We start from the raw sequence: 144,179 nt of genomic DNA on the forward strand, positions 1-144,179 counted from the left end.
AACGAAAAAAATCAGACAAAATATGACATAAATGAGACAAAATCTACATTTTAACCCGTAAACAAATAGCAGCATGATGGGTTTTTAAAAAGTGGGTTTATTTTTACCGTATTTACATTTTTAGTCCAAAACCTGTGTGGAATAAATGTGGATAGTGAAGAAAAACCTCCAGAAAACAGCTGAAGAATCCCAGTAAATGTGTTTAAGCAGTAGATTTAACAGCACTGGTGACGATTAACCGCTCATTACATCCGAGTAGAACATATTAATGTGTATGTTTTACCTCAGGCCTCAGATAAAATACACATGTGAGCCGTTTGTTAGTGTTACGTTGTGAAGGTGAACAAACGTGATGAGTTAAGAGCTGCAGTTTGGCTTCATACGCTTCTGATTTACACAGACCGGAGCAGATATTGCAGCAGTAAAACCTGCATTTTACGGCTTTTATGTGACTGATTGTTACTAAAGACCTTAAATAATAACGACCTGCTGTCCTGGATGTTTTTCAGTTTCTCTAATTCTAAACAGCAGCTCCAACACCGTCTCTCTACATTCTGCTCTTCTGTTAGAGCAGAAATATGAAGCTTTCTAAGAAGTTTGTTGCTCTCTATCTGCACACAAGCGTTTCATTTTTTGTCATGAAGTCCCACAGAGACGCGGTTAGAAATAACATGAAAATGATCTCTCTGATTCTTCCCTACAGACCAGTTAAGTTACCGAGTGCCAGCGTTCTAATGAGCAGCATTATTTTCATCCCACACACCTATTTCTGCTCAGATAACCAGGTTCTGACTTTACTTTTACTTCCTGAAATGAGGAAACTTTCTGTTCTGCCGCAGCTTGTACAGAGCTGCCGGACAAGTGCAGAAAAAATGTCTTGTTTGGTTTGTTTTTCTGCAAACTTCTGTTGATCAAATTGTCATTTTTTTGGTCTCCAACTCTGATCATTTGCTTATGTAGGCAAGACTGTCATGGAGAAGAACATCAGAACTCATTTACAGTAAAATAAGCTGTTTTATGGATTAAAATCTGGAAAACAGCCGCTGAAGTCTGTAAATCTGACGAGATAATTACAGTTTAAACAGCATAAGATACATACAAGTAAGATTCTTTTGTCTAAAGTGTTTTGATCTGCTCAGGATACTTTTATTTCTTTCTTTTGGATGCAGGTTCTGGATCAATATATGTATAATTACAGGAATAAGATACAAAATGACCACAGACGGACTGATAATGACCACAAAAAACCTAAAATACCCACAAAACAGTCTGAAAATAACCAAAAAAGAAACTAAATCAGCACAAAGACACATAAAACAACCACAAAAGACACAACATGACCACAAAAATGTACAAAATCATCTCAGAAAAACACAAAATGACTCCATGAGACAGATTATTATCATATAAAGGCATGAGACACACAAAAGTTACAGAATGATCAGAAACGGATTGAAAACGGCCACAAAAATGCACAAAAAGACCTAAAGTGTCCACAAAACAGTCTGAAAATGACCAAAAAAGAAACTAAATCAGCACAAAGACACATAAAACAACCACAAAAGACACAACATGACCACAAAAATGTACAAAATCATCTCAGAAAAACACAAAATGACTCCATGAGACAGATTATTATCATATGAAGACATGAGACACACAAAAGTTACAGAATGATCAGAAACAGATTGAAAACAGCCACAAAAATGCACAAAATCACCACGGAAAACACAAAATGATTCAATGGGATAGATAGTTATCATATAAAGGCAGAAAATGATGAGAGACACACAAAATAACGACAAAAAATGCAAAATGATCACAAAAACACCTAAAATGATCACAAACAGACAGAAAATGGCCACAAAAATGCACAAAAGACCTAAAGTGTCCACAAAATGACCAAAGCAAAAACAAAATGAGCACAAATACACACAAAACAACCACAAAATGCACAAAATGACCACGGAAAAACACAAAATCACTCATGGGACAGATAGTTATCATATAAAGGCACAAAATGATGAGAGGCACACAAAATAATGACAAAAAATGCAAAAATGACCACAAAAAGACCTTAACCCTTTACACTTCAGTGCGTCGCAGGTGTACTGCCGGCGGTACACCTACTAATTTGCATAGGAATTTCAAGAATGTCCGACGGCTGCAAACGCGATTATACAAACACTATACGCCGATGGAAAGCTTAGATTCTCATGAATCCGCCGGTATAAACCACTTTCAGATGCGATTACCACAGCGGGTGAGAAAAACACATTTGTCTGACAAAAGCGAATATTCATCCATCCGTTCTCTATACACGGCTTCAACGCACACAGCGTGACTCACATTTCCGGGTTCATTATTACACACAGAAAAAAAGATTCCACAAAAAACGGCCATAATCCAACCTTTTACATCCAGATGACACAAGCCAGTAAACTATTTTATCCAAAACATGTCCTGAAGTCGGTATAAAATCCCCGAATCGGTCGTTTTCAAGGAAATGTACCTTGCAATGTGCGTCCAATATTCCCTGTATTTTTCGTCATTTTTTAAATTTAAAAATAGAATATTAGCGATTTTTTGTACTGAAAACGGCTGGAATTGACTGAAGCTTAAAGGGTTAAATGATCACAAACAGACAGAAAGTGACCACAAAAATGTAAAAAATGACCATAAAAACACCTAAAATGATCACAAACAGACAGAAAATGGCCACAAAAATGCACAAAATGACCACAAAAAGACTTACAATGTCCACAAAACGGACTGAAAATGACCAAAAAAGAAACAAAATGAGCAGGTCATGTGATCTTCCTTGAGAGGTGTTTTTGTAACAGGGAACTTAGTTGAAAGTGATTTCTCGGACACAGATTTGCATGTAAAATTGGATATATTGCCAAAAAACAAATATCAGTGATGATTATCTCAACTCAATAAAAGAACACAATCCAGACTATTTCTGAATCAGCTCATTTTATTATTGTTTAGCTAATTAGAAGGCAATTGGGACGGTTATTTAGTTGATATTTTAGTGACATCCAGTCATTTTTATTAATAAGTGATTGTTTCCGTAATCAATAATGATGGACTTTGTAAAGACATGATCATAATGAACATAAAATAACTTGTGAAGAACTACGTGGTTGGAGGTTTTTCTGTTGAACTGCATCTGTAATGAACTCTAACTGCAGAAAAAGCAGACATTACTGAGTGTAATTCCAGCTCTATTAGGCTTTAGTCCTTGACCAGACCTTGGTTCTGCCCCTGGATTACTACGACCCGGATGACTGAGAATCCACGCCGACGCTGTAGCCGTGCTAATCCTCTCTGCTGCGTAACAACCGTCATCTCCCTTCAGGCTCTAATGAAGTCAGAATGCAGCAACAGACAGCAAGTTCTCAGCACACGGGTTTGTAACTAACACGGCTGCTAATGTGGCGGCGGCTCTGCTCTTATATCTGCGCCGTTCATCATAACTGACAGAAACTCAGCAGTTTATCAGACCGTCTGTATCCCGTTCAGCTCCTCAGATTGTTATCTTGACTGATCACCAGACCACCCGGCAGTTCTGCTGCTGCTGCAGCTGGGATGGAAACAAGTGCTTTAGAAAACTAAATGATAATAATAAAAAGGAGAAGTAAAAGCAGCAGAGCAACTGTGTGAAAATACATATTTACAAGTCCCATGAAAGGACTCCTTAAGACTTCTAGAGTGTTATAGTCATGGAAAGAGTGATTATTCCACTCTTGTTTTCTTTAATTTCTTCTTCGTTTTAATGCCTGGTTCCACTAAAGGTACATTTATTTGGACAAATATAATGATAACAACAACAATAGCTAAGAGTTTAATTTCAGAGCTGATATCTAAACATTTCCCATGGTTTTCTTGATAATAACCAAAATCACTTCAGGTCTTCCATCAGTAGCTGTGGCATCGTTCTGATAAAAACAGCTTTTAGGATTCAGTGTTTTCTTTTCTGTCTGTTTCTGTCCTATGATCCACACAGCAGTCAGTACTGATTCATAACCGTTGTTTCTGACGTCTCTTCATGCTCTCCACCTGCTTCTGATCACAGCAGCCCATTCCTGCTGCACTCATTCCAACTAATCTGCTTTGTTTTTGGTCTTCTGGTTCTCCATTTAGCGTCTGATGATTTTCCACAGGTTCTCAGTTGGATTTAGATCTGGTGATTGAGCAGACCAAGGCGTGGTTCCAACGTTCTGGTTCTCCATCCAGGCTTTAACTGACCTTGTCTTGTTGGGAAATCCAGTCTGATGGAAGAAGACAGTTTTCTAGAGAAGCCCCAACATGACCTGGTTCACTGGTTGATTTTTTTTTCTGAATGTGCTCAAAGAAAACAGAAGTTTTACTGATATACATGTAATCACTTTAGATATTTATAAGAATTTTGTGGAAGATTTTTTTATTAATTTTTTGAAAATATTTACAATTTTTAATATTTTTTCAATTTTTATTTCTTGCCAAATTTGGGGATTTAAAATATAAAGTTATGGGAAACTTTTAAGGATTTTTTTAGAATTTTCTTCCTGAACATTTTGCAGGTTTTTTTTTTTTATAAATTTGTTTTTTTTTTTTTTTTTACTGAATTTTTTTTTTTTTTTCAGATGAAGGAACAATATTTTTTGCTCCCCATAAATGAGGACAACAGGAGGGTTAATGCAGTAACAAACAAGCTGCAGTGGAGCTGATTTTAGCTACTTTACACCCTGTTGTTGCTTTAATCTTCGTGTTTTTAAACTGATCACATGTTTTGTATGTAAAATTTAGCACCAGTAGCTCCAGCAGTCAGATAAACGTAGTAAAAACACAACGTGGCCTCTGAAATGTGCTGCTAATAAACGCATAAAATGCAAATGCTCAGGTGAATAAATAACTTTCACCACCGGGTGCCAGAAGGAAATATGACTTCAGTAAACAACACCGGCCAAATGTTTGATGAGCAGTGATCCAGAATCATGATCAGCCCGTTCACTGTGACACAGTTTCCCAGAAATGTTTTATTTCTGCACAGAACTGAGAGCTGTGAAGTCAGGGGTAGTTAATGCAGCTAAGCAGGGAATAACACCTACTAAATACAAATATTCTACCAAAAAAAACATCTCAAAACCGATAAAAAACCAGCTCCTTCACAGTAAAGGCATGCAGAACACCACCGTACATCATACATGTAAATATATATACAGACACTGGAAAAAATGCCTCTCTCAAAACAAGAAAAAAAAATTATTTCAAAAAACTTTTACCTTGAAATAAGTAAAAAAAATAATCTGCCAATAGAACAAGTGAGAAATGGCTTGGAAAGATTTATTGAAATAAGATGTGATATTTAGAAAATTGAGATCTTAAAATTAGCTGGAAAAACTTATTTTAAGTTATATTTCACTAGAATTGTCAAGCTTAGGTGTCTTAACCCTCCTGCTGTCCTCATTTATGGGCACCAAAAAATATTGTTTTCTTGACTGAAAAAGATCCAAAAATTCAGCAAAAAATTCCTCAAATTTCTAAAAAAAAAAAAAAAAAAATGCTAACTGTTCAGAAAGAAAATTCCTTAAAAGTTTCACTGAAAAAATTTATTTTTAAAATTTGACACAAAATTTAAAAAAATAAAAAATCTAAAAATTGTAAAAAAAAAAAATAAATAAATAAAAAAATGAATAAAAATTGTAAAAAAAAATCCTATAGTGATTCCATATTTATTAGTAAAACTTCTAATTTTTTTAAAGAAAAAAATCAACCAAAAATCCAGCGAGATTCGCTGGATTTTTGGTTGATTTTTTCCTGAATGTTCTTAAGGAAATATTTATTTTTTTCCACCAAAAAATATTCAAACATTTCTCCCAAAATTTTGAAAATGTAGAAGTGTTCACTGAGAAAATACATATTTTTTCCCACATTTTAGACTTTAAAACGGGTCAATTTGACCCACAGGACGACACGAGGGTTAAAACAAGATAATTTCAAGATTCTTTGACTTAACAAGATATTTAAGATGCACTGTCTTAAAGAAAAAAGTCCCTGTATGTTGCTGAAATGTCTCTTGTTAAGTGAATTTATCTTAACTCAAGTGGGATGAGACATTCTGACCAAAAATAAGACAAACAGACTTGGTAAGATTTTGAGTTTTTGCAGTGTGAAGGAATCTGATCATTTATCTGCCTGCAGCTTCTGGTGACACTTTAAACTTTACGCGTCTCCACTTCCACCTTTATAATCCCACTTTGCTGACTTTATAGCCGTGACTTCATAATAAAAGCCGTCGCTGAGTTCTTCTCGCTGACTGGAGCAACTTTCAAGTCTCTGCATGTTGACTTCCAAAACACACTGAAATGAGCTGAAAGGTGGGGGAAATATGTTGGAATATCTCTGGAAATCAGCCAGCAGAGAGCAAAGCAGGAGTCGTTCACAGCGGATGGTGACAAAACACTCGGATTCAGAAGACATGTTTTAACTTCTCTGCTGCATCTCTGAGTAGAACTTATAAAATATGACTCACATTATCGCTGAATCTGGATTTAATCTTAATGAAAGCCGGTGCAAAGAGGAAACGCACGCAGAATGTATTGATTTGTGCAAAGAAAACGGCCTTTTCTGGTTTTCTAAGGTTGAATTTGAATATTTTCATCTGACAGAAAACTGAATATTTGGGGGTTTCAGACAAATCAAGACATGATAAATTGGTCTATAAAATGTCAAGCAACAAATCAATTAACAAAAAAATGATCTTTTATTGAATAATTATTGCAGCTCTACAGTTTCCTTCTAATCAGTGATCTGTCAATTATGAAGTAAATTCTCTGATTTCAGCTTCCTAAACTTTAATGTTTCCAGTTTTGTTTAGTTTTGTTGCCTTTCTGACAGAAAACTGAATCTTTGGGGGTTTATGGTCAAAACTGTTGTTATTTTTTTTCAGTTTAGTTTTTTCCTCTGTTTATTTTTTTCTCCATATTACATAAATAAACTGGAAAATCTCAACTTGGTCATCATGATAAATGTCACCAAACTACTTTTTTTGCTTTATTGTTCGCTTCCAAACTGTTTCTGGCTTCTGTTGTTTTATGAAACATTTTCACTAGAAACCGAATTTAAAATAAATCGGAAAATCTAATTCAGACAGTTTAAAACAGTAAACCACAGTCCTACTGAAGGTATTGTTTCCCCCAATTACGTACAACAACTATTAAACCTGTCACCAAACCATTTTCCCCCTCAAGTTATTGGAAGTTTTTGTTTTATTCTGGTCTCTCAAAGCAGGTTTCTGGCTCCGCACATTTTCATTAGAAAGCAAAATTTATAATAAACAATTTAAAACGGTAAACCACAGTCCAACTTCAGTCCGAGTTTGTTTGTTTCTGACTTTTTTTCCCATGTTATAGAAATAAAATGGAAAATCACAGATACTTAATTATTATAAATATCACCAAGCCTTTTTTTCCAGCGAAGTTATTGGAAATTTTTTGGTTTATTCTGAGCTCCCAAACTGTTTTCTAGCTTCCACTGTTTTATGAAACATTTTCACTCGAAACTAAACTTTAAATAAATAAGGAGATCTAATTCAGACAAACAGTTTAAAACAGTAAACTACAGTCCAAGTGATGCTCGTGTTTGTTTGTTTGTTTTCTTTTTCCCCGTGTTATAGATACGAACAGGAAAATCTCAGCTCCATCATAATAAAAGCCAGCAAACCATTTTTCCAGACAAGTTATTGGAAGTTTTTGTTTTATTCTGTTTTTTTTCTGGCTTCTATTGTTTTCTCACACGTTCACACTTGGAACTGAATTTTAAATAAATCAAAAAAATCTAATTTCCACTCACAGTAAACCCCAGTCCTACTGACGCCCTTCTCTCTCTCTGTGTGTGTTTTTTTCCCATCCCCAAATGAGAACTCTCAGAGAGCGTCACACGGGCACGGCGGGGTCAGTGACCGCGCACGCCGCCTGTTTATCTGTATGAGAGGTCCTCGGGAGCGCGCCCCCCCTGGCCGAGGAAGGTGAGCGAGTGTCTGGAGGGGAGGACTCGGGAGCGCGACCAGCCGAGGGATCGATCGGATTAAACTCGATTTGAGTGAAATTAACACAAAGGAGAGAAGAGCAACGCACACTAGTCGGCGAGGTCGCGGATGCGAGACACGCCGGAGACGTATTTCATGAAAAACAAAAAAACTTGAACTTTTTTCATCTGTTTATTTATATTTCAAACTGAAAAAGGACCACGGTGGATTTTTTTTTCAAGCAAGCGGAGATACTAACCCTACTAACGAGGAGTTGATTTGATAAAAGCCCGAAGTGACCGAGCTTGCTGGGTAAGCTAACAATACCCTCTTTTTCATTGAGTGCATTTTAATTTTTTTCGTGTATATTTCTGCCACGAGTGTGATGGTTTCACAGCAGCCACCGGCTCTGAATTAAAACCCGTTTATATTCTCTGTGAATAGTAAGTTTTCCATACTTTTTCAACGCAATCGGACTCTTTAATCCGCCGTGCGAGTTGTGGTTTCCAACCCGACGGACGTTTCCCTCAAAGCTAACTCACTGGAAAAGGTTATTTTAGGGGCTGCTGGCTCATTTGGCGTCTGTTTTATTTTCCAATTTCAGCAGAAAGTCATTGAAGGTCCATGTAGCTGCCATGCCGACATGCTAACAATAGCAAGTTTAGCTTTCCCACCCGCTGCATCGCTCACACACACAGCCGCACCACAGTCCCATTAGTTAGTTGAAAAGTGGAAAGAAAAATTCCCAGAGCGGCACGGAGAGCTCCTGAGCTCCCGAGCCCGATCCCATGGACAACTTGTTGTGGCTTTGTAACGGGGAATGTTGAGTTGATTCAGTTTTAAAGTGTGACTGTTAGCCCTGTTAGCTAATTGTGTTGAAGCTTCTAGGAGACACGAGGTGGCTCGAGCGTAGAGGTGAGTCACTAGCCGACTGAATGAGCGGAGCGCTGAGGGAGATTCCCAGCGGAGAATACTTGGCAGATATCGCCGAAAAACGCTGCGCACGAGTGGAATCGAGATGTTTCCACGCGAAAGCATCAATATCGTGTAGATTTCCACTGAATACGTGTGTCTTTATCAGCGTGGGGGGCAGCGAGAAGTGAGTGTAGTAGTCGCTAGTTTTATTGAACGGAAGGGACAGAGCAGTGGAGGAGAGGAGGGGGAAGCTGTGAGGCCAGGCGGTCATTCCATACAACCGTGTTTTTCGCCTTGTTTCCGCCACGTTTCGTGTCGCCAAAACTGTTTGAGATGTGAGATAAACGGCTGATGCAGTTGTACAGAGCTTTGGAGCCCGGAGGGAAGTGTTTTACGTGAATAAAAACCGAAATGAGCGACGCGTTCCCCGGTCCGGAACGACGTGCGAAATGCCGCTGATAGGCTAATTAGCCGTGCTAGCCGCTGGAGGTTGGCCCAGCGCTAGGACACAGAAGTTCAGTTAGCCTGCTAGCCAGCGCTCATCCTCATTGTGTGCGGACAGAGACCACTTATTAGCCCCCCCGAGCTAGCCACCAACCTGCTCAGGGCGGTTATCGCTCGGTGGGCAACTTTACGCAGCTTTCGCTTCACTTTTCCCCCCTTTCCCCTCTTGTGTGGAGGTAGAAAAAACACCAAACACGTTCTCTTTTTTTACGTGTTAAGCTTGTTTTGCGGTGTTGCGTTGTATCCGAAGTTTGGCAATGACCAACGGCTACACTTGTTACTCGGTGCGGACGGAGAGAAAACGCAGCCTCCCCCCTCCTTAAAGAAAAAGAAAACACCTGCCGGTTCCCCTCATATTTCTCTCTTAGCTAGACCAACACAGTCTTTACATTTACTTGAAACGTTTGTTGTAGTTTCCCTCCCTTTGCGTGTGTTTTCTTGCCCTCTTTCTCCATCGTGTGTTCTGTAATCGGTCAACTTGCATAATGGTCACCCTGCCGCTCTTGCTCTCTCTTCTCTCACGCAACTCAGCAACAACAAAACAGAAATAAAAGAAGAAACAAACGCACACACGCACTTCTTTTTCGTCCCTATTCACTCTGCGGGGTTTATTCTTTCTGACACAGTGAGCCTACATGTGCTGGTTCGTTATTTTCCTCCTGTTTGCCACAGAGCCAGGAGCCGCTACCCCCACCACCACCTTGTGTCTCTGAGCCAAGATGGCAGCTAGTCATGTTTAGCGGGCCACAGAGGGAGAGATAAGAGGCCCCGACCACACACACATGCACGGCGAGCACACAACAGATGTTCAGCACTATTTCGTCTCTCTCTCTCTCCCGTTTGTCTTTTCTTGTGGTTAAAGTTGAGGCACTCTTCCCCCTCCATGGCCACAAGGCTGCCTTGGTTTCTAATAGAGAGAAGCAGCTGCTTTTTTTTTTTTTTTTAATTTTGGACTAATGTGGAACTTTTAAAGGTGAATTTTCTCCACTTTGACCCACATGTGCTGGCGATTCAGATCATATTTGTGCATTTTAGGTGTTTATTTTTAATATTTTCATGCCGTTTTACATGCAGGTGGAGTTGCTAGTCTTAGATGTTGGTTAAAACTTAGTGTTTACCCTTTTGTTCTCTAGACCTAAAGATGTGGGGCTCGTCACGTTTCTCATCTTGGCGGTGTTCCCTTCTTTACCACAGCCAGGGAAATCCCTTCCACCTTTTCACAGAGGCTTATATATGCATATGAGGATACACCACATGCAATGAAATGACTCACATCCGACGCAACATTAAGATTGCCCGGTTAATTGAGATTGCACACAACGCTGCAATTAAATTTTCAGCGTAATATCCATGCACTGATTTTCATTCTCCACATGTGTAACCACATCTGTTGTGTTATTTCGCTGTTCCTAATGAGCTTGGGCTTCGTTCATTCAGCTCTTTTGGCTCTTGGAAAACGGAAACGGACACTTTGTTTGGAGCAGGTGCTCGTCAGTTTGTCGTGTTTTTGAATAATCTGCTCCCTGTGGCTCTGACCTATGAATCATTAGTGTGGTCGGCGTTGGTTATCCGAACATTTCGCTCTCGATGTGCCATCATCTATTGACCTTTTAGCCGGCTCTCGCTGTGTTCGTGCTGCTCAGAACAGGGGAGATAAGCTTTTAAAAGTTTAGGGAAATAGAGCAAGAAGAGGAGAAGCCAAAGGCAGTATAGTTTTGGTGCGAACGAGAGGACAGAAATCAGAAGTAACCCTACAGGCACACAGAGGACACTATAACTTGGGCCCGACAACACTGGCATTGTTGTTCTCTGCTGGTGAAAATGGCCATTGTTAGCATCGTGGTACTTCCCAGCTCACTTTACTCCTCCTGCACGTTATCAATCAATGTCTCTTGCTGGTTGCATTTCGTATTCAAATAGCCTGACTTTGCTTTTATGACCCAACAGAGTATTTGTTCTCAGTCCAGTCAGCTCTCTAGTTTTCGTGGCAGGTCGTTTGTTACTTGAGCAACTTATCGGGCTATTAGTTTTGGCAATTTCTCTCTTCCTCTCACGTTATCCCAGTTAGCCACCTCGGCCCGCTATCTGAAGAGCTAATCCTGACTCATCCGGACCCCGGCAGACTTACAGATGTGGTGAGGAACAGAATTAGCAGGAATGGCGTTGAAGCATCCAAGCCTCTCGTATTAAAAGCGGCTGGGCGTTTTTAAAGTGGGTTTATGTGAAGAGAAGCTGGGGGCCTGTGGCAGGGAGCTGAGATTTTGGCAGGAAGTTTATATCAAAAGCACATTTTCACTCGCAGCTACTGTCCTGCGTGATTTTTTTTTAACGTCTGATTTGATTCATTTGCACTCTCTTGGCACATTGAGGTGTTACACATTTAGATTTATTTTAGCACCGGCAGTTCCTTCTTGTGGTCCGAACTTTGCACTTTTCAGATGCTGTTAAACCCAGAGTGTGAAGTAAAGTCATACGGGGTTTACTCTGTAGTTCTCAGGAATATTTCTGTAAGGTTTACGATTAGGCACTGCGGGGTCGACAGTTACGATACCCCGGTTGCGGTGTTTACTCAGATAATGGCGCTCGCTGGAATAACAAGAACAAAACTAATACGTCAAACTTTAAAAGCAATTGTGTTCTTAGTCAGTGTTTCCACGGTATTTATAGGGAGCTGATTTACAGATAATCCTGCAACTGAGTTCATAACCGGGGAAATGTCCTGAAACCTGATGAAAAATTTCCGTTTTATGCCTCACTTCTAGAGTCCAGAGTGACTTAAATCTCTCTCGACGCTGCTCTTGAGTTTAACGGTAACCTGCGCTTGCAGCAAAAGCTTCACGAGCAGCGGCAAGAAGTCCTTTCGGGGGCTTTTTGTGAGTTTCTTTTCTCAGAAAAAAAAGACCACACTTTCCCTCAGACCCCGCTGCTTTCACCAACTGACCGGCTTGGAAGCTGTTCACAGCCTTCAAGCGAGGTCTGGAACAGGCAAGGGGGAGACATGGTGCTTCTTTGTAGCACAGAAACACTGCCATTTAACATGTTTGGAGTATTTCTATTGTGCATTACAGGTGGAACTGAAGCCCAGAGCCAGCTGAGTATATTGGAATCCATTTCTAGGAGCTGATAAATCTCTAGCACCAATTTTGAAATGATTAAACTTGCAAATGCATGATTTTTGTGCTGTAGAAAGTGCAGTGACCTGATGGTGTGCTTGATTCTTTTTGAGCAACAGCTGCTTGTTTTTGGGAAAGTCCAGAACATAGCTGCTGGAAACTGGTGTGCGGGCGATAAAGCTTTTTTGTTTTGCATACTTAGCAGGCATTGCGCCGTATTTACGAGGTCACTGCAGGTTCTGCCGTCTCGAGAGTAGTCGCAAAAACATTCCCTCACTTTTCTCTCAGCAGGCAGAAACTTGCATTGTGAAGATGGCCGACTGATTGCCAGGCTTAGGGGGCCGATATTGAGCCGATTGTCGGGTTTGTGGGTTAGATGGCAGCAGGTAGTTTGAAGGGTCGGTGTTGGGTGTCTGAGCCGGAGCGCTGGTGTTTGTTGGGGTGGCCATTTTGTCTCCTGTCATCATGTGTCGTGGACGGCAGCCCGGTTAGCTGAGGCCGTTGTTTGCCTCCATCTCTTTCATCTTTGCCATCTATCGCTCCACCTCCACCCACTCCACTCCCACTCTTGCCCTCCTCTTCATTCTCACCCTTTTCCCTCTCTCTCTCTCTCTGTCTTCGCCTGCCTCTCGTTTCCTCCCCCCTCCCTCCCCTCCAGCCCTCTCATTTCCAGCCAAAAGGTTAGCGGGGGTCTTTAGCACCGTGGTGACATTCAAAACTGAGTGTCATCACTGTCTCTCCTGCTCTCTCTCATCCCTCCCTCTCACCTGTTTCTCCCCCCGTCCTCCTCCCCCTGCTCGTGCCTCCCCCATCCCCCCATCCTCCTCCTGCAGCGAGGGCCTTCTGGACCAAGTGCTGTGCCTAGAAGAGAGCCTGGCATTAATACAGCTCTCAAGTATTTGTGTGTGGGCTGTGTGTGTTTTCTGCGGAGGAGACGGCCTGTCAAGTACATCTGACCCATATGCGTACGCGCCTTTTAATCTATCGTTGACCTCTGCTGGTGGAGATATCCTGTTTTCCCCTCTTCATCTCCCCTTCGGCTCCCCACTTACATTACCGCCGCTTGGAGGGGGGGTGGAAAGCTCAAAGCCAAGGACTTTCCACTGGAAATATGTGGGAGTTTTGTGTCATCAGCTGCTGATGAATCCCATCGCTGAAAAGCAGCGTCAGTGCCACGAAAATCTCCTCAGTTTTCCCCCGGCGGACGCTGTGGTCTAATGGCACTGTTGTGGCATCCTCTCTACCCCTGCCCGTTTTCTATCGCCGTTTCTCTCCTCAAGTGATTCATACGGCCGATGAAAGGTTAAGTGCTGCTTGCTTGTGGAATCAACATCCAGTTAGGAAGATGGAGATGGAAGGTCAGAGAGGGGAGAGATGGGTGAAAAGGAGTAATGCACATGCAAGAGAAGATGAATCCGCTTAGAAAGATCGAGTAAACATGCTTCCATCACGCCTCGTCCTACACTAAACCAGAGGAGTCAAACTCGTCGTAGTTCAGGTTCTACGTTCAGCCCAGTTTGGTCTCAAGTGGACCGGACCGGTACATCACAGCAGAATGACCTAGAAATAACAACAACGCCACACTTTCCTCTGTTTCAGTGCGAAAAAGGAATTATCTTTACAAAACGGCAACCTAAAATTTCTGAAGAAAAGCCTCAAAGATAAGCTCAGTTTCAGCAAAATTATGACTCAGTTTATCACATTAGAGCTACAAAGGAACACACATTTAGTCACAACTATCTGGAACCGAATGATACGGTGTTTATCTTTATGATCAAAATGACAAAAGTCAGACCAAAAATGACAAAACAAGATAAAATGCTACAAAAATCTGATGCGAAACAATAAATAAAGGGACGCTAAACGACAAAAAATGAGGCGAATGACTCGAGACGAAGCAAAAAAGAGACAAAAAGTTACAAAGGGGGCAAAAAAACAACAACAAAGAAATGGACGAACAACACAGGCGAGACAAAAAACACAAAATGACGGAACATTGAATGAAGCAAAACACAAGTAAAGCAAAAAGGAAACACAAATGACAAAAGTCAGACCAAAACAGCAAAAACTAGACAAAGTATTATAAAAATGAGACACAAAATAAGAAAATAACAATGAGCAATCTAGTATTTTACTTCATGAGGAAAACTTGTCGAGGTCTAGAAATTATTTTACATTTATAGTTTTAGAAATTTACCACCTGCAGTTAATGTCTTCTGTCATTTTTGCACTTTGAGGGCCGGATTGGACCCTCTGGATGGTCCAGTTTTGGCCCGCGCGCCTCATGTTTGACACCCCTGCGCTATACTCCCGGTAATTACGTACATCGTCAGCGAATATTGGCATTTTTTTAACGGTGTGTAAATAACTGAAAAGACCAGCAGCTGGATTTTAATCCTCCCGGCGACGTCTCCTCCGCTGTAGTTGATTTAAACCCGCTATGGAAGCACTTTTTGATCCTGTAGAGCTCACAGAGTCTGAAAAAGGGGGTGTGTGTTTCCCAGGGGAGAAGTTACCCCACAGCTTTATAGGAAGGAATCTGGAAGTTAATTGGTTGTTAGCAGGCAGGCGGGCGGGGCAGGGAGGGGAACCGGCCAATCTCTGGGGACGTGCTCCAGACCTGCCTGTCCCATTGGTCTAAAAGGGCATGTCAATAGTTGTGATTGATTAGGAAGGAGTGGGGGTAGCGTGGTCTGTAGTCGATGTGTGCGATCCTTCCTGTTTCCTCTCGCTTAAAGGGATACTTAAGTGTTTTCAGTTTTGTGGGAAATCCATCAAGCAGTTCTCTGGAAGCTCATGTCTTATTCATGTTTTCTCTAAAAATGAAAATCTAGACCGAGTATCAGGAAAGTACTGCCTCTGATGTTCTCGTTGCTCATAAAATGTTTCCAACGCTTTAATTTGGTGTCTTCTGCAAAGGGATGACAAATCTCTGAACAGCCCCAAAAACCACTGACGGTTTTGTTCTTCATTCTTCTTTTTTTTCGATTCCCATTTAGTGACAAATCCTGCAGGGTAGCGGGGTTTTCCCCCAAAGCCTGTAACAGTGGCAGCCCAACCACTGCGATAACTCATTTGCATCACAGAACAATTTCCCCCTCACCTGCAACCGTTTGATTTCTGATTTACATGTAGGTTTGCGCTCGCCGCACGGAGTTTCTGATCAGATTTCAACGCCGGCATTGAAATATTCACATGAAAAGAGAGAAGAAAGTGTTTTTTTTATTGCATTAATGTGGCACATTTCTTTGGTGGAGAAGTGGAAGGGATTCACAGCGGCGTGGGGAAGAAGTAGTTGTAATACAGTCATAATGCTTCACCCAGACAAACACGCCGGTGTCCGCTCTGGCTGTCGTCCTGCAGCGGTCGGTGCGTGTCACCTGACCTGGCATCGTGACCTACCTTCTATAACGCCACCGAGTGTGGGTCAGATGCTGCAGCTTTTCCTCAAGTGAGTCAAACGTGGCTTGAATGCATGAATTAAATTGGTGTATATGCTAAGTCCAGATCAGAAAAGTGCCCCAGTGTGCTGCAGAAGTGCCCGAGACTGAACCGGGGAGCTCGTCCGCTGAGTTTAGAACCGCAATGAAACGGCGATAAAACCCAGACAGTAAATACTCAGAGTCAAAGTGCAAAGCTGTGTAGATGTCTTAAAGATGCATCACTCTGGCTTCAAGACATTTGCTTTATAGGATGAAAAAAACCACTCTGCTGACCTTATTGGCTATGAGGGGCTATCGGTATTTAAACCACGATTTGCATAAGCCCTTTCCGACTGATTCTAAATGCATTTTTAAAAAAACCATATATGTATCTGATGACCTCTTAAAGCAGTTTGAAATAAACTCTCTCCTCTGGCCAACTTTTGTGGCCACTCAGAAGTGTTGTAGAGTCTCATGAGTTTGTTTGGGGTGGTTTATAGTGGCTTAGCTGGTGATTATTGGCATCAACTTAAATATATTCAGTTGCCCCAAGCTTTTTTTTTTGTCTTTAATGAATGAATTGTAACCTAAAGAAATAGATTAAGCATAATTTGCCACGATATAGAACCCAGTCCAGCTTCAAAACAACAAAATGAGTTGATCTTTCTCACTGCTTTTGATGATTTTTAGTGTAAAAAATTGGGGAATGCCAGTTTCTGAAGCTGTTTTTCTTCTCCCCGGCCATAGAAATAACAATTTTGCTTCGTTAAATGTAAGGCTGGCCCGAATAGTGGTTTCTGGCCTCCGAATATTCGTTCCGCCCTGTAACGTCCGACGGGGGGGGGGCCCGAATATTCGGATCTGTTCGTCTGGTCTCCTGAATATTCGGATGCCGCCGTAGCGAACGAATATTCGGATATTCGGGTCCAGCCCCAGTTAAAAGCTGCATGATGTGTCTTTACATGCTAGTTTTCTGTAGCTTCCTCTTAGTGGTGTCATCATTGCTCACATGCTTGCATCTGTGTCTCATTTTCCTCTCAATTTTGCATCTTGTTCTAGAATTGAGAGTTTTTGTCACATGCTCATACAGTGTGTTAAGACTGTGCAGTAAAAATATGGCATTGTGAAAATGAAAAATGCTTGGAATAAAACACAGAAAATTAGAAAAAATGTCCATACATGTGTTTAATTTATCTTTTTTACAAAACATCGTAAATAACCTAAAATTTCTTGAGAAATTTAAGTTCATTTTCAGCATTTTCAGTTTATCATTTACAAGTTATTACAGCTTAAAGATCACAGTTTGTCTATATAAAGGAACAAAACATTTAGTCACAGGTGTCTGGAACGAATGATGGAGTATTTTACTTTATGATCAAAACAACAAAGTCAGACAAAGATGGACAAAATATGACGAAATGACAAACAAAAGAGAAAAGAAAATTAGAAAGCGACAAAAAATGGATGAACGACAAAAACGAGACCAAAAAAATGACAAAAGTGAGAAACAAAATGACAAAAGGAGACAAGCAACACAAACGAGACACAAAAACGGTGAAAAAAACAAAACACTAAATGACAAAAAACACAAGTGAGACTAAAAGGAAACAAAACAAAAAAATACAAGAAACCAAAGGCCAAGAAATATTTGGCAAATGAGAAAAATCACAAAAATGAGACTCGAAAGAAGTTTGAGCAGTCTAGTATTTTACTTTATAATCAAAACATCATCGTGGTCGAGAAATTGTTTTAAATTATACTTTTGCAAATTTACAATCTGCAGTTAACGTCTTCTCTGTAATTTTTAGGACCGCTTTTGGCCCGCTGGCCTCATGTTTGACACCCCTGACATCAAGTATTACTGCCACTAAAACATGACCAATAATATGGTGAGAAATAAGAGGAGAGGTTATCCTGACACACGTATGAACCACTGCAGCATGTATGTACCACGGATAGCATGTGCTAACTAGCTAATTACACATTTAAGCACTTTGTCAACTTAATAGCCTATCGGGTAATTAGCTTTTTTCAGCTTCTTGTTGCACAGTCCAGTCGGACCACCTCTAATGTTTCAGTGTACTTGAGGCAGAAATTCCAAATTGGGATAAAACGGAAGGAACGAGTCTGAGATCATGGAGGTTCTCACAGGAGTGAATGCAGTTCCAGCTGATTTGAACGTTGGAAATAAGACGTCGTGCACACGCTTGCATCCCTCGAGTGATTCTCAGAGACCGGACAGAGCCAGAAACTACATCTCAGGTTCTTTAGCGAGCACATGCGCACACCGGCGCCGATGGGGCAGGTTCTCATCCACCCCCTGTGGCCTACTTCTCTCTCCGGTGTCTGCCTCTCGGCCTCCATGTCCTCAGGGATCAGACTGAGAGCCGGCCAGTGGTTTTTCCTACCACATGGTAAAGGCAGGGAACAGATTGGATAAACACAGCCCTTTCCTGCTGACCCCCCCCCCCCCGAAAAACACACACACACACACACACACACACACACACACACCATCCATTAACAAAGCAGCCGTGCGTAAAATAACCAGATTTTCTCGAGCTCCACTGCGTCTTTCTTTCTTTTCTTGCTCTCTTGATCCCTCCCTGCCGCCGCCACTCCTCTCTTGCTTCCTTCCTTCCGGGCCTCAAATCCCAGCCCCAAACACACGGCCCTGCATCCCCTCACTTGAGTGTAATTACACACACAGCTAGCCAGCTCCTGCACGCTGTCCTCCATTTGGGAACAAAGGTATAAATTATAGTGGCTTAGATCCTCGTGGTAATGGGTGGTGGGTGGGTGCACACGTGTCCTCCAGAGGAAGAGGGAGATCACTCGCTACTTTTCTTTCTTTTGTTTTTTTTTGTGTTCAGGTGTCTGGTTCAGGTTATGCGCTCTAAGCCGGTCGGTGTAGTTTGTTTCTTTGGCTCGGTTTTGTTTGTCTGTGCCTGTCTGTGTCTCAGAGGAAGCATGGTGTTGTTGACATGGCAGAGATTTCCTGTAGTAAAGCCTGGAGGCTACAGACAGTTTAGCTGCCAAACTGTCGACAGCACAGACAGGGCTGCATTGAGCCGCTGTTGGCTAATCTCCCTCCCTTCTTCCTTCCTTCGCTGCAGACTAACGCTACGCACACAGAACGATTTGGAGCTTTTTGGCGAAGCGAGACGTTCACAGCGGGACAAACACGACCTTAAAGCTGCATTTAAAGCAACTGATAAGAGCTCAGATCTTTGTGCAAACCGTTCAGACTGTAAATGTGACATAACGCTGGGTTTCAGAAATGTCTAGAGCAGGAAATCGGAGGGGTGTGCCGTGGAGGGCCGAGCGCCTGCAGGTTTTCATTCTTTTTAAGTTTACACTGAGCGACGTCACCGACTAACGCACCTTCGCTCATCTGAAACCGAAAGCTTGGAGCTGTGTGACCCTGGAGCTGTGCCGGTGTTTGTATCTGTGTCATGGGTAAAAGCTAATAAATGTCTCATTTCCACAGTTTCAAACACGCATCTAAACTTTAACGCATGCGTCTGTTAACCCTCCTGTTGTCTTCATTTACGGGCACCAAAAAATATTGTTTCCTTGTCTGAAAAAAAGTCCGAAAAATTCCCAAAATTTCTGAAAATTAGCAAAACCTTCAGGAAGAAAATTCCAATAATTCCTTAAAAGTTTCCCTTGAAAGTTTTATTTTGAAAAACCCCCCACAAATTTGGCAGGAAAATTCTTGTAAATATTTTCAGAAAAATGAGTAAAAATCTTCCAAAGAAATCCTGAAAATATCTAAAGTGATTCCACGTATATCAGTAAAACGTCTATTATTTTCTTTAAGGACATTCAGGGAAAAAAATCAACCAAAATCCAGCGAAATTCGCTGGATTTTGGTTGATTTTTTTCCTGAATGTTCTTTAAAAAATCCTCTTTTTTTTCCCACCGAAAAAATGTTCAAAAATGTGAAAATTTTCCCTGTGAAAATGTTTTTTTTTCCTCCACATTTTCAAACTTTAAAACGGCTCATATATATTCCATATATATCAGTAAAACGTCTATTATTTTCTTTAAGAACATTCAGGGAAAAAAATCAACCAAAATCCAGCGAAATTCGCTGGATTTTGGTTGATTTTTTTCCTGAATGTTCTTTAAAAAATCCTCTTTTTTTTCCCACCGAAAAAATGTTCAAAAATGTGAAAATTTTCCCTGTGAAAATGTTTTTTTTTCCTCCACATTTTCAAACTTTAAAACGGCTCATATATATTCCATATATATCAGTAAAACGTCTATTTTCTTTAAGAACATTCAGGGAAAAAAATCAACCAAAATCCAGCGAAATTCGCTGGATTTTGGTTGTTTTTTTTTCCTGAATGTTCTTTAAGAAAATCCTCTTTTTTTCCCACCAAAAAAATGTTCAAAAATGTGAAAATTTTCCCTGTGAAAATGTTTTTTTTTTCCTCCACATTTTCAAACTTTAAAACGGCTCAATTTGACCCGCAGGACGACTTGAGGGTTAAAACATGAACAGCTCTGTCTGCTGGGCATTGCTGAGTGTTTTTCTTTAGGGCTTCTGATAAATGAAGGCCTGTCTTCTAATACGCCACACTGAATAACTGTGCAGTGCTGCCGGCTGCCAGAGAAGCCATTCAGTTGCACTAACTTGGCAGTGATGATCTGCGGTTTCGGCTTGGCTGAACGGGTGGCCTCGATAATTGCGGTTTGACAGAGCTGCACAGTCGGTGCGAATTCCTGAGCCCGGCTGGCGATCGCCGCTTCGTTTATCGGCCCGGCTAAAACCGTCAGAGTGGCTCTCCGTTCGCTCACGGTTTCAGGTGAGGCTGGAACTTGCGGAGCTGATAATTATGTTGTCGGACCCTCCGGCGGTGACGGAGCTGAAGCCTTTTTTCGTCTTCCTTCTCGCTGCGTCTGAACTGGACTTTCACATCAAGGTGAAAGTCCTGATGCCGTATCTCGGGTTTTATTTTGGGACACGGCTTGATTGGAGTTGAAACAAGCAAGAAAAGCGAAGGAGCAGCCCTTTTTCCTCCCGTCCTGAAGCAGTGTGTGCAAACTAGCATCCAACATTTAATGTTTGACAATTTTATTTCTTGTTTTACCCACTGGTTGAATTAAACAAGACATTTGATGATGATATCTCACATTTTTGGGTATTTTGAAGGGAATTTTAGGCAGTTTTATCCATTAAAATAAGCATTAAATGAGCTTTAATGAATTAATTATGGTTATTTCAGATACACAGTTCAATACTTCCCTTTTTTTTCCATTGTATGTAATAGGGCTGGCCCGAATAGTGGTTTCTGGCCTCCGAATATTCGGGCCCTATTAAAGAGGAATATCCGAATATTCGTTCTGCCCCATAACGCCCGCGGAGGGGGGGTGGCGGCAGCAGCTTGTGGCGGAGACGGCCCGAATATTCGGATCCGTTCGTCTGGTCTCGGGTCCAAATTTTGCCTTCGTTTTGTCTTCAGTTAAAATTGAAGAATTCCTAAACAGCGGAGGTCTTCAGCATCTTGTCTTGTGTTTATGCAACGAAGTGAAGCGTGACGTCAGAGTCGGCAGCCACCCGGACATTTGGGTGGTAAGAAACACAAATGGAGGAGCCGAGATGAGCCGAACACGACAGGATAAGCCGAAGTGGGCCGAAGGGAAGAGACGAGCTCTGAATATTTTCATCTGTGGGGAGGAAGGGGTGATCACATAGACATGTGTTTATGTGATCACAGGATGGGATGAGCCGATGTGGGCGGAAGGAAGAGAGTAACGCCGCATATTCCTTCGACCGGGGGGGGGGGTTTGGGGGCGAATATTTGGATACCAAAATTAATATCCGGATACCGCTGTAGCGAATGGATAGTCGGATATTCGGGTCCAGCCCTAATATGTATTTAACTTTTGGAGAAAAAGCGTCCACAGCCATGAATTGTGGGTACCTTTTGCTGCAATTGGAGGATTATCATCTTTAAAGGAATACATGCAAGCAGTTTAAACAAGTTTTTCCACTTCTCAGCAACAGCTGGGATGACTAATGCGCATTTAGTTTGTCACTCGACAGACTTCTTGGAATCACGAGTGGAAAAGCCGGTGTGGGTGCACCACTAATGATGGAGAGGAGGAATGACTTTCTGACCTGGGTTCTGATGTTTTACACTCCTCTCTCCTGAGACTGACCCTCGTCCTTTAGAGGTTCCTCTCGCACAGTCTGCCGCTTCTGAAAACGCTGATAAGCATCAGTGTGGTCTTGTAAAGAAGCCACATAAGCCAACACAAGCTCTCGATTGTGTCGCCGGAGAGTTCAGCGACTTTATTAAGAGCCTGAAGCGCCCGCCGTGCCGCCGATAACAGACAGAATTATTATTTGGAACTGAAGACAGAAGAAGCAGACAGTTTAATAGCGATTCTGAGGCTCAGAGCTGCAATTAATGGCTGTAACTGATCAGTGGTGGGGGTTATTAGTGATTCATTAACCTGATTAAACGTCAGGAAAAATGTATGGAGTGGAGCCCATTATTAGAGACTGACCAGTGTTTATGTGCAGTGAAAATGAAAATCCTTGTTGAAATTTAGACAAACACAAGCTCCAAAAGTGTGTCGAAATCATTTTGTTTTGTGCATGTTTAATTAAGGGAGCTTTTCAGCAACTTTAGATGTTGATTGGCTGCACAAGAGCTTAAATAGTGCATTTTTAATCCATTCAGCAAGAAATTCTTACAAATCTACATGCCTAATATCGGCTCCGATAATTGGTTGACCGCTAGAAAAATGTAAATAAATGCCAGTTTATCTCCAGTTTGACATGTTTAAATAGTTTGCACGAGATCACGTGAACGCAAACGCCCCAGAACACGAGCCTGTAGGTTTTAGTGCAGTTTTAGCTTTAAAAACTGCTTTTAGAAATCTAAACCTGTTTTGCAGAGGAATAATAAAACTCCATGTACACAAAAGTGATGGTATTATGACGAGGTTGATTATCAAAGTCATTTTCGTTGTGTGGATGACAGCTACACAAATATGAAATAGTGATTCATTCAGCGCTCTTTAGTAGCAGCCAAAGCTGGCACTGTTTCCTCTATTTTTGTATAGTTATATATATAATCTGTGAAGTCATCTGATCAGTGACGGAACGTGCAGCATGATGCAATGGTTTCGTACCACGGCAGATGGTGACTGCGTTAAGCAGCATGTTTGAAAAAAGGAAAAAAAATCCAACTTGCGTAGGTGTAGATGCGCTGCTGCAGGTACCAGTTAGAAAATGAAATATGAGCCAGCATGAAGGGTTATCAGATGTCAACACACGACACAGCAGTTTTTGTGCAGCGGGGGAAAGTTGCGAAAGCAGAAATTGCTCGCTGCGCCGCTTCGAGCAACGCCTGGTATGTGAATGCACGTAATCGAGCCAGGTTTCATCTAAAACATCACTCAGAATGATAATGTAACTGAGGACGGAGATAAAAAGAAGTGTCAGGAATAATTTCTCATGGCCGTACTTCCGCTGCTCTCCCCACCGTATGTGCAGTCGCAGGGGGAGCTAAACGCCTCATCCTTTGATGAGATTTGGCGTTTAAAGCGGCACACTGACCGTTCACCTAATTCCCTCCACAGTGACAGCTGGGTGCCAAACCGCACACGTGTTTGCACGTATGCATCTCCGTGTGCGCTGCAAGCAAGAGATGAAAGGCAAAGTGCAGGCTGAAATTGCAAAGGAAGTGGTACAGAAAAGCTAAAAAAAAAAAAAAAAAAAAATAGCCGAAGAGAGCGGCGCCGTGCTCGTCTCTTCGATGGCTGCAGGAGGTTTCGCTCAGGAAAAGAGGGATGAGCAACAGCACTGGAGAGGTAAATGGACGAGTGGAAGGAGGTGAAGTGCAGGGGAAGCTCATCCAGCTCTGCCCGGCCTGCAGACCAGAGTTATCTTGTGGGAGGCTAACTTCTAAAGGCCAGACAAAAAAAAAAAAAAGGAGGATGAGTGGAGCCAAGAATCTCATGCCTTCCTACTTTTAACTGGAGCTGTGATCTGACCAAAGCCTCCAGGCAGCTGCACACACACACACAAAACACACTCACAGCACACACACACACAGTAGCCAGTAAGTGCTCATACGGCTGCATTTATTCTGCATTGTAGCAGTCACGGTCTAATGTGGCGTGCGTCTGACGGGGCTGACAGGAAATCGGTTGCCTTCGTAGTACCTCGCTGCAAAGGATGTGAAATTACACTCAATTACTCTCACCTGCCACACACACAAACACGTGCTAAAACTTTTTCCTTCCTGTTGTGATTGAAATAGAAGAAAACAGTGTTTCGTAGCTGCCGTTTGCGCCGTAATCCAGTGGTCGAATGCAGCTTTCCTAGCAGGTTTTAAGCAGCTGTTGTTAACGGGCTGCGACAGAATTTTAAATTGAAGTAGAACCGCCAAAGATTTGCTTCTTTGTATCATTCTAAAATCACTATATATATGCGATTGTGTCTGCTGATATGACAAAAACAGGAACTGACCGTTTGCTACCCTCTGTTTGTGATCTATTAACCCTCTTGTTGTCTTCATTTTACGGGCAACAAAAAACGTAGATATTTTATTAATAAAGTAGTAATGAAAAGTTTCCTTGTCTGAAAAATTTTCCAAAAATTCAGCAAAAAAAATTCCCCAAATTTATGAAAATCTGAAAAACCTTCAGGAAAAAAAATCCAACAGTTCCTTAAAAGTTTTATTTAAAAAAAAAATTTAAAAATCCCCTAAAGTCGGCAAGCAAATACTTGTAAATATTTTTCAAAAAATGAGGAAAAATCTTCCAAAGAAATCCTAAAAATATGTGAAGTGATGACATATATATCAGTAAATCTTCTAATATTTTCTTTAAGAACATTCAGAAAAAAAATCAACCAAAATCCAGCGAAATTCGCTGGATTTTGGTTGATTTTTTTTTTCTGAATGTTCTTTAATAAAAACATTTTTTTTACATTTCTTTTTTCCCCAAAAATGTTGAAAATGTGGAAACTTCCACTGTGAAAATTTGTTTTTTTCCCACATTTTCAAACTTTAAAACTGGCCGGTTTGACCCGCAGATTAAAAAAAAAAGATTATTATATCGCTAAATTGACTAATTTAGGCTCGATATTCTTATAAAAGCATGCTCTTTGACTCTGCTTATTGACTCCTGAACACTGTGGTTGAACCTATCGAGCTCCTCTCTGCATCACCCATCGTCGCCTTTGTTTGGCGTTCACAATGCGCCCAACTGGAGCTCGCACAGAGCTGATCAGGTGACCGACGGAAGAGCTTCGATAGGTGCATCTTGCTCCCTTTATGTAGAAGGAGAGGCTAAAAAAAGGAGCACATAAATTCTGCCCTTATCAAACCGTGTCAGATGAAAAGTGATGTCAAGATGGAGGTGAAGTGGAGACGACACAAACAATATCACATCTCAGATTCATGCCAAGGTCAACGTTTCCTCCATTCATCATGACGCCCGTATGATGCGAGGCCGATAACCCCTTTTTATTTGAACTGTCGGTTCACCGTGAATAGTTTCTCCTCGGAGCTGTGAGGCATTTAAACATGATCTGGGATTTAAAGCTTTTCTTTTCGTCGTCGTGAAGCTATTTTCTGTCTGTTACCGGTGCAGGTTGTGTGGTATTTTCACTTCTTCCTGTGCAGGAGAAGCCGTGTGTTGCGCAGCATTTCTAGAAGTCTGAGGGCACTTTATTTAGATGCAGAATTAGTTAGCGGTAGCATAAAGGGAGTATTCATTCAGCTGAACTGTCACCCTTCTAAATTGAATTTGCGTCTTGTGATTTGAAAGTCCAAACGTTGCGTTGCCTGGTGGTGTATTCATGCTCTAGATGTACAGACCAATTAGCGGCTTAATTGGTGATTAAGGTAATTATTCATTTAATTATCGCTGCCATGTCTGTTGCTCTGGTTCTGGAGTTAACCAGCTGCTTGACCTACATGCTATGTTAGCCGCTAGCGTGCTTAGCTAACCGTGTAGCAAAGATGACTGCTGGGCCTCAGTTCACTGTAACCCTCGTGTCGTCCTGCGGGTCAAATCGACCCGTTTTAAAGTTTGAAAATGTGGAAGAAAAAAATATATTTTCACAGTGAAACTTCTGATGTCCACATTTTCAACATTGTTGGGAAATCTTTGAACTTTTTTTTGTTGAAAAAAAGAAATGCTTAAAAACTTTCTGAAGAACATTCACCAAAAAAAACAACCAAAATCCAGCAAAATTTGCTGGTTTTGATTGTTTTTTATGTGACTGTTCTTAGAGAAAATATCAGAAGTTTTACTGATATGTATGTAATCACTTTAGATATTTTTTAGGATTTTTTTCTGGAAGATTTTTCCTCATTTTTTGAAAATATTTATAAGTATTTTCTTGCCAAATTTGGGGGATTTTTAATATTTTTTTTAAAATAAAACTTTTAAGGAACTGTTGGAATTTTCTTCCTGAAGGTTTTTCAGATTTTCATAAATTTGGGGGATTTATTTTGCTGAATTTTTGGATTTTTTTTCAGACAAAGAAACAATATTTTTTGGCGCCTGTAAATGAAGACAACTGGAGGGTTAAGAGTGCGTGTGCACGTCTTGGCTACGATGCGCCTGTTGTAGACCATAATATAGCAAAAACACCGTCTTTGTGTTGGCAGCTTGTTTGTGGTTCAGACAGACGTGGAGGAAAGGACTTGTTAATGCTATTTACACAACACGAGTGGATGCTCCTGTCAAGCTTCGAGCAAAAAGGCTCAAAGGCCTGAAGGAAGGATTTTACACTGTAGTCCCGTGTCTTGTTGATGTTGACTGTTGGCTTTCTGCTTGCTTTCAGTATTATCACCCAGAAAGTAGACATGAACAGTAGGTGTGGTTGTTGGACGGTAGAGGGACTTTTATGAGACGCTAATGCTAAAACGTATAACGAGAAGTGCTGGACTGGGTCAAGAACAGTAAGTGGGGAAACTACAAAGTCAGGATTCTGAAAATTCCTGCCTCGTATTAATGGAAGTGAGGCTGAACCATTTGGGGAGAATGTCGAATTCCAGTTTTTCTGACAGATATTGCAGTTTATATGTATGTTGAAGTCGATCTTTCGTTAAATATTTACTCTGTAAAAGATTGTAAAATCATTGAAACAGCAGTTTAAAGCAGAGGAGTCAAACTTATCTTAGTTCAGGTTCCACATTCAGCCCAGTTTGATCTCCAGTGACCAGCAAAATCGCAGCATAATAACCTATAAATAACCACAAAGCCACATTTAAGTACATTATGAAAGTATTCACATTTAAGGAATTATCGTTTTGCAAAACATCATGAAGAACCTGAAATTTGTGAAGAAAATTAAATCAAATTTCAACAATATTATGCCTCAGTTTATCATTTACACATTACAACTTCCAGATCAGAGTGTTAATAAAGATAAAAAACATTTAGTCACAGATATCTGGAACTGAACGGTGTAATATTTTACTTTAGAAAAGACAAAAAACAACTAGAACAAAATATTACAAAAACGAAACGCAGAATGACAAAAGTGAGAAACAGAATGACATGAAACAAAAGACAAAAAGTTACCAAGTGACAAAAAAATGGTCAAACAACACAAGTGAGACACAAAACAATGAATCAAGACAAACATAAAATGACAAATATGAGACAAAAAACACAAGCGAGACAAAAAGGAATCGCAAAAGTACAAAAAAAGAAACGATAAAAGTCAGACAAAAAGACAAAACACCAAAATAAAGACAAAATATTCCAAAAATGAGACACAAAATGACAAAAGAACATTGAATATTCTTAAAGAAAATTTTAGAAGTTTTACTGATATATATGTAACCACTTTATATATTTTTAAGATTTTGTTTGGAAGATTTTTACTCATTTTTTTGAAAATATTTACTAGAATTTTCTTGCCAAATTTGGGGGATTTTTTTTTTTAAAATAAAGCTTTTAATGGAAACTTAAGTAATTATTGGAATTTTTTCCTGAAAGTTTTGCAAATTTTCAGAAATTTGGGGAATTTGTTTTTGCTGATTTTTTTTTTCGTTTTTTTTCAGTGAAGGAAACGATATTTTTTTGGTGCCTGTAAACGAGGACAGCAGGAGGGTTGAAGCGTGTCCTGTGGGTCGCTGAGGTGTATTTTTTACAGCATTCAGAGTTTCTGGCGTTAGCAGATGGTGGAAGGAATGAGAGGCTGGTGGACCAATCAGCTCTAACAGTTTTATCCTGAAAAGAAAACATCTGTAACATCTGCCCTGTGACAGGAAGCAGCAGGTTTTATGTGAACTATGGTCCTAATTCTGACAAACACGAGCGGTAACGATGCTGCCAGGCATGAATGCAGAGTCATAGCTCGGTGATCGACACGTGAGCTGTCCAGGATGCACCCCACCTCCTGCCCAGTGCATGCTGGGAAAAAGCCTCACCCCCAGCTGTTAGATGCTCCTCCACAACTGGTTCCAACTTCAGTTCCTGCTGCTGTGACTCTTTAACCATAACAAGTGGATGGCTTAAGTAATTGTGGGGGCACAATTTGGTTTAATGGCACAAAACATTAAAAAGAGCAGCCTGGCATTGCTTGCACACTGTTCTGTGTGAGGGGAAATTATGAAGCATTTCATCACGGATACCTGCCGAGCTCTGTAATGAACCAATAAGTGGCTGAGGAAAAATGGTGGGAGGGGAGGAGCGGAGCGTAGGGGAGGAAAGAAACGAGGTGAAGGGGGGAGGGGAAGTCTGTAGCGGCACAAGTTGGCTTGGGTGTTGTTTTTGCAGTGCATAGAAGCAACAAGCAAACCTCCCCCACCTCCTCCGTGTCCCGGTCTCCTCCACTCGCGCTCATTTATGCACGCTTAGATCCACCGCTGCACCAGCCCCGCAGCCTCTCGCATGTCAATTACAGTTCATGTTTGACGCACAAATACGGCTATTTTCTTCGTCGGAAAGTAAGCTACTTGTGTGTATTTTTTTTAGCTTTTAACACCCAGGGAGATGGAGATGGAGGCTAAAAGCGTAGCAGGTGGCTAATTCCCTTGTCTGGAAACATCTGCTGGGAGTGACTGGTTAGCTAACCACTGACTGACTGGTGCAGGGGAAGGTTCTCCGGCCTGCTGGCTGGTTGGCTGGATGGCAGCTGCTGCTGTTCAAACAGAGCTGCATCTGCTGGGCCCTTTGTTCTAACACACACTCGTACACACACACACACACACACTCAATGACTCCAAGTGTGTGTTGGAAAAGAAAGAAGTTCTTTTGTTTGGTAGTAAAATGGAGGTCGGGGGAGGGTTTTTTTGGGGAGGGAGTGCTAATGTGAAGAGTGTGTGAGTGAGGATTAGTTTTTTTCCAACTTCGGTGTGTTTTATTTCTGGGCGGTTACAACCGAGTTAGTTGCTAAATTTGCCGGTTAATTTAAGCCACCTCTGTTCAAAAGCTAATAGAGCTGCTGAAATGTTCCGACACATCAGTTTGGATGGTTGAAGTGGGCAAAGTGCTTTGGAGAAACAGTGTACTTTTTGATTTTACTGACAAATAATACAATTTGAAAGTCCTGTAAATTAAATTTTGGTCTAAACAACCACTGTGTTTTCATGTACTTGTGAAATAGAATTAACCCTCATGTCGTCCTGCGGGTCAAAATTGACCCGTTTAAAAGTCTGAAAATGTGGAAAAAAAAATATTTTCACAGTGAAACTTCTGATGTCCACATTTTCAACATTTTTGGGAAATCTTCGCATATTTTTTTGTGTGTGAAAAAAAGAAATGTTAATGTTTTCTTTAAGAATGTTCACATAAAAATCAACCAAAATCCAGCGAAAATCGCTGGATTTTGGTTGATTTTTATGTGAATGTTCTTAAAGAGAATGTCAGAAGTTTTACTGATATATATGCAATCACTTTAGATATTTTTAGGATTTTTTTGGAAGGTTTTTACTGATTTTTTTTTTTGGAAAATATTTACCGGAATTTTCTTTAAATTTGGGGGGTTTTTAAAAAAAAAAAACTGTCAAGGGAAACTTAAGGAATTATTGGAATTTTCTTCCTGAAGGTTTTTGCAAATTTTCAGAAATTTTTTTGCTGAATTGTTGGATTTTTTTTTTCAGACAAAGAAACAATATTTTTGGTGCCCATAAATGAAGACAACGGGAGGGTTAGAGCAAACTTTAAAAATGTTGAATAAAAGAAAATCTGAATTAAATTAATTTCCAGTTGCTTCTTTGGAGCGCGGAAACTGTAGTATTGTCAGAAGGTAGCAATATGCATTACCTTTTTTTTTTAAAAATGGATATTTCAAAAAGTGTGAAGCATGGCTACAGATAATTAGCACCAAAGTTGCTTTTTTTTGTATTTTGCAGATCCAGTTAGTTGGAGAAAACTGCACTTTTTAGATACTTTAAAAGGGATATTGAAGAAATATCACTAAGCAAGGCATAACCTCTGTTCCACTGTCTTTGGTATCTCTGTGAAATCTCTCGTCAGCATTTCCTTCATCTGTCCTTTTACAAAATTAAAGTGTATTAATGAAGAAATTAATAACTACCACAGAAAACTCTACAGCTCCTATTACAAGAAAGAAATCACAAGCTGTGTTCAGCTGTGAGGTTTACTGCATAAATGTCTGTCTTGTTGCTGACATGTTAAATGAATGATTACATATTGTCTGTTGTAAACCCACCTTAGAGTGTTAAAGCGCTATGCATTCCACTTTCAGTCATCAGCGTCACATCGTTATCCCAGTAGGTAAACTGGGGAAGTGATGTCGCCGCAGCAGATTTACTTATTTGTGTTAATGACTGTTTATTGATAAGCAACACATGAAGTAAATGCTTTCAAATTAACAATACAGGCTGCAGCATTACTTGACAGTTGTTTAAAGTTGGAGAAATTTCCAGCAGCAGAAATGATAATCGCTTCATTTGCAGCGTACAGCGGCTCTTATGAACACCTGCACTAACTCCAGTGTGTGTTTTTTTCTTTTCCCTTGTTCTCTTCCCCTCCCTCTGCCTCTCTCTCCAGGAACCTTAATGAGGACCATGGAGTAGAAAGCTTCAAATTAGCAGCTATCTGATTAGCTCCTCACTGCACAACACACCTCCCTCCATCCAGTCCCCTCCATCTGTGGGCCCCCCACCCAGCCATGGCGGACCCAGGGATGTTGAGCTTATTCGGGGACGATGCAGGGCTGTTCTCAGATGGATTAGATGGTTTAGGAGACTGCTTTCCTCAGCAGCCAGCCCCTGGCCAGTCCAACCCTTTAGCGCAGCAGACTAATCCCTCTCTGAACCACGAGCACCAGGGAAACAGGGGTTACCACCAGGGGCTGATCCACGGTGCCGGGCCCGGCCCAGGCCAGGCGAAAATGGCTCAGATGTACGACCACGGCCCCTACACAGGCTACGATCAGTCTGGAGCCGCTGGAGGACGAATGATGGCCCAGAATGGACCCAGCCAGGGGCCGCCAAACGTGAACACAGCCATGAATGGCATGGCCTCCCACTACCACAGCAACCCGGCAAACTCTAGCAACCCCCACCATGGGTACCAGGGCGATGCCGGGGGAGGAGGAGGTGGGGGTGCAGTTTGGGGCCAGCAACAGCAGAGCAGATCAGCGTATCAGCAGGCTCCGGCACAACCAGGGGGCGCCCCCAACCAGATGGGAGGCTACCAGATGTCTCCAGGCAATTATGGCGGGATGCAAGGTCCACCGACATCCAACGCAGCTCGCATGAACCAACACTACCCTCCACAGAGCATGGCGCCCCCTCCTGCTCAGGACCCATCTCACTACTTGGGGCACGTTGGGATGACGGGGACCCAGATGAGACAGCCCCAGCCCCAGGGTTATTCCAGCATGGGCCACACACCCCAGTACCCACACTCCCCCTCTAGACAGCCTCCACACCCCCACCAGCACCAACAGGGCATGGGGGCATTTGGGGGCGCTCAGTTCTCTGGCTATCAGGCCCAGTATGGCGCCATGGGACCCGGGATGGGCCAGGCCGCTAATGCTAATGTCAGTGCTAACACCAGCCAGGCCATGGGACCAGGGCAGCTCGGCCAGAGGTTTAACCAGGGATCGGGCCCAGCACCGGGGCAGCAGGGGCAGCGATACCCCCCTGGACCACCACACCCACCCCAGCCCCTTCAGACCCATTCTGCCCCGATGCAGCAGCAGGCAGGGCAGCAGAGCCAGCCTATGCACCCCCTAAACCACCCTCAGAACCTGCCCCAGCCCCAAAACCAACCCCAGTCCCACCTTGCCGCCCCAGCTCAGGGATCTTACCCCTCCCCTTCTTCCATGTCCCCCATGCGGGTTTTGGGAACACCAACGCCTCCTCCACAGCAGGGCAGACCCCCTAGCGCAGGACTAGCCGGGCCCCCAGAGGTTGCAGGATACACAACGCTGCAGTCTCCACCCAACGCCATGGCCCATCCACAGAGGACTCCCCAGACCCCGCTGTCTGCCCCACACTCCCAACACCAGCAGCCCCACAACATGCCTCCGAATGCAGGGCAGATGTATCCTGGCATGGGGCCCCAGCGTGGTCCACAAATGGGACCAAACCGGCCTCAGCTCCAGCAGCAGCAAGGTAAGCAGCGGACAGCCGTCCCCTCCCGGGTTGTTTTTGTGACTATAAGTGTAATTTCTGCCAAAAAACGTGCACAAAATAACGCAGAAATGGAAGCTAAATTCGACTCCAGCATTGAAAAACAATAGAGGATTGATTTATTGACATTAATGTCCTGCTTTTAGTGTCTGAATACAGAGCTGGTAGTTACTTTAAGTGAGACAGATGGCTGTGAACATGACACCATGTCGCTTCCGGTGTGAAGTCATCTTTCTGTTACGGCACTGGAAATAAGAGAGAAAAGGAATATTTCTGAACATTATGCATATTTGGAGACCAAAAATGTACTTGAGCAAGCTTTAATTGAGCTAAAGTTGCCTTTGTTTCTGCTCTGAATTTAGTTTTATTGACACTAATACCTGTACAATCATAATAGTATAATGCCTGCTAGTGTCTCTTACTGTATCATACTTTTTTGTGTTGGATTTGATGATCACAAAAAAAGAAATTTCAGTGTCTTCTGGAGGTAAAACACTTGCACTGTCAGTAAAAACATTCCCCTGCCTCTCCTCTCAGGGCCTCATGAAGCTCCAGTCAGTCAGGGGGGGGACCAGCGTCTGCTCCAGGCCCAGCAGCAGGCCTCTCGAAGCGGGCAGCCCCTGCAGCCCGCTCCCATGGGTTTCCAGGGCCCGCCTGTCGGTCAGCACGGAGCCCCGGCCCAGAGCCAGGGCTTGGTACCGCCGGCCCAGAACGCTCAGACGCAGCACGCACATCTGCCCCCGCACCCCCACCACCTGCAGAGCACGCCCCCGCCCCCCAACCAGGTCTCCCACCCGTGGGCACCTCCGCCCAACACCTCCCACCCGCTCTCCTCACCCCCTCTTACCCCACAGAAAGTGCCTCACATACAGGTGAGTCTCCGTCAAACAAACACTTTGATGTGGTATCAGCGCTGTGTGTGTGTGTGTGTGTGTGTGTGTGTGTGTGTGTGTGTGTGTGTGTGTGTGTGTGTGTGTGTGTGTGTGTGTGTGTGTGTGTGTGTGTGTGTGTGTGTGTGTGTGTGTGTGTGTGTGTGTGTGTGTGTGTGTGTGTGTGTGTGTGAGATCAAGACTGTGCATTTGTTTTCATGTGTGGGTGTATTTCATGTGAATGTTTATTTTTCATGTGGGTGGGGGAACGTGTGTGTTTGGAGTGCAAGGGAAGTGTGTGTGTGTGCATAAGTGTGTGTGCTCATGACATTTGAGAACACAGCGGTGCATTGGGCACTGGTTCAGTGGGGTTGTGTGTGTGCGTTTGTTCATATCAGTGTGTTGGTTTTTTTCGTTGCCTTTTGTGGGCCGTGTGTGTGCTTGTGTTTCCGTGTGTGTGCGTTTGTGCGTGCGGGGAAATGGATTTTTGCAGCTGTTTGTTTCCTGTGAACTGCATATCCTGAGACACGTGTGCAACACATACACACAAACACACGCATGCACGCACACGTGCACACACGTACAGAGGCGCCACCAGCATAATCTCTCCTCCCTCTTGCTCCCACTCTCCCCCTCCTCTGTAGAGGAAACCTCCCTTCCTGTCTCTCCCTCCTCCCCGTCTCCTCTCTTTCCGCTCTCTCTCTCTCTCTCCACTCGTCTGTCTGTCTGTCTCACTGTTTGTCTTATCCATTTCGGGGGTGTCATCACTAACTTAATGTTGTGTAGCCGGATGTTCAGAAAGACAGTTCGGTGAGGAGGGAGACAGTTGAGGAGGAGAAGAGGGGAAAAAAGAAAAAAGCTGGGGGGTGATTAAGAGTTTGGGGGAGGGGAGAAACTCTAAGAGCAAAGAAGTGGGAAAACAAGCAAAGATCTCAAGAGAGGGAGTCCAGGATCTCAAGCAGAGTGCAGGAAGGGAGGGCTGGTGGGAAGAGGTTAGCACTTCTCAATGGCAGCCATCATGTTTGTGTGTGTGTGTGTGTGTGTGTGTGTGCGCGTGTGTGCGTGCAGCATCACCGCTGCCTGCATCACGTGCCCTCGCCTTCCATTAGCTTGTTTTGTTGCTCAAAGCCCCCTTTCTCCACTGACCCATTCACACACAATAGCAGCCCTGTGGCCACACACCCACAGATCCAGTCCCCTTTTTCTCTTCACACCACCCCCCTCCCCTCCCCTCGCTCTCTGCTCCTCACCTCTGAGGCTGCGTCGCCGGGTCCTGTGGTTGACATTTCAGCCGTCACACTTAATTTATCCAGCACTCCTGACCTAGATGCCAGGTTGACTGGTGAGCCCCGTTCCTTGCCTGGGTGCTCTGCATGCTCCGTCTGCAGGCCCGGCAGCCCCCGTCATCACACAAACACACACGCACCGATAGTGTGGTCAGGAATGGGGTGGCAAATGTGCCTTGGGAAATAGGATAGCTTAACTAGAGGCCCACTTAGAGTGGTGTGTGTACGTCTGGGGCACAGGAAGGGAGTTGTGTCTGTGTGCACCTCATGATGCACTTGTTAGAAAGAGACACACACACACACACACACACACACACACACACCAAGCAGGTCAGTCAGTCATGATGACTGTATGTCTGCTACTCTAAGCTCCATCTGTTCAGTAAGCATGGTTATTACACATGCACGCATACACATGCACGCTTGCCTTCGTCAGCAGCTCAAGGTCACAGCTCTGGCAGAGTGCTGCGCTGTGACCTTTATTCTACATCGCGCGCACACACACACACTGCATTGCGTGCAGCACTCTAGTTGACATATAACATGCCTGTCTCGCCCCTCCCCCCCCACTCTTGTGAGCTGCTATACCATCAAGCTCACCGACGTCCCGTAGCTTTGAGGAAACGGTTCTCTGAATGTTGGTGCAGATTTCAACAAATGCAGATTATTCAGCAGCAGTTATTGGAATGATTCCTCTGTCTGATCAGAAATCCATCATGCATGTTGTGAGAAGGACCTTCTGATCTATTTAAGTCATGCACAGACTTTCTGCCTGCCTCTTCAGAGTCTAAGGTTCCCCCATTTGAGCAATATGTGCATCAGAACAGATTGATCACTTCTGGAAAGCCGCTGCACCTCCATTCTGAATGCCGTCATGTTCTCCTCTATTAGACTGACGCACTGACAGACGGCTTCTTCCTTGTGGTTTTGGTGAAAAACCCACCTCACCTACCTGAAGAGCTTTAATGTCGGGTGAACACAAAGAGTTTACCCACATTTTAGATGTTTCCCTTCGTTTAATCGCTGAGAGGTGACACAGATCAAACAGTAGCTTTAATTTTGAACTTATTTTGGTGAGAGTTGAGCTTCCTAAGTGCTATTCATCTTTTTTTGTACGTTTTTAGACATGAGGGGTTGTTCCTCTGCTCGGCAGTGGATGCTCGATAGGCAAACGACCAGTCAGTGTCATGATATGAACATGAAATCAATACAGACTACACCCTCCTACAACTGTGCAAACACCGGCCAACGCTTCACTTGTGGCCTGTCTGTTCCTGGATTTCAAACTGGACCTACATGGCGGATCATTCGGAAGCTTTCGTAAATAGTTCAGCAAAACGGTCGAGGCGAAAAATTAGCCGTGGAGCTGCTTTGTTCATTTTAACTTAAAAACTGTGAGTTTAAAAGTTGTCTGGGAGTTTCCAGAGGTGACGAGTGGTGGCTTGGTGCCCCTGATTTGCATAAAGTAGCCTAGACCTCAACTTTATGCAAATGTGGAGCTGCCGACTATGACGTCCGTCTCTCCAAACGCGACGCACTGCTGCGTAAATGCATTGCAGAACAAAAAGAAGTCTGTATAAAGTTATAGCATCAAAAGAAAACTTGCTGTGTATTTTATAGTGTGCTGGAAAAGCTGGTTCGGGTTTGGAGAACTCCTAATGCCTAAAACAATCAATGAGAGCACATTAAGAAATGAATGTGGACGTTAAGTTATGGTGAGGATTATGAAATGTTTTTGCTCTGGTGCTTAAATGCCACCTCAGTGTTCTTCTGAATCCCTCTGTAATTACTTGCAGAGATGGAAGGCATTTTTTAATCACACCTTGACCTTGGGCTGGATATCAAGAACCGGTCCGGAATTGGAATTCCTTTCAAATTAATAAAAAAAACTGGGGACTTGTGAGGAAACATGCTTTTCCAGTCCACGCTGCCACGTCTGCGCGAAACATGTCTGACCAAAAACTGGCGCTCAATAGTGCAGCCAAGCTTCACAAAGGACGGTCGTCACTCTGCAAAAACGATTCCGCTCAGGGGAGGAAGTCCGTGTGACATTAAAAAGCATTTACTGGCAGCATGCTAATGAGTGAACTTTCAGCTTCGACACCATAAGACAGAATAATCAGATCTTTTTTTACTCGGGAATAGAGAGTCACAGAATATCACAAATGTGCAGCCGGAGCTGGAAGATTTTTTTGTCTTTGTTTTCAACATATGGTTTGTCACTTAAATAATGTGAGGGGAATCGGATGCTTATCAAATCAGCCTCTTGTATGAGAATGTGAATGAAGTGGCAAAACAGACCCCAGCTCCAGTCACAGCAAACTGGTCTGGTGTTGGGATGGCTCTTCGTACAGTAGACGAGTTTTGGATGGACGGGTGGACCGAGCGAGGGGAGAAGCTGAACGACGAGGACGGGATTTCCTTTCGCTTCATCCTCAGGGAGTCGTAACCCTTCATGTCGCTCCCCTACCCTCCACCAGCTTCTTCATCCTCCCATACACTGAGAGATGAACCTCCTCATCTGCTCCAAGTCTGTTGAGCCAGACGTTTGCATATTTCTCTTCATTTAATTTAACTTAACCCTCCTGTTGTCTTCATTTACGGGCACGAAGAAATATTGTTTCCTTGTCTGAAAAAAATCCCAAAATTCAGCATAGAAAGATCCCCAAATGTGTGAAAATTTGCAAAACTTTCAGGAAGAAAATTCCAATAATTCCTTAAAAGTTTCCCTTAAAAGTTTTCTTTTAAAAAAAATCCCCCAAATTTGGCAAGAAAATTCTTGGAAATATTTTCAAAACAATTTGTAAAAATCCTCCAAAAAAATCCTAAAAATATCTACAGTCATTACATATATCAGTGAAACTTTTCTTGTTTTCTTTAAGAACATTCACATAAAAAATCTGCTAAAATCAATGCCTTCAGGAAGAAAATTCCAAGAATTCCTTAAGTTTTATTTTTAAAAAAATCCCCCAAATTTGGCAACAAAATTCTTGTGAATACTTTCAAAAAATGAGTAAAAATCTTCCAGAAAAAATGCTACAATTATCTAAAATGATTCCATATATATCAGTAAATTTTTGATGTTTTCTTTGAGAACATTCACCAAAAAATTCAACCAAAATAAAGCGAAATTCATCAGATTTTGGTTGAATTTATTTATTTTTTTTGGTCAATGTTCTTAAACATTTTTAACATTTCTTTTTTTCCCACCCAAAAATGTTCGAAGATTTCCCAAAAATGTTGAAAATGTGGACATCAGAAGTTTCTCGGTGAAAAATCTACATTTCTTTCCACATTTTCAAACTTTAAAACGGGTCAGTTTTGACCCGCAGGACGACACGAGGGTTAAATCTGTTTCGGAAAGTGGGCGTTGAATGGAATCTTCCATTGCTGGTGGAGAACTGGATTCAAACCGGTACGAGTGAGCGCGGCGGCGAGCTAAATTCGCCCTGCAGAACACCAAACCTGACGCAGCACTCGGGCGTGTGTGCGATTGTTTGTGTACGCACCGTGTGTGTCTCCATTGTCATTGGCGTGATTGATTATCCAGGAAGCTTGGCAGGAGGACAGATTTATCTCTTGGCATTGCATCCCCCCTCGCCATCTCTCTCTTCCCAAACCCCCTCCTCCCCTTGTTTGTGTGTCTAAATAGCTCAGTTTACGTGTACGTCAGCAGGTGTTTGTGTGCAGAGGTTTGTGTGATGTGTGACCTTGCAGCAGCTCGGTCTCTGTGTGTGTGTTGCATTAGCATTCTCCTGACGGAAGTGGACTTTGGGTGAAAAGCGCCCCAACTCTTTCCTTCTCCACGTGAACGAGCTCTGCTAAGTGTGTACGTACGGAGTGGAGCTGCTGCTGTGGCATTTTGCTGTAAACTTGCTGATGCTCGCACACACACGCACGCACGCAGAAGCACACGTGTGTTACACATGCACACACATACTCTCAAAGGCATAGTCCTCTCGCTCTCGTATGACACACACACACACGCTCCCTCGCTGCGCCTTTTTGAAGTATGGAGATAATTTATTCGTGTCATGATGCCTGATTTCCCATCTGCTACTGGGACCCTGAGCAGCTGGAGAGAGAGAAAGGGGGAGGGAGGCAGGGATGGAGGAGAGGGAGAGGGAGGAGAGGCAGCTGGAGAGGCTCCCAACAGCTGGTAACCAGTTTCCTGTCACAGAAAGCTTACTTGGGAGCAAGGAGGAGGAGGAGGTGGAGGGAGCAAGGAGGTCTGCAGGAGAGCAGAGGAGGGGGAAAAACGAGGCATCAGCCAGTTTGTTTACTAAGGTTAGCTGCCGGAGGAGGAGGCAGGAGGGGGGCGGAAACTGTAGCAACAGGGAGTCGAGGAGAGGGAGGAGGTGGCAGCCAGGCGCATGGATGGATGGATGGAGCCTTCTTCTCCCTCTGCTCTGTGGTCTGCTGCCATTACTGACAGATTCAACCCCCACCCTGCACAAAGTGTATCAGAATTGACTGACAGGGCCGGTAGAGGCGAGCCAGCGCTGAAGCAAAACATCAGCGTTTTATGGCACGTCACCGGTCCGTTTTTGATTTACTTTGAAATTGGAATAATAAAATGAGCAGTCGCTTATTAGAAAATTAATCACGAGCTGTGTAACTCTTGTGAAAAGCAGCGAAATTAAGATCTGCAAAGCTGGTGATGCTGCTGCACGATTTCAGCAAAATCAGCGGGGATGATTGTGATTCAGATCGTGAATTCAGACTCGACCTGAAAACATCATCATATGATCTTCTGGCCCAGCCTGGAGAGGTCACAACCAGCACAAACCTATATAGGTTAACCAAATTATCGAAATATTGGAAGAATCTCTGAAATCTGTCCACAAGAGAAACAAAAAAACATGTTGCATAACCAGCAGGATGAATAACAGTCAAACGTGGTTAAGACGACATCACAGTGCAAATAATGCTCAGTGGTTGTTTAAACTCCATTTAGAGCCATATAGTCGTGTTTTATCGCACATAACTTCAATCAGACACGGGTTCAATCACGCCAAAATGGTGCACTTTCTAATGGACAACACATCAGTCACCATTTGGTTGATGTCGGTGCAGCCCAGCTGATGAGAAATCAAAACAAAGCCTAAGAATTGCTTGTATATTCAGAAACATTTTAGCTAAAACATTCCGTCAGTCAAGCATAAGTACCAGGCGCTGCTGGTTTTAGCTTTTATACTTACGTTTATAGCTAGCGGTGCTGTTTGTAAGCCGCTCTGTTGGATTTCTTCTTGTATTTTAAAAAAATTGCGTCTGAAATGCAGATCAGATCCCGCTGGAATTAGAGCCGGTCGATGTTAAGCAACAGTTACTCTGTCTGAAATTAATGCGACGCGGGAAAACGAGACATCGAACCCGATTGAGTCTGCACGCGGATTAGCAGCGCTATGAAAATGAGAAAACCGCACATGGCTACACATGGTAGAATGATGGACGCTGCATTTGCATTGTGAGCAAGCCAGATACAATCACATCCTATTACATGTAGAGATGAATTACATTTGCACAGCTCAATATGCTGTATAAACACAACATTTTACTACCAGTTGTTGTGGTCAGTGTCGCTGTGTTTCAGGGGAGGTTCACATCCGACTACAGCAAAAGTATAAACAAACTTAAGTCTTCAAGACAAGAACAGATGTTTCTTTTGCTTATGCTGATCTTAATTGCTGATAAATCTTTTTTTTTTCAAATTAATATTTTGGCTATATCCCAGAGCCCATGGTGACGCTATCAAGCTACTTGAGTTATTTCATCTAAACCCCAGAAGATGATATTTTTATTCAATATCTGGCTCAAAATAGTTCATCATTAAATTTTGCTCAGTTTTCCTTCCACTAGTTGTTTAACTCTCCTGTTGTCTTCATTTACGGGCACCAAAAAATATTGTTTCCTTGTCTGAAAAAAAAATCCAAAAATTCTGCAAAAAAAATTCCCCAAATTTCTGAGAATTGGCAAAACCTTCAGGAAAAAAATTCCAATAATTCCTTAAAAGTTTTTGTTTAAAAAAATCCAAATTTGGCAAGAAATGTCTTGTAAATATTTTCAAAAATGAGTAAAAATCTTCCAAAAAAATCTTAAAAATATCTAAAGTGATTACATATATATCAGGAAGCCTTCTAATATTTTTTTTTAAGAACATTCACAAAAAAATTCAACCAAATTCCAGCAAATTTCGCTGGATTTTGGTTGATTTTGACTTCTTTTTTCCACAAAAAAAGTTCAAGAATTTCCCGAAAATGTGGACATCAGAAGTTTCACTGTGGAAATATATTTTTTCCACATTTTCAAACTTTAAAACGAGTCAATTTGACCCACAGGATGACACGAGGGTTGAACAGCACAAGCATATAACATAGTTTGGTGTATTTTCTGCTTTCTGCTCTTGTTTTCTATGGTTTGTTAAAAAAAAAAAAGTCCTGCTGAAAGTGGCTATGAAGGTTTTTGGATGTGAAAGATGCTTGATTTTTCTCCGTATATCAATAGCGTTAATCGTAATTTAAAAATAACCAAATCTTTTCCTCTGCCCTCCAGCATTCCCCCACGGACCCGTCAGGTGATGCCTCCATGATGGCTCCTGACAGGCCGACGGTCGGCACCGGAGCCCCCGGCCAGCCTATCAGCACAGAGAAGCCCAGCAACCAGGAGACCAAGCCAAAAAAGAAGAAGAAGAAGAAAGCTAAAGCGGCGGACAGAGAGGAAGAAGAGGAACGGAAGAAGGCGGTGAGAGAAAGCGGAGAGGAAGACGTGAAGTCAGAATTTACGGGAACAGGAAGTGACGCAGGTGAACAGGTTACTGGCACAGGAACGGCGGAGGGAAGTTCGCCGCCGGTGGAGGAGAAGAAAAAGCGGAAAAAGAAACCAAAGGAGAAGGCAGAGGGCAAGGAGCCCAAAGAGCCCAAGACCCCGAAGACGCCCAAGACACCCAAAACACCCAAGACCCCCAAAGAGCCCAAGGAGCCCAAGGAGAAGAAGGCCAAGAGCTCCACGCCCAAGACCAAGACTCCCAAGAAGACCAGGTAGGAGCAGCGTTACGTTACTCTCTGTGTTTGTTTGGTTGTTAGCGCCGCTTTAAGTGTAAATGGAGAAAACCATGCATCAACCACAAGGTGAAATGGATCACTTCCTCATCAGCTGGTGTGAATATTTACTGGTTATGAGATGTGATGCCGACAGAGTCCCAGAGATGCATTTGGCACCATTAACCGCCAAGTGGAAGTGGGATGTTTTCACTTCCACTTATATTTGTACATTTAAACAGCAGCTCAGGTGGACAAAGAGTCTTAGTCAGTCTTGGTAATATGTACATTTTCCCTATCAAAGGCCTCCTAGTGTGTGCGTACGTCTATAAACGGAAGCTCACAGACGGACACACAGTAGAACCATCACTCATGTGGCCAATCGGGGGGAACCAAAGGGGTCGCAACCTTTGAGCTGTGAACCGCCACACTGTGTTTGTATGAGTGGGAGTTTGTGATCGCAGGGCTCAGCGAAGCATGCATGAGGATCAATCACATTTTCCTCCACAGATACCGATCAACAGGGTCGAAACCTCTGTCATTGCAGCTCTGCGGGTCAGGTGGAAAGTCGGTATCTTGTCTGTTTACCTGCTGGAAACGTCACCGACACTCGGTTTGTGTGACGGCTTATCCCGCTGAAGGCTCACAGAACGTATAGTTTCTGTTCTTGATGCTTTTTCTAGAGCGGCCGTGCACGCTAAGCAGGAGCAAAGAGTGCGTTTTGAGGGATTATTTTCCCGTGATTGTAGGTTTGAGTCTTTGCTAGTTTAGCTACTGAGCACAGTCCAATGTGTATCATAGATCTTTTTAAATCAAAACTTTGCCGTTTCAAATGGCTTTTAACACCTAGCGGCATGGTGACATTTTATTACTTTTAGATGTGTATTTTGGTGCTTTAAGTTTAAGCGCTTTGGTCACGCTTTGGGCTGTTGTAGATCCATAGAAATAAACTTTGATTGATTGGCTGTAGGGGGCTGAACCAAGCGATTCCAGCTCATATGATTCCTGAATGTTTTCTGTTATCTGACCAGTATATTTTCAGCTGTTTTTGCTGGAACTATGAGGTGGTGGTTAATGGTAATGAATGAACCCAACAGTGTGGCTCAGTGTTGTTTTGAACAGTGGAACTCTATGGTGCAATAATGAAAGCTTTGAAGTCAAACCCATACTTGTTGGTAGGATAGATTCATGGTTGGTTCGGTTGTTTTTTTTTTCTTTTAGATTTTACATAATTCTTTATTTAACCGTCGTGTTGTCCTGCAGTTCAAATTGACCCGTTTTAAAATTTGAAAATGTGGAAAAAATATAGATTTTCATAGTGAAACTTCTGATGTCCATATTTTCAACATTTTTGGGGAATTTTGGAATATTGTCGCTGGATTTTGGTTGATTTTTCTTGTAAATGTTCTCAAAGAAAATCTTTAGATATTTTTAGTATTTTTTTTGGAAAATTTTCACTAATTTTTTGAAAATATTCACAAGAATTTTCTTGCAAAATTTGGGGGATTTTTATTTATAATACTTTTGAAGGAAACTTTTAGCCCATTTTAAAGTTTGAAAATGTGGAAAAAAATATATATTTTCACAGTGAAACTTCTGATGTCCATATTTTCAACATTTTTGGGAAATTTTGGGGTTTTGTCGCTGGATTTTGGTTGACTTTTTTTGTAAATGTTCTTAAAGAAAATCTTCAGATATTTTTAGGATCTTTTTGGAAAATTTTCACTCATTTTTCAGGATTTTCTTGCCAAATTTGGGGGATTTTTATTTATCAAACTTTTGAGGGAAACCTTTAAGGAGTGTTTCTTTAGCCCATTTTAAAATTTGAAAATGTGGAAAAAAAATATTTTCACAGTGAAACTTTTGATGTCCACATTTTCAACATTTTGGGGAATTTTAAAAAAAAGAATTTGTCGAAAAAAAAGAAATTTTTAATAAAATGTTTCTTCAGAGCATTCACGTTTGTTGATGTTCTTAAAGAAAATATTAAGTTTTCTTGATATATGTGTAATCATTTTAGATTTTTTTGGGAAGGTTTTTACGCATTTTTTTTAATGTTCTTGCCAAATTTTGCAGGTTTTAATTTACAAAAATTTTAAGGAAAACTTTTAAGGGCTTATGAGAATTTTCTTCCTGAAGGTTTTTGCAAATTTTCAGAAATGTGGGGAATATTTTTGCAGAATTTTTGGATTTTTTTCAGACAAGGAAACAATCTTTCTTTAGTGCCCATAAATGAAGACAACAGGAGGGTTAAAATCTTACATTTTCTTACAGTTATTGTATGTTGTAGTTCTTTATCTTTCATAAGGAGAGTGACAACACATGTTTAAGCGTCCTGAGCAGAATATAGATTGCTTTAATCTATCCTCCAGTTCTTATCAGCGTTTGTCGATATCACCTTCACTTTGTTTACACCAGGAGTGTCCAGTCCAACCCTCCAAGTGTAAAAATTCCAGATTGTAATTTTTGTAAAACTAAAAATTTAAAATAATTTCTAGACCTCGACAAGTTGTTTTGATGAAGTAAAATACTAGATTGTTCTTTTGTCATTTTGTCTCATTTTTGTAATATTTTGTCCTGTTTTTATTGTTTTTTCCCTGACTTTCATCTCATGTTTTTACGTTTTATTTCTCATTTTTGTCGTTTTGTGTGTCCTTTTTGTCTTTTTTTGTCATTGGGTGTTTTGCTTTATTCGTCGTTTTGTGCCGTTTTTGTGTTTGTGTTTTTTTTTTTTAGTCTTTTGTCGTTTGTCCATTTTTTGTCACTTTGTAACTTTTTTGTGAATTTTTTGTTTTGTGGCCTTACTCATTTTTTTTGTCATTTTGTCTCATTTTTGTAACGTTTTGTCTTGTTTTGTTGTTTTTTGTCTGACTTTTGTTGTGTCTTGTGTTTTTGTCGTTTTGTGTGTCCTTTTTGTCTCGCTTGTGGTTTTTGTCTTTTTTTGTCATTGTGTGTTTTGCTTTATTTGTCGTTTTTGTGCTGTTTTTCTTTCGTCTTGTTTTGTCGTTTGTCGTCTTTTTTGTAACTTGTTTTGTTTTGTGGCCTTACTCAATTTTTTTTGTCGTTTTGTGTCATTTTTGTAACATCTTGTTTAGTTGTTTTTTGTCTCACTTTTGTTGTTCATCTCGTGTTTTTGCCATTTTGTGTGTCTTTTTTGTCTCGCTTGTGGTCTTTGTCTTTTTTTGTTATTGTGTGTTTTGCTTTGTTTTTCATCTTGTGTGCCGTTTTTTGTGTTTGCATTTTCTTTGATCTTGTTTTGTCGTTTGTCCATTTTTTTGTCACTTTGTAACTTTTTTGTGAAAGGTTTTGTTTTGTGGCCTGACTCATTTTTTTTTGTCATTTTGTGTCTCATTTTTGTAACATTTTGTCTTGTTGTTTTTTTGTCTGACTTTTGTTGTTCATCTCATATTTTTGTTGTTTTTCCCTTTTGTCTCGCTTGTGGTTTTGTCTTTTATCATTTTGCGTTTTGCTTTACTCACTGTTTTGTGTTTTTGTTTTGTCTCATTTGTGTCGCTTATCCGTTTTTTTGTTGCTTTGTAACTTGTTTCTCATTTTTTGTCTCTTTTTCTGCTTTGTCTTGTGTCATTTGTCTCTTTTCATGACGTTTTGTGTCTCATTTTCTCAGTATTTTCTCTTGTTGTTTCGTCTTTCTCATCGTATAGTAAAAACTCCAGATCAAACTGGGCTGAATGTGGCTCCTGAACTAAAATAAGTTTAGTTTACGCTCCTCTCTGCTCTTATGCCCTGCATTCTCGCACTCGTCCTCTCTTGCCTCCATCGTATCTTTTCACTTTTCGCCGCTCGTTCGCTCGGGTCTGGCCGTTCTCCCCGACATTCGCATCCTCTCCCGACGTCGATGCTTTTCTCACTTCGCAATCTGTCAGATCAGAGCGCCGAGGGCATTTGTGTACGGGAGAGCCGGCGGTGGTTTCATTGTGAAGGTGGAAACTTGATCTGACTGAGGAATGCGTCAGGACGGCCCCCCCCATCTCTCTCCCCCTCTGTCTCCCTTTCCTCTCGGCCTCTTTTATCCCGAGGAAGAGGGAGGGCCGAAGCAGCAGGCAGGGGTCAGCGCTGGGGGAGGTGTGTGTGCACGTTATGCATGCACTGGCCACTGGAATAGAGTCTGGGGGTGGAGAACTGAGGTGGGGGTGGGGGGGTGCTGGCGTTTTGTGTGTGCATGCATGTGCTGGGGGAGGGGTCTTTAGTAATCTTTGTGGCAGAAAATGGCGTCTAATGATAATGAAGGCCATGCTGCTGACCACTCCACAGCTCTGTGTGTGTGTGTGTGTGCAGAGGAAATGTGGGGGTGGGTCCATTCTCAGCCCCCCTCCCCTGTGTGTGTGTGTGTGTGTGTGTTTGTGTATTGGTAAACGAGCTCTTATCTGTTGTCAGGCTTTCCTCCATCTTGAGTGGCGGCCTGGAGCTCCCAGGTTAATTTAGCATAATAATGGCTGCCGGCCATTCACTGCCACTCTAAAATGGTGGACCTCCACAATCACCCAACTATCTTCTCCTTTTATTCTTCCCCTTCCTTTTCCCCTCCCTCCAATCCCACCTCTTCCTGACGAAGAGGAGCGCGTGCTTTCATCTCTTCCTCCCCGTCTTCCCTCCTCCTTTGTAATTCAAGGCAAACACTGAGGAGGGAAGTTTGTCTCGAGCAAAGGCGACAATAAATCTCCGTACCTCTGAGTGAAGTCTCTCTTTTGAAGCTAAGCTCTTCATTAAGGTGGTCTCCACACCTGTAGCTCTGATTGTTGTAGACCAGGGGTGTCCAGCTCATCTTAGTTCAGCCCAATTTGATCTCAGGTGGTCCGAACCAGTAAAATCACAGCATAAAAACCGAGAAATAACTCCAGATTTTTCCTTAGTTTGAGTGCAAAAAAGCACATTCTGAAAATATTCACCTTTAAGGAACTATCCTTTTACGAAACATCACGAACGACCTGAAATTTCTTAAGAAAAATAGCAAAAATTCAGCCTCAGTTCATCATTTACACGTTACAACGTACAGATCAGAGTGTCCACAAAAGAACACAACTTTAAATCACAGTTATCTGGAACTAATTGATTTAGTAGTTGACTTTAAAAAAGACAATAAAAACAGCAAAAATGAGACACAAAACGACAAAAGCAAGAAAAGTTGAATGACAAAAAAATGAGACAAACGACACAAAGTTACAAAGCGACCAAAAATGGACAAACGAGACAAAAAATGACAAAAGCGTGATGCAGAACGACAAAAAAAGATACACAAAACAATGAATGAAGCAAAACAAAATGACCAAAATGAGACAAAACAACACAAGCGAGACCAAAAGGAAACACAAAATGACAAAAACGTGAGACAAACGATGAAAGTCAGACAAAAAAAACAATCAAAGCAAGACAAAATATTACAGAAATAAGACACAAAATGACAGACAAATGATAAAAGTCAGACAAAAAAAGCCAAAAAACACTAAAAACAAGGCATAACACTTCAAAAATGAGACACAAAATGACAAAAGCAAGAAAAGTTGAATCACAAAAAATGAGACAAACGACACAAAAAGGTTACAAAGCGACCAAAAATGGACAAACGAGACAAAAAATGCCAAAAGCGTGATGCAGAACGACAAAAACGATACACAAAACAATGAATGAAGCAAAACAAAATGACAAAAATGAGACAAAACAACACAAGCGAGACAAAAAGGAAACACAATGACAAAAACGTGAGACAAACGATGAAAGTCAGACAAAAAACAATCAAAACAAGACAAAATATTACAGAAATAGACACAAAATGACACAAACATTAGACAAGCGATAAAGGTCAGACAAAAAAGCCAAAAAAACACTAAAAACAAGGCATACTACAGAAATGAGACACAAAACGACAAAAGCAAGAAAAATTGAATGACACAAAAATGAGAAACGACACAAAAAAGTTACAAAGCGACCAAAAATGCACAAACAAGACAAAAAAAATGAGAAAAGCGTGATGCAGAACGACACGAAACAATGAATGAAGCAAAACAAAACGACAAAAATGAGACAAAACAACACAAGCGAGACAAAAAGGAAACACAAAATGACAAAAACGTGAGACAAACAATAAAGTCAGACAAAAAACAATCAAAACAAGAGAAAATATTGCAGAAATAAGACACAAAATGACAAAAACGTGAGACAAACAAAAGTCAGACAAAAAAAACAATCAAAACAAGACTATATATTACAGAAATAAGACACTAAATAATAACAGCAAAAATGAGACACAAAACGACAAAAGCAAGAAAAGTTGAATAACAAAAAAATGAGACAAACGACACAAAGTTACAAAGCGACCAAAAATGGACAAACGAGACAAAAAATGACAAAAGCGTGATGCAGAACGACAAAAACGATACATGAAGCAAAACAAAATGACAAAAATGAGACAAAACAACACAAGCGAGACAAAAAGGAAACACAAAATGACGAAAACGGGAGACAAACTATGAAAGTCAGACAAAAAAAGATGAAAAAAACAATCAAAACAGACAAAATATTACAAAAATGACAAAAGAATGTTATGATCAAAGCAACGTGTCATGGTCTAGAAAATATTTTAAATTTATAGTTTAACAAATTGCAGTTAATGTCTTCTCTGTAATTTTTACACTTTAAGGTCTGCCTCATGTTTGACACTCCTTGTAGACTTGTATTCGGGTCAGTTTTGTAGACATCCTCTGTGACTTTATCAGAATATAAGCAGCAAAGTGTAGCAGCTGCTTACAGATTAGGACTGTCGATCCATTTGTATTCCGTGTGTCGCCGAAGTTTGTCGTCTTCCTGTTCCGAGCACAGTGGGCGGACATAGCTACAGGATTTCTGGAGGATTTGGAACTTCCCGCAGCGTTTGAACACCGGCATCCTCCAAAGTCTGGCTTCAATCGCAACCCTAGTGATGAATTATAAAGGACGATAAGTATTAATGTTGTTTTCCTGGTGCTTTGGTCACAAATACTGGGGCTGCATGAGGATGTTTAGACAGATGGTCGATGGTAATGTCTCATGGACTTTTCTGCCATAGACGCGTCATACAGTGTATGTCTCTAAGGTTTTTATTTGGTGTGTTTTTAATACGACTGCCAAAGATTTTCCAAGTCATCCAACAGTCACAAGTTCAAGTCATTAGTTGGTTAGTCATTGCTCACTTATTTAGCCCTCGTGTCGTCCTGCGGGTCAAATTGACCCGTTTTAAAGTTTGAGAATGTGGAAAAAAATATCTATTTTCACAGTGAAACTTCTGATGTCCACATTTTCAATATTTTCGGGAAATCTTTCAACGTTTTTTGGTGGAAAAAATGAAAAGTTTCTTTAAGAACATTCACTAAAAAAATCAACCAAAATCCAGCGAATTTCGCTGGATTTTGGTTGATTTTTTTAGTGAATGTTCTTAAAGAATATATTAGAAGTTTTACTGATTTATATGTTTAGATATTTTTAGGATTGTTTTTAAAAAAATATTTCCAAGAATTTTCATGCCAAAAGAAATAAAACTTGTAAGGGAAACTTTTAAGGAATTACTGGAGTTTTTCTTCCTGACGTTTTTGCAAATTTTCAGAAATTTGGGGAAATCTTTTTGCAGAATTTTTGCATTTTTCTCAGACAAGGAAACAATTTTTTTGGTGCCTTTTTAAATGAAGACAACAGGAGGGTTAAATACATGCTTTTTTTTTTTAATGAGGCGTCAGGAAGTTGTTTGAGTTCCGGGTCTGAGAGGAAAGACTCTTTTAGGTAGCACTGTTATACTTTGAGAAAAATACAAAACTGCAGCTAATAATAAGCCTTTAAACTGCATATTTTACAAGCCTAAATGAGCTGCGGTGATGCCAGAGAATGTGTTGGGTAAACATTTAGCTTCAGAGGGACGGTACATCTGTCAGATATTAATCCGCTAACCAGCTAAATATTAACTATTGTTCCCTAGAATTGCATTTTTCACCTCCAGTAGCACATAATTGTCTGGGTTCTACAGCATTAGAGTGGATTTTAATGCTAAGTGGCTAACATTAGCTGCGTGGATATTTCAGATAATAAATTGAGTTGATGAATGAGAGCTGAATGTTTCCCTCTTAGTTTGCTTGTCCCCTTTATAAAATCCTGCTTTACCTTCTCGAAATGATCCCATAATTTGGATTTCCTGTTTAATTCCTACCAAAAAACAAGATCTCTGTGACTGAGTGTTTTTCTCCCTTGATTGATCAGCCAATTAAAACTCATCTAGTATTACTTTTCTCATCGATTCATGTTTGATTAACTGATAGGGGGCAGATCTAGTTTTCAGTGAAACCACATAATGTCAAGGCTATAAAGTTTAACCGCCTTTACATTCAAGTTGCTTCTTCTATGCGTTTAGCTTTCCTTCTACCAATGTTTCCTGACTTGTTAAATGAAGTGCGTTTCAATAAGTGTTAAAGGCCTAAAATAAACCATAAAAAATTTCTCGCTTAGTGTCTGGAAAATCCGCCTTTGAAGGTAGATATGTTCCATTGCATTTTGGGGGATTTATGTGAGATTTCCACCAGCAAGTGTAGGAGCAAAGAAAAAAAGCCTGAGAAGTTCAGAAGTTTTTCTTGTGGCTGGTACCACGCTGCAGAATGTTTTTCTCTGCTCGGTGTATTTGCATCTCTCTTTGAACAAATAAACCGCCACAGAGCCGACCGAAGCCTTCGCTAAATTGGTGTAACCAGGATGTTCTGGTAACTCTTTGAACACGGGCTGTTTTTCGGTTTCCACTCCCCTTTTATTTGCAGATTTCTGGCACTGTGAAAAAGTTATGCCTTAGCACTTGGGTAGTTTCGGAACAAATGGGGTTACTGATGATTTGCACGTTGGCGTTACCCTACATCAGGGGTGTCAAAATCTTAGTTCAGGTTCCACATTCAGCCCAGTTTGATCTCAAATGGACCGTAAAATGAGAACATAATAGCCTATAAATAACCAAAACTCCAAATCTTTCCTTTGTTTTAGTGGAAAAAAAGTACATTCTGAAAATGTTCTCATTTAAGGAGTTATCTTTTTACAAAAGTTCAAGAACAACCTGAAATTTCTGAGGAAAAATTAGTTAAATTTCAGCACTTTTATGCCTCAGTTTATCATTTACACATAACTTACAGATCAGTTTATCTACAAAGGAACACATTAAGTCACAGGTATCTGCAACTGAATGATGTAATGTTTTACTTTATGATCAACACAGCAAAAGTCAGACAATAAAAGCAATGTGAAATATTCCAAAAATGAAACACGAAATGACCAAATACGAGACAGACGACACAAAACAAAAAGTTACAAAGCAACAAAAAGTTACACTAGTTTTAAAAAATGAGACCAAAAATGACAAAAGTAGACAACATAAGTGAGACAAAAGAACTCAAAATGACACAAACGATGCACAAAACAACGAATAAAGCAAAACGCTAAATGCGAAAAATAAGGCAAAAAAACACGAGAACCAAAGGGAAACACAAAATGACAAAAACGAGAAACAAAAGGACAAAAAAAAATGATAGGCAAACGATAAAAGTCAGGCCAAAAATCAACTAAAACAAGACAAAATGTTACAAAAATGAGGTGCAAAACGACAAAATATGTATGTGCAATCTAGTATTTTACTTCATGATCAAAAAAACTTGTATAGTCTAGAGATAATTTTATAGTTTTACAAATCTGCAGTTAATGTCTTCTCTGGAATTTTTACACCTACCAACCAGATTGAACCCTCTGGCCGACCGGCTTTGGCCCACTGTCGGCAGGTTTGACACCTTTGCTCTACACGTTGTTGGAATATTTAATCTCTAATCATGAATAGAGGTTAAAATTGTTGTCTTGCTTTTCGTACAATCTTTTCTTGGAATGGACACAGACCTGTTGTTGGCCTGCATTTGGTACATGTTGGTCCATTTTATGTTGCATTAATATCCCATACGTACAGTTTTGTATGGTTTTAAACTAAATCGATCGCTGAAAGTGTATTCTAAGGTAATACTTTCTGCTAATTATGGTTTGTGTTCGTTTTTGGACATGCACTCCTTCCTGTCACTTTTCCACAGAAGTTGCGATGACGGTCTCACTCAGTTGGACCTGATAGCCTAAATAAAGTCTTTTTTCATCATTTTCGCACCCATATTTGACCAAAAATGCATCTTTCCTCTAAGCTTACCAGCAGCGGAATCCACCAATTGCACCGGTAGCTTCATTATTTACCCCAACATGGAGACAGGATCAGTCCAGGTCACGATCCAACAGCTCTTAAACAGAGAGTTGCAGTTTATTTTATTGCTTCTACTTGTTTTTAGGTGTCTTTCCTCTGAATTTATTAGAAACCTGCAGCAGGAGGAGCCATATGCACGTCTTAAGATCTCCACGTTTACACATATCCTGAAAATGAAGACAGAATCGATAAGGATCTAACAGCAAATCACACTGTTGTTTTACTGTTGATTAACCTTCGTGTCGTCCTGCGGGTCAAAATCAACCTGGTTTAAAGTTTGAAAATGTAGGAAAAAATATATATTCTCACAGCGAAACTTCTCATGTCCACATTTTCACAATTTTTGGGAAATCTTTGAACATTTTTTGGTAGGAAAAAAAAATGTTAAGTATGTTTCTGAAGAATATTCACATAAAAATCAACCAAAAATTTCACTGGATTTTGGTTGATCTTTATGTGAATGTTCTTCAGAAAATATTACAAATTTTACTGATATGTATGTAATCACTTTAGATATTTTAAGGATTTTTTTGGGAAGATTTTTACTCATTTTTTGAAAATATTTACAAGAATTTTCTTGCCAAATTTGGGGGATTTTTTTTAAAATAAAACTTTTAAGGAAAACTTAAAGAATTCATGGAATTTTCTTCCTGAAGGTTTCGCAAATTTTCATAAATTTGGGGATTTTTTTTTTTTGCTGAATGTTTGGATTTCTTTCCAGCAAGGAAACAATATTTTTTTAGTGCCCGTAAATGAGGACAACAGGAGGGTTGATTAGTAATTTTCAGTGTTTTTGACATGTTAAAATTGTCGCATGCAAAGGGTCGATTGCTTCACTTTGGTTCAACATTCACTCCACAAGCTGTTCTTTAACAGCAACAACAGTTTGTGCAATTTGATTTCAATGGACGGGCAGAAAAGATGCATCAGAGAGGCGGCGTTTCAGCTGTCGAGGACGGTATTTGTGCGAGTAGGCGATACAATCAGGTGGTTTACTTGTCCACTCAGCTCACTCCTCTCCTTTGACCTTGCCTTCTCTCTCCATCCTCCTCGTCTCTCGCTCGAGCTCCCTCTCTCCGTCTACCTCTCTCTCTCAGAGGAAGTACATCTATAAATAACACCGCTCTGAGCTGCCACACCCTTCCCTCAGTGTGTGTGTGTGTGTGTGTGTGTGTGTGTGTGTGTGTGTGTGTGTGTGTGTGTGTGTGTGTGTGTGTGTGTGTGTGTGTGTGTGTGTGTGTGTGTGTGTGTGTGTGTGTGTGATTTGTTTGCAGTACACACAAAGAGAAGTCAGACATGCATGCAGGCACCTTGGCTTGTGCGTGTCTGCAGGCGTGTGTGCAAATACAGCACTTTCTGAACATGCTTCGAAAGGTGTGTGTGGCCTTTCGGTGTGTGTTTTTGTTTTGTTGTTTTGGGCGGTGTGTATGGGGGTGCAGCGGTATGACTCATCACAGCAGCAGGTGTCCCTTACACCCCACCCTTCACCGTTTTTTTTGTCTGTTGTTTTACTCCACCGTTCTGCTTCCTGTCTCTCCTTTATCCCAAACTGAAAGGAGCATCGCAGCTCAGTGCACACACACACACACACACACACACACACATACATACAACACACACACACACGCATATACAACACACACACACACACACACCTCACAGCTGGCCAGCATGTGTGAATGCCATGCTATAAGCCCAGCAGTGTACAGCAGAGTGAGTGGGAGGAGCTTATGTGTACACCTGGACAGGACTTGCCTTATATGGAGTTGTTTAATATCATGATTGACACGTCGGCCCCCCTTTTTTTTTTTTTTTTGCAGTTCGACTCTGATTTAATAAGTTTTATCAGCGTTTTCTGGCAGCAGCGGCCACCTCGCTCTCCGTCAAACAAAAACCCTGATTTCTGGCTGGGCCTGGTGCCGTGTTTTCAGTTTAAGACTAAATGATGATAATTAAATGAAATTTATCCTGAGAGGTTTTTGGTCGACTAAGCTGTTTGATTGAGTTGGCAGCTCAGCAGCAGTGTTTTTAATATGACAAAGTTCACTTTGTTTTAATTATGTCCTTCGGGGTTTTATTTCTGGACGCTATAACTTGTGAATGCAGTCCATTTACCACCTCTAACATAATGCAGCCGCCAAGATGGTAAAATATTAATGAACTGTACATGGATAAATTAGAATTGACATTGTTGACAGATGGATTTAAAATCAACAAGACACATAATTCATAATTTAGTATGAACGTTGGATTTAGAGTTCACAAATTGTGCTCTCCTTTCAAGACACTTGTTTGACAGTGGATGTAAATGGAGAATTGGGCTTTGGCTCGTACCTATACTGATTAGTTAAAAAACAAATACTTTGTTCAGCTTCTATCGCGATCTTTAAGATCAGATCTGGACAACCCGCGTGGACACTGGGGATTAGGTATCTGTCTTGCCAAGCTCCAAGGCCGATACAAGTAATTTTTTTCCGCTTTTCTGTTCAGGAGGTCCTCAGTTTATGACGTCCTCGACTTACGGCATTTCATTGTTACGTTGAAATTTGTTCAGTGGAATTAGCTGATGAGCGGAGCGGACGAGTACATCATCACACAGCGACTGGAGTGGATGAATACTTTATGTACAGTAGTCACGTGGCGCTATATAGCGGCTTTGTTTACATTGGATTATGCTGCGTTTGCTAATGCTACGTTTGCTAACTTCATTATGGCTCCCAAGCGCAAGTCAGACTTAGTTTACATTTTCACCGGTATTTTCCTGCCAAGTTGTGTTTCAGTGTGAGATAAGGACTGTTTGTCGTTACTGTAGTTGTACAAACATGTAAACTGATCCATATGCACGTAACGCCTTCGTTTCACCAGAGTTCCGACTTACAACAAAAGTCGACTTGCATCAATTTGTAGTAATGGAACTCCAACGTAAGTCGAGGACCCCCTGTATTGTTATTTTTACCGATAAAAATAAATTAACTGCGCTGCTTTGGTTCTGATGCACCCGTTTCTCGCTTTAGTTTCTCGCCCACACCACCATGTGATGTTACAACTAGCCCCTGAATAACACTGAGAGCTGTTGTTTACACAGATCGACAGATGACCACGTTTGCAGAGCAAAGCTTTGTCGTCTAAAGTTGCAAGAAACAACTTCAGTCTTCCTACAACATGCCCAGTTTTTCCTATATAATTCATTTTTTTTGTCAGCACAGAAGGAACTTATTTTACAGTCTGTGCTAGGCTAAGGCTATCGCTAAGAGGCTTGCTGTGCTACCAGGAAAAGCTGTTTCATCTTGCTAAAGTAAGGTTTATTTTAACAGTCGGTTCTAACTGACAGACACATATCTAGCAGAGACACAACCCACAAAATCTGAACAAGAACCACAGCCATCAGCACAAATCAGAGAACTGTGTTTTTTTTTCTGTTTTTTTTTTCACAGTGGCTAAGCTAGCAGCTAGCAGCTGAGTTCGAAGGCAGCCATAGATTATTCCAAAACAGATTCTGGAGAACTATACCACACAATACTTTAAGCTATGGGCCTCCAGTGGGCAATAAAACTGATAGAAAAACAAAAGAGAAGAACAGCAGACGTAACTGCAGGAGATAAACTGTTCAATATCAATCAATTGATCTCACAGTAAACAGAGGAGACCGGATGCTCTGACGTCGTCACCCTGATTTTTATCCTCCTTATTCAGCTGAGACAATGATTATTAATGAAGTAACCTAGATATGAATGACCCCTGCTATCACATGGAGTTAACATATAAAATGTGGTGTATATCAGCTCAAATGTCACTTATTGGTCTTGCCTGCTTTTAAACCTGGAAAAAGGCAAAAAAAAAAAAACACCCGTCGCAACTACAACGTGCTGCTCAGTCTCATAAATGGTGAAATACTCTGCATTTATGATTTAATAAAAAGTGCTAAGAAGTTGATTTAAGGCAGCTTATTGTCGCACAAGTTGATTCATTCGCCCAGCGTTTACAGACGACTGAACCGGACAGAGAAAAGGAGGCAGAGACGGATTTCTGGAGGAGAGTTTTAGAGCTAAAACAAGACGAGTGCAGAGATGGACCGAGCAGAAAGAGCTGCAGAGAGGTGATTGAGAAGTGAGGCCATGAAGAAGAAGAAGCTCGGAGGAAGAGAAGGGAGAAGGCAGCCAAGTGTAGAAGAGTGTGTGTGTGTGTGTGTGTGTGTGTGGCCAGATGGCTCCAGCGTGTGGCGACCAGCCAGAGGAACAGGTGCAGGTCACATGACCAGCCGTTACCACGGAGATGGTGATTGCTCTTGGCGTGAGGATGAAAGGAGAAGGGCCCCAGGGACAGAGGGGGTGAGGATGGAGAGGGGGAGAGAGCAGGAGGGAGGGAGGGAGCAGGAGACGGAGAGGGAGAGATCCAGGCCTACAGCGCTGCAGAGGACAGCACTCACAGCTGTTGTGTTTTATTCCAAGTTAGCACAACAAATACTCCTTATAACCTGTAAATGTTTTATTTTCCTCTTATTAAATAAATCACCACGTTGCAATCCGTGCTGCACGGTTCGGTTCTCGTGGGCCACTTCACTTCAATCCAGTTCCGTGTTTGCAAATTAGCCCTATCCGCTAATCCCCAGTGCTAACGAATCTCTTATGAAACCTTTTTAGCTGCACTTTTTTTTTTTTTACTCGCAAAGGGCAGTACAGAACACACAGTGGCCCAGCTTCTCTTTGGTTCCTGTAAAAGTGACAAACATCTCTGGTGGCAGATTACAGCTGCAGCCAATCAAAGTTCATTCCACAAGTAGGTTTTATAGGCAGCAACAAACTCTAATGCAACTTTTACTGTTTGGTAGAAGTGAGGTTTGTACTCGGCCATAGTTTGTTTGTGGAGTAAATCAAACGGCACTTTTGCTGCTGCAGAATATGAAACCTTTCCCATAACTTTAAAAAAGACTTGGATGCAAGTTGTTCGCAGTAGGGATGCCCTAATCAGGTTTTTATTTTGACTTTTCTAGTATTGTACCAGAGGTGGGCAGAGTGCATTGTGGGAGTTCAGCTAGCACGGGGGCACCAAGCCTTCTGTGAGGTTTAATGACCTCCAGCCGGCGCCCATGGATTAAAGTCCGGATTAATCAAGACGCCGTGGTTCTATACCAATCCCACTGGAATGGCCGTCTTACTCGTCTTTCCCTTTGCCACCAATATCAGCCCATGACCAATTAATATACGGGGTGCATTTATATTGCCAATCAATGAATTATTGATCGATATTGCTGCACATGTTGAGTGATTTATTAAAACGTGTGACAGCGGATTGGACTCGGTTTCTTATGGCCATGACGCTGATAAAAGGATCAGGCTCAGGAGACTTCTAGTTTCAGATGTTTCTTATAAAGGTGCATTTTGCAAATGGATAATGCGTGAGATTGAGTGTTCTGAGTATTGCTGGTCCTCACCTCCTACATTTTTGTTGTCAGATTTTCTGAACCTTCAGTGCAGTAAGTTTGACGATATACCTTGAAAACTACAGGCTAATTTATTGTTTTCTGTGTTCAAACACAGAGAAATCCATGAAATTTTTTATCGCATGTATTAGCTACACGTAGACTGGGCTGTAGCACATCATCAGAGAATATTCCTGAGGTGTGTGGAGCACAGTTAGGGGTATTTCTTAAGAATTTCGAGCTTCCCTCTGTGTTTGGGCACCTCTGATTGAAAGCAAATCTAAGCTACTCTTTTAACGATCAATTCTGAAAGTGTAGATGATGTCTGCTGCTGGAAGTGGTAGAAATAAGACTGGCTGTGTGTCTTAAGAAACTGATAATTACCTGAAGCACCTCGTCACTGTTCAGTCAAATAGCACCTGCTTTTCATGACGTTGGACGCAGTGATGTTAATGATTAAGGGTTGGTCAATTAACTGCTGTTAACAGTTTAACCAGTGAAAAATATATTAACCAATAAAGAAGATGACTGTCAGAAAGTGTGTTGTATTTTAGGTGTAGTACTTGGTCTTACCACCAGGTGGAGCCCCTTTAAGACCTCAACACTGCAATTTTAACAATTTTAGAAGTTCATAGCTTGCTACGCTGTATGACATGAATTTAACAGTCTCTGTGCAGATTGCATGATGAAATCACAGCTGAATCTCAGCCTATGATGTACCTGAGTCGACATACGGTTGTAATGGTGATCTGTGAAGAATCGTGTAAGTGCCTGTATTTCTGAACCTCTGCTGTTCGGAGCTCTGTTCTTCTGCCAGTTTTCCATGTGTCTGTTCGTGGTGTTAGACAAATTTGGAGGTACACGACACGGAAGTTTTCCGCTTAAGAGCCATGAGTTAAAATTATATAATTTGTCTGCACGGAGCCGCACGGACCTCAAGCATAAACAAGCTTTAATGAGTAGGGGGCCACCATGAGCGAGTCTTCTGTGACGCTTCATGCCTACCAGCGAGAGCATACATGTTGTTGGGCTGGTGGGAGCTACAGTAGTGTCACTACGACTGCGTTACCGGCTGATTATCTACTTCAGCAGAGTGTTCTGTGTAGTGTGACCCCACAGGCTGTCTGTTAGGACAAACGTACAGAATTTGCATCCAGTCAAATGCAACACTGGACCGGGCAGTGAGGTGTGTCGCAGATTGTCCCCACGTCTTGTTGAATTCAAATCTGACACAGTGTTGATCGTTCCAGTGGTTCCAGCGGAGATTTTTCTGCGTCCACGTCATCCTCAGGTCTGCCGCTGGAGGTGGTGTAAATGTGAGCGGCTGCCTGAAGGGGCCGAAGAGGGATGCTGAGTGTCCTCTCACCTCTGTGGTGTGAATGCACACTCCCAGATAGAGCCAGCTCCTCTTTCTTTCCATGCCAGAGATTAGAGGAAGCCTGGGGGCCTCTCCACCCCTCCTCCCCTGTGCTCACTGTCTGCCTGTCTCTCTCTCTCCTCCCCCCTCCTCCCTCCTGGTGTCTCTCTCTCCTTCCCCCTCCTCCCTCCTGGTGTCTCTCTCCTCCTCCCTCCTGGCGTCTCTCTCTCTCTCTCTCTCTCTCTCTCTCTCTCTCTCTCTCTCTCTCTCTCTCTCTCTCTCTCTCCTCCCCCTCCTCCCTCCTGGTGTCTCTCTCTCTCTCTCTCCGGGCCCCCCTCTCTCCTCCTCTCTGGGCCTGTATCTCTCCATCTCCCTCCTCTCTCCCGTGCCTCCATGCAGTCTTTCATCATATTAACCCCCTGTGTGCCAGAGCCCGAGGCACACTAATGATTTCTAAATGGGTAAATCAAACATGGCGATCGCCCTGGGACAGGCAGGGGCGCGCACGCACACGTGAACGCTCGCCAGCCTGTAACAGACTTTGAGGAATGAGCTTATGTTGTGTGCAGCCGCTTTCTGTCTTAATCTTAAGGTGTGTTGTTTTTTTTTCCCTCTCTCTTCCTGCAGCAGTAAAAAGGTGGAGTCGGAGGGTGGGGCTAGCGCTGCTAAGAAGGATTCTAAGAGGAAGAGAGAGTCATCAGTCAGCGAAGACGTGGAGGTGAAGTCTCCACCCCCCTCTCCTCCTGAAGAAGAAGATGACGATGGTGTGCAGGTATGAAACGCACAGTGGCAGTTTTGACGCTTGTTTCAACTTTCCAGGCCTTGAACACAACTCCAGTAGACCAGGGTGGCCCGACTATGAGGGAAAATAAAAGCAGAAGCCGGTGTTTACTCTAGGAATTTTATCAGCAGCAGCGGCGGCGTAAACAAATGACACCTGAGTGCAGATTTTACTTGTACAGCCTAATTTTAAATGGCCAGTTGAAAATGGCTTTTTAAAGGCTGAATGTAGAAATTAAATATATATATTTGCACAAACTCATCTGGAAATGCAGTCAGCAGCTCCTTCATGGTGTGTAGATATTAGCTTGATGCTATCAATTAGCTTACTGACGTTAGCGACGCTGAGTTGGCCCAGTTAACTGAAGCTACCGATATGCTACGCACCGTTAGCTGGACATCAATATTTTGCAGCAGTATATTTAACTTCTGGTTTATCTTTTTTCTCTGGTGAGTCACTGAGCTATTTTCCAAGACCACACTCCTGTAACACTCTGACCTGGTGCCTGGATGCTTTACGTCGCTTTCAAAGCCGCGCTCTCACAAGTAAATAACGTCAAATTAACCAGACATATCAAAGAGTAGATACTGAGCAAGATGGCTATCTATAGAGACAGGCAGCGGTGGTGTATTTGCGACAATAAAACAAAAAAAAGAGAGAAATTTGAAGGAGCGACTTGTAGGATTTAGGAATATGAATGTAGAGGAAACGCTGGAAGCCATCAAACCTCTGCAGATCCCTCAGTGTCACGGCCTGTAGAGATGGAAGGCACGGAGCCAGTAGGCATCTGCTGTTTGTGTTGTAAACCAGCCCTGTTGACAGACCAAGCAGACAAGCCCCCCCGTCGAGTTCACATCGTGCACCGTCAGCAACTTTTCAGCTGCTTATTTTATAACGTCGTATCTGCATAAATAAAGAAAAACACTTCTGAGTGCTGTGATGTTTAGAGGAACCAGCATCGGATTCATGCACGGAGCAGCATCTGGCTTTTAGCGTCGTGGCTCCGATTCAAACGGGAAAGCTGCGTATAGCCCCTTTAACCTGGTCCTCGCTGTCATTTTTTCCATGCTGCTGTAACGGGGGAACATGTTGGGCCCAACAAACTGGATGATGCTTTCCTCAAAGTCAATATGGATAACATGCGAGGCCATATGGAACACAGTAACGTATAATGAAAATGAGGTCTGCTTCTCAGCTGGTGAAAGATGAGCACACACAGCCCTGTAGTTTCCACCCTCCACCGCTGATTTAATTTACATCAGGCTTTTGTTTTCCGAGAGTCACTGCAAGTGTTGGCAATCCACCTTTTTGGAGAAGCTTTACAGTAAGTGAGCGTTTTTAATAAATAGTCAAAAGAACAAAGCAACTGAGGAAGTAAAATGTATTTAAATGGCACCTTTCACATCTACACCCCCTGTCAAAAGTTTTAGGACATTTTCTCATTCAAATAAAGTAGAACCTGTCCCACAACTTTTGACAGGGGGTGTATCTACCAAATTTGGTACACATATGCAGCACATCAGGCTGAACAAAAAAGTCAGTGACAGCCACATTCCAAACCCAACAGGAAGTGAGCTATTTTGCGTTGAATGTCAGATTTTGCCCATTTTTCATTCTTTTCTAGAGCGAACTCCTCCTAGGGGGAAACTCCAATTCACCTCAAATTGGGCCAGTACATACAGGAGGCCTTAATGATCCAAACTTATTAAAATCTTTTTCCAAAGTCAAAGGGCGTGTCCGTGGCGGCCTCTGGAATTTTGATCCTTCGCCATGAAATTTCAAATGCTGTGTAAATGTCCTGATCATGCTCCAATCTGCCTGAAACTTTACATGTATGATCAGAGTCCTGCCCTGATCACATCCATATGATGAAATACACCCCCTGTCAGAAGTTGTAGGACAGGTTCTACTTTATTTGAATGAGAAAGCGTCCTAAAGCTTTTGGCAGGGGGTGTACAAACGTTTTGGTGCGAGAGCGTTGAAGGCACAGTCACCACGGGTTTTACACTTGGAACGAGGGAGAACAAGTAATTTCTGTTGGCCTGACCTGAGAGCTCCATTTGGGGTGTACAGATGAAGCAAATAAACCGTGGTAAAGCCTTAAAAGTTAGAACCGGCACTTTAAAATGTACGCCAAGATTGATGGGAAGCCAGTGAAGAGAGGAAAGGACTTCCTGGGTGATGTGGGATCTAAGACCATCTAATGATCGTTTAAGTAAATAAAACATTTAACCCATTTCTTTCTCCGTTTTTTTTGGTCTATCAGAAGCGTCGCTCTAGCCGTCAGGTGAAGAGGAAGAGGTACACGGAGGATCTGGAGTTCAGGATCTCTGAGGACGACGACAGCGGAGACGACTCGGCGGCACCAAAATCCCCGTCGTCATCCTCACAGCAACAGGTAGAATCTGAGCTTCTGTTAGCAGTTCATCTGGAGTCGAACTCACTGTCTCCTTACACTAGGTTGGCGTTTACAAAATTTACCAATCTAGTAAAAGCTTTGCTGTGGATTTGGACTGTATATTATCCATTTCATTGACCGTGTTTGCCTCCCTGCATGCAAATGGTCCACCAAAACATATTCTGAGGAAAGCTGCATCTTTCTTTTATCTTGGCCCATGATGACGATGATTGGCTTAAAGAAATACTATCCAGTCAGTGTTTATTTCCCCTCCTTTATAGCAGAGTGATAGTGAGGTGAAGCCAGACCGATATGTGTGAAGTGAAGGCGGTTTATTGATGATGGAAGTGTATTTCTAGAATTAAAGATAGAAATGTGAAGACACAGTGCTCAGGTTGGATGTTATTTTTATATGCCTCCCCGCCTGGTATTATTTCAGAACTTAAATGAATTTCTGTGCAGTATCTCATGTTCAGAAAGAGAGAACTTTGCAATCTGTTAAGTAAAAATTCCCTCAGGCAAATTCTTGCATGTATTTTTCCATATAAATAGTTTTAGTGAACTTTGCTAAATCATAAGATAATCCCTTATTTCTGCCCATGCCAGGGGAAATTCACATCGTTACTGGCAAGCTTATTGAGCAATAAAATAGTCATAATATTAGCAATATGTACAGTAATGAGAGATGAAAAAGTACAGTATTGGCACGCTGTAAACAACCAAATATAAAGTGGCTTGTACAAATAAGTTTAAGAAAGTGCAAAGATGCAGCAGGTTTGGGATGATAAAGTCCAGTTCATGTTATCATCAGGTGGTGATGCTGATGTTATAAAATCAGAGAAATGTGCTGTCACCAGTAGAACGGACACATTTTTTAAAGATCGCTTCAATAATTAAGCTGTATGTTATTTTAATTGTACGCTCATTCTACATAAATGAAGGTCTTATGTTTACCAGGAGGAGGAGAGATGTTTTGGTGTTTTACCATCATCAGACTGGATCCTTATTGTCTTCTGTTTTTCCAGGACGTGGCCGAGGCTGAGGGGCCTGTTGTGGAGAAGATCATGGGCTTACGCACCTCCAAAAAACAGGTGAGACACACACACCTCACAGACACTAACACAATACACAGAGAGATGCGCACACATGGACTGACTGGCCCGAGTCATGGTTTACGTCATCTGATTAGCCTCTCCACAGCTGGTCTAAGCAGATTATACACACACACACCAAGAGCTTAGACAGCGTGTATTCACTTGGTAAGCGGAGACAAGAGTTCTTGTATTTCAGTATGTGTGTGCGCTCAGAGCTGTGTGTGTGTGTGTGTGTCTCTGATTGACTGTGTGTGTGTGTGTGTCTGCCGGCTTTGTTTTTTATGCCTTGCTTAAAGAAAGCTCATCCCTGAGCCAACATACGCACGCACATACAGTCACCAGCCAACTTTCCTGTGCTAGCCAGCTGCCAATGGGTTACCCCCCACCTACGTGCACACACACGTGCATGCACACACACACACTCCCTCTCACAGCTCCATTCAGAGTTGACCCCGGGCTTGGCACACAGCCAAAACCACAACGCTAGCTTCGCCAGACGCCAAGCTAGCGTTTCCTCAGGCAGGGTGTGTGTGTGATTGATGATTCATGGCATTACAGTAGTAGTAGCATGGTGGAGGGTGTGTGTCTGTGTGTGTGCTACGGCACTAGTGGTGAATGGAAGTGGACTGACTTCCTTGAAAGAGCTGCTGTTTTGGTGTTTCCCCTTCTCAGATACGCTGCTTGAATCGAATAAAAACAGTTTATTAGTCGTAAGCAGATATGAAGTCAAATCTATTCGTTAAAACTTCTTCTCCAGCGTCATTTCGCCTTTATGTTGTAGCCAAAACGGCAAATAGCTGCGAGATATGAATGAAACAACGGCTTCTGTCGGTGTGAGGATGTCGAGCGGAGCGTTGACTGACATGTCGGCGTGGAACTCGTATGCAGGCTCCTTCTGTGCCACTTCACGAACTCAGCCACATGTTGTGTAACAATGACGAGCCACTTCTGCTCTTTCACCATGCAGCTGCTATATTTGCAATGATTATTAACCTTTCTTTTTACTTCTTTCCTTTTCAGCTGGAGTCGGGGGAGGAAGTGGAGGTGGAGGAGTTCTACGTCAAGTTCAAGGGCTTGTGAGTAGTAGCTCGTTTTTTTTCTTCTTCGCTCTCCACCTCTTTTGTCTTTCACAGCGGGGCTTCCTCCCTTTTTTAGACCTATTTTCAACACACACACGCCGGGGTGTCTGTGAGTCTTTAAGTGTGAAAAGCTCGGCATATTCAGCCTGAAAGCCTCATTCGGTTTTTCTCGTTTGCGCTCCAGATCCATTCTCGTATCGATAACACGAGTGGCTGCAGCGCCGTCTCATCCAGTCAGAGTGCTAAACATAGGTCATGTTCGTCATTAGCTGGAGCACATTTCATTTGTGCTTGGACAGATTGGAGTCTAGACTGGCAAAAATACAATTACAGCTGTATGTTCGGCACACAAATTCAATCGCATGTCTTCCAAATGAGTGTAGACAAGCTCGCTGCTTCTGAAGTCTGAATAAAACACACTTGGGCTACGTTCAGACTGCAGGCTCAAGTGACCCAAATCCCATTTGTTTTGCCCCTATGCGACCTGTATCTGATCTTTTCATGACAGTCTGAACGACACAGATCCGATTTTTTTCAAATGCGACCCAGGCCACTTGGATATGTGGTCCTAATTCCGATACGTATCGGATCTTTTGCCATGCGACTTCAGTCTGAACGGCCAGGTCGCATTTATCCGACCTATACGTCATCGGTACACGACAAACGTCACTATTCTGCGTTCAAGCAAAACACGTCTTCGGGCTGCCGAAGACGTGTGTCTTGCCGTGACAGTGTTAAAAAGAGGCGCTCACATATGTAGGTAAAGGTCGCCCTTGTCATTCTAAAATTCTGAATGAAGTCTGCATCTGTGAAGCCTCTCACATCACTATCCCACCACTCCTGGCTGTGACTCCACACCCACACAGTTCTCTGGACAGACGTTGCTGCCACTGCCCTACAAAACACCAGGGCCAAAATCCTGGCTGTCTTCCTCCTTGACCTTCTCCTTAAAACGATTAAGTTATAAATATGCCGGCTCAGGCTAGACAACGACTTTAAAATGTCCAGACATGCTCCACTGTTAGCGTCCATGTTTACTTCCGTAAACACTGAACACGCTCTCTGCGTGTCGTTGTTGTGTCCTCTTCTGCGCATGCGGGAACCTTTTGGGTCGTGTGAGGTTCACACAGGAGATCACATACAAGTCGCATTTAATTGGAAATGTGGACGAACTCGCCAAAAAAATCGGAATTGAGCATTAAGCCCTGCAGTCTGAACGTAGCCTTAGTTTGTCACAGAAAGTGCTTTGAACACACAGGCCCAAATGTTGCTCTCTTAAAATGTTTTTTTAATTCCCCTCAGTTGACTCTTTCTTGCTTCGGCCGGCATCCAGATATCTTCAGGTAGTTAAATCACACATGGCAGCAGCTGCATAGAAAAAAGGAACAGCAGCAGATCATCTCTTTGTTTACTTCTGACAACATCTGGCACTCTTTGATTAAATGTGTAATAAAACTTTGGTATTCTCACTTTGAACTGTGCTTTAACTAATAATGCATCAACTATTTTCTCACTTAACTGTCTGTTAAATGACAAAAACAGTCAAAATGTCCATCAGTTTTTCCAAGTTTTTTCTTTTGTATTGTGTAATCGACAGCATTAGACTACAAATGCGTTTAATTTCCGACCAAAGACGGCCAAGAAAATTGGAAAATTTTCACTTTTGAGAAGCTGGAATGAGTAAATGTTTGGCATTTTTACCGTTAACAGATTTTCAGAATACTTTCCGGATAGTTTTCCGACGACTCTTTGAAGTGCAATGCCTGTAAAATAGATTTTTAAAGTAAATTTGCGCTCCAGTGGTCACTTTGAATTCGTACCTGTGCAGCCTACAGACCAACATTTTCTTTGTCTAATCAAACTGACACCGTTGTTGTAGACAGCAGTGAAGCTACACAGACTGTTTCTCACCACTTTGAGTTAGTTATTCCCCTGAAGAGTCAAAATATATCAACAGCTCACGTTGCATTTATTAGACTACTGCGTCCACCTCCTGTAAATCATCCCCAAACAGTAACATTCACCCTGGTAATGTTTGAACCACGGCAGGAAACACTTAAAATGTCTGTCTTGTGTTTCTTTTTAGTTCGTACCTCCACTGTCGCTGGGCAGAGCTGGAGGAACTGGAAAAGGACAAGAGAATACACCAGAAGATCAAGAGGTTTAAGGCCAAGCAGCAGCTCAACAACTTTATAACCGAGGTACGACCTGAGCTCAGCCCTACAGTCGGCCCATTACCTGGGTCCTGACCTCACACAGCATGAAAGCAGCTACTTACAGGGGTCAAACCAGTTGGACGACAGTAATAGCAGTGGCTTAGGATTGGACGCTGCACTGAGAAGTCGGAGGAGTGGGAAGCAAATTGTGTTTCTTTGCTGTAAGACAAATTGTGTCATTCATCTTAAATATGCTGTTAGTCTGTTCTTAGCTGCTTTGTCAGTTAGACAGTGTTGTACAGCAAGCGTTAAACCTGTTGAACGAGGTAAAGGACACAGGGATAAATCGATAATGCTCAGAGCGCATTAAATCTCTTCTTGTTCTGTGAAGTCGGCCCAGCTCGTATCGTATCGCCAAGAGTAAAAACCCCCTCTTGTTTTCCCTCCAGATGGACGACGAGCCTTTTAACCCGGACTATGTGGAGGTGGACCGTGTCCTGGACGTTTCAGAGAGCACAGATGAAAACGGAGAGGTGCTTTGATCTCTTCCGTGGGCCTTTTTGAGCCTCTCTTCTCCCCCTCCACACGCACACTAACGCTCCCTCTGTTTCTGCGTGCAGACGGTGACCTTATATTTGGTGAAGTGGTGCAGTCTGCCTTATGAAGACTCCACCTGGGAGCTGAAGGCCGACATCGACCAGTCCAAGATAGAGGAGTACGAACGCATCGCGGCGCGCACACCCAACACTAAGAGAGTGGTGAGCAGCTCTTTCTTTCTTTCGCCGCCGTCTGTCTTCCAGCCTCCTCCCAGAGTGTGTTTGTGTGTGTTCGCCTGCTGCCGGCTCCTTCCTCCTCCAGATTTACAGCTCCCTTAACTGCTCTCCACAGGGCCACGTTCTTGTGGTCTTACACACTCACACACACACACACAGACTCACACACACACACACACACACGCCCTGCTCTTGTGGCCAGGCCAAACCACTAACAGTGTGTTTAATGCTGAACAGAAGCAGCTGACTGGCTGTGGTCTCCCCCTCCATCACTCCCTTCCTCGCCCTCCGTCCATCTATTTAACTGCTGCCTACTGTTTCTCTGTGAGGGCCGTGTTGGAAGTGCTTCATCATACAGCGGCGGGGTTTGGAGGCGGTTTTATTTTTAGCCCCGCTTATGGCTCCAGGGATGGTCGTTTGGAGTTTCGGACCATTTGCAGCAGACGTTCAATTTACTTGGACAGGATGAAGGCGAATAATTTTGTTGGTTAGAAGTTCCTCAAAAGCTAAGCATTAGTTTGAGATTATAAGGCTGCTGAAAGATCTACGAAACGACTCCAGCTCGCTATTCTAAACCTCCTAAAACTACATGAAAAGCCTTCGTTTTAATAGCGTCTGCACAGGTGTTTAAGCTCTGGTCTCCTGCCAAAAAGCCCAGGGTCACTGGACTAAAAAGATAAACTTGAACCAGACAGAACTTTTGCTACGATGTGATTTTACCTGACACGGCTCTGTGTTATTCACATTCCTTTTAGATGAATCTGTGAGGCATCAATGTTGTATTTCTGCCGCTTAACTCGCTACTATTCAGGATGCAAAATTAAATACTCGTCACTGGTAGCTTTCTTTAATTCGTTATATGCATTGTTCAGACATTTTTGCCTCTGAAAAGACTTTAAACGTCATCTCATTCCAGCTTTAAACAACCTACCACAGTGGTTCTCAACCCTGTTCCTCAGGACCCACTGTCCTGCATGTTTTAGATGCTTCCCTGCTCCAACACACCTGACTCAAATGATCAGCTCGTCATCAAGCCTCTGCAGAAGCCTGATGACGAGCTGATCATTTGAGTCAGGTGTGTTGGAAGAGGGAAGCATCTAAAACATGCAGGACATGGGGTCCTGAGGAACAGGGTTGAGAACCACTGACCTAGCACCACTACCAGCCCAAGTTTTATTAACATAAAGCTGCTTTTTTTGTATAAATCCTTCCTTACCCTTAGAGAACTCTGCTTAATTTCTACTCTAATAGGTAAATCCTGTTGCTTGAAGCTGTTAATTTTGATGCAAAAAAAGCAAGAAAGCATCTGAGTTGGATTCAATGAGATTCAGAAAACTTTATTTGCTCAGAGGTCAATTAAAAAGACAGACTATAGATAGACACTTTATTAATCCCGAGGGAAATTCAAGAGAGCAGACAGTGCAACAATGAATTAAGAAATTGGAGATAAGTAGCATAAATAAACCAAATCTGATTAAATATACTAGGGCTGGACCCGACTCTCCCAAGTATCCGAATATTCGTTCGCTACATCAGTATTTGGATACTAATTTTGGTATCCGAATATTTGCACCCCCCCCCCCTTGACGTCACGCTTCACTTCGTTGCATAAACACAAGACAAGATGCTGAAGACCTCCGCTGTTTGGGAATTCTTCCGTTTAACTGAAGACAAAACGAAGGCAAAATTTGGACCTGAGAGACCAGACGAACGGATCCGAATATTCGTTCACTACATCAGTATTTGGATACTAATTTTGGTATCCGAATATTTGCACCCCCCCCCTTGACGTCACGCTTCACTTCGTTGTATAAACACAAGACAAGATGCTGAAGACCTCCGCTGTTTGGGAATTCTTCAGTTTAACTGAAGGCAAAACGAAGGCAAAATTTGGACCTGAGAGACCAGACGAACGGATCCGAATATTCGGGCCGTCTCCGCCCCAAGCCGCACCCCACCCCTCGGACATTACAGGGCGGAACGAATATTCGGATATTCGTCTTTAATAGGGCTCAAATATTCGGAGGCCAGATGCCACCATTCGGGCCAGCCCTAAAATATGTACACAAATGTCGAAAAAGTACTATAAGAAGAGTAAAAAGAAAGGGGGGAAAAAATACAACTTAGTAACATACTAGTACAAATACAAATGTACAATGTAGGTGCAATGAGGCAGAGGTCAGTGGACGTTGAGCATTGTTTGCTATTTTTGCCCCAAAAACGACTGGAAAAGGGGGAAAAAAAATCAAAATAGTTGCTAATTAAGATGGCTAATTAATCAGCTGTGGCCATGAAAGTGAATTAAAACCCATTAAGCCCTTCAGTCTGCGTAGTTTGACATGGATGATTTAATGGGAATAAGTGCTGCTGTTATTTTAGAAACCCTAAATGATTCCTCCTCGTGTTTCAGGATCGGCCTCCTGCAGCCGACTGGAAAAAGCTGGAGGGCTCCAGGGAATACAGGAACGGCAACGCACTCAGGGAATACCAGCTCGAAGGCCTCAACTGGCTAACCTTCAACTGGTACAACTCGTAAGTCACCATTAATTGTATTTTGTTAGAATCGCTCCCTGACTGCTGCTGTCAGCCTGCGCATGTGATAGCACCTCGTTTAATAGTCTTAAGTGGACATTAAAGCGAACATTAAGTGGCCCTCTGGCGTGCTGCTGTTTAAGTTTCCCCACTGGCGCCATCCATGCCTGAAATGTATGCGCTGATGGTACCACAGGAGTTTTTTAGACAAACACATCCGCCAGATGGCACAGATGGACTTGAGTTCTGCTGTGAGTGCTTTTAAACGTCAGTCTGCCGTCCTCGAGGGTGAATGCTGGGTTTTCTGGAATATCAGTCACATATTTGGGGAACTCGGTCAAATCTCAGAGGATGACAAATTGGTCGCTTTTCCAGCAATATAGCAGCGAGTATTTTCCAGCGTTTTTTGCATTAGATCACCGGAGTGGAAAACAGACTGCATCACTGCCCCTTTTGGAAAAGCAGCATTAATAAACCAGGAGGGAAAATCTTTTAGCTCATGGAAGCTTATTGACTCGAGTCGTGTGGAAGTCGTGGGATTTTATATCGGGCCCACAGATGATGTGAAATCCATCGTTTCCTGCTTTGTCCACAGACGTAACTGTATCTTGGCTGACGAGATGGGTCTCGGGAAGACCATCCAGTCCATTACATTCCTCTATGAGATTTACATGAAGGGCATCGAGGGGCCGTTCCTGGTCATCGCCCCGCTCTCCACCATTCCCAACTGGGAGAGAGAGTTCAGGACCTGGACTGAGCTCAACGCGGTGGTCTACCACGGCAGCCAGGCCAGCCGCAAGACCATCCAGGCCTACGAGATGTACTACAGAGATGCACAGGTAAAGAAAACGATGCTTATAGAGCTGCTCAACCCTCTTTTTATGACATTTCTGTTGGTTTAGGGTCATAAACGGTATCCTCGACCCCAAACACGTCACAGAGATGCCCTAGTTTTAACATAAATGTATCATCTGTGTGCTAAAAGTAGAGGCTAGTTATGCAGATATTATAGCAATCATTCATATGACTGTCACTAATTATTTGAAGAGTTCATTTGCAAAAACAGATAACTCCGTGTTGATACATTTTCAGAAAACTTTTTTTTATTGTTTACTTGAGATAATATCAATCAAACTGAATGTTGAGTGGATTTGACTCAGTAGAAAAATACACGACAAAATAGAGAAAAAATAAATTATTAGTGTTATTATCTCAAGTACACAATAAAAAAAATGACTTTTCTGAAAATTTATAAAACAGAGTTACCTGTTTTTGCAAATGAACTCTTCATTTATTCCTGCATGCGCTGGTTCACATGTCACGTCACAGATTGCCAAGTTTGAGTGCTATTTTGGCATAATTCATGAGTGCATTCATCAGCTCTTCAGGTAAGAATAATGCTGGAAAAACAGCTGGGTACACCTGACCTGCAGCACAAATGAAAATTAAAAGTATGCGATTAGTTTTGACCCTGTGAAAATGAATTTTTGTGCCTCATCGTGTCCATTCGGTGTTTTTTTTTTTATATATATGTTTGGAAGACACGAGTAAAATAAGGAGTCAACACCATGAATGGATGTTTCTAAAGCTAAAGCAGCAGCGGAGACGGTATAAAAACACAGATTCAGTTTTCTAGGGTTGCAGAAAATGATTAAAATTGATGGTAATTGGCGCAAAATGAACACAGACAGAAACAAAACATCTAGTTATACGCACAAAACCACCAGACAGAGAGTAAAAGCAATGAAAAATTAACAAAAACTGATGCAAAATCAGTGCAAAAGGAAACAAAACAAGCAGGGGAAACATAAAACAATAAAAAAATGCACAAAAAATGACCAGAAACTGATGAAAAGAGATGCAAAATGACCACAAACAAGTGCAAAATCAATGCAAACACAGAAACAACCACATTTTAGACACACAGATACAAAATGGTAGCCAAAGAGGCACAAAATGATTAAAAAGATACACAAAAAGTCCAGAAAGTGCTTTCTCTGTCATGGTTTTAAATGATGCTAAGACTGAGTTCAATAATTTAACCCTCTTATTGTCCTCATTTACGGGCACCAAAAAATATTGTTTCCTTGTCTGAATAAAATAAAATAAATTCAGCTGAAAAATCCCCAAATTTCTGAAAATTTGCAAAAACCTTCAGGAAGGAAATTCCAATAATTCCTTAAAAGTTTATGTAGAAAAATTCTTGGAAATATTTTCAAAAAATGAGCAAAAATCTTCCAAAAAAATCCTAAAATTATGTATAGTGATTACATGTATATCAGTAAAACTTCTACTTTCTTTAAGAACATTTTTGACATTTCCTTTTTTCCACCAGAAACGTTCAAAGATTTCCCAAAAATGTTGAAAATGTGGACATCAGAAGTTTCACTGTGAAAATTTTATTTTTTTCCCCACATTTTCAAACTTTAAAACGGGTAGATTTTGACCCGCAGGACGACATGAGGGTTAGCTTCAAGATTAGTCATCAAAAAGGATAGTTCTGTTCACGATAAGAGAAAGAAAGAGAGCGTTGTAACATGAAATCGTATATTTTTGACACATTTAGACATGACTGAAGAGTTAACACGGAGACGAGAATAGAGCTTTTATTTCATTTCATTGTGTCCGTGTGGGGATGAGGATTGTGAGGATGTACAGTAAGCGGAAGAAACAATAACACTGTCAGCAGATCTGAACACCTCCTCAGTCAGGGGAAATCTTGAGCCGGCTGGGGATGGACGGTGCTCCTCTGCTGCATAAGCTCTTTACCGTCCTGTAACTGTAAGCCATATACTGTAAGCTCTTATTGCACAATGCTGCTAACATCTCTGAACCCTCGCCGGAGTGAACCCGTGAAGAAAATAAGCCGTAGTAGCGGCGTACTTGGGTGGCTGCTTGCTTCTAATCCAGGCGGAGGTAATCCTCAAGGTCACGATGGAGGGACGTTGTGTTCTTTTCCAGGCAGATTCCCACACATTTCGATAATAATAGGAGGTTTTATTGCATCTGTTATCTGACTCAAAACAGATTGGAAAAACTCAACCAAATGCCACCAAGAAAGTCCAACTTTATCTTGTTCTTCCCCGCTTTTACTCCCTCATTTATGGATTTGCCGTGAATCCCGTCTGCTTCTTAGACGAAGCCGTTTCTCTCACAGATCCACCGGGTACGATAATAAATGAACCGGTGACGCTGTTCTTATTGACCTTCATGCTCTTCCTCTTTCTTCTCGGCTTCAGGGTAAGATAATAAAGGGAGTGTATCGCTTCCACGCGGTGATAACGACCTTTGAGATGATCCTGGCCGACTGTCCGGAGCTGCGCAGCATCCCGTGGCGCTGCGTGGTGATCGACGAAGCGCATCGCCTCAAAAACCGCAACTGCAAACTACTGGAAGGACTCAAAATGATGGACATGGTGAGTGGCGGCGGCTTGTAACAGAGGGGCAGGAGGGATAAAGTAATAAGGAAGCGGGGTTTTCTTACAGCTTCCTGGCACACGGATGGGAATAAAATGTGTTTTGTCTGGCAGGATTCATTTTAAGTCTTGCAGAAATTTGAGAGCAGTTGAGAGATGGACAAATTAACCCGGTATCTGTGCCATGTTGCTATAATCCCTCCCTGTCTGCTCTTCAGGGGTTAAAATCCTGTCGGCACATCCTGATTTCATTTTTAGAAACTCTAAATATGTCTTTCCTGTCTCCGCGTTCTCCTCCAGGAGCACAAAGTTCTGTTGACAGGAACTCCTCTCCAGAACACTGTGGAGGAGCTCTTCAGCTTACTCAACTTCCTGGAGCCTGAGAGATTCCCGTCTGAGCAGACGTTCATGACTGAATTTGGAGACCTAAAGACTGAAGAGCAGGTAACGGGACGAGCCAGTCGGCGATGCGGAAATAGGAGGGGATGGGAAATGTTTTTTTTTTACTTCCTGTTGTTTCCTAAATTCCCATTTAAGTGACATTGCCTCTTTGTGTATCAGGTTCAGAAACTGCAAGGCATTCTGAAGCCCATGATGCTGAGAAGACTGAAGGAGGACGTGGAGAAGAACCTGGCCCCCAAAGAGGAGACCATCATCGAGGTAGGACTCACATCTCAGAACTCTTATTTAACTGATATCCACAGCATCTGCTTAATTTAAGTGACTTAACTTCTGTGGTTCTCAGGTGGAGCTGACCAACATCCAGAAGAAGTACTATCGAGCTATTCTGGAGAAGAATTTCTCCTTCCTGTCCAAAGGAGGTGTAGGAGGAGGAGGAGGCGGCGGCGGAGGAGGAGGAGCCAGCGTCCCCAACCTCCTCAACACCATGATGGAGTTGCGGAAATGCTGCAACCACCCCTACCTCATTAACGGTACGAGCTCATTCTTACACAAGTATCGGCTCTTTTCCACAAGCACCGACTCAGTTTAAGTCGTTGTCTGTTAGCACCACCTTATCGTGGGTGGAGTCGTCATAGAACGGCGGTCCGGAAGTCCCTTAGCATCATTTGCGGAGGAAATGGAGGCGATGGTGTAGCTGCTGCTCGGTCTACGGCTTTTTGTCAGATTCGAAGTAAAAGAAGAGTCAAAGAAAGCATTGTTTGTGTTGCCAGTTCTTTTTTTTTTCTTTTTTTTTTAAATGTAGGGTTTGATTTTCGTGGAAGAGTCGCTCTCGTGTGTCATCACTCCTCTTTGTCACGTTATCGGCTCCACTCAACTCACTTGTAACCTCGGCCGATTAGATACTAAAATCTGGTATCAGGTTCGAGGTCCTAATGGAAATCCTCACAAACCCAGTAGAGTTGAGCCCAATAGGTTCTAATGGAAAAGCTCCTCAACCCTCCTGTTGTCTTCAGTTATGAGCACCAAAAAACATTGTTTTTTGTCTGAAAAAAAAATCCGAAAATTCAGCAAAAAAATCCCCATATTTCTGCAAATTTGCAAAACCTTCAGGAAGAAATTTCCAGTAATTCCTTAAAAGTTTCCCTTAAAAGTTTTATTTATAGATCCCCCAAATTTGGCAAGAAAATTCTTGTAAATATTTTTTAAAAATGAGTAAAAATCTTCCAAAAAATATCTAAAATGATGACATGTATATCAGTAAAACTTCTAATACTTTCTTAAGAACATTCACATAAAAATCAACCAAAATCCAGCGAATATCGCTGGATTTTGGTTGATTTTTATGTGAATGTTCTTAAACATTTTTAGCATTTCTTTTTTGCTGCCAAAAATGTTGCCAAACACGGAAACAAACACGTTTCGGACACACAAAGATACAAAATGACGGCAAAAGGGGCACAAAATGATAGAAAAAAGACATGAAAATAAAGGAAAAAAAGAAGGAGGGGGTTGTAACATGAAATCAGACGATATTTTTCACGTATTTAGAATGCCACAAGTCATGCCTGAAGATAACGCTTGGAACCCCGGTCCAATAGGTACTAAAATAGCACCCGGTACCAGGTACTGCATCCTGATAGAAAACCTCATAAATAAAGCCGAGTAGTAGTAGTAGAAAAGCGCCGTATGACCTTCTACTGCGATGAACCAGTATCCTTCTCTAACTTTTCTGGTTGTCTCTTGTCCAGGAGCCGAAGAGAAGATCATTGAGGAGTTCAGGGACTCCCACGGCGGCAGGACGGACATGCCGGACATGGCCCTGCAAGCCATGATCCAGGCAGCCGGAAAGCTGGTGCTCATTGACAAGCTGCTGCCCAAACTAAAGGCAGGAGGACACAGAGTCCTGGTGTTCAGTCAGATGGTTCGCTGTCTGGACATCCTGGAGGACTACCTCATCCAGAAAAGGTGAGAACGCCACAATGCAAGCTAGTATTTTCTTTTTAAGTAAAAATGTTAATCGCTACACTGTTTACGGCTCCGTTTTGAGCCCTTCTGCTCGTCCTGAGTCAGATCCAACTCCTGCTTTTACCCTAATGACACAGCTGCCCGGTGCAAAGCTGCATCCTGAAAATGAGATGATGTACAACTTCATCCTCGGTCTTATTTGAGCAGCAGCAGAAAGCGTGCAGCTTTAATTAAATATGTATCTGGCACAGTGAAATAACAGCTGTAACCTGCTAAATTTGGCTCACCTTATTTTTTCATGAGCAGCTTGATTGGAAAAACTGAAGGTCCTGCATCAAAGCTGTGAAGTTTCTGAGCTGAGGTTCGTGTTCGCTCATTCGTGATGTGAATAAAATGTTCGCCGTGAGAACGCGGCTCCTGAAACTGATTTGATGCAATCAGAGCGCCGGCGTCTCATCCTGGTAGAAACGCTCGGCCCGTTTGTGATTGTTCTGCGGTGTTAAGAGAGTCGAGCTTCTCACCTCACAAAAGATTATTTTGCTGAGTGCAGAAACGCAGAACAGAGCATTTTAAGCAGAATTTTAATTTTGACCTGTCATCAGTTTGCGCTTAATTACTGACCATGTTTGCTGTTTTAGCTGGACAGCTATCAGCTGGTTAAAAATTAAAATCTGGGTGCACAATGTTTCTAATCTTTGCTAATAAGAAAGGAGGAGGATCCAGAAAGCTTTAATGAATCTGTCGGAGCTGCGCTGAATCTCTCACATATGCAATGAAACGCTGAACTTTACAACCCAACTGACGGAAAGCAGAGCAGCTTCTCGGCAGCAGATTGCGGCGGATAAAACACAGCAGAGTAAAGAGAGGATCTGCATTCAGTCAGGTTCATTTTAAATCCAGTAAAATATGCCCAGGTTGGCTTCACACCAAGCTTTACAGTTACCTTCAAACACCTCCACTACTGTGTTGACTTTTTCTGTGAATAAACATAAATTTGGTGAAAGTATGTCACACCTGTCCCCCTGTCTGCGTCCAGATACCCATATGAACGTATAGACGGAAGAGTTCGTGGTAACCTGCGGCAGGCCGCCATCGACAGGTTCTCCAGACCGGATTCGGACCGTTTTGTCTTCCTGCTGTGCACGAGAGCCGGAGGACTCGGCATCAACCTGACTGCAGCAGACACCTGCATCATCTTTGACTCTGACTGGAACCCCCAGAACGACCTCCAGGTACAAACCACACCGAGTTTACCCAGCATGTTGTTGGCTCTATGGGCGCTTTTCCACTAGCATCCACTCGGCTCGACTCGGTTTAGGTCGTTTTCTATTACAACTGAGTACCACCTCATAGTGGGTGGAGTCACAAAACTCGCACCATCCTCGAATATGGTCTCCAGTAATGCAGTGGTGGAGTTGAGGCCACTCTCCCTCTCTTTGCTCGCCAGTCAGTGCCGGTAAATGGCGCCCATTTGGCTAATCAACCTCCAACACCTTTGATTCAACCCACTCCGGCCGTTGTGGTCCTTGATGGACCGGTAGTCACTTCTGAGCTTCTCCAGCTTCTTCCGACACTGCTTCATTGTCCTGCTGTATCCGTGGGCGGCCATCCACTCAGAGACCTGATACACTGGAAAAAATGCCTCTCTCAAAACAAGAAAAAAAAGCTTATTTCAAGGAACTTTTACCTTGAAATAAGTGAAAAAATCTGCCAAAAGAACAAGTGAAAAATGGCTTGGTACGATTTCTTGAAATAAAATGTGATATTTAGAATATTGAGATCTTAAAATTAGCTGGAAAACCTTATTTTAAGCTCTATTTTACCAGAATCGTCAAGCTTAGGTGTCTTAAAATAAGCCAGACATGCCAAAAAACAGAGGCAGTTTTTCAGTCAAAAATAGATTTTTGCTTTCATGTAACCTCCTCATTTGAGATGTGTTAAACTTATTTTGAGTTTTCTTGTAAAATTCAACTCAAAACAAGATAATTTCAAGATTATTTGACTGAACAAGATATTTAAGATGCGTAGTCTTAAAACAAGTCCCTCCATCTTGCTGAAATGTCACTTGTTGAGAGAATTTATCTTGAATCCAGCAGGATGAGACTTTTTTGACTAAAAATAAGACAAATTGACTTGGTAAGATTTTGAGATTTGCAGTGTAAACTTTCTCATTGTGAGTCGCACCGTCCAGCTCCCTCCTTATTGTTTTGGTCCGCCACCAAAGACTGAAAAGTCTCGACCTTTTCATTCGCCCGCGGTACAGGTCTCGTGTGTCCTCACTCCCTGTCCAATAAGTGGCATGTACTCTGTTGACGTCATGTTGTCGGCTCGGCTCAGCTCGCTTGGAAACCCGGTCAAGGAGGAATGACATCCTCCTGGAAAACCTCAGACTCGAGCCGAGTGCTAGTGGAAAAGCGCCGTATAGTGATTCTGGTGATTTCTAGACAGCATTTGAGCCCTTAGTTTGGAGTTGAGACTGTCTGGTGGATGTATTGACTCTGCCAGCCACATTTAGCTCTGCTTCACTGGACCGTATCATTATTCCTCTGCTGTAACCTCACCGCTCCAGCCGAACAGAAAGCAGAGTGAAAATCGCTGTCTTAACGATGCGTTTCTGAATCTCTGCACGCGTCCTCCACCAGGCCCAGGCCAGGTGCCATCGTATCGGCCAGTCCAAGGCGGTGAAGATCTACCGTCTGATCACCAGGAACAGCTACGAGAGGGAGATGTTCGACAAGGCCAGTCTGAAGCTGGGGCTCGACAAGGCCGTCCTCCAGAGCATGAGCGGACGAGAGAACGCCAACAGCGGGGTGAGAAGCGTCGGACTCATCCACGATCTACGTCAACGCCTGAAGATTGCTTTGCTTTGTGTACCGTGTGTTGGTCAGATTGTTCAATGCTCTCACTTTCCATCCAGGTCCAACAGTTGTCCAAGAAGGAGATCGAGGACCTGCTGAGAAAAGGAGCGTACGGAGCTCTCATGGACGAGGAAGACGAAGGCTCCAAATTCTGCGAAGAAGACATTGACCAGATCCTCCAGAGACGAACCCACACCATCACTATCGAGTCGGAGGGCAAAGGCTCGACTTTTGCGAAGGTAAACCTCGTTTGCTCCTTTCCCCACACTGTATCTGTAGTGTTTTTGTAGCTTTAGATCAAATCACCAACATGTTTTCCTTTTCTTTCTGTCTCTTCAGGCCAGTTTTGTTGCAACGGGTAACCGGACGGACATTTCTCTGGAGGATCCAGACTTCTGGCAGAAATGGGCCAAGAAGGCTGAGCTGGACATGGACGCCATCAACGGACGGGTACGACATGCACGCTTACACTTAAATATACGCAAGCACCTTTTATTTCCTCCCTTTCTTCTGTCAGTCTGTCGCCAACTGGTAAAACAAACTCTTTAGCTGTTGTGTGTTCCCAAAATAAAGCGATCTGAAGGAAAGAGGAGGAGGTTGGTGAAAAGAAGCAGTGGCTAATGCGAAAATTAGATGAATATTAATCACAATTATGACTTAGTTTCCCACAAGTATGGGAAGATGACCCACTGTGGTATTGAGATGTAAAAATTCGCTCATAGAAAACATAAATCTGACATTAGGACGGCGCGTTTTGGTCACATGTAGACGCTGGTTTCTCTCTGCGTTGTCATTTCATCCCTTTGGAAGTGATCTCCGTTTATTCTCTTTCTTTACAACAGACAAAAAAAAAAACCCACAAAATCATCCGTCTTATAAATTTTGGCGCCTACAAAAATGAAGCAGTGCACATGTCGGAAACGGAAAGTGGACTTATAAGTGGAGTTACATAACGTTAACCCTCCTGTTGTTTTCATTTACAGGCACCAAAAAATATTGTTTCCTTGTCTGGAAAAAATCCAAAATTCAGCAAAAAAAAAAAAAAAATCCTCAAATTATTGAAAATTTGCAAAACCGTCAGGAAGAAAATTCCAATAATTCCTTAAAAATTTTCCTTAAAAGTTTAATTTTAAAGATACCCCAAATTCAGCAAAAAAATTCCTCAAATTCCTGAAAATTTGGAAAACCTTGAGAAAGAAAATTCGAGTAATTTCTTAAAAGTTTTCCTTAAAAGTTTTACTTTAAAATCACAGAATTTGGCAAGAAAATTCTTGTAAATATTTTCAAAAAATTAGTAAAATCTTCCAAAAAAATCCTAGAAATGCCTAAAGTGATTAAAAATATATATCACCAAAACTTCTAATATTTTCTTTAAGAACATTCACAAAAAAATCAACCAAAATCCAGCGAAATTCGCTGGATTTTGGTTGATTTTTTTGTGAATGTTCTTAAAGAAAAATATTTTCAACATTTTTTTTCGACCAAAACTGTTCAAAGATTTCCCAAAAATGTTGAAAATGTGGACATGGGAAGTTTCACTGTGAACATTTTTTTTTTCCCCAACATTTTCAAACTTGCACATTCCTGCTTACCTCTCTTTCTGAACACAAGCAGGAGGCAGACCAAACTTTGTGTAATTACAACAGAATAACAATAAAACAAAATATGTACATGGTGTATTCATATCACCCTGTTAAACACACACCCATCTGAGCAGCATTTATCATAACCTGTAGCGTCCTTTGATGCACAGATATTCATCAAGTGAGGAGTCGTGTGCTAAAACGACCTGTGGAATAGTTCGTCTGAAGCCCTGCATGCTGCAAATATTAATATCTGTACTCCAGAATACACACAAAGTAGCTGTAAGCCCACAGAGAGGGAACCATCGCATGATTTATCTAAATACTTTAATGCACACAAAGGCTCTTGGTAGTGTCCCCTTATGGAAAGGGGGGCTCGTGGCGGTAATTAGTCAGCGCTATCGCCGCGAGGTAAAAGGAAAAGAACGTGAGACGAGCCCGAGAGCGAGAGACGGGAAGGACAGGAGGGGAAGCGCAGAGAGAGAGAGAGAGAGAGAGAGATTAATATTGACAGTTGGGAATCTCCTCTCTTCCTTAATTACCCATGTTTCCCTGCTCTCGTGTGTGTGTGTTTGAGCGAGAGAGAGTAAGCTGCTTAGCTCCACTTAACAGAGTGCAGATGCCTGGAGGCTACAGAGATATCACTTAGGCTAGCGCTCATACACACACACACACACACACACACACACACAACCTCCGTCACATTCTTACACATCGAGCGCTGCGCTAACCGGCATCTTTATATCGCCGCTTTCCTCCCCTCTCCATGTCGTTTTTTTCTTCTTTGTGCGTTTCCTCCTTCCTTCTCCTCCCTCTCTTGTGAAGGGCCTCCACTGGAACACTTAATCCAGCTCTACCAGCGTGAATACGGGCAGCTCCCCTGGGATTTCTTATTGTTTGATGTTAAAATGGAAATGACTTCAGCACTCTGTGATAATTGTGGAACTAACTACTGCCCTGTTTGCGCATATTAATGGGATTCCGAGAGAAGAGTGAGGGGGGTAAAAATCAAATTAATTGAACAAAAATCTAATTCATTAGACAACATAATTAATGCCAGTTTATGTTTGAGCTCGGCAGCAAATTTCTCAGTATCGGGATGAAACGCGGGGCCAAATATCCAATTAATCGGATTCGGTGACATGTACTCACAAGGTTCACACCAGTCATGGAAGTCAGAATGTACAAGAATTTAACAAATGGGCCACTTCAGGGGAGTAAAACAGAGGTACTTTGCATATTGTTTATGGGCGGATTTCAGGCCATCTGTAGCTTAAACCAGTTTCTGGGAAAAAGAACACACACCAGAAGGAAAGATCAAGCGCATAAAAGACACGAACTACAACATTTTCGACGAATTTGTCCCCCAGGAATACGCTGGTTATCGACACGCCGAGGGTGAGGAAGCAGACGACGCGACACTACAGCAGTGTCAAAGGGAAGAGATGCTGGAGTTCTCCGAGCTGGAGAGCGACGAGGACGAACCGAGCAAACCTTCGTCCAAACCGAGGCGGCCCCAGGACAGGCCCAGGGTACCCCAGATCTGAGTGCTTCAGGGTGGAGAAGAACCTGCTGGTTACGGGTCAGTCTCATGTTCCCTACTCGTAAATAGTATAATGGCAAGGTGGGAGCAATGATTTATATACAAATGAACATGTTTTTCTTTTCTTTGAAGAGAATCTAGCTTCTTAGACAATATGATGCAGAGAGCAAATATAATTGGTTATAGATGGAGTTAAAATGCTCTTTTGACTGTTATTTAAAGGAGTAGTTATTTTGGAGCTACTTTTATCTTTTTATTTTCAAGTTTTTTGTTATTTCAGGTGAGTTTGGAGACAATTTGAATACAATTTATGTCCTTTTTTGACAAATTTTCACCTTTTTTGAGTCATTTAGGACATTTTTTTTTCTAATTTAGGTGCGCTTACTAGCTTTCTTCCAGAGCTTCATCCGTGTCTCAGCAGATAGAAGATTAGCTTAAATAACTTTAAATATATTTCTAACTTGTAAGTTTCTAAAGCAGGCCGTCTTGTTGACAGTTACAGTTGGGGTCAATTGGTTACTGGATTCGCCATTTTTCCAGTTCTTGCTGTCGTTATTGTTTAACATTAATTCCCAGTATAATATATTACTTTAAAAATGGGGCTATGTTGTCTCAGTTAATCAAAATTTTACAAAAACTGGGAAGTTATTCTAAGTTTGTCGCCACTATTTACCATTTTTCCTCCAAATGTGTATCAGTTGAAAACATCCGCTACCAGTCTCCTTAATTATCCTCACAAATATCAGCATGAAGAGTCATGCTGATCATGCCCTGGTGTCAAATACAAAAAAATTGGTCCTTTCCTGTGAACAATTGGCTTAGAGACTGGATACTGGGGAAGCGGCTAACCTCGCTGGATCCAAGCTAAACAATCCACTTACCAGTACCTCTGAAACTAATTAACACATGTCCTGTTTGTTTAATCTGCATTAAAACAACAAGCTGGGGCTTACTTGGAGTATTATCTGGACTAAGTCTTGACAGACACACGGACTTTCTGGGGTCTCTATTGGCCTCCGAGCAGTGATGACAAGGCTCTGGCATCTCTGCACCATGTAGCATTTTACACTGTTTGTTCACCTTCATAACTCACAAGTACGTCTCCCAATACATCAAACTGTTGTTTTTTAACCCTCCCTGTCTTCATTTTACCATCACCAAAAAATATTGTTTCCCTGTGTGAAAAAATTCAGCAAAAAAAATTCCCCAAAATTTCAGAAAATCTGCAAAATCTTCAGAAGAAAATTCCCAATAAGAATAGAATCATTTACAAAAAAATCCCCCAATTTGTCAAGAAAATGCTTGTAAATATTTTCCAAAATACGAGTAAAAATCTTCCAAAAAAAAGTAAAACTTATGTTTCTTTAAAAACATCACAAAAACATCACAAAATCCAGCGAAATTTGCTGTTGCGGTCGTCCTGCGGGTCAAAATTGGCCCGGTTTTAGAGTTTGAAAATGTGGGGAAAAAAATTATATTTTCACAATGAAACTTCTGATGTCCACATTTTCAACATTTTTGGGAAATCGTTGAACATTTTTGGTAGAAAAAAGAAATGTTAAAATTGTTTCTTAAGAACATTCACATAAAAATCAACCACAATCCAATTAATTTTGCTGGACTTTGTTGATTTTTCAAGAAATATTAGGAATTTTACTGATATATATGGAAGCACTTTAAATATTTTGATTTTTTTTTGGGGGGGGGGGGGGGATTTTTGCTCATTTTTTGAAAATATTTACAACAATTTTCTTGCTAAAATTGGGCGATTTTTTTTTTAATTATAACTTTTAAGGAGTTATTGGAATTTTCTTCATGAGGGTTTTACAAATTTTCAGAAATATGGTAATTTTTTTTTTTTTGCAGAATTATTTGCTTTTTTCAGACAAGTAATATTTTTTTTGGTGCCCGTAAATGCAGGAGGTTAAAGAAACTTTTTTTTAACATTTCCTTTTTCCACCAAAAAATGTTCAGAAAATTACCAAAATGTTGAAAATGTGGGCATTAAAATATATATTTTTCCACATTTCAAACTTTGTAATGGGTCAGTTTGACCTGCAGGACTGAATACACCACGATGGTGCATATGAAGAAAATATCAAAGGATGCAGAGATTAAAACAAATGGACTTTAAACTTGAATACAGCTGGTGTAGAAGCCTCTCCTGGGAGCAGGTATGAAGGTTAAACTGCGACTGCAGGGCACCGAAACCTCAGTGACGCATTCATCCGGACGCACAGGCAGAAGAAAAGCCTAGTTTGGGCTGTGGTGGATGTGGAGTCACGCTGGCGGGTGGAGCTCATCAGTTAACGTGTTCACTTGTGTGTAAAAGAGCACACGAGGTAATGGATGCAGACCTGCACACGGAGTGATTTAGTAGACAGAAACCTCTGCAGTCAAGGCCACACACACACACACAGCTGCTAATCAGTGCTCACACACACACACACACACACACACACACACACGCACACACGCTTCTTCTAGAGCACACAAAGTGGCCTTGGGAGCGCAGAGCGAGTGTTTAGCTCACACACACGCAATCGACTCATGTTAATCCTGTCTCATCTGCACATTTTAAAAGGAAAGACCCTGAAATCTGCACTAAAGCCGTCTTTTTATTTTAGTGTTTTTGCGCCCAGATTCTCTTCAGGGAATACCGGTAGATGATGCATTTATTTACAGACATGCACAGAAAGATATGGAGCATGTGAACGCCTGTAAAGCAGGGGTGGCAAACATGTGGTCCGCGGGCCAAAAGGGGCCCCCCAGAGGGTCCAGTCCGGCCCACTTTTTAAAGAGCAAAAATTACAGAGAAGGCATTAGCTGCAGGTTGTAAATTAGTAAAACCTTAAATTTAAAATAATTTTAGACCAGGACAAGTTGTTTTGACCATGGAGTAAAATACTAGATTGTCCTTTTGTCGTTTTGTGCCTCGTTTTTGAAATAATTTTTCTTGGTTTTTTTTGGTCTGCCTTGTCATCGTCTCATGTTTTTATCGTTTTGTTTCTTATTTTTATCATTTTGTTTTTCGTTTATTCATTGTTTTGTGTCTCGTTTTTGTCTTTTTTTGGTCTCGCTTGTGTTGTTTGTCTATTTTTTGATGCCATGTGTCACGTTTTTGTAATACTTTGTCTTGTTTTTTTGTCTTGTCCAAGTTTTGGCGTTTAGAGCATAAAGTAAAACACTATATATCATTCAGTTCCAGGTACTAGTGACTAAATGTCGTGTTCCTTTTGTAGAAACGCTGTGATCTGGAAGTTGTAATGTGGAAATGATAAACCGAGGCGTAATATTGTTGAAATTTAACTTATTTTTTTCAGAAATTCCAGGTTGTTCATAATGTTTGGCAAAAAGATAGTTCCTTAAACGTGGACACTAAAACAAAGGAAATATTTGGAATTATTTATACGTTATTATTCTCTGATTTTTACTGGTCACTTGAGATCAAATTGGGCTAAAATGAGTTTGACACACCTGCTGTAGAGGAACATGTACGATAGCAGCACGCGGTCGAAGTGACACGCTTACCACGGATCGTGATTATCGGGCGAGTTCGTCCATTTTCATGGCTGACTTGCGTGTCGTGTGTGTGTGTAAGGAAGAACAGTGGTGCTAGTGAGATGTCAGCGTTGTTATTGTTACAGTCTAGTCTCGTGGCCCGAGGCTGTAGGACACAAAAACACACTGTCTGACTGGGCCTGTCCTCTCCGCTCGGCGCTCTGTTGTCTTTTCCCATCATCCATCTCTCGCTCGCTCGCCCTCACCCACCGTTTTACCCTTTCTGAAAAGGTTCAGACCAAGACTGGTTCACATGGTTCAGTGAATATCGGAAAGCAGCAGCGTAAAAAAAAAAAAAAAAAAAAAAAAAAGGTTTTAGTGGAGAACAAGGCAGTCTGAGGGATCCTGACCACTACATCAGCCTCTGGGGTCGCTTGCTCTGTGGAAGTGGTGGGCTGTGATCCATGAAAACACACACACACACACACACACACACACACACACACACACACACACACACACACACACACACACACACACACACACACACACACACACACACACACACACACACAGAGGGATGCCACTAGTTAGAGTGCCAGTAACGGTTAAGTCAGCAGACTGGTAAAGTGTACAGTAATAATGAGAAGCGGGCACTCATCGGTGCATGTGTGTGTTTGTCTGATAGACGTCTGAGACAAAACGATGTGGACTTGTGTCTGTATTCATGAGGAAACGGGGTCAGAGACATGAGATAGCGTCTGACTGAGTAAAATAATTATCGCACAAAGTTTAGTTTGGTATTCTGAAGCCTCCAAACACAATTACGGACACTGAAGTGAAGAGTAACGGGCTAGAGTTTTGTTTGCATCACTCAAAACAAAGCTAAAACGTGTATGACTGATTATGTTATCATTGGTTTTACTTGTATTACATCTATTTTGTAGTGTTTATTTTAAAGGTTTTATTAACCCCCCTGTTGTGTTCATTTATGGGCAACAAGGAATAATGTCATAATTCGCCAAATTTCTGAAAATTTGTAAAACCTTCAGGAAGAAAATTCCAATAATTCCTTAAAAATTTCCCTTGAAAGTTTTATTTTATATTTTTTATAAAATCACCCAAATTTGGCAAGAAAATTCTTGTAAATATTTTTTAAAAATGAGTAAAAATCTTCCAAAGAAATCCTAAAAATATCTAAAGTGATTACATATATATTAGTAAAACTTCTGATATTTTCTTTAAGAACATTCACAAAAAAGTTAACCAAAATCCAGCGCATTTTGCTGGATTTTGGTTGATTTTTTTTGTGAATGTTTTTCGTCATTTTTATTAACATTTATTTCCCACCAAAAAATGCTCAAAGATTTCCCAAAATGTTGAAAATGTGAACATCAGAAGTTCACTGTGAAAAGACACGATTTCTTCCACATTTTCAAACTTTTAAACGGGTCACTTTGACCTCCAGGACGACACGAGGGTTAAGAGTTGACCAGATCTTATTGACTGATTATTGCATGTTAGAGGCTTGACTCCTGCACACGCTGACGAGCTTCTTCTTCCGTCTTCAGCTGGGGCAGGTGGAGCGACATCCTGGCTCACGGTCGATTCAAACGGCCCCTGAAGGAGGCCGACGTGGAGACCATCTGCAGAGCCCTCCTGGCCTACTGCCTGCTGCATTACCGCGGAGACGAGAACATCAAGAGCTTCATCTGGGACCTGATCACCCCGACGGCGGACGGGACCACCAAGACGCTCACCAACCACTCTGGTAACGCACCTCCCTGATCATACCGAATACACAGCTACGTATGCTGTAACCCGTGGCAACACTGAACGTGTATGTCGAGTGCAGCGATGCCACACTTCAAATACATTTAGTGAAAGTACACTGCATGTGTGAGCAGCTTAACGGTGCTTATGCATTGTGGAGATCCATTCTGCAAACATAATGGATCCATCTTCTGTTTTTATTCTGTAAACAAGGTGTTAGTGCAGGGGTGTCCAACAAGAGGCCCGCGGGCCAAAAGCGGTCCTCCAGAGGGTCCAATCCGGCCCTCAAAGTGTAAAATTACAGAGAAGACATTAACTGGAGATTGTAAATTAGTAAAACTGTACATTTAAAATCGTTTGTTGACCATCGGGGTTTTGTTACCTTTTTGTCCGGCTTGTGTTTTTTTGTCTTTTGTCATTTAATTTTGCACTTTATTCATTGCTTTGTGTGTCATTTTTGTCCTTGTGTTGTCTTTTTTTTTTGCCGTTTCATTTTTGTCATTTCTTGTCTCTTTTGTCATTTGTCTGTCTTTTTTTGCCCATTTTTTTGTCGCTTTCTAACTTTTTATCAAATTTTTTGTCCCTTTTTTCTTTGTTTCATGTAGTTTGCCTCAATTTTTGTCATTTTGTGTCTCATTTTGTAGTATTTTGTCTGGCTTTTTGTCTGACTTTTGTGTCGTTTCGTGTCGTTTTATTTCCTTTTTGTCTCGCTTGCGTTTTTTTGTCTCATTTTGTGTTGCACTTTATTTGTTGTTTCGCGTGTTGTTGTCCTTTTGTGAGAGGTTTTTGTCGTTTTGTTTCTTTTTTGTCTCATTTGTGTCATTTGTGTAATTTTCTGTCTTGTTTTCGCTCATTTTTTGTCACTTTCTAACTTTTTTGTCAAAATGTTTTGTCCCCTTTATTTGTTTTGTTTCATGTAGTTTGTCTCAATTTGTCATTGTCTCATTTTTGTAGTATTTTGTCTTGCTTTTTGTCTGACTTTTTTGTCGTTTTGTTTACTTTTTGTCTCACTTGTGTTTTTTTGTCTTATTTTTATCATTTTGTGTTTCACTTTATTGTTTTGTTTGTTGTCCTTTTGCGAGAGTCTTTGTCTTTTTGTTTCTTTTTTGTCTCGTTTGTGTCATTTGTGTAGTTTTCTGTCTTGTTTTCGCTCATTTTTTTGTCACTTTCTAACTTTTTTGCAATTTTTTGTCTCTTTTTTGTTTTGTTTCATTTAGTTTGTCTCATTTTTTGTCATTTTCTTTCTCATTTTTGTCAGTTTGTCTCATTTTTCTAACATTTTGTCTTATTTTTTGTCTTTTTTTTGTTTGTTTTGATCATTGCGGTTATTTGTAGGTTATTATGCTGTGATTTTACTGGTCTTAATGTAGAACCTGAACTAAGATGAGTTGACACCCCTGTGTTAGTGGGTTTTACTCAGAAATGGATCATATAATATTCATATTTTTTCAATAAAATCACCAGTATTCTATAAAATGACTAAACAAGGCTTCCGTCTTTGGAGTCTTGATCACCTTGTTGGCATTTAAATGCCCATACCAGCTTAGAGACGCGATCCTTTATGGAGTCGGATGTTGTCTTTAGTCGTCAGTTTACCAATATTTTAAGCTGGGTCTTGTTTTTCTACAGTCTTATACCGTACATGTGCTGTAGCTGTATCCAGTTGCGTGTCACATCCAGTCATATAATCAGTCTCTCTACTAACAAAAGTCACATCTCTGGTAGCTCCTTTTACTTTAGGTGTCTGAAGAACCTTATTTTTCCTCTAACACACTCAGAAGGTGACAGCATTAGCAGTCAAGCCTAAGATCTCGAAGTGACGGTTCACTCGATAGAAATTCATTTGGTTTCAAGATTTTCTCCTCCTGGGGCTGCTAGGTGAGAAGAGTAGGTGGTAGAATTCAGTGTTAATCACAGTAATGGGTCATACTTTTGCTCTGAAGATTAGATTTATGCTTAAAATGCTCATATAACCCTCTCTCTCTTTACCTTCCCAGGTCTTTCTACCCCTGTACCCCGGGGCAGGAAGGGCAAGAAGGGGAAGCCCCCGGCCCCGCCCCCGCAGACTCCACGAGCTGATTGGCTGGCCAGCTGCAATCCTGACCACTTACTGCAAGAGGACAGCTACAAGAGACACCTGAAGCATCACTGCAACAAGTAAGACTCCCTCAATGTTTTTACTAGAGGCTAGCTCATGTAGCCAGCAGGAATCAGCTGATGCGGTCGTTGATACTGATTGATTATTGATGATCTGATACCAACATACATTAAATGTTATATTTCAGCAGCATGTGATAGCAGAGAAGGTGTCATTTATAGCCAGGTTACTTCATTAATACTGTAACTGTAAGATAGGAATAAGAAGGAAGACATCAGAACGTCACATGATGCTGAACAGTGTGTCTCCTGCTGCTCTTCTATTTTGTTAATCTTTCACTGGTTTATCACTTTTATTGCCCATATCTTAAAACATTAAGCTCTGTGCTGGCCTCATTACTTGGCCTCCAGCCATTAGCCACCGTGAAAGCAGCCAGTTTCCTGATTTGTGGCGGTAGTTGTGCTCCTTGTTCTGGCTTTGCTGGTTGTGTCCTTGCTAGAGAGGCATCAGTTAGAGCAGAATTTTGTTATATGATGTTACTCCAGATGCTAGGAGGTACAGCAAACCTCTCAGCGACAGCCTTAGCCTAGCACCCTCAGCAAAATAAGTCTATTTGCATCGATACCAACAAATTAATTTATCTGAAACTGGACATGGCTGTTTGCAACTTTAGCAATACAGACGGTCCTCAGTTAACGACATCCTCGACCTACGGCGTTTTGTCGTCACGTGGAACTAGTTGGCGAGCGGATGAATACGTCGTCACACAGCGCTATAAGACTGCTTTTACATTCTGCAGTTGTACGCCGCCTTGGGTTGTGCTACTTTCACTAACTTTTTACCCTTCGTAATGGCTCCCCAGTAGGGCTGCAACTGTCGACGAATCATCTAATCGTTACGGCATCAAAAGCAGAAGTGAGCGCGCTAAACAACAGAAATATCCATCCGGCCGAAGAACGATACAGCACGGACATCCACTTTTATGATAAAGCGCTCTTTTCAGCGCTTTTGGTGCCATAATGTGCTTAGATTCATCGATCCGTCGATAGTTGCAGCCCTGCTCCCCAGCATAAGTCAGACTCTTCTGATGCTTCGAAGAAAAGGAAAGCCATCTCCATCCAACTAGTTAAACTCGTGCTTGCAAAATGAATCAAGTCATAACAAAATTGACTTCTTTCCTGTGGCTCTTGATACATATTAGAGTTAAAACTGCAACAAAAACAGAATAAAACATAAATTTATGAAAATAAATCCTTTTAACTTCACCAGTCAGTGCAAACATGAAGTTATTAACTTGCATTGCCTCTGTGGCGTTTACAAAGTAGAGAGCCGTGCATCCAGAAAAGCTGAACGTAAAAATAGCGGACAGGAAGTGAGAACAGACAACTTTAAAATTCAGGCTTATTCAAAATAAAAGTACATCGATAATTCTGCCTTAAGGGAAACACGCCATGGAAGTGAAATTAGACTCAATAAAACGCTCGCAACACCGACGAACATCAACATTATTAGGTCAAGTTGTAAAAACAGTGCAACACATTCTGTTTTCTTCTTGGAAAATGACTCAGACATGCATGAATCGATGTCGTGATGCACGTAACGGCTTTGTTTGCATTTTGCCGGAGTTCCGACTTACGACGAAAATCGATTTGCGTCAATCTGTAGGAACGGAACTCTGACAGAAGTCGAGGACCCCCTGTACCTGCTAACTTACCTTCAAAACACAGCTCTGCTCATGCACTTGGCTGTCCTGGTCTAAAAACAGCAGTTTTCAATTTGATTGGCTGTTATCGGTGTAATACTGGTGACTAATCAGATCAGCTGTGGGCGGGGCTTTGCTTTAGTACACAGAGGGAGTACAGAGCAAGAGAGACCCCGCTTTAATATGTAAAATATATAAAAATAACAGCTCCTATAAGCAGAAACATGCAGAGTATTGACCCTGATAGTCAACAGGGAGCAGGTGGCCAAAAAACTTTACGGAAGTATTATTGTTTTCTGCTCATTTGGGGGAAATATGCATGAATAAAAGATTAGCATGGATAGAATCGGGGCTTTTTAACCGGGATACGAGTGGCAGGTGTGACGAGCGTCTGAGTTTGACTTTGCAACTACACAAACACACAACTTGAACACACAAACACACTAGTCTGTGGTCAGCCCTCTCTGCTGTCGTCAGGGAGATATGCTTCCTTGCCCTCCAGATTCAATTCCAAGATTTTTTTTTCCCTTCTTCTTCTTGAGGGGGAAGTTTGTTTGTTTGTGTGTGTGTGTGTTTGTGTGTGTGTTGGTCTGGCCGGTTGCCAGGCCAGGTGCTAGGCAGGCAGACCTGTTGGAAGTGGGTGAAAGACACGCACAAACACACACACACACACACACACACACACACTTGGGGGTGATTATGTGGTGCCATCTGCTAGGCTGGAGCACAGCGTTGTGTGGCTAATCAGGCCTGGCACATTGATGGATGAGCACACACAGCCTGCCAACAAACACACATACACACACACTGCAACTTGTGATGCCATTGATGCACAAACACACACACACACACACACACACACACACACACACACACACACACACACACACACACACACTCTGCAGAATGAGTTGCAAATGACTGTCTTTATACCCTCCCCCTCCTCCCCTCGTCGTCTCTTCGCTGCCTCTCCAAACTTTCTGCTCCATCCTTTCAATTCTTCTCCCCTCTGCTCCTCCCACTCGTCTCCTCCTCCTGCTCCTCCAAAACGCCGTTCCTGGCATTAAATCCCGGTGACAAATCTGGTGACAAATGTTTACAGTGAAGCAGATCTCCCAGATAGCAGCGTTTCCAGTGTCGGGAGATCAAGTCTGACTCTCGTTCTCTCCGACTGAAGTGATTCATTTTACTGCTCGAAGCAAATCCTGATGCGCAACATCTGTAATTTGTATCCAGAGAATATGGCCGTCCTCCTGACAGCGGTCGTAGAATTCGCTCAAACATAGCAGTGAATTATAGTTGTTGTTGTTTTTTTTTCCCAAGCACAAGAAAACCTCAGGACGTTTTCCATCCGAGTAATTTAAGATCAAAGCCTCCCAACCAAATTGCACCTCTTCTTTACTTTACAGCGCAGACCCCAGTAAAACCAGTCCGGTGTGAATAGTATTATTAGGCTCCCTCTGGGACTGAACAGCTGATATCTCAGGAGCTTAGGAGATATAATTTAGATCAGACACCAAGCAGCAGTTTCACAAATAACCCACTTATCTGGAACACAAAAGCTGCGGTTTTTTATTAATTGATTGCAAAAGATAAATGTCACAATTGCTAGAAAGAAACTAGATTGGTCAGTGTTTTCTTTAGATCAGGGGTGTCCAACATGAGGCCCGCGGGCTAAAACCGGTCCTCCAGAGGGTCCAATCAGGCCCTCAGTGTAAAAATTACAGAGAAGACATTAACTGCAGGTTGTAAATCTATAATTTTTAAATAATTTCTAGACCATAAGTTGTTTTGATCATAAAGTAAAATACTAGATTGCTTGTTTTTTTGTCACTTTGTCTCATTTTTGTAATATTTTGTCTTACATTTGTTGTTTTTGTAATTTGTTTCTTGTTTTTGTCGTGTTTTCTGTATCTTTTTGTTTTTTCTTGTCTCACTTGTCGTTTCTCTATTTTTGTTGGTGCTTTGTAGCTTTTTTGGTCTTTTTTTGTCGCTTTTCTGTTTTGTTTCGTGCCGTTCCTCATTTTTTGTCATTTTTGCTTCATGTTTGTCTCATTTTTTTGTCATTTGTGTCTCATTTTTGTAATATTTTGTCTATTTTTTGTTATTTTTTGTCTTGTCAAACTGTTGTTTTGATCATGACTAAATGTTTTGTTCCTTTGTAGACACACTGATCTGTAAGATGTAGTTTTATGGGTTAATATGTTGAAATTTAACTCGTTCAGCCCACTTAAAATCAAATTGTAATTTGGCCCATTAACTAAAATGAGTTACTGCTTTTGGGTCTACTTGCCTCAAGCAAGAATACTGATCATTCTCTGGTTGTAGCTTTTCAAACGCATGGATTTTTGCCGCTTTTCATTGTGTTTATAACTCATTAGTCAAATATCTTCAACCTCTTCTAGCAATTTGTGGGCGTCATCTTGAAATGTGAAAAGATGCGACGTTATTTTTTCTGACTTTTAATGCTTATCCGGCAGCTTCACTAACTTTTTTCTTCTGTTTCTCAGGGTGCTGCTGAGAGTGAGAATGCTGTATTATCTGCGACAGGAAGTCATCGGTGACCAGGCGGAGCGCATCCTGGAGGGAGGTGACTCCAGGTTGGTAGAGTGTCAGTTTCTATTGCGACATCTCTGCATCCTACGGAGGATCGATTGAGAAAAGATTTTTCCCTCCCATCCTCATTCCATTTTTCTTCTACCTTTTGCCGCTCAAGTTGCCATATTTTTTTAACAAACTGATCTGGCACTTTGTAGCCCTCATCTCATTCTGTGGGTCAAAATTGACCCGTTTTAGTTTGAAAATGTGGAAAAATGAATATTTTCACAGTGAAACATTTGTGGGAAATCTTTGAACATTTTTTGGTGGAAAAAAGAAATGTTAAAAATCTTTAAGAACATTCACCAAAAAAATCTACCAAAATCCAGCGAAATTCGCTGGATTTTGGTTGATTTTTTTGGTGAATGTTCTTAAAGAAAATATTTGAAATTTTACTGATATATATGGAATCACTTTAGATATTTTTAGGATTTTTTGGAAGATTTTTACGAGAATTTTCTTGCCAAATTTGGAGGATTTTTTTAAAAAAAATGAAACTTTTAAGGAATTATTGGAATTTTCTTCCTGAAGGTTTTGCAAATTTTCATAAATTTGAGGAATTTTTTTGCTGAATTATTTATTTTTTTCAAACAAGGAAACAATATTTTTTGGTGCCTGTAAATGAGAACAGGAGGGTCCATTGTTTTACTGGCACTAACATTTAGCCATCAGGATCTGGTAGCCTGATATAAATTATAGAAAAATAAATCCATCCTGTGCGGCAGAGTCGTTTTCCTAGAATACAAGCTACACTTGGAAAGGCGGCGGAGAGGCTTCATGTTCTGGAAGCATGATGAAAGTTAGCCGAGAGCCGGATATTTATATGAACGTGTGATGAATTATTACTAAAGTGTATTTCAGTCTGTTCTAGTGGCCTCTTTGGCAGGGTTCTTCCTATTCTGACAGACACAACACGCAGTTACTCCGCCAGGGGAAATGAGCTTTTTTATCGCGGTTTGACCCATTTAGAAGTTGTTGTTTTTTTTCCGACGTGCTATCGCCTGTTACGGTTTGGCGCGAGGGTCGGACACGCCGCTCACCTCCGCTCGTTTCCTTCATCTCGCCCTGACGGCTCCTCCACCGCCGTCTTTTTCCTCCGTCACACCACACTTTTCTTGCCATCTGTCCGTCCCTCCCTCTCTCTCTCTCTCTGCAGTGCACTTTTAGTCTCTCGTCGCCTCCCATCCCCCGCGTTTCTCCTCACCCCGCCACCCAGATGTGAACGCATTTATAATGTGGAGCACGTGCACTCCATGTTGATCTCTCCCCCCACTCCTCAATGGCTACTGTGACAGACCCCTGTGAGTGTGTGTTGTGTTGTGTGTTTGTCAGCGCGTGCCAGACGTGAGCATACGGGGTGCCATCGTGCCAACATATGCCAGGGGGATTTAGCATGCCAGTCTTGGCGCGCACGCGTTTGTGTGTGCGTTGCCAAGGCCGGGCATGCTGCTGTTTGCAGAGATAAGGGACTGTTTCCCCGGTTCCTTCTCTCCTCCTGTCACCCTCTGTCTTTCTGCTCCTATTGTGCATTGTACCCTTTCTCTCCATAACTAGCTGGAAAGACCATTTTCTTTTTCCCATAATGGAGAAATTTTTCTCTTTTTATTTATATTTTTTCCCCCCATTTTTTTGGTGCCGCGACAATCAACGAAGTGAGAGTAATTGCGCCTTCGAACTCTTCACGGTTTATTTATATGCATGAGCAAACCAGATATCTTGGTTTGGTTTGGGTCTTGTAATTTAGAAAAATTAAAAATAAAAAAAAGCTCAAATTTGAGTTTAGGTGCCAGGATGGTGTCATCAGGATAGTAGAGAGTTAAATTCTATCAAGATGTCTCAAATTTATTAATCTTGAATTAATAGTAGTTTGTGGGTATAAGGTGCCTAATTTCAAACGGCTTTGTTGTTCAGTTCTACTGTTTTCTTCACTACGGGAATCCAGATGGATACGTAGACTGTGGATGGATACGTAGACTGTGGATGGATGGATACGTAGACTGTGGATGGATACGTAGACTGTGGATGGATGGATACGTAGACTGTGGATGGATGGATACGTAGACTGTGGATGGATGGATACGTAGACTGTGGATGGATGGATGGATACGTAGACTGTGGATGGATGGATGGATACGTAGACTGTGGATGGATGGATGGATACGTAGACTATGGATGGATGGATTAGTAGACTATGGATGGATGGATTAGTAGACTGTAGACAGATGCGTAGACTGTAGACAGATGCGTAGACTGTAGACAGATTATAGATTTTAGATGGATGGATACGTAGACTATAGATGGATAGGTACGTAGACTATAGACAGATATGTCGTGGTGCAGTCAGACCATTCTGCAAGACTAAATAAGAAAGCGAGACTAAACTGATAAGTAGCTCGACTTCAATCAAAAGATTAATTTGCATGAACAGGTGCACTTAATTGCTCTCCATTTTTGCTATTTACTAATCCTTACGATGGCACTTCAAAAATCGATGAATAAAGGGTTTAAAACACGTTAAACACACGACGAAAACGGCAAAACAAAAATCTAATCCAATCAGTGAAGTTAGTGTGGCTCCCACCAGAGCTTTATAGAACCAAACTAACCTTATGAATGAATGTAAATCTAGTTTGGTCCCATTATTCTTTGAAATTGAATCCAGTGAGAATAAACAGGCAGGCAAATGTGTGTTTTGATGATATAGTGCTGCATCTCTTAAATTTATGCAGTGACACTCCACCGCTCCACACTCGATGTCCTTTTCACCTTTGGCATTCAATTTCTCCAATCGGAGTTATTTCCAGATTGACCTTTCCATGGCAACGAAACAGATGCCAGCGAGCAGCACTTCCTGTTTAGATCATTACTCCCTTTTCTCGTTTTTGCTGAAACCCACTGCTCAGTCAAAAAACAAAAGGAACAGGGGGAATGTTTGGGTTTATTCATAGCATGGAGCTGCAGAATTTAAGCCAAAGGTGTCAAACTTATCTTAGTTCTGGTTCCATGTTCACCCCAATTTGATCTCCAGCAGACCGGACCACTAAAATTGCAGCATAATGACCTAGAAATAACCACAACTACAAATTTAAGGAACAATCTTATTATCTTTTTTACAAAACCTTATAAACAATCTGAAATTTCTTAAGAAAAATCTATTAAATTTCAGCAACATTATGTCTCAGTTTATCATTTATACATTACAACTTCCAGATCAGAGTGTCTACAAAGGAACACATTTAGGAAGCGGTATCTAGGACTGAATGATATAGGATTTTACTTTAAAATGAGACGCAAAACGACAAAAGCGAGTAACAAAACGACAAAAAGCGAGACAAATGGCACGAAACAAAACAAAAAGAGACACAAAATTAGTCAAAGTTGCACAACGACAGAGCAATGGACAAACGACGAGAATGAGTCAAGAAATGACAAAAGCATGAAACAAAACGGCAAAAAATTACAAAAATGAGACAAAATGACAAAACCACAGAAACGATACACAAAACAATGAATCAAGCAAAATATAAAATGATAAATATGAGACAAAAAAAACACAAACGAGACAAAAAGGAAGCACAAAACTAAAAGAAACAGGAAACAAACGATAAAAGTCAGACATAAAAAAACAACAAAATAAAGACAAAATATCACAAAAATGAGACGCAAAAAGACAAAAGAACAATGAGCAATCTAGTTTTTTACTTTATGATCAAAGCAACTTGTCAATTTATAGTTTTACTAATTTACAATCTGCAGTTAATGTGTTCTCTGTCATTTTTACGCTTTACAAAGTTGTCCCAGATTGGACCCTCAGGAGGACCGCTTTTGGCCCGCGGGCCGCGTGTTTGACACCCCCGGCTTAAGTGAACAAGACCATAACTCTATATTTACATTAATGCTCCTTAAATATTTACTTTTTGTCCCTGGATGGCAGCTGACAGCTTTAAGAATCTGATTCGGACACAAATGGCTCATAATCAGATTTCTGCTCGTTCCTCTTTTTTTGTTTGCGGCTGAAATATGAGAGCGATGGAGCAAACTGGACACGGTTTAGTTTGATTATCAGCAACATGACGACGTGTTTTTGTCTCCCCCACAGCGTGCTGGATGTCTGGATCCCCCAGCCGTTCCACGCCGAGGTCCCGGCCGACTGGTGGGACAGCGAGGCCGACAAATCCCTGCTCATCGGCGTCTTCAAACACGGTAACGACAACACGCATCTTCCCAGCATAACACACGCGCGCTCACGTGGAGATAACATGTCAGCACCTTCACACACAACGGCGGCTTCCAGCTCATCGCCGTCAAACACACACGAACGCGTTCTGCTGCCACCAGTTGATTGGTGTTGCCATGGCGATGGCGGTACGCAGCTGGCAGGCTCGGTGTGCTGTTGGGATGTGATTGATGGCCGGTTTCACCACTGGCTGAGAGTGTGTGTGTGTGTGTGTGTGTGTGTGTGTGTGTGCGCGGCGCGTTACAGGTGTTATGACTGTAAACAGATCATGTTGAATAACTAAATCTTTCCTCCGTGTTTCGCCGTGGAGCTGCTGGTTTGTGGTTTGTGAGCGTCCCGTTAATCTCCAGGTGACCCTCCTTTAGCTGCTGCACTCTGAATGCGACTCCTGGATGTGACAGGAGCTCCGTGTGTGTGTGTGTGTGTGTGTGTGTGCTGTGGATGGAGACCCTCATTCATATTAATTTGGCATAATTGTCATAATTTTTCCATCATTGCCACCTTCTATGATTCAATTAGGACACACACACAGGAATACAAAAGGGCTCACCCATAGTTAATCATAATCCTCATTCACCAGGGAGGCCCTTTGGGGGACCGACACACACATGTACACACTGAGCTTTGTATGCAGACACACAAAACAACGCCACACACACACACACAGAGAGAGAGAGAAGAGTGATGGCCTATAAAGGCCCCGATGATTAACGTTTGGCTGCAGGCAGAGCTGTGTGTGACGGTTAGGAACAATGCGTCACATCTTTCCTAATTGAAACGTGAAGGAAGGAGGGATGAATGAAAGGTTAAAAAGAGGCGGCGTGGCTCGGTTACCTCCTCGACTCATATTTCCACCCCCTCTCCTTATTTTTTTTTTCTCGTTTTCCCCTCACCTCGCATGCTCCTCTGAGTTTTCCTCCCGTTCCTTCCATCTTTTCTCTCCCCCTTCGATGTGTCTCGGTAGGATCTGCACATTCTAATCTGTTCTGCCTGAATGCTCCTAACGGACAAACACACTCGCACAGTTTCTCACACCCACTAGCTCACTTTCACAGACTCCATCACGCACACACTCCTTCCTCTTCATCCTCCCTCCTCTCCCTCTGACACAAATGAGCACCTGCAGGCTCACTTGGATAAGCACACACACACGAACACGCACGTGCACAGCGGAGGCAAACACACACACACACACAAACACACACACACACACACACACACACACACACACACACACACACACACACACACACACACACACACACACACACAGGCTGTCTGTCTTGTCAGCAGCTGGCTCCTGGGGTCTGCCCTTCTGCTGCTGTTTTTGTCTATTCCTTCATTTAATATGGATGCTGTGTGCGTCTGTCTACAAGTGAGCTAGAAAGCACAACTTTTCTTTTTCTTTCACCTTTCTTTCCAGGAGTTTGCCTTCAGCTGTGTTGACTATATTACCTTTTGGTCTTTCCGGGGCAAATTTGACTAGTTACAGATAGAAATCACGGCCTCCTGAAGCTTCAGGCGTGGATTCCAGGTGTCCGTGTTTTCTCTCATTTCTTTCTCTCCGTCTTCAGGCTATGAGAAGTACAACTCCATGCGAGCCGACCCCGCCCTGTGTTTCTTGGAGCGGGTCGGCATGCCGGACGCCAAAGCGATCGCCGCCGAGCAGAGGGGCTCCGACATGATGGCAGATGGCGTTGAGGGGTAAGAGAGCAGATCCAGCTCTTCACTCTGACGTCCTTCTAGATCAGAGGTGTCAAACTCGTCTCAGTCCAGCCCAATCTGATCTCAAGTGACCGGTAAAATAACAGCATAATGAGCTACTAATAACCCCAATTCCACATTTAAGGAATTATCTTATTATCTTTTCACAAAACTTCATGAACAGCCTGGAATTTCTGAAGAAAAATAACTTAAATTTCAGCAACATTCTGCCTCAGGTTGTCATTTATCGCATTCCAACTTCCAGATCAGAGTGTCTGCAAACGAGCAAAACATTTTAGTCACAACTATCCGGAACTGAATGATGCAGTATTTTACAAAAAAACAACAGAAACAGGACAAAATATTACAAAAATGAGACGCAAAACTACAAAAAATTAGACAAAAAAGGTACAAAGTGACAAAAACATGAGACAAATGACAAAAAAAAAACAAAAAATAGACAAAATATTACAAGAATGAGACACAGAACTAAAGTGAGAAACAAAATGACAAAAAATTACACAAATGAAATGAAACAAAATGAAAAATTAGACAAAAAAGTTACAAATCGACAAAAAATGGACAAATGACAAAAACTGGACAAAAAAATGACACAAACAAGAAACAAAACAACAAAAAAGTAGACTAACAACACAAGGAGGCAAAAAACAAAACGACAACGATACAAAACATCGAATAAAGCACAACACAAATGACAAAAATAAGACAAAACACACAAGCAAGACAAAAGGGAAACACAAAACGACAAATGACAAAAAAAACAACAAAAAATAGACAAAATATTACAAGAATGAGACACAAAAGAACTAAAATGAGAAACAAAATGACAAAAAATTAGACAAATGACATGAAACGAAACAAAAAAATTGGACAGAAATTACATAGCGACAAAACAATGGACGAATGACAAGACAAGAAATGACAAAAGTGAGAAAATAAACGACAAAATAACAGACAAACAACACAAGCGAGACAAAAAGGAAACGCAAAATAATAAACCTCAGAGAAGAAAACGACTAAAAGCAACAGAAAAAGGCAAAATATTTGAAAAATGAGACCAAAAAAACAATGAACAATCAATTTTACTTCAAAACAACTTGTCATGGTCTACAAATTATTTTAAATTTATAGTTTTTCTAATTTACAATCTGTCTTCTCTGTAGCTTTTACACTTTACAAAGTCGTCCCAGATTGGACCCTGTGGGGGGCCGGTCCAGGCCCCCGGGCCGCAGGTTTGACGCCCCTGTTCTAGATGTTGTTCTTCCCTTTTAGCCCGCATCTCTGGTTTTGATTAGCTGTATTTTCCAGTGGCTTCCTCTGCCATTTTCCAGCATATTTAGCCTCAGTTGGTTGTTTGTAGGCCTTTTAAATTCAAATCCAACAAATGAAAACGTTCCAGTTTTCCCTGAAGGTAAATTCTTTCCTGTTTGTATCCAACAGCGAGGACGAGGATCCAGAGTACAAGCCGCTGCGCATGCCTTTCAAAGACGACCTGGACGACTTCACCAACTCTCCGCTGGACGACAAAGACGACGCCGTGGAGGGCGAGGCTGAAGGTAAACTGGGCTGTACACAAAAGGAGGAGAGGCATTTTAAAGGCAGAATTACTGGGAAAAAAAAGAAGTGGAAAGTGTCTGAACCGTGAGTCTGTCGGGCAGTAAAACGACACACATCGACACATATCAACAGCCTCTGAAATTATAACTCGGTGTAACCCAACAAAACCCACAAACATTCAAGTCTTTTAGCATTTAAACAAATGACAAGTGTATTAAAAACGGCAAAACTAGCGAAGGCCACTAAGAATGTCATTATCCAAAGTGAGTTTTGTACACAAATGAGTTGTCTGTGTCTGAAAACAGAAATGTCAGGTGATTCACTCCTCAGACGGTCAGCGCTAAAGGCCCAGAGCTGCTGAAATGTCAACGAGGTCCAACAAACAAGGAGGAAATGTGAAATGAGACGTAGGACCAGTGTTGTTATAGCAGGGTGTCAAACATGCGGCCCGCGGGCCCAAACCGGCCCTCCAGAGGGTCCAATGCGACTCCTGGGAAACCTTATAAAATTTAAAAATTACAGAGAAGACATTAACCCCAAATTAAACTATTTTCAGGATCATGCAGCCCGATCTCACGAGGATTCGTGAAACTGTCACGTAAGTTTTAGTTTCGGTTTCGTGCGCACCAACACGATTTCGTCATGTTTTTCGTGCCGCTCACCACGAAATGCGCACCAATGTATTTTAAACGGCGGACTTTTCGTGCCACCCAGAACGTATTTCAAACGAATGTGTGTATTATATTTTTAATGTAAAACCATGGCGAATCCAACGCTATATTTTGCATGACATCGTCCCTAACCATAACCCTAACCATAACCATAACCCGGTGGTACACTTACCTTTTTTTTTTTTTTTTTTTTTTTTTTTTTTTTTCCCCAATTTGCATAGGAATTTCAAGAATGTCCGGCGGCCGGCGGCCGCAAACGCGATCACACAAGCAGTATACGCCGATGGACAGCTTAGATCGTCATGAATCCCCTGGTATAAACCACTTTCAGCTGTGATTACCACAGCGGGTTTCGTTGTGAGCAACACGAAAAACATTTCGTGGTGAGCGGCACGAAAAACATGACGAAATCGTGTTGGTGCGCACGAAAAAGAAACAAAAAATTTACGTAACAGTTTCACGAATCCCCGTGAGACCGTGTTGGATCATGACAAGTTGTTTTCATTATAGAATTGTTCTGTTGTGTAATTTTTTTTGTCTTCTTTTGTGTGACTTTTGTTGTTTGTCTCATGTTTTTGTTTCTTGTTTTTGTCGTTTTGTTTCCTTTTTGCCTCACTTGTTTTTTGTTTTATTCGTTGTTTTGTGTATTGTTTTTGTTTTTTGACTTGCTTGTGTTTGTCTATTTTTGTCGTTTTGTTTCTCGCTTTTATCATTTTCAGTCTCGTTTTTGTCGTTTATCCGTTTTTTTGTCGCTTCGTAACATTGTCTCTTTTTCGTTTTTTTGTGTCGTTCGTCTCATTTTTTTGTCGTCTTTGTTTCTCACGTTTGTCATTTTGTCTCGTTTTTGTAATGTTTTGTTTAATTTTGGTATTTTTTTGTCTTGCTTTTGTCATTTTGTGTCTCATTTTTTAATATTTTCTCTTGTTTTTGTCTGACTTTTGTCGTTTTGATCATAAAGTAAAATACCACATCATGTTGTGTTCCTTTGATCTGGAAGTTGTGATGTGTAAATGATGAACTGAGGCATATTGTCGTTCAAATTGAATTTATTTTCCTTGCAAAATTTCAGGTTGTTTATAATGTTTTGTTAAAGATAACTCATTAAATGTGAACATTTTCAGAACGTATTTTTTTGCATTAAAACAAATGGAAACATTTTTACTGGTGCGGTCCGCTTGAGATGAAACTGGGCTGAATGTGGAACCTGAACAGAGATGAGTGTGACACCCCTGACTTACGGTCTCCTCTGTCTCCTGTCCTGCAGCTAAATCAGGTGAAAACGGTCAAAGCGCACCCGCCGTGGGAGGAGCTTCGGGCTCCAGCGAGCGTCTCTATTGGCCAGCAGCCTCAGCTCTGACGGCTCGCCTGCGTCGCCTCATCACGGCTTACCAGCGCTCCAACCGCAGAGAGCAGCTCCGCCAGGAGGCCCTCAACCGACCTGACGGCCGCCGGCGACGACGCAGGGAGTTCCTGCCCTCCATGGCCATGGTCGCTGAGACTGGAGGAGGAGCAGCTTACATCCAGGATGGAGCGGGGGTGTTCATGACAGAAGGAAGCCCCTATCTGGCCAAAGGAGGCGCTTACTTTGCCAAAGGTGGACAGTTCATGCCAGAGGCGTCGCCGGTGATGACCGCCAGCTCCCTGATGGCCGATGGAGCGATGTACTACAAGGAGAGAAGACAGAGGTAGGGTTACAGTTAGTGCTGTATTCATAAGATAAGGTCTGCTTTATTCAGCCGCAAAGTACAAAATGCAAGTTTCTAAAAGTGTTTGTGTGAAGTGTCACAGTGTGTCAGGAGTCTTAAGTGTGTAAAGTGACTGTATACTAAAAACTAGAAAGATTAACAGAAAAAGAAGTGAAGTAGAGTAAAAGGATCTGTTGCAACGATGTTACGCTTGAGTCGACTAGGAAAGAGTCCGGTTATATCGTACGTAGAAAGGTTTGTTCATTATATAGCTCTTCTGCAGAAAGGTTAGGAATTGTAAGATCAGGTTTACTCTGTGATTGTCTGCAACTACAATAAAACTCGTCCTGCAGAAGTCCCAAAGAATCAAAGAATGAATCCTATAATATTTGTTTGTAATTGAGCCTTTTTCCTCGTGTTTTCCTCAGATGGACTCGCCGTGAGGAGGCCGACTTCTATCGCGTCGTCTCCACCTTCGGAGTCGTCTTTGACACCCAGCGTCAGAAATTTGATTGGACACAGTTCAGGGCCTTCGCTCGACTGGACAAGAAAACGGACGAGAGCTTGGAGAAGTATTACTACTCGTTCATCGCCATGTGTAAACGGGTCTGCCGGATGCAGATCAAGACTGAAACAGGTGAGAGGAAACGTTGCGTTACCACTCGACAGAAAGGTGTTTATGCATCTTTTTCTCTTGTTTTGTTGACGTCGTTTCTCACTGAGCTCTTCCTCTCTGCTCTTTCCCATCAGAACTCCCCGACCCGACCCTGATCATCGACCCCATCACAGAGGAGCGCGCCTCCCGGACCTTGTACCGCATCGAGCTGCTCCGTCGCATCCGAGAGCAGGTCCTTCCTCATCCGCTGCTCTCTGAGCGCCTCAAGCTCTGCCAGCCTTCTCCGGACCTCCCCGAGTGGTGGGAGTGCGGACGTCACGACCGAGACCTCCTCCTGGGGGCGTCCAAGCACGGAGTGAGCCGCACAGATTATCACATCCTGAACGACCCCGCCTTGGCCTTCCTGGAAGCCCACCAGCGCTTCACCAGCCAGCGGGGGGCCGGAGCCGCCGTCGGAGAGATCACCAAAGCCGGCATGGCGGCGCAGGAAGCCGCCTCTGCTCCGCTCCTCACCCCTGCAGAGCTGGCGAACGCTGCAGCTGCTGCCAAAATTGCTGTTAACTCGGCTAAAGAAGAGGAGGGTGAGGGGAAAGGTGTGAAGACGGAGGAAGGGAAGGCAGAGACAGAGGTGAAAATGGAAACGGAGGGAGCAGATGCCAACGACATTCCATGTACCAACACTGAAGCCCCCGATGAGCAGAAGGAAAATGAGGGAGAGGTCAAAGAAACGACGGATGAAACGGCCGCTTCGCCGGAGAAGGAGGTGAAGAAAGAAGAGGAGGTCCAACCAAAAGTGGAGAAAGAGGAGCAGAAGGATGAGCAGAGCGGAGAGGAGGAGAAGAAACCCGAGAATGACCAAGACAAAGACTTGACTGAAGAGAAGAGCAGCTCGAGTCCTGCCGAGTCTCGCAGTGACCAGAAGGAGACGAACACCGATGCGCCCGAACGTCCCAACTCTCCTCCCAAAGCAGAGCCGAGCCACAAGCCTGCAGAGGAGGAGGACGGAGAGGAGAAGGAGAACCCAGAGTCTCCTAAATCTCCAAAGTCTGCTGACACAGAGAAGAGATCCGAGGAGGAAGAGGAGGAGAGGCTGGATGAAGACGACAAATCAGAGAAATCCTCTCAGGCTGAAGGTATGGGGCAGTTTTTTATTGTTTTGCTGTAGTATAAACATAGTCACTGATCTCAACAGGGAGACTTTTGGTTTTAGAGACGAGGTGAAGTTCTAATTGTAGCACAGATTTCAGATTTTTGTGTGATGTAACCCTTTTTGTTCAGCAGCTTATTTGTCCTGGTTGCCGGCCTCCGTTACTGCTGACCCCACACTCGGGCCTATTTCTGGCGTTTCCCCTCATGACTCGTCAGTGTTTTAATGAGCCTCAGTTCCAGGGGCGAGAGAATAAAATGAGTTTGGATCCCTCGATGACAATTCTGAAGCTCTTTTTAATTAAGAGTTGCAACGTGACTCTGGTTCTCTCTGCACAGCGAGCGCGGCGTCAGAGCAGAAGAACTTTGACGAGGAGAGCATCGCGTCTCTGAGCACGTCTGCCCGAGACGAAACCAGAGATGGGTTCTGCCCCGACGACCTGCCAGAAACTTCAGCCCTGCAGGCCTTACAGGACCGAGCCTACGCCTTCTCCTTCTGGCCTAAGGTGAGCCTCAGATAATAGGGAGCACTGACATATGAAGGCCGGTAATGATCGTGTGGTGGTGGAATTACCTTCATAATAAAGTCTCACGGGGCAAATTCAGCAGAGCAGAGTCGTCCAACACACCATCCTGCACCTGCAGTTGGCTTCTGTTTGGCTGTTTTTGATCAAATAAGCCCATTTTTAAAGAGAAAAAAATTGCAGCTTTTCTTTCGGTCCCAAATGAGCCCATTCATTTCTGTCATAACAAACAGAACTATCTTTGGGTTTGGACAAAACAAGACGTTTAAAATGTCAGCTCGAGCTCTGAGGAATTGTTATAAGCACTTTACACGATGTCCTGATATTTTATTAGCCAAGGAAATAATCAGGAGCAGCCTTGTATTAAATGTGTGCCAGGAGGAGACGGCTCGTTCCTTTTGAGCCACTGGAAAGCTTTTAATGTGAAACATCTGGGCAGGAAGTGTTTACTTGACAGTAGCTCAACAGAATCATAAAAACAGCAAGGCAGGAGTGATTGGAAAGAAATAATGAAAGCAAAGAGTGTTTGGTGTTAAAGAGTGTTTGGTGTTGTACTGAAGGAATGAGTCCTGTGGGATTGTTGTGGTAAATTCAGGTGAAGGTGCAGCAGCTTCACATGAACAGCTTTCCACAGACAGAAAACTAACAGAAAAACCTCCATGCTCTGCTCAGGACCGAGTGATGATCAACAGGATGGATAACATCTGCGAGGCGGTCCTGAAGGGCAAGTGGCCCGTCAACAGACGTCACGTCTTTGACTTCCCCGGCAACCTGTTGCCAGGGCACGGCTCCACGGCAACCGCAGCGGCCGTAGCCACGGCGACCGACAGCCCGCTGCAGAGGCGGAGCCTGGCCGAGCTGACGATGGCCGGCCTCCACACGGCGTACAGCGGGAGCGAAGATAAAACACTATCGCCACAGGTTCACGTGAGTGTCAGCGCTCCACCAGGTTTCACCGTTAATGCTCGTTATTCCTGGCAGTGAAAAGTCTGCTAGCATTCCAACGCTGCTAATAAACAGTGGTCCCTACTAGGCGAAAATACGCAAAGTAGTGACCATATTTCTTTATTATTTCTGTATATTTTAAGGCTTTATAAACCCTCCTACACTCTGCAGAGCAACACAATGCGCAGCGATCAGACGCCACGCATTTTATTTCCATTAAATATTCTTTTAGTATGTTTTTAATTATTATTTTTCTACATATTTTATATTGCTTCCAATTTATTAGGTTTGAAAATGCTTATTTTACCATAAAAACAGTCAATTTATGTCGTGATCGCAAAGCTGGTCGCTGTGACTGAACTGTTGTGCTGCAATGCACCATGGGAGTTCAGCGTGTTGGGGGTTTAAATGTCATTATTGTGGTTTATGTTATTGTTGCTGTGATACTAGTTTTTGTGGTTTAATCAGCCTAGTTGGTTTGCTTAAGTGTTCTGTTGTCAGGACCGTGTTTGATCACTTCCTGCCACATTTTCTACAGTGCTGATCTCTGAGTGTCAAAATAAAAGCATCTCTAGTCTCAAACTGGTTGATTGTTTACATGTGAGGAAAACACTTTGTTTGGATTCTAATTGTCATGTTTGTACACTTTGAGGCATAATTTACAAAAACTGTAGCATCCAAAAGCCTTAAAGGGATAATTTTCTATCAGGAAGTTGAAAGTTTTTAGACTGAAACTACATTTTTTATGATGGTTGTGCAAATATTTAATTATTGCTTCTTGAAAATGGAAAGAAAAGTGTAAAACATCCAATCCAGGCCAGTTCTGTTATGTTCCTATAGGTTTATATCTATGGATGGATTCATATTTCTACAAAAATCCAGCCTTTAGTTGACATTTCTCCACCTTTTGGGGCTCTGGCAGCAGTGGATTCTGATGTGTTGAAGTTTGACCAGACGAGGTTCCAGTTTTTGATGTTATTGATTTGAAATCAGCCTAAGATGACCCAAGTGTTGGCGTCAGTGTTAGTTGTCCGAGTTGCTGCTGTTAGAAAGAGGAGTAACCGTCGACCTGATGTTGCAGGAGGACGCTCTGAGCCTGACGGTGCCTCGACAAAGGAGGAGGAGGAGGAGAAAGATTGAGATTGAGGCAGAGAGAGCAGCCAAGAGACGCAACCTGATGGAGATGGTGGCTCAGCTGAGAGAAAGCCACGCCGCCGCCGAGTCCCAGAGCCAAGCTATAGACCTCACCAAGGTGCTACCACAATGCCAAAACATTCAACACTAAAGTTTAAAAGTTAGAGTTGTTTTGCTGAAGCTGATCTGCCTTGCCTTTCAGGGTATGCACCATCACCACAAGGCCTCTCCCTCATTGGCCGGTTTCCCCAGCGCCCTGGTGACAAACCCCTCCCTTAAAGCCCAGATGGAGCTGCTGCAACAAGCCCCGCCCTCGGCACACAGAGCCAACGGCTCACTGGACGCCGACCTGCCCATCATGAGGAGGAGGCGGGGCCGCAGGAAAAATGTGGAGGGCCTGGAGCTGCTGTTTATGAGCAACAAGAGAGCCGGAGGGGTAAGGAGCTGAAATACAGTCTGTGTTTCTCCTGTTGACCTCATTTATGGGCACCAAAAAATGTTGTTTCCTTGTCTGAAAAAAATCTAAGAATTCAACAAAAAATCCCCAAATTTCTGAAAATTTGCAAAACCTTCAGGAGGAAAATTCCCATAATTGATTAAAAGTTTGCCTTAAAAGTTTTATTTTTAAAAAAATCCCCCAAATGTGACAAGAAAATCCTTGTAAATATTTTCAAAAATGAGTAAAAACCTTCCAAAAAAATCCTAAAAATATCTAAAGTGATTACATATAAATCAGTAAAACTTCTAATATTTTCTTTAAGAACATTCACAAAAAAATCCAACAAAATTCACTGGATTTTGGTTGATTTTTTTTTATTTTTAACAGTTCTTTTTTTCCCACCAAAAAATGTTCAAAAATTTCCCGAAAATGTGGACATCAGAAGTTTCACTGTGAATTTTTTTTTTTTTTTCCACATTTTTAAACTTTAAAACGGGTTAACCATGTAGGCAAATCTGTTTGAAAATTAAACTTTCCCTCTGTGTTTCCAGGACGATGCCGACGGGGTGAAGGTTTCTGGTGTGGACGGGGCTCAGGATGCCGCTCGTGCCCACAGACCCCTCACCATCTCCGAGCAGAGCCCCAGTGCCAGGTCTCTGGCCTCCGGAAGTCTGGATGAGGAGGAGGCAGCAGTTTCCAACAAGGAGCTGGGAGAGTGGCTGAGGCAGCACCCGACGTACACCATGGACATGTCTGGATTCACACCAGTACGTCCTCCTCCTTGTTCTCCTCGTCAGCTTTACTCCTGCCACAGGTTGTCACACCTACCTTTGTATGTTTTTGTCCTCCTGCTACAGAAGAGCGAAGAGTTACTGCTGTCTCAGTTCTCCAAGCCCAAGCAGAAGCGCCATCGCTGTCGAAACCCCAACAAGATCGACATCAACACCCTGACCGGGGATGAGAGAGTGCCTGTGGTCAACAGACGAAACGGACGCAAGGTAGACCACCGAATCCAGATCGGCAGCAGCAGATCCAGTAGAGATGTTGGCAAAACACGAGTTTGAATTTCCCTTCGGGGATGAATAAAGTGATTCTGATTCTAATTACTAAAACTAAACTAACTAAACAAACTCCTGTTCTTCAGATGGGCGGTGCCATGGCTCCACCGATGAAGGAGCTTCCAAGGTGGTTAGTGGAGAACCCCGAGTTTTCCATCGCTCCTGATTGGACAGAGATCGTCAAACAGTCGGTTAGTGACCAACAAAAAGCATGAACAGCTGGAACTTATGGATTAAGACGTTGGCAGTGGAATTGAAGATTGTTGTACCGTAGTTTCATTTTAGGGATGGATGGATGGATGGATGGATGGATGGATGGATGGATGGATGGATGGAGGATGGATGGATGGATGATAGATAGATGGGTGGATGGATGGATGATAAATGGATGGATGGATGATGGATGGATGGATGGATGGATGGATGATAAATGGATGGATGGAGGATGGATGGATGGATGGATGGATGGATGGATGATAAATGGATGGATGGATGGATGATGGATGGATGGATGGATGATAAATGGATGGATGGATGGATGGATGGATGATAAATGGATGGATGGATGATGGATGGATGGATGGATGATAAATGGATGGGTGGATGGATGGATGGATAGATATACTTTATTAATCCTGAGTGAAATTGAAGGGGGGGTCTGATCAGGTTTTTAAATTTTGTTATTTTCAATCGGAGACCTTTCAACCCTTTGATGCTTAGACTGCATCAGGAGATCCCATTTTTATTGGATTTGGGTCACTTTTGACTCATGTTATGCATCAATGGGTTAACTGGTTGCAGGTACTAGAGAATATGGGCAGTTCCATGTTGTCAGACAAAGTGCATTGTGGGAGTTTAGCTTGTAAAGGAGCATTATGATCAAGACTTCTACAGACTTTCTGTCTTCAGGCCGGTGAACAAATGTTTGGATGAAGTAGGACAGTGATCCTACATCCCAGTGGAACATTTTACGGCTTTTTTGCTGATTTTTTTTTTTGTCGGTGTTTGTGTGACAACAGGTGTAAACAAAGAATCAGGCATTGGTTTTCAATTCCAATCACATGAAAAGTTCCCGTGATCCATCCTGATCCTTCCCTAAAGTCTGTCATGGATTATAGATTCTTTTTTCTAACCAGAAGTCGTTCCTCCACACAGGGTTTCCTCCCAGAAGCCATGTTTGACCGCCTTCTAACGGGCCCTGTGGTCAGAGAGGAGGGCGTCCGTCGTCGGGGGCGACGACCCAAATCTGAGATCGCCAAAGCAGCCGCCGCCGCTCAGGCAGCAGCAGCAGCTCAGGCTGCTCAGGCTTCACTGGCCTCTGCTGCTTCATCTGCAGGTAAGAACCAGATGTTCACACAGATGATGCACCGGCGTGTAGAGGAGAACATGAGTCAGGAGGAGATGGAGGACGGTGGTGGTCGGACTACTGAGTGCACCTGAATATAAGCAGCAGGTGTATTTACAGAAAGATTTTAAAGCTGAGACACCACGATGGTCTACCTGAGATCTTCAATCTTCTCTTTGGTGGTGATTGTTTTTGCTTTCAGTCAGATCCTGATGGTGGAAACACCTCAACAGTCTGCTCTGTGTTAACCCAGTGTTCAAGAACTTCTTTAAGTTCTGACCGTCTGCTTTTATGACTTCCGAAAGCTTTTCTTGTCTTTTTGCATTGAGTCGGTTCAGGCTGCCGTCTTCGTCTCACCATGGATTCATTGACAGACACAGATTGGTTGTCTTTGACTTAAAAGCTACATCAGATGCATTTCTTGGTGTGTTTTCCGTGATGACGGTTTGTGCATGAAGCACAAAATGATCTGAAGAGTTTAGTGTGTCGTTGGCTGTACACCAAGCCTCAGAGTTAAAAACGTGTGAGAAAAGGTAGCGGCTGATATTCCAGACATTCCAGTAGTTGTCTGTGCTGCTGTGTTTGTTTTAACCCTCCCTCTGTGTCTGCAGGAGGCATCAACCCTCTGCTGCTCAACAGTCTGTTTGGAGGGATGGACCTGTCTTCTCTCCAGAGCCTCCAGTCTCTCCAGTTGGCTGCTGGTCTGATGGCCTTCCCGGCTCCCACCGACCCCAAGCAGGCCGCCGCCAGCGCCGCCGCCGCCTCCATGCTGCCTCTCATGCTGCCCGGCATGGGAGGCCTGCCCAACATGGCCGCCGCCCTCCCCAACATGTTCAGCCTGGGCGGGCTCTTCGGCGGTAACCTGGCAACCGCCACCGCCGCCTCCAACGCCGCTGTCGCTGCTGCTGCTGCTGCCGGCAACACCAACGGAACGGTGGAGGCAGAAGGAGGCGATGAGACGGCGAAGAGGAAGAGACAGACGGAGGAGAAAAACGAAGGACACGACGGCGACAAGGCAGAGGAGGAGGAAGAGGAGGCTGAGGAGGAAGGAGTGAGTAAAGCCAAGAAGAAGAAGATGGAGAAAGAGGGAGGAGCAGAGAAACCACTCAATGATGTCAGCGCAGCAGCTCGGGTCCCGGCTGCCGATTCGTCAGCTGAGGCGTCCATCAACGGTGACGCCGCCGCCCTGCTGGCTGCAGCCGGTATGTCTGCCAACTCCCTGGCCTTCAACCCCTTCCTCCTGTCCACCATGGCCCCCGGCCTCCTCTACCCCTCCATGTTCCTACCTCCGGGCCTGGCGGGGCTCAGCCTGCCCGGCTTCCCCACCGCCTCCACGCTGGCCGAGCTGCAGAGCGCCATGGCCGGAGCTCTGGGGGGCAACGCCGTCACCCCCAACCCCCCAGAGACGAGGAGGAGGACAAGAAGGAGAGCCTGAAAGCTGCAGGAGAGGAGGAGGAGGAGGAGGAGGAAGAGGATGGAGGAGGAGAGAGTGACTTGGCTGAGGAGAAGGAGGGGGGAGCAGAGGGGGAGACGAGAGGAGAAGCTGAGGATTCAGCAGCAGAGGAGGGAGGGATGGGAGGAGAGGAGGAGGAGGAGGAGGAGGAGGAGGAAGAGGAGGCGTCTCCACAGAAGGACAAGAGTGACTGAATGACAGAGTGACTGGCCTTGGACATTTCCTCTGACCTCCACGTTTACACACCTCCACCAGAAATATCCAAACAATTATGAATCCTGTTTTATTTTTTTCTTTGTGTTGTTGTTGATGATTTCTTTCACTCTTTGTTGTTTATTTTTGGCCAGGTATATTTACTATGCGTCAGAGAGGCCGAGGTTTGTGTGTGTTTAAGTTAAATCTCTCTGATCGATAGTTAGTCAGGGAAAATCCTCACGCCGCTCAGCAGAGCTCGGCTCTTCAACGACTGTTTCTTTCTTCTTCCTCTGGTCGTGTGCTGTGAGCGGTGCACTCACGTTTCTCTCTCAGATAGGACTTCACAAGGTTCCAATAGTACTATTATTATTATTATTATTATTATTATTGCTGCTTTCAGCTCTCAAGTCTTTATTTTTTTATTTTGGCCTCCTTCTTCTTCGTCTGGACTGTTTTGTTGTTGTTGGTTGTTGGCAGCATCTCATCAGAAGAAGGAGAACCGCTGGGGTTCCTCCTGACATCAGTTCTCGAACGAAAAGAAAAGAAAACAGCATTACAGCTCACCGGCTGTCTGTCTGACAAAGCTGCTGCAAAAGGAATCGTGGGTAATGGAGTTCTGCTCTGTCTCGGAGCGGATTGTGTTTTTATTAGTTCTCACATATCAGAGCAGGAGGAAAACTAGACGCCTAAACTCAGTCTCACACACTGACCCCACACACACACACACACACACACACACACACACACAGGTGTCCGCCACTACACGCACACACTAACCTTCTGTCATGTGACTGTTTGTGGGCGGACTCGTCCTGCAGCTGTTTTCCTCGATACTGTTATCAGTCCCACACTGAATACCGAGTCTTTCCGCCGCCGCCTCAGTCCTGTCTCTCTCTCTCTGCTCGGGGCGGCTGGTTCCGGTTCAGGAGGTGGCAGGCGGGCTGGGTCTGCCGCCCATCAGGCCTTCTGATTGGTCCGGAGCCGGCCGTCGTCGTCCGGAGGCTTCTGTGAATGGACTCGGAGCGGCGGTCCACACAGGGATGTGACGCTTCAGGTTTGTTCTTTAAACGACGGTGGAGTTCCCGGTGGCTGCCACATCACGAGTTTATTTTATTTTCTTCTTCGTTCCTTCACATCCCGGTAGTTCCAGACCAAGTGCTGCTCCCTAAAGACTGTTGCTCTAGTCACACACACTGACACCGGCCTGGCCCCGAACAGGACTGACACATTTTCAACAGAGTTTGGAAAGTTTTTCTACATGAAGTTCGACTCTGCTGCTCGCCGAGTAGGTTCCTTTCTTTTGTTGTTGTTTTTTTTTGAATACTTGAAAAGCGCTTGGTTTGTTTCCATTCCCCCCCCCGAGGCCAGTTCAAGTGTCTGAGATGAATCAAGCGCTGCGAGCGGTTCAGATATTTGAAAGTACATTAAAACACACAAACACACACCGTGGCCAGGTCTTCTTAACGTTTGCTCTCACAGCAGCCCAGCAGACGGAGAGGAGCGCCTCTGACTGAACGAAGACGCCTTCAGCCGTCAGAGAGCCTCGTTCTCCTCTCCCACGCTGAGACAGCAATAACCAAGGCAGCTTTTGAATGTTCCAACATCACTCTCCCCACACACACACACACACACACACACACACACACACACACACACACACACACACACACGCTATATGAATAACCACAAGTGTCGTATGAATAGAAAAACTAAAACTAAAACTGTAAATGATGACAAATGAGTACTGCAATCAATTTTGTCTCACTCTGTTCCTGTTGATGCACTGGTGTTAAAGAGTTAAAATAATCAGGTACCTTTATTACTTAGCTACTTTTCTTGAAAAAAAATGGACTTTTTGTTACTTTTAGCCAGCAAGCTGAAGAGCATTACCTCAAAATTCTTATCTAGCCTTGAAGTTTACAAACATACCATGTAAATGTTTTTTTCCTCTTTATTTTTTTCTTTTTTGGTGTGTGTCTTTTTGTTTTTTTGTTTTTTTGGAGACATCATGTATGATGAATTGTAGCTATGATGCTTTTAATAAAAGTGAATCACGATATTCGCCTAGGAAACCAACGCTCCGCCTGCATCTCCTTATTTCATTTGCTCTGTTTCGGGGAAAAACGTTCTCTGATGTGAACGTTTGATTTCCAGGATGAGATCGGACAGAAGCTCGTTTCTTTTAAAGGTGCAAAGGCTGTTTGCTGCGTTTCTTTGCTCTTGATTAATTTCATTCGTCTCCCTTCTGGTCTGGATTTATATGTTGATGTTTCTTGGCGTGTTAAAGGGAAACGTCACCATTTAAATCTACTCTGAGGAGATCACTGCCGCTTAGGCTGGATGTAGTTTGTCTAAAGCTCAGTTTGAAAACAAGAAAACAAACCTGACTTCTCACTTCCGGCCGTCGTTTCTGCTTCAGTCGAATCAAAGAGCTTTCAGAGCTTGACATTGTGTGTTAGATGTGGTTTTGCTTAATTCACTTGATCCCTTATTTATTTCAATTGATTGTTTGATTTGCAAAATGTCAGAAAATTCTGAAAATGGTCCTCAAAGACATCAAGTGATTTTGTCCACAACTCAAAGATGTTCTGTATCATAGAAGAGGAAAGAAACCAGAGGACGTTTACATTTAAGAATCAGAAATTTCTTGTCTGTTGATTATCCCTGTAAGACCCAAATGTAGAAAAAAAATTGCAAAAAAATTTAAAATAAAATAGAACATAAAGAATATGCATTTTAAAAAATATATAAAATATTCTATATATTTTTTTGTAAAATATAGATGAAAATTGTATTTAAAATATATATAAAAATATTTAAAATATATTTTTTCTGTATTTATGTTTATGTATATAAACTCAAATATAAGAAAAAAGCAAAAATTATATATATATATATATATATATATATATATACCTAAACAAAAATATAAAGAAAAAAATCGTATATAAATGTACATTATATAGAAGATGTTTTGCAAAAAAAATATATGTAAGATTTTTTTAAAGGAAAAATTATAAAAACATACAGAAAGGATATATTTTCTGTATTTGGGTTTATGTGTGTGTATATATATATATATATATATATATATATATATATATATATATATATATATAGAAAAACAAGCAAAAATAACGTGTGTGTGTGTCTATATATATATACTGAAGACAAAATTCTGGACTATCTGTGGAGTAGAGAGTAATTTAGGACCAGTTGCTCCAAACAGCTGGACAAACTGAACCGAACATCCGGCCGAGCTTCACCATCCCATCATCTCCTGAACAGTTGGTTTGAATCGGCAGAAAAACCCACAGATCAGTTACTAACCCGCGCACAAACGTCTACCAGACCTGACAGGTTTTACTGGGACGTCTCCTTTCAGTCCAGCAGCGTGAATGAAAGTGGAGCTGGTTGCATCTTCCAGTCTGGAGTAAAACCAGCGCCTGAGGTCTGAAAACGAGCGCCTTTACTTTAAACCACACAGGATGAATCAGGATGAATGATTCAAAGCTTCTCCTGCTCACATGTTCGTCCAGGACTCTGATGTGTGAGACGGAGCTGAATGGTTTGGTGTGACTAACGTATGACTGCAGAACTGGTTCAGACGGCGTTAAGAGCTCAGCAGTCGTTTCATTCTTATTACGAATGAGGTCAGATGAAGGCTGCAGCGCTTCTTCCAGCACTGATGGCATCAATCCATCTGAAATCATTAAATTATTTTAACAATTTCTACTTGAACAGAAATTCTGGATATTTATAAAGAGGTTTGTGAAGTTTTAGATCGATACATCAAGGTGTTTCTGAGATAAAGACTTTAAAAATTTCACCCTTTTTTTTTTTGCACTCATCTGCTTTGAAATTTGAGGCTGTTTGAAGCACAACATCTCAGGAACTACTGAAGGGGAAAAAATAAATTTGAACATTTATCGTTAGTCGTGTTCTTGATTCAGAATCTGCAGTATTTAATCATCTTTGATTATGGGTGAGCTGAAGTACATTTAAAAAATGTAGCACTCATGAGCTCACGTTACCAAAAAAATGATACATCAGAAGTCAGCTAGTATTCTGTCTCTATGTGTAGTCCTGTGATAGACTGTTACCTGTCCAGGTGAACCGCTGGGATAGACTCCACCCCCCTGCGGCCCTAATAAGGACTAAGCAGAGTGTAGATGATAGATGGACATAATGTAGAATTTAAAGGTTTTATACAAACACTGAGGCTGAAAGATGGCCGAGCAGAAGGTCTCTGGTGGTTCGAGATGGAAGAACCCAGTACTGTGCTGTTCGTTACTGAGTCTTAGAGGCCTGTTTAGCGTCCCCTAGAGGCCCCAGTGGTCGCTGCACAGAACCGAACCAGAGCGAGAGGAGAGGCGGGTCTGAATAAACCAAAGTGCTTGGTTTGAGGTCGGTGTTGTGGTTCTACAGCGGCAGGAGGAACATGTCGACTTTAGAGGAGAACAGGGAGAGGTGGACGGACGTTTCAGGTCGAGTGGAGGCGAAATAAAACGAGAAGAAACAGCAGAGAGTGTGTGTCAATGTGTGTGTGTGTAAATGTGTGTGTGTCACTCCAGCCAGCCGTCAGAAATGGCCTCTCTCCCACTGGAGCTGCTGACAAAACACAAACTGACAGCCAGACCCCAGTGTGTGTGTGTGTGTGTGTGTGTGTGTGTGTGTGTGTGTGTGTGTGTGTGTGTGTGTGTGTCAGTAAATAGACAATATGTGTGAGATTTCAGCTGTTCTTTTCTTGTACCACATCACTACCGGCTTTAAGCTAGCTCTGTGCTGTTGGATGTCCCTGAATACGTCTCATAATGTTTGTTTGCAATGTTTTTGTGTCGTTTGTTGTGTTTGCTGCGTGTGAGATTGTCTGCAGAAACTCAGCCCTGTTGTGTGTGCAGAAATAAATAAGCTGCAGATTCGTTTCATAAAGTGAGACGTGTGGAATTTAGTGGACCTGGTCAAAACAATCCCTCTTTAACACGTTATTATGCTCGTTGTTTCATTTAGGACGCTGCTAATTGGCACAAAATAGGTCGACTGTGGACGCCGGAGTCGTCTTCAGTCATCTGGCAACTGAACCCGTCTTTTTAATAATTACATTAATATCAAATCCACTCACGTTTGAGAGCACTGAGACTAAATTTAAACCAACAGTGGCTAAACAAACCGCCAGGAAACAGGAACAGTATGACACACTGCTAGATCCTGATCAATCCTGTCTCCATGTCAGGGATCATTTACAATTACAAGGAATTAATGCAGGTAATGCTGTTGCTCTGTTTGTAAATGCACACGACTTTCTTGCTTTGGAAGATACTAATGTGGATCCTGATGCTGTCTACCTACCGACCGACCACTTTGAGAACCAGTTCTCATTTCAAACATGACTTGACCAAGAGTCACCAGCAGGAACAAACACACATGTAGACTACAAATAGACTTACAATCATAAGGTAGAAAGCAGATAAGTAAGAAGCATGGAAGCATATTGATAGGCATGTGAGTGAAAAACATGTGGGTAAAGTATAAGTGCGTGTAAATAAGGTCTGAAGTGATCAGCAGGAGCAACAGACAACCACAATCTGCTGGAGTTTTAGCTTGAAGGAGGTACAAAGGAGGTACAAACCGGTAAAATTGCCCTTGCTGCTTTCACAGAAAAGTGACCGGGGTACTTATTGATGAAGCTGACACGTTCAGTCGCAGATTAATGGAGCAAAGTCCAACTTTGAACGTTAATTTGTTCCGATCCATGCGTATAGCTGGAGCAGGTTGACCTTGTCTGTGCTTTTCCTCGCTCTGCCTACTCCAAAAGTTACATTTCTGCTCGTTATTTACTGGGTCAATATAGAATTGTGGGACATAGTTTGTATCATAGTCGACATTGTTGCTGTTTTCAGGCCTAAAATCAACATGGCCGCCTATAACCAAACACCACATGGCATTTTTAGAGAAAGATTCTTCTACATATTACATATACAACTGAGTAAATTTGAAAGTAATTTATAAAGATATTGTAGTAAACCTGTTGACTGCTTTATATTAAATAAGTCATAAAACCTTGGAGTCTTCCAGTCTTTTCTTCAGGAGGAAATGACATCATGTGGAGCAGGTCATGTGATCTGGAATGAACACACTTCCTGGAGAGGCGTTTTTGTAACGAGGAACTTAGTGGAAAGTGATTTCTCGAACACAGATACAATTTGTTATTTTCAAAATAAAATTTGATATATTGCAAGAAAAATATCTGTCATGATTATCTCAACTTAATAAAAAGAACAGAATCAAAACTATTTTTGAATAAACTCATTTTATTATTGTTTAGCCGCTTAGAAGCTGGTTGTTATTAAATTTGGACGTTATTTAGTTGATATTTTAGTGATATCCAGTCATTTTTTATTAATAAGTGGTTGTTTCCATAATAAATAATCATGGAATTTGTAAAGACGTGATCATATTGAACATAAAAACATTTTTTTTTTTACTTTTAATAAAAATGTATACAAGATATACCCCTTGGACTTCAAAGTCCCTCAAATATAGATTGACCCAAATAAATTTTGAGTCATTTTGGCCAATTTTCTTGTCATTATCAACAAATTTTATGTCAGTTTGGATCATTTTGTGTGTTTTGGATAATTTTCAAGTCATTTAGGACAAATTTTATGTCATTCTGGACTAATTTTCCATAATTATGGAACATTTTCAAGTTATTTTGGACAATTTTTGAGTCATTTTGTGCAATTTTCTTGTCATTTGTGACAAATTTTATGTCGCCTTGGATCTTTTCTCGTCATTTTGGGTCATTTTTGTATCTTTCAGGTAATTTTTGAGTCATTTAGGACAAATCGCATGTCATTCTGGACGGGTCGATATATAATCGCTGGACTTTTTGTACCATAGTTGACATTTTAGCGATATCCAGTCATTTTTGTATTAATAAATGATTGCTTCTATAATCTTACTGTTAGCATAGTGTTAATATCGACACGAGGAGGCGATCACACTTTTTTTTTCCTGCATCTTTAAAAAGTCGACTGCAGAGAATGTCCTCACATGAATAGAAATACAAACAGAAATGTGTGTGAGCGAGGGGTGTGTTTACTCTAGCAGACAGTGGAGAGGTGTGTGTGTGTGTGTGTGTGTGTGTGTGTGTGTGTGTGTGTGTGTGTGTGTGTGTGTGTGTGTGTGTGTGTGTGTGTGTGTGTGTGTGTGTGAGACAGACGTCTGGCCTAATCGTCTTGCTGGAGGAAGTGGGACGTGAAATCCACCAGCCGCCACACACACAACACACACGTTACACAACACGTACACACAGGAACACACACCGAACCACTAACTCAGCATGTCGTCTCGTCTTCCAGCCTCATTCCTCCTTCCAGGAATTCAGAAAAAACACAGAAAAAGACTCCATATACCTCGTCTTCTATTCAAATTTATTCCATTAGAAGCTCCGTGTCCGTCAGTACTTCTACGTTCTGCGTCATAAAGGTCGTCTCACATGAGCCGCTTGAATCGACGGCGGGATAATTGCACTTCTCTCCTCCTGACATTGTTTCTTTAGATTATTTCGTTTAGCCGAGCAGCTGAGGAAATCCCCACGTTAAGCAGAAGCAGCTCTGTTGGCATCCTCGTCGCTCTGTCTGCATCTATATCGCTCCTCCGTCTTGCCAGATTCTTTGCTGCCAGCTAACTTGTAATGAATTTGCCCAGATTAGTGAATATCCGGCCTTATTGTCCGACATACTGCGCATAATCTCAGTGATAATCCAGATATCAAATCTGGAGAAAATCCACAGTGAAAAGACCAATTATTACACCGAACTCTTCTGTGGATCTGCAGGAGCTTTCAGAAGTTTGAAGAAATAATTCTCTTCTATTAGACTTGAGATTCAGTGTCTTTATTACAAACCCTACATGACGAATTAGAAGTTTGAACTTTGAAAGACATAGACATGAAAAGATCTAATCGAATGTGTTGTTAAATCAGTCTAGAATCAAGTGTTTTGGAAGTTTCAGAGGCTACAAGTCAGAATATTTTCGCATCTGCTGTTTCTACAACCCTTTCTTTGTACAGTGATGTGTGGCTTTGAGTCCCCAAACTTAGCGAAAAAACATTAAATTCCCTGTTTTGCCACATTGTTTAAAGCACAATGGATGTGAATCCTGTGTTGTCATAGAACTCCAAATACATCTGTGAGCAGCACTGTTCCACCTCCTCAAATGTTCCTTCATCACCATGAACACACTCTGCAGTTTATTTTGACTCCACATACATCATGCTGCTGCCCCAAATACTCACCAGAGCACCAAATGTGTATTAATCCACGTCTGAAAGTAGTCCCTAACACGTTGATTATTTCCTCTTCTTTAATGAGTCCAGTGAGCTCCTGCAAAGCTAAAATATAGACGAGCTTCACCTGATAGGCACAGATTATTAAATTATATTTGAGTCTCTGGTAAAAGTCTTGTCAGAGTCAGCAGATGTCTTTAATCGGTTTTATGTTGCATTTTCTTATGCAGGGAAATAAGCAGTTGTAAGATAACAGTCACTGCATCCCGGGCATAGCTCCAGATGATTGTGATTGGTTTAAAGAAACAAACAAACCTGATTCCCCTCTTCTACTGCAGAGTTCTAGTGAGGTGCAGTCAGACCGTTCTGTATTTCAGGATGAGTTGGCTAGTCTAGATTGCTGTGATTTTGCTTGAATTCTCTACAAGCGTTTCACTCAAAAATGCAGACAAAGATAACAATAAAAGCACTCAGAGAGCGCAGTACTCCTCCAAGTATTCCCCCATATGGCATTGTCAGAAATGCAGCATTATTTTTATTATTATGATTGATGATCAGAAATCACGGCACTATAGAATGTGTCCATTTAATACAGATGTACCAACAAACAAAATTACCTTGGGCTGAGCAAGGATGTGTGTACGTTATGTACGGATACAAATCGCGTGACCTAAATATGTGTAAATTACTTTGTTGATCAGTTCATTACTTTTTGGAAGGCTTTCTTTTGCTCGTGGTAAAATAACCATTCCCTCCATGCTTTTATTTTGAAGGAGTTTTTTTTTTTAATGTTACAGGCTTTTATTTTTGGCACCATTCCAGCAGTACAGGAAGTGTTTATCTAAGAAGTGGTTTCTTGACATGAGGAAGACGCTGCCGAAAAGTCTGGAAATTCACGTAAGGATGGACGTAAAACTCAGAAACACCCCCACAATTTAATCAACTGTTTCTTGTATAATTTCTGACGGATAAATCCCGATAAGTTAGCAGTACAATCCCAATCATGTGAACGTCAGAAGGCAGCTGATGTAGCGTTCACTTGCAGTCATGGGTACAGTGACACCATGCCGCTATCTGGCAATGGGGAATCTTTAACAAATCCGTGGATCCAGACTATAAGCTGCATCACTGCCGAAATCTAACCACTTGGTCCTTGTGTCATTTCTGACCTTCCCTGAAAATTTCATCCAAATCCATCAGTCCATTTTTGAGTAATGTTGCTAACAGACAGACAGACGGACAAATGTACACTGATCATCACAAATCTGTAATAAAAATTTAATTTACAAAACATTTAAATTCTTAAATTTGTTAAAGAAGAAATTCTTTAATTGAATCAGGACACTCAGCTGTTTGAATCAAACATTTAAAGCCGTTAAGATTCAAGATGAAAAAGGTTTTACATGTGCAGTGCAGTGTCTGTGGAACAAAAAATAAGACATTATAAAAAGAGCAGTTCTTTGAAAAACAAAAAATAGCAAAAAGTCACGTCATAAATAATAAGAAAATGAGGAGGAGGTAGAGATTGAATTGTAGACATAGCGTAAAATATGATCAAATAACCACTGAGAGCTGCGTCCTCCTCACCCTTTCATCTCTCTGTGTGTGTGTGTGTGTGTGTGTGTGTGTGTGTGTGTGTGTGTGTGTGTGTGTGTGTGTGTGTGTGTGTGTGTGTGTGTGTGTGTGTGTGTCCTGTCCAGATGAATCTCTCTCCACTCGGCTGGATGTGTCACTTCCTGCTCTCCGCGGTTGTCATGGAGAGGCCAGGGCTCCAGCGATAAAGAGCCATCTGCCGTCAGCATGACCACCTACAGCCCAGCCGCCGTCACGGCAGCCGTGATTGATAGCCCCCAGAGAGTGACAGCGAGAGTGGAGGGAGAGGATGATAAAAAGGGAGGAGAGAGAGGTGAGGAGGAGGAAGACAGAGGGGGTGAGAGAGGAGGAGGAGGATAAAGAAGGGAGGAGGAGGAGGAGGAGGAAGACAGGTCCAGATGTCCTCCTGTTTGCTGTTGGCTTCTTAGTCTCTCTCTCTGTTTCCAAGGGAGACAAATGGTAGAAATGTGACATTGAGAGTCAGAGCATCAATTGGCCACACACACACACACACACACACACACACACTGAACATAATGGCGTTCATTCAGCCTCACTTCCACCTCCGCTTGAGAGGCTGATGTGTGTGTCTGCCATGATGAGTGTTTGATACGACAAATAAACTCTTTCTTCCTGATATGAGACATTTCTAGATGTCCTCAGCTCTAAGCAGCGTGTCCAGAACACAGTTTGTTTGTTGTTGCAGTTCCTCCCGGTCACCACTAGAGTAACCTTGCTTTGTAGAGTGGTCCGACTGCACCTCACTATAAAACTCTTACGCTACGTGTCCACTAGATGTGTTTTTCCCGCATGTAAACGCATCTGAAAATCTCCCGCTTGGTGGACGTCTACTTGAGGCCAGTAGTCGGTGTTCAATTCTTACCGACCTTCTGTGCAACTATCCTGCTCCTGATTGGACAAACAACTCGGGAGCTGTTTGTTGCTGGATTTCAAGCCGGACCAACAGGGTGGCTAGGTCACAAACTTTAATAATAATAATAATAATACTTTTTTTTTGGAAGCGTCTTTCTTGACACCCAAGGTCGCCTTATGGGAAAACGAATACAACAAAACAGACAAAAACCATACACAAAGATAAAAAGAATCCATAAAGAAAGATACTGCTAGAGAGAATTAACAATCTTGAACAGATGAGTTTTGAGTCTGGATCTAAAGCGAGGCAGAGTCAATATTTCGAATATTCTGTGGGAGTGAGTTCCAGAGTTTAGGAGCAGAGCAGCTGAGAGCTCCCCGTGGTGCTGAGGTGGATGAAGAGGGTCTGAGAGTGGGTGGAGGAGGAGATGTGAAGGAGATCAGACCGATAGGGAGGGGCGAGGTTGTGGATGGTCTTGAATGCATACAGGAGGATTTCGAAGTCTATTCTGGATTTGACAGGGAGCCAGTGGAGCTTCTGCAGGACGGGGTGATGTGTTGAAATGAGAGGGTTTTGGAGGTGATGCAAGCAGCTGAGTTCTGGACCAGTTGATGCTTGTGGAGTGATTTGTGAGGGAGACCAAAGAGAGAATTACAGTCATCGATGCGGGAAGGGATGAGGTAGTATGAGGGAACGGCGGAGACTACGAAAACAGTTCAGCGAAAAGTATTTCTGAAAGCATTTCAGACGAGAAGTAACCTGTGCAGAAGGTGAATCTGAAGTCAGGTCAGGCAGTGGCTTGCTTGCTACCAGATAACCATGAAAACCAGGACTACCTGTCCCATGGGTAGAGCCGTCAGCGACTCAACCGGCATCTCCGTCCTTCCAAGGGCATGGAGGGTGAAACTGGGCATCCTGGCAGAACTAAAAACAATATCTGCCACATGTCTGAAGTGAACCACTACCAGTTACATGGGGTGAGACTGGACATCCTGGCAGATAAACACATCTGTCACAAGGTCTGTGGTGGACTGAGCCAGTCGGTGCATCATGACATGCGCTACACAAAGAGCAGATATAAACAAACCCATCATCTGGTCTGTCACTGCAACAGATAATGGAGCCATTTTGTCTTTGCTTGTCCTTGCCACTGATAATAACTTTATCTGCCTAGAATGTGCTGCTAGTCCGGCAAAAGCTAGCGGTACTCCAATACTTTGCAAGCTGTTTCATGAAATGGTCAATTAGAAAGCAACTCCTGGCAGCTGAAGGCTAAGGACAGAGCTGCATGGAGGAATCTCATCAGACCTAAATGAAGCAGTCATTGTCGCCTTGACAGACTGCTATGATGATGGTGAGCTGAATCTGTTCTGGTTTTAGTTCACCGACGGCTGGTTTGGATGTTTGACCAAAGTTTCGCAATGTGTCGGAGCTCCTAAAGTAGAGGTCGAGTCTATTCGCGGTGCATTTCACGTTGCTGGATCTAGGGGACACGTACTTTTTGACTTGTTTGTGTTTCTTGAAACCAGTCACACGATCATTATGGGCGATGAGGCTTCTGTGTTCACTCCAAATACTGAGGGTGGAACATTTGCATCCAACGAGACACTGATATAAAAACTTGCAGAGCTGCTTTACTGCAAGATCCAAATCCTCTGCAAAACTTTTCATTTTCAGTGTGGTTGGCTGCCGCTTGGAGGTTGTTGTAGTTAGTAGAAGCTGCCTGGAATGAGCAATCAAAGGCAAGTTTATACCTGCATCCAACATCCGGTGAGTCAGCTGCTACCACTAGAGGTGATAAAACTGTTAAATGACTCTTTGGAGATGATCTGCTCTTCACAGCAGCCGTGTGGTGCTAAAAGTCAGCAGTAAAGTTTCCAGCAGCCTTCAGTCTGTACACGACGTTACAGGGACACAACTTATTAAAATGTTCTGTGGAGTTTCTCTCCTATAAGATCTCCTTTGGTAGGCGCTACAGAGATGAGAAAATGTGAAGAGAGTGATATGGAAGCTTGCAGACCAACATCGAGTGTAGATACCTTCAGACAGCGACACTTTAAATAATCTAGATGATCATTTTAACCTTCAGTTATGAGGAGACGTTCACATATGTCAAAGAACAGAGCACTGAAGGGAGATTCGTGGGTTAGCAGGTATGTTAAGCTTTGAGACTCTCTTTATCACCATGGTAACTGATGCTTGTTGAGCCAATCTGGTCCAGAGCAGGTTCTGTTCAGAGTTTTGGATTTAAATTGGTTGAAAGAAGCGTCTGCCTTTAACTGGACACCCACCAGTTTCTCAAAGCTTAAATATATGCATAACTTTAAGCCTTAATACAATTTAAACCTTCAGTTATACTGAACTTCACCTCCTGTACATTTGTCATAATGGAGAAACTAGCCGTATAGAACAAAATTGTAGCTGGTATTAGGCTGTAAAAGATGTTTATTCCAGCTTTAAAGTTCAACATTGTAACATGGGGATCAATGGGGATTGACTCACTTTTGAACCCAGCCTCAAGTGGACATTTGAGGAACTGCAGCTTTTGGCACTTCTAAATTGGCTTCATTCTTCAATTCCAAGAGGTTGATGCTTCATTTTTACAAATAAACAGCACACAGCTGGCTTTTTCATTGAAAATTTAAAATGACATGAAGTTTTTCAGACACACTGAACACCTAAAGAGTAAACAGACAAAAGTCAAATTCACTGAGAAGTACTTTTAGAAGAATTGTTGACGCCCCTCAGTCAAATAATGTAACGATCCACAGTAACTCAGACACCCTGGAAAGCCTGCATTTTTACACTTTAAATCTATTTTTGCCACACTGAGTGAATCATAACTGAGCAGACAGCTTTTTAATTTCCACAAATCCCCTGATAGTCATATGTTGTGACTGTTTTCGTGGAATTTTTTAATGGCTCCCTGCTGTGTTACTATAAGCTCCCCTCCACCCATAATTGGTGTAGCCATACATACAAACATGGCTGAAATGGCATGAAAATGACTTATCAAGTGTTAGCTTTGCTGTCAGTCAACGTGGCAGCTCCTCTGTGTTGCTGAGGACAGAGATGCTAATTGGCGGTCGTAGCACTGTGCCTATGTCTTGATTATACTGTCTTCAGGATGCACACGCTGACAACTTTGGACACCCACGGATGCATAGTTGTGGTTGTTGTGCTGCTTCTCTAGCCTGTGGGAGTCTGCTTGGAAGACTACATACATGCACAGCAGTTCTGGACATCTAAACGTCCACATGTTGTCCTGTCCACACTGCTAGCACGCCAACAGCACATGCACCAGAAAACAAAAGGTGCTCAGAGCAAATACTTGTTGTGAGAGGATTCTAAATCATCTACAACATTTTTATAAATCCCCATTAAAGAGCTGTAATTGAAGTAGACTCTGCTGGACTTCAGAGATGCATTCATTTGTGCATGCTTTCCATTAACGGTACTCAAACATGGTATAAAGTTCTAAATTCTGTAGAAATCCTGTGCTATGGAACGTGTCAAGAATAATGACACTGATGCTTTGTTACTACAGCTGCTGCCTTTCAGAAGCATCCAAAGGAGCCCCGTGTGGTTTTCTGTGTTCGATTTGAGGAACAATGCGACTGATTTGTAGTCTCTTGATGCATGAACAGAACAGTGTTTGCATCCACTGTTTGCATCAGACATATCGAAACCATGAGTACACCTAAGAATCTACGGCAATGCTAACAGCTCTGGGTAGAGTGGTGCTTTGAGCTAAATGCTAAAATCATCATGCTAACATAGAAACAATGCAAACACAACATGTTCAGCTGGTAAGGTTCACCATGCTTACCATTTTAGACCGGTCTGTTAGCCTGCTAATCTTCTATCTGCTAATTAGCATGAAATGGAAACAGGTGAGGCTAATGAGGCTGATACATACTGCCATGGGATGCCAGAAAATAATTTGGTATGTCCCAGTGCATAGTATGTCAAATGTAGTACGTTAAAGATACCCGGATGTTCCACTAGTTAGATTCTGCATTCTGGCCCACAATCCTTTGCGCAGTTCCATCACATACGTATAAGATAACAGCTCATTTCACACAACAGATTGCGACTTTCAAGGATTAAGGCGCAACATTACAATAAAATGGTACATCCCAATGGCTGCACAGTGGATTGGTGGTTAGCACTTCCGTCTTACAGCTAGAAGATCTTACTACATGGTGGGTCCAGCTTCCTCCCACTGTCCAAAAACATGCTGAGGTTAATTGGTAACTCTAAACTTGTCAGTAGGTGTGAAGGCGAGTGTGTTTGTCTTTATATGTAGCCCTGGGTGTCCCCTACCTTCACCCTAAATCAGCTGGGATAGACTCCAGCCCCCTGCGACTCTAATGAGGATTAAGCGGTGTATAGGGGATGGATGGATGGATGGATGGTATGATTGTATTGTATGAAACAATACATACTTTTTGAGGACAGCTGTAGCAAGTATTTGAACTTTAAAGACAGTACGTGCTTTCCAATGCAGCTATTGATGGCATATTAAAGACTGACAGCTCTCCTAAATATCTCTGAATGGGGCGTTGCCGTCTTGGGCTGGTGACACCGGAGACAGGGTTTCGAGTTTCCGTCTCATGTCAATCCATTTAACTGTTGCTGAAAAATTTCAGTCGAAAAGAAAGTGGTGGACCAACCATCATTATAACCCTCATGAGCGGTGCAACTCACTGGGCTGAAAACATGTTGGTTCTAGAAACGTGTCTCTAATATAGTCAGATTTCTGTTTGCAATAAATATGTGACTGGCTGCTAAAGTTGATTTTTAGAAAATGCTCCGTTGGAACTCAGATAGCTCAGCTGGTTGACCATAAACAGAAGCTATAGTCCCCAACGCAGCAGCATGGGTTTGATTCCAGCTCATGGACCTTTGATGCAACTCTTCTCACTACTTTCCTGTATGCCTCTCGACTAACCTGTCTAATAATGCCAACAAAACGTCAAAAAACAACTTAAAAGTAAATGTTCTAGTAATCAAAAGCTGCGTGTTAAAAGTGGATGGATGGGCCGACATATCTGACAGCAGGAATCATTACTCCCGTTTCAAACAACATCCTCGTTGTCCTGCTCTGTTCATGAGTTTTCGGTCCTCACTCATCATCAAGTGAAAAATTCCAGTAACACGCTGGTAAGATGAGCAGCTGAACTAGTGTGCAGCACAAACAGCTGAGTGCTTTCCTGGAAGCCTTCAGCTGCTGCATTACCACATTTTTCTCCTGTGATGACCTTCAGCTCTCTGAGGTGACTCATGACAGTTTCAGCGGCATTATCTCATAATTCATTTCAGATTAGAGCCTTAACGCCGTTGCAACGTCTCTCTGTTGCAACTGAATATGCTACATATATGTAACTGTTTCTGTGTGTGTATCTTGAACAGATCAATTTGATTAATTTCTAATTTATTTCCGAGGCCGGTCTCATTTCATCCCATTCAGTTCATCTCCTCATCTGAATCAATAAAGATATGAATCAGCCCTGTGTGGTCTGCAGGGGAAAAATCCATTTCTATGGCAGGAGATACGAGATCCTCACTGGGCCGCTGTGTGTGTGTGTGTGTGTGTGTGTGTGTGTGTGTGTGTGTGTGTGTGTGTGTGTGTGTGTGTGTGTGTGTGTGTGTGTGTGTGTGTGTGTGTGTGTGTGTGTGTGTGTGTGTGTGTGTGTGTGTGTGTTGCACCGGTGAAATACAACCCTGGGTGTCTGGGGTCCATCCATTTCCAGCAGCGGCTGCTGATGGCACCGTGTCAGCCTATCATATCACTTAATGACTCTGAAGTCATCACTTACCTCATCCTGACATCAGGTATCGATTGGCTGGCTGGGAGAGGGGTGATGGATAGATGAGTAGCCAGACGGACGGACGGATGGACGGACAGATGGACAGCCAGCTGAAGATGAAGCTAATCTCATTAATATAATATGTTCATTACATGCAACTCTGTCAGTGTTTCTCTTCAGTAATCAGCGATACAGATAATAAAAAGCAAAGCATTAAATGTGACGGCAAATGAGAAGCCGTTTGCATTGTTCTGCTGAATCACAGATTGATGATGACACTGGACAAGTTCATGGATGCATTTAGCCCTCGTGTCGTCCTGTGGGTCAAAATTGACCCATTTTAAAGTTTGAAATGTGGAAAAAAATAGATTTTCACAGTGAAACTTGTGATGTCCACGTTTTCAACATTTTTGGGAAATCTTTGAACATTTTTTGGTGGGAAAAAAGAAATGTTAAAAATATTTAAGAACATTCACAAAAAATCAACCAAAATCCAATCAAATTCACTGGATTTTGGTTGATTTTTTTGTGAATGTTCTTAAAGAAAATATTAGAAGTTTTACTGATTTATATTTAATCACTTCAGATATTTTTAGGATTTTTTTGGAAGATTTTTGTTCATTTTTTTGAAAATATTTAGAAGAATCTTCCTGCCAAATTTGGGGTATTTTTTTAAATAAAACTTTTAAGGGAAACTTTCAAGGAATTATTTGAATTTTCTTCCTGAAGGTTTTGCAAATTTTCAAACATTTGGGGAATTTTTTTGCTGAATTTTTGGATTTTTTTCAGATGAGGAAACAATATTTTTGGTGCCCGTAAATGAAGACAATAGGAGGGTTAAGAGAAATCTAATTCAGCGTTAAGGTCATTGACTAAAGTTGATGCAGCGGAATCAAGAGATACCGTCTTTGTTTTTCCACACATTCATCAATGCAGCCTAAATTACCCACAATGCAGCTCACACAGCAACAGTTTCTTTGGTTCAAGATTCAGGTGTTTTTATGCTAGTGGCAGCAAATGAAGCAACGGACCATCGAGAATGTGCTTCATGTTAGTGAATGAGTAGCTGATAAAAAGACGGATATAAAGTTCTGGACTGGTCTGGATGAGGCGTTCAGGGTCGACTGTGGCTCTGCAGGAGGAGATGGTCATTCATTAATCACAGGGCTGTCCACATGTCAAAGTGTCCTTGGGCAGGATTTGGAGCCCTGATTGCTCACAGTTGTCGGCCAATGCGTTGAACGTCGGCTCGCTGCTGAGAGCGTGAACCGGAGAAGAGAGAACTTTCCTGCTGAATCCGCTGTTGGTCATTCGAGTGCTGCCAAAACAGCTCCAACCTGCCAAAGAAGGAATACAAGACCCTTGAAGGTGACATGTAGCATCAGGAACCAAGATGAGACCAGCAGATACTTGAAGTTGTTTAAGTTGTGAGTTAAAGCAGCTACAGATTGGATTTAGGCAAGTGTAATGCTGTGACCTTTGCAGACTCTTCTCATCATTTGTCTAATGGTCAATACACCCTGTGCATGACAGCATGTGCTAGTTCCGGTTGAAAAACTCCGGGTGCTACAGTTACTTCCGGTCCTGCTTACAGCGCTGTCAAAATGGAAGAAGCCAGCAGTACACTTTACTTTTCCAGATGCCAAGGCAACTTGCCAAAAATTTCTGTTGACGATGTTTATCGTCTCGTTGATGATTTTTCGTCAGCTGCTCAAAGCAAACGGGAAAAGGGATTCAAATTTTATATATCCCAGTACATATATAACTTTGAAGGTAAGTGGCATCGCATCCTACATAACTAGCGCTAGCTTAACTGTAGGGCTTGCCAAACACGTACCTTATCATTTTATTTTCTAGTATTTATACATTACTATTTTTTGCTTAGTTAGCTACTCGAATCCACTTTACACTTTAGTCTTTGGTACTTAGTTGAGTTCAGCAAGAAATTTTATATTTGTAGTTTTGTTTGAACAAAATGACAAATAAATATTCCCGATCTTCAGCTCAGTGTGAAACATTTTTTTTCGTCTAATTTTGGCAATCCGCTGAGCCCACAAATGCCGGTCTTTTGGAAAACGGTGAAGGCTTATAGAAACGTTATAAACACCAGAAGCTGAACATAATGGTACACTACAGTACCTCCCATATTGACCTTGAACACGCTGAAATCTGATTTTTTGTTTTGCCGAGAAAACAGTGTTTTTCTTTTTTCAATCCATGTTATCCATGCTGTGAAATAGCCTCTGGAAGGACCTGTAAGCCCTCCCGGTCTGAACCCGGAAGTTAGCATTTTGTCGTGCACAGGGTCTATTCAGCTTTCCACATCCATAAAATGTGGGCCGTGAATGTCCTTGTTGTTCCGTTCACGTAACTTTGCACTTTCTCTAGTATCGAAAATGGAAAAACTCACGAGGAAACAGCAGCTGGTTTTAGATTACGCTATGTGATTATTCCTGAGGTGTACGGAGTGCGGACATAGCACAAGATTTATGGAGAAATTCTTTTCTACTGTGTTTGGGTTCTGTCGATGGTAGGCATGTACAAATCCTCACACCAAACATCTGTTTTAAGCACCACTTGTCCAGTTACAAGGCCTCATAAACTTGTATTGATGACAAAGTTTCCATCACAGGCTCCTCTTGTGTTTATAGGTTATTATGCTGTGATTTTACTGGTCACTGGAAATCAAACTGTGTTAAATGTGGAACCTGAACTAAGATGAGTTTGACTCCCCTGTTTTAAATCACTTAACTTCTCTTAAAAATCGTCAGTATTTCCTGTTTTGCCCCAAAACACCAGGTCTAATCCCCAGTGTGTGAAAGCCTACTTGAAGTGATTCTGATGCCTCTTCATGTTGGTCTGCTGCTCTGCTTTTCACCCCACTGACTAATGACCTGCACCTCCCCCCTCGCCTCCCCCCTCCACCACAGAGGACTGAGTGAGGAAAATGGAGGTATGGAAGGGGGAGGGGAGGAACAGATCAACCACAGATCTGTGGATCATCTGCATCACTGAGCGCGCTCACAAGGGAGGGGCTGTGAGGTCATCAGGGAGGCTACGTGCGATTGGTCAGCGAGGAAGTTATACAGCTGTAGGAGTAAAAAAAAATCTTTATTTCTGTTTCTTGCTTTCTCGGGGTTGAAATCAATCCTGGAGGCTGAAGTGGAAGCAGGCAGGTCGCGGTGTTAATGCAGACGGACACATCTCTGGAGAAATTAGCATCTGCAGCCCACCTGACATTGCATAAGTCATTAAGATGGACAGATCCCGCAGCAGATCAGGGAAAAGAAGAAACCTGCAGCACACGGGTTGACGTTTATAAATCAAACTGTCAGTGCACATTATCTAATCTTCACGGTCAGATTAGTTCAAGTTTTTGTGCTTATTTTCAGATTCATGTGTAGTTTGTCGTCTGCGTGACTTCCTGCTTTTACTTCTGTTTAAGGGGGTAAAATGGCAGCAGATTGAACTAAAACCCCCGGTAGCCGAGGAGGGAGTGGTCATCCATGTGAAGGAAAGTGAGAGGCCGTCATAAAGGAACACAATGTCTCAATAGATATGTAAATGTGTGGTCATTAAAGTGCATTTCAAAGGAGTGGCTCACCCACGTGACGATGCTCAAAGGCAGTTTTTAGTCTTATTTATCTGCCTTGGTGAATGGATTTTCACTTGCTCTGCTCCCAGCACTGGAAAATTATATTTAAAAAATTCAACAGTCACTTGCATGTCCAGAAACAATGTCCTGAATAATGCAGAAGTGAACAGGTTTCAGTGGAGCGACTTTTTCCTCCAAAGACAGTGGATGATCTAGTGCACTTCCACTGGATTGTGTTGGAGAACATGATGATTGATAGCAGATAATCCTCCTAAAACTGTGTCTGTGGTTGGATTCTATGAGGGATGAGTGACAAAATGTGCTTTTTGTAAATTAGGTGAACTGAACCTTTAAACGTGGCATTCAGTAGCAACTTTTTGATGGACCCTCACTGCAAGGTGCACAAAAACCGGCCTGGTTCGCAGAATTTTCCTCGTCGTCTTTTGCATTACGTTACCATACTGCTAATATTTTCTGTTTTTTTATTGTTTCTTCATTACCAAGAACACACAGACAAAAAACAAAACAAAACAAGTCTTTCTTTTGAGTGTGTATCCTTTCACACAGAAAAGAGTTTCACATCCCAGAAAAAGCAGTCACAAACAATAAATTTAAAGGTGGAATTCCATTTAGCTTCTTCAGTTTCTGGTCCACGTTAACTCAGATACATCTAGATGTTTCCATATGACTGTCCAGTGAATTTGAAGTCAAGATTGTTGGTCAGAAAATCCTGCTGGAAATAAAAAACTGCAGAATCTAACCAGATGTAGTGGAACATCCGGGTGTTTTTCATGTTCTGCATTTGACTCGTCACATATTGGAACATTCCAGATCTTTTTCTGGTGTACTGTAAAGTACAGAAAATGCATTCCAGCTGTTTGCCAACCACCGAAAACTTTCAAGAAGAAACCAGCAAAGCTTCTCACGATACAAAAATTTAGAGAAGTCAACACCCTATCACAAACGAGTAGTCAATTTTTTTCTGTTTTGAAAGTTTCTGGCTCTGACAACTGGTGTAATTTTGGCAACTTATTAAAAAATAACATGCCTTTGGTAAATTCAGGGGTCTCAGTTGTTAGCATTAAGCTATCAACATGGCCGACTTAATGGCAAAAAATGAAGAAAACAAATCCAGACTTAATTTTTTTAAATAAGTTTTGGGTTTGTTTTGGACTCAAGTATGAGTAATATGTTCAGGGATAATGACATTAAAATCAAGTAAAACACTTTGTTAAAAACAGACGTGTGGCAGACTTGACTGGGTCACAACACGATTAAATGTGACTGCTAAAGGTGAATAATGTTAGAAACCCAATAGGCAGAGGAAAATAATATTATTATTAGCATGTTTTTGAGGTTGAACCAGATCTTCTCTTAGTGGAATCTTTTGAGCTTCAGGTTTACTGATATTTATTGATAGATACGAAGACGTGAGACACAATGAAAAGCTCTGGAAACAAACTGCGCCAGGAGTTCAAGAACTCATTGAGTCGGACGGATCGGAGCTGAAACGATCAGCCGAGATGGGGCCGGTGGATCGACAGGTTTTTAGGTAAATGAAGAGTCTTCAGCGTGGCTGCCAGAGTGAAGTTACATCAGCTGAACGTCTCCCGCTGACTTTAATAGAGCAGCACCTGGTCGAAGCTCCGTCCACCATCTGCAGAGCAACAGTTGTCTGATGATCTCATTCTGTTGCTGTAACTTTATACCTCTGTATTCTCCTCTTCTTCATTGTGTGTGTGTGTGTGTGTGTGTGTGTGTGTGTGTGTGTGTGTGTGTGTGTGTGTGTGTGTGTGTGTGTGTGTGTGTGTGTACTTGTTTCTGCTATACCGGTGGGGACTTTGACCTGACTATTTGCTATAAAGGTGGGGACTTGTCTTACGGTGGGGACCTAAAATGAGGTCCCCACGGGTGGCAACACCGTTTTCTTGGCCATATTGTTGTTAATAAAAAATGTAAAAGTGCAAAAACGTTTGTTTAGGGTTAGGCATTGATTTGGTGATGGTTAGGGTTAGGGTAAGGGTTAGGAGTTAGATATGAATGGGAGTCAATGTTAAGTCCCCACCGGTATAGAAAAACAAACATGTGTGTGTGTGTGTGTGTGTGAAGTCATGTAATGAGGCTCGGTTATGAAACGTATTGGAAGATGACCCCGACTGATAACAACAAAAAGATACAAACACACTCATATATTTGAGTTGTATTTCAGTGCTTTCCTTCAGCTTCCTCTCAGCTCACTGACATTTAGTTAATTTCACTGTAATGTTCCTACAACAAACCAAACTGCAAGCTTCAGGTGTTGCTCGACTTTCCTCTCATCCCATATTCCAGTAGATTAAGGTTCTGGGTTTGAGGCTTTCTGATGCTGGCTGCAGGACTTGGCTCACACTGACCTCTAGTGGAAGATAGAGGAACTGCAATGCAAATGTAACTACCACAAACTCACATTTTGGAGATTTTGGGCACTTATTTCAGCAGCACAGTAAAATGTGGTGTGTTGTGAGACTGAAGCTTCATCTCATTTCACTGATAACAGTCCAATGTTTGGTTTTTGTACGGTTTCATTTGGACGGCTATCTTGAGGCCCCTCCATGTGGTTTAGTGAGGTTTTCTGGAACAGTTCTACAAAGCAACCTGCAGCAGAAGAGACTTTGAGAGTTTTTAGGAAGTTCTGGAGACCAGACTTTAGAGCAGCACAAACATTTGTCAGCAGTTTGAGCAGGAGAAGGTGAACTTCAGAGTAGAAATGAGAAGGAAACCTTGTTGACCCGTGTGGTGAGGTCCTGTACCAAGAGTTTGAGCAGGTTGTGAAGAGTCTGTAGTTCTTTGGTCTGAAAGCACCAGAAGAGTCGACTCATTAAAGGAGAAAACAGGAGATATTGTTGGTTCTTCTATTGCTCTGCAGTTTCCTTATGTAATAGAATGAGACTGATGTTGTTGCGCTATATGAATTTGTATTTATTTTGTTTATATTTGTATTTATTGTTTTTATGGTTTTTTTAAAATAATATGTTGAATATTGGTCACATCCTGTGGGGAGACTAGTTAACTACGGTTATGGTTATGAGTTTTTAGTATGTCCATTAGGGAGGGGGATTAATAATCACCGGAAGTGTGGTCAGTATTTTATTTTGAAAAGTGGTGTATTGCTTCCTCTTTTTATGGCGACTCCTCATGGGAAGGTATGTGTTTTTGTCACTCTCTGTGTTTTATTGTTTTTTTTTTCTTCCTTAATGGAACGTTTTGTTTAGTTAATATAGTCTGTGTTTTTGTCAAACTGGTTATAACATTGGGTGTTTTGTTCTTATTGCTTCCTCTTTTTATGGCGACTCCTCATGGGAAGGAAAATAAATGTCCCGTTCGAAGCTACCATCCTCGTGTTATTTAATACAAAATTCAAACACAACGCAGAACACGATTCACTACAAACTGGTGCCGTGACCCGTCGACTGGTTAGCTGGAGCTAGCCGCCTTGGTTGCTGAAGTTCGAGCCTCAGCGGCGTCGAGGAGTCGGTGAAGAGCGAGGAACGACTGTTATGGATGCTACAGCGCTAGCCGCCTTGTTGCTACGGTACGAGCCATAACAGCGCGGCGTGCAGAGAGAGGGAAACGTTCGTCACAGGTGTTGCAGCGTCGACCATTTTTGTTTTTTGCTGCCCTGGTGTCATTGACTCGCTGGAGGAGAGGACTATTGCTACGTGCCGATTACGTGGTCGAGGGAGTGGAAGCGGCCGTCAGACGTTGCAGAGTTGCAGTGTCGACATCCTGGAGTCGACTGACTGGTGAGAGGGAGCTGCTACTACGTTCTGATTCTTCAACCTGTGGACTGGAGCAGCGTTCGGACGTTACGGAGCGGCAGCGTTCTCATCTTGGAGTCGACTGGTTCAAGCATATTTATCCTTTTCAGTGATTGTAAAAAAAAAAAAAAAAAAAAAGAATCGTTCTATCTGTTTTCATTAAGTTACATAGTGTACTTGTATGTGTGCTAAACCAGCTGGTTTAGGCTAGTTTTTGATTTTTGATTCCTTGATTGTTGATAATATTTTATTGTGTTTATGAGACTGTGGTGATAACATGGACACGTTTAATATACAGAGTGTGGGGGGTGTTAGCGGGACAACCCCGGGTGTAGGAAGGGGTAGAGGTGTTGCACGGTGGGCTCCTCAGTTGCAGTCTACACCCATGAGTCAACCTGCATTGCAACCTGGTCCTTCTGTTGTTCGGGGGAATACACATGAGGGGTTAAGGGATGATGTGGTCAGATCGATGACATTTACACCGGGTATGTCAACCCTGATTCATTCTTCACAGAACACAGGTGATGCTGGTATGGGTTCATCTCCAAATCAACTTGCTGAGCTGATTAGAACAATCGGAGCTGAGATTGGGGAATCTATCAAAGCTAGTTTGCAGCAAAACTGTTCTTCTGATCAAACACTTCCTGTCACCCCTGATCAAACTCAGCAGGCCTGTCGCCCCGATCAGAGCACCACCACTGTTATTGATGCTTCCAAGCTAAATTTAGTGTTGCGTTCTGATGTAAATGTTCCGCCTTATTTTAGAGGGGATGGCTCAGACAAATACTCGATATGTGAGTGGGAGGAGTTAATGAGAAGTTATCTAATGAAGCAGGGATACAGTTCAACCGAATGCATTGAAGAAGTTATGAACAGACTCTTGGGCAAGGCCAGAGATGTCACCAAGGTATGGTTACGCAGCAACCCAAGCGTCTCGGATGTCAATGTTGTTTATGGGGTGCTGCGACGCCATTTTGGTGACGTTGTACATTCTGACCTGCCTTTGGCTGATTTTTACGCAGTACAGCCTTTTGATGGGGAAACTGCTTTGGATTACTGGATTAGGCTAAACAAAGCAGCTGAAATGACGGAACAGTGTTTAGTCAGTAAGGGGGAACCGGCTACCAATTTGAGCCGTCATGCAGTGATTATGTTTGTGCGCAACTGCCCCGACAAAGAGTTAGCACTGATTTTCAAAACAAAACCACCTCGTGATTGGTCGGCTCAGGAAGTCCAAGAACACATTGACAATCATGGAAAGGTGCAGATGTTTTGTGGAAGTCAAATGTCAGTGCAGAAAGAGACGACAGTTGGACTTGGTCAGGAGGGGATGTGCAGTGACACTCTGGTGAGCCAACCCTTCATATCCAGTCCTAAGGTCACATCAGATAATGAGGACAAATGCACAATGGACAGAGTTTTGAACCTGTTAGAGAGGACGTTGACTAGTAATGTTCAACTAACACGTGGTCAATCTCAGAACAAAGGTCGCCAAATCAATCGAGAGTGTAAAGTCTGTAACAGTCCAGACCATAGCACCTCTGCCCATTGCAGGATGTATAACCTGTGTTTCAGATGCTATTTACCGGGCCATATTGGTGCTAAGTGCAAACAGTTAGATTCTACTCAACCTTCGGATCTGTCTCGTGACTCTCGGATTTCGGGAAACTAAGTAGCTCCTCTTTGGCGGAGGGCAACTTGGAGCTGTGCGGTTTTCCCTCCTGTGATGATGATGTCCAGTCAGTGTTTTCTGCTGCTTGTGAATCGGCTCCGCCAGATAAGACAGTGATTTTTCAGAACACAACCAGGACAGGCGAAAGTGACGGTTTGTTTTTCACCACTGTTTTAGTAGGGGACAAAGTTGATGTTCGGGGGATGTTGGATAGTGGGTCCATGGCCACTTCCCTGCGTGCAGATTTAGTGCCTCAGTTGAGGGAGGCAGGGGTTGTGGATGGTGATTTGGTGTCCCCCACGGACATTGTACTCATTGGATGTGGTGGAAAGCGGACGGAGCCGGTAGGGATTTGTGAACTGAAACTGAAACTGTTCGACTCTGACTATCTTGTCCCAGTTTTGATTGTAGATGGACAAGTAGATGAGTTAGTTGTGGGCACTAATCTGCTCAAACCTATCATCAAAAGGTTTAAGACCAATGAGGCCTGTTGGCGTGTTTTGGGCCGACCCGATTCATCACAGCAGCAGGAAGCTAGTGATTTTGTTCGTTTTCTGGCCAATTTAGAGAGATGGAGGGGGGATGAGATCCCGGACAAGGTTGGGACGGTCAGGTTGAGAAAAGCAGTAACACTGGAGCCTATGAGTGAGCATGTTGTGTGGGGCCGCCTCCCTCATGGGACTGTACTCTCAGCTGGCAGCACTGTGATTGTGGAGCCTAGCTCATCACGCTGTACACCCCGAAACATATTAGTCGGCAGGGTAGTGACACCTTTGTGGGGGGATGGATGGGTCCCTGTAAAAATAATCAATCCAACTGCATCTAAAATCACATTGCGGAGAAATGCAAAAGTGGCTGATGTGTCGCCTTGTATTGCATTGGAGGATTTTGAGGTGGGTGCTGAGCAGACAGCTCATCAGATGACTGGAAAAGTAGCCAGTGGCAGCAGCCATGGTAGTTTGACGGCGCAGAGCTCTGTTGGGGGCGAGTTTGTGGGTGGGAGCCTTAGGCTCAGGGAACTGGGTCTCCAGGAGTTACCGTTGGATGATTGTGAGGTTTCTCCGGCTTGGAAAGACAAGCTGACGTCTTTGATTGTAAAGTATGAAAGCGTGTTTTCCAGACACAGTTTGGATTGTGGACAAGCCACTGGTTTCTGTCATCGTATTCGGCTGACCGATGACCGTCCTTTCCGGTTGCCGTATCGCAGGCTCTCACCAGCTCACTACCAGAAGTTGAGAGAGACACTCGATGAGATGGAGGAGCGGGATATAATCAGGAAATCTAGCAGTGAGTATGCTTCACCTCTTGTTTTGTGTTGGAAGAAAAACGGTGAGCTGAGACTGTGTAATGATTTCCGGTGGTTAAATGCCCGCACGGTCAAAGACGCACATCCTCTGCCTCATCAAGCGGACGTTTTGGCCGCACTGGGAGGCAACGCCTTTTTCAGTACGATGGACTTGACTTCGGGCTATTACAATGTGCCACTCCACGAAGAGGATAAGAAATACACTGCTTTCGCCTCACCACTGGGACTGCACGAGTATAATCGTATGCCTCAAGGTCTTTGTAATAGCCCAGCAACTTTCATGAGAATGATGCTGACCATTTTTGGTGATCAGAATTTTTTGACACTGCTTTGTTACCTTGATGATGTGTTGGTCTTTGGCAGGACAGAAAAGGAAAGTTTGGAGCGGCTTGAATTAGTTTTCAGGCGTCTGCAGGAAAACAATTTAAAGCTCTCTCCAGCGAAGTGTAAGTTCCTGCGAAGATCTGTGAAGTTTTTAGGGCACGTGGTTTCTCAGGAGGGGATATCCACTGACACTGACAAGGTGCAAGCGATAGTGAGTTTGAGTGAAGATGACATCATGGAGAGTGATGGTGTTACACCCTCCAGTGACAAGATTCGCTCGTTCTTGGGCATGGTGGTGTATTACCAGCACTTCATTGAGAACTGCTCTGTGATCGCTAAGCCACTTTTTCAACTTACCTCAGGGTGCAGACAACCACGGGGTGCACGTGGTAAAAAGCGGTCAAAAGTTGCACGTCGACTTATTCCTCCTGATTGGACCACAGAGTGTAGACAGGCTTTTGAGTCTTTGAAGCAGGCTTTGGTTGACCAAGTCTTACTGGCACATCCTGATTTTTCAAAACCATTTATTCTGTCTGTCGATGCATCTACCAGTGGGCTAGGAGCTGTACTTTCTCAGGTGCAGGATGGACACGACACAGCACGGCCAGTTGCATTCGCCAGCAAATCACTGAACCATGCTCAGTCTAAGTACCCAGCTCATAGATTGGAGTTTTTTGCTATGAAATGGGCTATTCATGACAAGTTTAGTCATTGGCTGCAGGGACAGAAATTCACGGTGTGGACGGATAATAATCCTCTCAAATATATTTTGACTAAACCAAGACTGGATGCATGCGAGCATAGATGGGTGTCCAAACTGGCTCCTTTTGATTTTGACATCCAGTACATTCCTGGACCCAAGAATATTGTGGCTGACGCACTGAGCCGAGAACCTTTCGTGAGGTGCAAAGTGATGCACAGGTTGACAAGAACCCCCTATCATGTTTTATTGGATGAGGCGAGTGGTGTTTCCTTCCCATGTGTACAGGATGCATTTCGTCTCTCCTGTGAGCAGGATAAGGGGGGAAGGCAGACTCTATCCATTTCAAGTTCCGCTGAAGTTTGTGGGGGTGGGTCTTGTAGTGGCGGTAAAATCTCAGGTGAGGAAGTGTCTGCTGTGTTGAATGTGCATCAGCACTGGAACGATGCTGGTTTAGTGAGAGCAGTCGCTCACGTACAGCAGCTGCAGCAGGTGGCATCGGTGGGACAGAATCTACTGCCTGTTTTCACCCTCAAGGAACTGCAGGATATGCAAATTCAGGATCCTGTTTTGAACAGAGTGCGGTTTTTCGTGGACAGAGGTCGCCGTCCATCTCGCCGGGAGAGAGTTCATGAATGCAGGGAGACAAACAGGACACTGAAGCAGTGGGAAAAACTCACGACCCGGCTGGGTGTCCTTTATCGTATTTCTAAGCATCCGGTGAGCAAAAAGAAGATTTTCCAGTATGTGGTCCCACAAGCTTTGAGAAGTCAGGTGCTAAAAGGGGTGCATGACGATGCTGGTCATCAGGGGCAGCAGCGCACTTTATGGCTCCTCAGGCAACGTTTTTACTGGGATACAATGGCAGATGATAGCAAGTTGTACGTTACGCAATGTAAGAGATGTGTGTTGAGCAAGGCCCCAGAGCCGGAAGCCAGAGCTCCACTGGTGTCTATTGTCACTACTGCTCCACTGGAGTTGGTGTGTGTGGATTTTTGGTCGGCAGAGGATGATAATAACAAGTCAGTTGATGTTTTAGTGGTTACTGACCACTTCACCAGGCTGGCCTGTGCCTATCCTTGTCCTAACCAGACAGCTAAGACTGTCGCTCGTGTTCTGTGGAACAATTTCTTTTCTGTTTATGGATTCCCAGCACGCTTACATTCAGACCAAGGTGCTAATTTTGAGAGTGCGCTCATAGCTGAGCTCTTACAGTTGGCGGGCGTGGAAAAATCCCATACCACACCGTATCATCCGATGGGTAATGGACAGGCAGAGCGTTTCAATCGCACTTTGGGTTCCATGATCAGAGCTCTACCACCGCGTTTGAAGGCAAAGTGGCCTCAGATGCTGAATACACTGACTTTCACATATAACTGCACCATCCATGAGACCACAGGGTTTCCACCTTTCTTTCTGATGTTTGGTCGGACTCCTCGCCTGCCCGTTGATGTGATGTTCGAGAGTGTTTTGTTGGATGGAGAGACTGTTGATGTTGATAAATATGTTCAGGCTTTGGGAAGAGACTTGAGGGAGGCAACAGCAATCGCACAGGCACACATTAGCAGGCGGCAGGTAAAACAAGCCGAGGTCTATAACAGAAAGACGAAGGGCTTTTCTGTTGAAATCGGTGACAGAGTATTGTTGGCAAACAAAGGGGAAAGGGGGAAGAAGAAATTAGCTGATCGATGGGAAAATGCAGTGTATGTGGTTGTGAGCAAGAATGACGAGCTTCACACATATAGCCTTCAACATCCTGTTACACGCCGGATTAAGACAGTTCACAGGAACCTGATCATGCCTGTAAATTTCCTGCCACTGCCTTCATGGGAGGAGACTCAGGAATGGGAGCTCTCTGGCTCCAGTGTCGAACTGAGTCAGGATAGGGTGAGAATGTTGGGTCAGACGGAGCTGAGTGATGGCCGGACTGCTCGCTGGGTGTCTGACCTGCCAGAGTCTAACGTGGAGGATGGGGTCCATCAGCCTGTTTTCTCTGAAATATCTGATGGTTGCAGTGAGGCAGAGGAGAGTCGGCTGGTTGACGATGACAGTGCTGAGCTGCAGGTTCATGTGGACACAGGATCAGTCAAATCAGGTTCTGGCGGATGTCAGCTGCCTGACTCTACTAGTGGCATTCACAGTGTTGAGCATGTTGTTAGTGGTTCCAGACATTCAGTCCAGACTTCATGTACAGAGTCAGCGAGAGTGAGGGAGTCTCAGTCCCTGGCCATTGAACAGAGGGGGATGTCTGTGGGTTCATTGGGGGGGGATTTTCGCACCAGGTTAGGTAGACTTGTTAGGCCGGTAAATAGGTTAATACAGACTATGTCCACACAAAGAGTTCGAATTGGTACGTAGATGGATCGTCTGTTTGGAAGAAACTGTGTTTTTTTTTTTCTGTTTGTTTGTTTTTTTGTGTTTTGTTTTTTGTTTAGATATGTGGTTTTGTATTTCATTATTTTTGATACTATGCTGAGCTTTATATTCCTGTACGGTTGGTTTCCAATCAGGTGCATACTTTTGGCTGTGAATTTCAGGCCCTTGAAATGTGTATATGGCATATTTTCCTGGGGTTAAACGTGTGCTTGATCACCCCACGTTTACCTTGATCCTTCGCTGGATAGTTTTTTTTCTGGTTGGGCTGGGTTATGTTTCAGTTGTTGGAGATTTGCGTCGTTGCACCTATGAACACTGTATGTGAAGACTAATGTAATAGTTTCTTTGCCATAGTATGAACTGGAATGTGTGATGTGTTGTTTTTTTTCATATAGCGCAAAAACAGTGGGGGTGAATGTAATAGAATGAGACTGATGTTGTTGCGCTATATGAATTTGTATTTATTTTTGTTTATATTTGTATTTATTGTTTTTATGGTTTTTTTAAAATAATATGTTGAATATTGGTCACATCCTGTGGGGAGACTAGTTAACTACGGTTATGGTTATGAGTTTTTAGTATGTCCATTAGGGAGGGGGATTAATAATCACCGGAAGTGTGGTCAGTATTTTATTTTGAAAAGTGGTGTATTGCTTCCTCTTTTTATGGCGACTCCTCATGGGAAGGTATGTGTTTTTGTCACTCTCTGTGTTTTATTGTTTTTTTTTTCTTCCTTAATGGAACGTTTTGTTTAGTTAATATAGTCTGTGTTTTTGTCAAACTGGTTATAACATTGGGTGTTTTGTTCTTATTGCTTCCTCTTTTTATGGCGACTCCTCATGGGAAGGAAAATAAATGTCCCGTTCGAAGCTACCATCCTCGTGTTATTTAATACAAAATTCAAACACAACGCAGAACACGATTCACTACACTTAGACTGAATATCAAGTTTCTATATAGCCCTATAAGCGGCAGTCAATTCCAGCCATTTTCAGCACAAACAATCGTTAATATTTTATTTGTAAATAAAAATGTGACGAGAAATACAGGGAATATTGGACGCGCATCGCGAGGTGCATTTCCTCGAAAACGACCGATTCGTGGATTATATACCGACTTCAGGACATGTTTTGGACAAAATAGTTTACTGGCTTGTTTCGACTGGATGTCCAAGGTTGGATTATGGCCGTTTTTTGTGGAATATTTTCATCTGTGTGTAATAATAAACCCGGAAATGTGAGTCGCGCTGTGTACGTTAAAGCCGTGTACAGAGAACGGATGGATGGATATTCGTTGTTTGTCGGACAAATGTGTTTATATTACCCGCTGTGGTAATCGCATCTGAAAGTGGTTTATACTGGCGGATTCATGAGAATCTAAGCTTTCCATCGGTGTATAGTGTTTGTATAATCGCATTTGCAGCTTCAGACATTGAAGGAAATGCTTATGCAGATCTCAAAGTGTTCCGCGGGCGTAACACTGAAGCGCAACGGGTTAAAATGATTTACTGTGTGAGCCCAAGAAGACTTCAATAAACTCCCTCCATGCCCTGAACACAACATATTTTATTACCATGTTAAATCTTTTTTTTAATGTTGGAGTTTTAATAATAGTCTTTTCTCTTTGCTTGTGTAGTTTTGTCATCTGTGTGAAAGGTGCTAAACAAATAAAATTGAATTGATAAACTGAATAACTGACTAACTCATGATTGTGACAACAGAAGTATTTTTATTGTGATTTAAGGGTTTGTTTCATTTTTAAGGTTGGGGATACAATCTTGACAGAAAAAAAAGATTAAAGAAATAAACTACATTTTTAAAGATGAAATATTTTAGAGAATTTAACATTTAAAAAATGCAATTAAGAAGAATATTAAACATTTAAAAATACAAACCATTTAATTTGATTATTAAACCTTTAAAAAGACAAAATATTTAATAAAATTTTTTTATGTTTTTAATAAACTTAATTAAAAAATTAAATGTTTAATTAGAAAATTAAATCTTAAAGGCAATAAAACTTTAAACAGGAATTAAACTCAAAATACAATGAAGCATTTAGAAAATAATAAAAG

General features: G+C 42.4%; 2 protein-coding genes across 4 annotated transcripts; both read left to right on the forward strand.

The window, feature by feature from the left end:
* The first annotated feature begins 7,984 nt into the window (after window positions 1-7,984).
* Window positions 7,985-113,838, forward strand: chd7 (chromodomain helicase DNA binding protein 7). Its single transcript, XM_051953279.1, is given in 44 exon segments — window positions 7,985-8,326; window positions 30,975-32,548; window positions 33,104-33,438; window positions 41,274-41,758; window positions 59,408-59,552; window positions 61,828-61,959; window positions 62,985-63,050; window positions 64,074-64,129; window positions 66,219-66,333; window positions 66,738-66,821; window positions 66,909-67,046; window positions 69,472-69,593; window positions 70,189-70,432; window positions 72,833-73,009; window positions 73,310-73,453; window positions 73,571-73,669; window positions 73,755-73,941; window positions 75,160-75,376; window positions 76,413-76,608; window positions 78,019-78,186; window positions 78,294-78,473; window positions 78,574-78,682; window positions 81,187-81,252; window positions 81,255-81,342; window positions 81,344-81,403; window positions 86,433-86,632; window positions 88,632-88,791; window positions 92,945-93,034; window positions 97,132-97,235; window positions 98,844-98,973; window positions 100,435-100,550; window positions 102,487-102,907; window positions 103,336-103,544; window positions 103,658-104,656; window positions 105,009-105,175; window positions 105,866-106,120; window positions 107,220-107,390; window positions 107,475-107,708; window positions 108,263-108,478; window positions 108,569-108,709; window positions 108,856-108,960; window positions 109,925-110,105; window positions 110,726-111,502; window positions 111,505-113,838. Coding segments are annotated over 43 exon segments (9,999 nt in total). The 5' UTR covers window positions 7,985-8,326; window positions 30,975-31,095; the 3' UTR covers window positions 111,762-113,838.
* A 21,075-nt stretch (window positions 113,839-134,913) lies between these two features.
* LOC127535394 (retrovirus-related Pol polyprotein from transposon 412) lies at window positions 134,914-143,739 on the forward strand. 3 transcript variants are annotated; one of them, XM_051953274.1, is made up of 3 exons: window positions 134,914-135,112; window positions 135,274-142,791; window positions 142,953-143,739. In XM_051953274.1, the coding sequence occupies exon 2, from the start codon at window positions 137,603-137,605 to the stop codon at window positions 142,085-142,087; it is 4,485 nt and encodes a 1,494-aa protein (XP_051809234.1). In that variant the 5' UTR covers window positions 134,914-135,112; window positions 135,274-137,602; the 3' UTR covers window positions 142,088-142,791; window positions 142,953-143,739. The 3 variants fall into 3 exon arrangements, with proteins under 3 accessions (XP_051809234.1, XP_051809233.1, XP_051809235.1); XM_051953273.1 differs by having other exon boundaries at window positions 134,914-142,791; XM_051953275.1 differs by having other exon boundaries at window positions 134,914-142,791; window positions 142,953-143,738.
* Window positions 143,740-144,179: the final 440 nt, after the last annotated feature.

The sequence above is a fragment of the Acanthochromis polyacanthus genome, chromosome 9 (genome assembly GCF_021347895.1).
Source record: "Acanthochromis polyacanthus isolate Apoly-LR-REF ecotype Palm Island chromosome 9, KAUST_Apoly_ChrSc, whole genome shotgun sequence".
Taxonomy (NCBI): Eukaryota; Metazoa; Chordata; class Actinopteri; family Pomacentridae; genus Acanthochromis; species Acanthochromis polyacanthus.

Coding starts and splice junctions, on each gene's coding strand:
- LOC127535394 (XM_051953273.1), top strand. CDS start 137,603: ATGTTGGATAGTGGGTCCATGGCCACTTCCCTGCGTGCAGATTTAGTG.